Genomic DNA, 144,179 nt, shown 5'->3' with positions numbered 1-144,179 from the left:
CGCTAGGAGGGACAAGAGAGAATTTATCTCCAAAATGACATCAGAGACAGAGGAATCAGCCAGGCAGAACATCAAAGCCCTGTACGATAACATCAGGATGCTGACAAACAAGTTCAAAAAGAGCAGTAGACCAGTTAAGGACAAAGATGGGAACACCTTAAAAACAACGGAAGAGCAAATGAAGAGATGGGTTGAGCATTTCAAAGAAGTGTTGAACCAACAACCACCAACACTAGATGCAGATATACAACCTGCAATAGCTCTACTACCAATCAACTGTAACAGACCATCAAAAACAGAAATCAGCAAAGCCATTAACACCTTAAAGAACCACAAGTCTCCGGGTCCTGATAACATTCCTACAGAAGTATTAAAAGCTGATATCGAAACATCAACACAAATGCTTTACGACTTAATTAGTAAAATCTGGGAAGAAGATGTACCACAGGAATGGAAAGAAGGACACCTAGTAAAACTACCAAAGAATGGTGATCTCAGCATTAGTGATAACTACAGGGGAATAATGCTTCTGTCAGTACCGGGAAAGGTGTTATTTAGAATCATGTTGGAAAGAATGAAGAAAGCTGTTGACCAAATACTGCGAGACAATCAGGCAGGATTCCGTCAAAATAGATCGTGTGCGGATCAAATAGCCACACTGCGTATAATTATCGAGCAATCACTTGAATTTAACTCGGCATTATATATGGTGTTTGTAGACTTCCAGAAAGCCTTCGACAGCCTTGATAGAAATGTACTTTGGAAACTCATGAGACACTATGGAATACCTGAAAAGTTCATCACCATCATCAAAAACACATATACAGGTATGAAGAGCAGAATATTGAATGAAGGTCAGCTCACAGACCCCTTTGACTTCACGACAGGGGTACGTCAGGGATCCTTGCTGTCACCTTTCCTGTTCCTCCTAGCGGTAGACTGGATAATGAGACAAACTACTAACAACAAAAGAAATGGCATCCAGTGGACACTAATGTCACAACTTGACGACTTAGATATTGCTGATGACATTGCCCTTCTGTCTCATAACCACCAACAGATGGAAGACAAACTATCCCGGTTAGAAGAACGAGCAGCTGAGACTGGCCTTATCATCAGTACAAGAAAGACCAAAGTCCTATGGAAGAAGTCGACTCCTTCACATATCTTGGCAGTATCATGGACGGTCAGGGAGGCTCGGAACAAGACATCAAAAGCCGAATAGGAAAAGCAAGAACAGCCTTCAGAATGATGATATCTATCTGGAGAGCAGGCAATATTACTTTGAACACCAAAATCAGGTTATTCAACTCCAATGTCAAGACGATCCTATTGTACGGCTGCGAGACTTGGAAAACCACCAAACACCTCATTAACAAGCTACAAGTCTTTATCAACAAATGCCTTAGACAAATACTGAAGATTAGATGGCCTGAAAAGATAACCAACGTGGATCTATGGGAGAAGACCAAACAGCAGCCCATAGAGTCGGAGCTAAAAAGAAACGGACATGGAGCTGGATAGGCCACACTTTACGAAAGCCAGCTAACTCTATCACCAGACAAGCGTTACAGTGGAACCCTCAGGGAAAAAGGAAAGTAGGAAGGCCAAGAAACACCTGAAGACGAAATGTCCATGCAGAAATGGAGTCTGAGGGATATAGGTGGCAAGACCTGGCCAGACTGGCACAAAACAGAACCAGATGGAGGAGTGTTGTTGGTGGTATATGTACCACACCGGTACCACAGGCATAAGCAATAAAAAAAAAGCGCAACTAAAGATATGAATAAAATACAAATTAATTTAAAGAAACAACATACATAGGCGATGACGTGGCAGAATAGTCAACTTGATGACGTAGACCACTTACTGGTAGATGTAGACAGATTACACGAGTTCCCGGTATGAATCGGCTGATTTACGAGATCGATAACATGACAGAGCAAGTGGCGACTTCTGATCTGAACTGCGTTATATGGGGTTCAGTCAACGAGTGCGTTTTAGATGAAGAGGTGTTGAACTTTTTACTCGATATTGAAATGGAGCCGAGTTGCATTCCACTGTTCCAACGACACAACCAGTGTACAACGTCTCCTCCAACACAATGCAGCATAAATCCATTCACCACTTGTTATCGTCCTTTATATTTAATTCAGCTTTTAACCATTGCACCTTTAATTTGGCGTATAATCCATTTAAATCTGCACAATAACTGTTCCTGACCTGAATGCACAGCCATGCCGTTTTGTTGTTGTTTTCATTCTTACATTTATGTATCCCTACACGCCATTTTCAAAAACGTTAATTCAAGCTTTTTGATGGGAGAAACTATTTGTTTTTGTATCTTAAAAACATAATTAAATGATAAGAAATAAAACTTATAATTCTTTGTTTGATGCATGTATCAAACAAAGTATTGGACGGAAAACTTTTTCATCAATGCGTTACGCATTTTTTTTACCACCACCCCCCCCCCCCCCCCCCGGTCTACCCGTGGCGTGATAGTCAAGCCTAACTGCGTCGATGGACGCTACAGATACAGAGGCGTCAATGAGAAGCTAAGAGAGGATTGCATAACTCTTGCATATTTTCGTTACCTAGGTTATGTGGGGATAGGACCGTGATTTCGTGGCTACTGATTGTACATGTATGTAATTAAATGTCATTATCAAACTTGGCACAGTAGCATCAGAGAACAAGAAATGTTCAAAAGTTCGTCAGACAAACACCTGTATTTGACTTTGTTCACAAGTTCACGTCAGACAAACACCTGTATTAGACTTTATTCACGTCAGACAAACACCTGTATTAGACTTTATTCTCGTCAGACAAACACCTGTATTAGACTTTGTTCTCGTCAGACAAACACCTGTATTATACTTTGTTCACAAGTTCACGTCAGACAAACACCTGTATTAGACTTTGTTCTCGTCAGACAAACACCTGTATTAGACTTTGTTCTCGTCAGACAAACACCTGTATTAGACTTTGTTCTCGTCAGACAAACACCTGTATTAGACGTTGTTCTCGTCAGGCAAACACCTGTATTATACTTTGTTCTCATTAGACAAATACCTGTATTAAACTTTGTTCAGAAGTTCTCGTCAGACAAACACCTGTATTAGACTTTATTCTCGTCAGACAAACACCTGTATTAGACTTTGTTCTCGTCAGACAAACACCTGTATTATACTTTGTTCACATGTTCACGTCAGACAAACACCTGTATTAGATTTTGTTCTCGTCAGACAAACACCTGTATTAGACTTTGTTCTCATCAGACAAACACCTGTATTAGACGTTGTTCTCGTCAGGCAAACACCTGTATTATACTTTGTTCTCATCAGACAAATACCTGTATTAAACTTTGTTCAGAAGTTCTCGTCAGACAAACACCTGTATTAGACTTTGATCAGAAGTTCTCGTCAGACAAACACGTGTATTAGACTTTGTTCTCGTCAAACAAACACCTCTTTTAGATTTTGTTTTCGTCAGACAAACACCTGTATTAGACTTTGTTCACAAGTTCACGTCAGACAAACACCTGTATTAGATTTTGTTCACGTCAGACAAACACCTGTATTAGACTTTGTTCACGTCAGACAAACAACTGTATTAGACTTTGTTCACAAGTTCACGTCAGACAAACACCTGTATTAGACTTTGTTCGCAAGTTCACGTCAGACAAACACCTGTATTAGACTTTGTTTACGTCAGACAAACACCTGTATTTGACTTTGTGCGCGTCAGACTAACACCTGTATTATACTTTGTTCTCATCAGACAAACACCTGTAGTAGACTTTGTTCTCGTCAGACAAACACCTGTATTAGACTTTGTTCACAAGTTCACGTCAGACAAACACCTGTATTACACTTTGTTCTCGTCAAACAAACACCTGTTTAGACTTTGTTCTCGTCAGGCAAATACCTGTATTAGACTTTGTTCTCGTCAGGCAAACACCTGTATCAGACTTTGTTCTCGTCAGACAAACACCTGTATTAGACTTTGTTCTCGTCAAACAAACACCTCTTTTAGATTTTGTTCTCGTCAGGCAAACACCTGTATTATACTTTGTTATCGTCAGGCAAACACCTGTTTTAGACTCTGTTCTCGTCAGACAAACACCTGTATTAGACTTTGTTCTCGTCAGGCAAACACCTGTATTAGACTTTATTCTCGTCAGGCAAATACCTGTATTAGACTTTGTTCTCGTCAGGCAAACACCTGTATTAGACTTTGTTCTCGTCAGGCAAACACCTGTATTAGACTTTGTTCACAAGTTCACGTCAGACAAACACCTGTATTAGAATTTGTTTACGTCAGGCAAACACCTGTATTTGACTTTGTTCACAAGTTCATGTCAGACAAACACGTCAGGGATAGGACCGTGATTTCGTGGCTACTGATTGTTCATGTATGTAATTAAATGTCAATATCAAACTTGGCTCAGTAGTATCAGAGAACAAGAAATGTTCAAAAGTTCGTCAGACAAACACCTGTATTTGACTTTGTTCACAAGTTCACGTCAGACAAACACCTGTATTAGAATTTGTTTAGGTCAGGCAAACACCTGTATTTGAGTTTGTTCACAAGTTCACGTCAGACAAACACCTGTATTAGGCTTTGTTCACGTCAGACAAACACCTGTATTAGACTTTGTTCACGTCAGATAAACACCTGTATTAGACTTTGTTCACGTCAGACTAACACAGGTTAGCTAACAAAGGAGCACAATTCGTGCCCATGGGAATTCCAACAGACTGTTGGAAGACCTGATCACCAAAGACTACGAAGATATTGTCAATGAGGAAATCTAGCATATTTTTTATTTCAACTTCAGAGTACTTGTGCGTGGAATCAGAGTGGTGTTTAACAAAGTAAGTTTTTGAATGACTGATCACTAGATATGAATATTTCCGTTTTCCGTTTTTGTTGAAGAAGCAACTGTCTATGATTTCAAAAAGTATAGTCTTTAATTTATCGTGAGGAATGGTTGTGTATAGTGTTGAAAAGTCATAGGTTTTAATGCTATTGATTTTGGGAAAAATTCTGTGATTTCAAGTTTACTAAAAGTTCTTTAGAATTTTTTAGAATCCGCATTTGATTAACACCACTTCTGGCATATGTAGTCGCACAGTAAGTTTGAAGTTTCTCCTTCACAGCTGTTAACATTTTCGTGAGGAACAAAGATAGGGGCTTGGTAGAGCACTTACTGGATCCAGCAATATATCTTTGTTTGTAAGGGTTTTATGTAGTCTAGGAATCCAGTATAGGTACGGTAACTCATATTCATTCGACCCATTGACTGGAATATTAAATGTGTCTAAAACTGAAGCATGGTTTTGAAGAATTTCGTCTTTTGAAAGGGCAGTTGGAGTATAAGTATGATTACCAAAAGTGGAATTAATGCCAAGTTCGTTTAAAATACAGTTGCAATAATGAGCCTTACAAACAAAGACAATGTTGTTACTAGCTTTGTCAGCTGGAACCAAAACATATCCCTCATGTAACCTATCTAATTCTTTTATCACTTCTGGTTTACTAAACACAGAAGGATAGATGGTACGTACTTTTGTTTTCATGTGTCTAATGCGGGATTTTAATATCCCTCTTATGCTTTTAACCCATTCTGACAATGTATCAAGTTCTTGTTTTTCATATTTAGCCCATCGTCTGGCATAATCTTCGACAGAACTCATAATAGAGATGAAGTTCTGTCGCCAATTAAAAGGTTCATGTATGTATGTAATTAAATGTCAATATCAAACTTGGATCAGTAGTATCAGAAAACAAGAAATGTTCAAAAGTTCGTCAGACAAACACCTGTATTTGACTTTGTTCACAAGTTCTCGTCAGACAAACACCTGTATTAGACTTTGTTCACAAGTTCACGTCAGACAAACACCTGTATTAGACTTTGTTCACGTCAGACAAACACCTGTATTAGACTTTGTTCACGTCAGACTAACACCTGTATTAGACTTTGTTCACAAGTTCTCGTCAAACAAACACCTGTATTAGACTTTGTTCTCGTCAGGCAAATACCTGTATTAGACTTTGTTCTCGTCAGACAAACACCTGTATTAGACTTTGTTCACAAGTTCACGTCAGACAAACACCTGTATTAGATTTTGTTTACGTCAGACAAACACCTGTATTAGACTTTATTCACAAGTTCTCGTCAGACAAACACCTTTGTTCAACTTGGGGGAAAAGATTAAACATCTAAATCGAATTATTAAGAAAATTTTCATATAACCCTTTTCAAAGTATCAAATGAAGCATAACGTTTTGGACATTTAAACTGATCTTGGGAAAAGGTATGTAGATTGGAAGTCACGCATCATTCATGCAATCGGAACAGACCGTGTGTAGTAGTGCTGCATGTAGCTAGAAAATGGCGTCTATAACATACAGGATCATAGTATATGTGTGTCTGTATACAAGTTATCATAGTAACTGTAAGTATTCCGATGTAGTCATCAAGCTCATCATCTGTTTCCATAACTATATATCTATAATGTGATTTGGACAGGAACTTGTAGCTTGGAAAACCGCATCGTCACAAATATTTCAAACGGAAGTAAACACATCCCTTAGAGATTACCCTATAGCTGAATAAATTAAGGCATTGGACTTGTCATTTGTATGTAGTGGATTTTGATAGCTGTTACGCTGGTAATTTGTATCAGTGGATTAAGGCGTTAGACAGGTAATTTGTATATAGTGGATTAAGACATTAGACAGGTAATTTGTATATAGTGGATTAAGACATTAGACGGGTAATTTGTCTATAGTGGATTAAGGCGTTAGACGGGTAATTTGTATATAGTGGATTAAGGCGTTAGACAGGTAATTTGTATATAGTGGATTAAGGGTTAGACAGGTGAATTGTATATAGTGGATTAAGACATTAGACAGGTAATTTGTATATAATGGATTAGGGCGTTAGACAGGTAATTTGTATATAGTGGATTAAAACATCAGACAGGTAATTTGTATTAGTGGATTAAGACATTAGACAGGTAATTTGTATATAGTGGATTAAGGCGTTAGACAGGTAATTTGTGTATAGTTGATTAAGACATCAGACAGGTAATTTGTATATAGTGGATTAATAATTTGTATATAGTGGATTAAGGCGTTAGACAGGTAATTTGTATGTAGTGGATTAAGGCGTTAGACAGGTAATTTGTATATAATGGATTAGGGCGTTAGACGGGTAATTTGTATATAGTGGATTAAGGGTTAGACAGGTGAATTGTATATAGTGGATTAAGGCGTTAGACAGGTAATTTGTGTATAGTTGATTAAGACATCAGACAGGTAATTTGTATATAGTGGATTAATAATTTGTATATAGTGGATTAAGGCGTTAGACAGGTAATTTGTATGTAGTGGATTAAGGCGTTAGACAGGTAATTTGTATATAATGGATTAAGGCGTTAGACAGGTATTTTGTATATAATGGATTAAAACATCAGACAGGTAATTTGTATTAGTGGATTAAGACATTAGACAGGTAATTTGTATATAATGGGTTAAGACATTAGACAGGTAATTTGTACATAGTGGATTAAGGCGTTAGACAGGTAATTTGTATATAGTGGATTAAGGCGTTAGACTGGTAATTTGTATATAGTGGATTAAGACATTAGACAGGTAATTTGTATATAGTGGATTAAGACATTAGACAGGTAATTTGCATATAGTGGATTAAGACATTAGACAGGTAATTTGTATATAGTGGATTAAGGCGTTAGACTGGTAATTTGTATATAATGGATTAAGACATTAGACAGATAATTTGTATATAATGGATTAAGGTGTTAGACAGGTAATTTGAATATAGTGGATTAAAACATCAGACAGGTAATTTGTATTAGTGGATTAAGACATTAGACAGGTAATTTGTATATAGTGGATTAAGACATTAGACATGTAATTTGTATATAGTGGATTAAGACATTAGACATGTAATTTGTATATAGTGGATTAAGGCGTTAGACAGGTAATTTGTATATAGTGGATTAAGGCGTTAGACTGGTAATTTATATATAGTGGATTAAGACATTAGACGGGTAATTTGTCTATAGTGGATTAAGGCGTTAGACAGTTAATTTGTATATAGTGGATTAAGACATTAGACAGGTAATTTGTATATAATGGATTAAGGTGTTAGACAGGTAATTTGTATATAATGGATTAAGACATTAGACAGGTAATTTGTGTATAGTGGATTAAGGCGTTAGACGGGTAATTTGTATATAGTGGATTAAGGGTTAGACAGGTAAATTGTATATAGTGGATTAAGACATTAGACAGGTAATTTGTATATAATGTATTAGGGCGTTAGACAGGTAATTTGTATATAGTGGATTAAAACATCAGACAGGTAATTTGTGTAAGTGGATTAAGACATTAGACAGGTAATTTGTATATAATGGATTAGGGCGTTAGACAGGTAATTTGTATATTGTGGATTTAGATATTGGACAGGTAATTTGCATATAGTGGATTAAGACATTAGACAGGTAATTTGTATATAGTGGATTAAGGCGTTTGACAGGTAATTTGTATATAGTGGATTAAGACATTAGACAGGTAATCTATATATAGTGGATTAAGGCGTTAGACAGTTAATTTGTATATAGTGGATTAAGGCATTAGACGGGTAATTTGTATTAGTGGAGTAATATATTAGACAGGTAATTTGTATGTAGTGGATTAAGTAAGTTAGCTTTTGAGCAGAACTGCGCAGGATGCTGCAACTAAGTATTTACTGGTTTAATACTGATCCCATTGGTTCAAACATATTGCACATCTATTACTGAACTCTATCTAGTTGAATTTTTTTGTGTCAATTCAAATTTTGGAAGGATTTTACAAGGACTATATTTTGTGGTGGAACGATTGATTAATCAAATAGTTCTAAATCTGCGTGATATTACAGTTTCTGTTTCATCCAATATATCTTCTATTTTATACTCCTGTACGTGTATTTCAGTTTTATTATTTATGATACATGTACAAGAGGCCCACAGGCCTTATCGGTCACCTGAGTACTAGTGAACAGTATCACTACTCCCAAAGGCTATGAAATCTAGAGAGAGAAAAATCCTGTTCTGAATATCTAAGCTAAATTCTAATGTTCAGCAACAGTATATAACAAAATGTGTTCTTAAAACTTCAATGCCCTCAAAGGTGCATACATGTACACTGATGAAGATCTTTACATAATATAATAGGTGTATTAACATTAAAGATATGGCTAATCTGGACCCATCCTAGAATCAAAACCCTGGGTTGTGAAATTCACCATTTTTATGCCCCCGAGATCGAAGATCGGAGGACATATTGTTTTTGTCCTGTCTGTCATTCTGTAATTCTGTCTGAAACTTTAACCTTGCTAATAACTTTTGAACAGTAAGTGATAGAGCTTTGATATTTCACATGAGTATTCCTTGTGACAAGACCTTTCCGTGGATACCAATATTTTTTACCCTGTGACCTTGACCTTGGAGTTTGAATTACTTTTTGAAAACTTAACTTTGACCTTGCTAATAACTTTTTAACAGTAACTGATAGAGGTTTGATATTTCACAAGAGTATTTCTTGTGACAAGACCTTTCAATTGGTACTAAACCTTTTGACCTTGACATTTGACCTACTTTTAATTTATTTTTTTTACATTGGTCATAACTTCTAAATGGTGAATATTAGAGCTTTCATTGTACATAAGCATTTCTTTTGACAATATCTTTCTACTGGTACCAAGATATGTGACCTTGGCCATCTTTGGAATTGGCCATTATCGGGGGCATTTGTGTTTCACAAACACATCTTGTTTGTACATCTTTTTCTGCTATTCCTTGGTATGCATTTAGATTTTATTCAGTGTCAGCAAACTTAAATAAGGCCTTCAAATCATCAATATAATTTTGACACCATCCTGAAACCAAACCCAAATCATGCAATTTACAATTTTGATAAAAGACTACCTACTCCTAAATATCCATTTAGTTTCAATTTAGTATTAGGGGCCTCCATGGCCGAGTGGTTAGAGCAACGTGCTCAAAATCACACGATCTCCCATCTCTGTTCGGCGCGGGTTCGAATCCCGCTTGCGCCAGTAAGTGAGACAGTTTACTTTCAGAAGGTCGGTGGTCTCTTCCCAGGTATTTTGTATCTGGGTTCTCTCTTCCACCAATAAAAACTTGGCGCCACCAGATAACACAGCAAAACAATCAATCAATCAATAGCACCAAAGAAGATGTTAATTAAATCATGAAATCTATTTTACAATTTTAGTAAAGGCCTTCCTGCTCTACATCACTATGCATTTAGTTTTTAGGTCACCTGAGTAAACTCAGGTGACCTATAGCAATTGGTTGTCGTGCGTTAACAATTGAACATTTTTAACTTCTTCTTAATAACTACCTGTCCAATTCTTTTCAAATTTGGTATGAAGCATCATTGGGACAAAGGGGCATAAATTGTAAATTTCAGGACTCCAGCACCCCTGGGGCCTTAGGGACGGGGCAAAAACTGCCCAAAATTTATCAATTTTCAAAAATATTCTTCTCAAGAACCACACATGTAAGAAAAACTAAATGCATAGTAATGTAGAGCAGGGAGGCCTCTACCAAAATTGTAAATTTGATGATTCCTGGGGTAGGGGTTCTGACCCCAGGGCGGGGCCAAACTTTGTATTTAGTGTTTATGTGTAAAACACTTAAATAACATCTTTAGTGCTATTGATACTAAATTGAAAGTAAATAGATATTTAGAAAGAGCAGGTAGTCCTTTACCAAAATTGTAAATTTGATGATCCCAGGGGTAGGGGTTTTGGTATCAAGGTGGGGCCAAAATGGTCAGTTATTAAGTGTGTGAACAATAGACATTTTAAACTTCTTCTTGATAACTATCATTTCAATTCTTTTTATATTTGGTATGAAGCATCTTTGGAACGAGGGGGATATATATTGTAAATTTCATGATCTCAAGGGTAGGGGTTCTGACCCCAGGGCGGGTCCAAACTTGGTATATAGTGCTAAATGGATAGAGGAGGTAGTCTTTTACCAAAATTGTAATTTTGATTTTCTCCAGAGCAAGGGTTCTGACCCCAGGGTGTGGCCAAACTTAGTATATACAATGTACATGTAGTATGCATATGCAAGTTTGCTGATACTGAATAAAATCTAAATGCATACTTAAGAATAGCAGAAAAGGATGTACAAAAAATGCTGAATTTCAAAACCCAGGGTTATGACTTTAGGATGAATCCAAATTAGTCGTATCTTTTGATGTTTCAATGTTAATACACCTATTATTTAAAGCCTTTCATCAGTGTATGCACTTTTGAGGGCAGTGAAGTTTTAAGAACACATCTTGTTTATACTGTTGCTGAACATTAGAATTTAGCTTAGATATTCAGAACAGGATTTTTTTTCTAGATTCCATAGCCCATGGAAGTAGTGATGCTTTTTCACTAGTATTCAGGTGACCGATAAGGCCTGTGGGCCTCTTGTTCTTACACGTGTGCGGTTCTAGAGAAGAAGATTTTTGAAAATCGGTCAATTTTGGGCAGTTTTTGTCCCACCCCTAGGGTCCCAGGACTCCTGAAATTTACAATTTATGTCCACCTTGCCCCAAAGATGCTTCATACCATTTGAAAAGAATTGGAATAGTAGTTATCAAGAAGAAGTTTAAAATGTTCAATTGTTAACGCACGACGGACGACAACCAATTGCAATAACAAGTGTGAAGTAGTTGAGACTTGGAACTAGTTCGAATGTTGTAATTTATTAATTTGGTTGGTATATTTTTCCAAACAGAACACCGATTCTTTAAAAAGTTTGAATTGATTTACTCGAACATATACCTATAGGTCTCTACTTTTCTCAGATTGCTAGTGACCTTGGAGTTGGATTTTTAAGGAAACGCAATTTATCAAATATCTCTTGAACCATTTATATATATTTTGTGTATACAAATGTATATTCTTTACAGCAAGACCTTTCATGTTATACAATGGTGTATAATCTTGTGACATTGACCTTGGAGTTTGACTTACTTTTCTTAAAAACCTAACCTATTCAATATGCCCTGAACTATTTAAGGCAGATCTTTCATGTTTTGTATATGAATTTCATATGGCAAGATATTTCATTTCACGACCTGTGACCTTGACGGTTGATCTACTTTTAAGAAAACGTAACAATAACTTAACTCCGGAATCCTTTAAGGAAGGGCTTTCATGTTTTGTATATAGATTCTTTAGGGTAAGACCTTGTGACAAAATGATGTTTGATCTTGTGACTTTGGCCTACTTTTGGAAATGGCCTTACCTTGTCAATATCTCCTGAACAACTATTATTTAAGGCAGGACTAATATTTTTATATAGATTCTTTATCAAGACCTCATTATATCGTAGTGTTTGACCTTGAAGTTTGACTAACTTTTTAAAATCCCGACCTAATCAATATCTCCTGAAGTATTTAATGTATAGATTTCTTATGGCAAGATCTTTCATTTCATACCATGTTTATGATACTGTGGTCTTGGCCTTTTCCATAACAGCAAGGTCATGTAAGTTATATTGGTGTTGAATCATCCCCATCTTATGTGAATTCATTTTCAGTTATAACGTGACACTTTGGGGGCATAATATGGGTTTAAATTTTTCATGGGAATAAAGATTGAAAAAAAAATCTTTTAAATACTGTACCACAATGTTCAGCTGAACAACAGCAGGGCCAACGTGACTCAGGTGAGCTAATTGACCCATATGCCTCTTGCTTAAAGTTTTGCTAATAAGGGCATTGTTTTCAACATTTCATGACACAGTTATGTAAACATTTCATGGCCCTTTTAATACTCCAAAAACACTGTTATTCGGATGGAAATACACAAAGCTGATAACGCGAATGACCGTCATTACATTCAAGGTTGACAACAAAGCCTCATTAATGACGTTGAAAGCGTTTTAAAATACTTGATGGATGTTATTCTAAACGTTCACTGGCGGATGTGGAAAGTGACGCAAACCTATCTCCATTTTATTCCAGACATAAATCGGGGAAACAGCTGGTTAAGAAATGACACTCTGTTGCACATCCCGATTCCACGCGAGAAATGTGGTGTTCTCTTGCTGCAACATGATGTAATTCCCCTGACTCGTTACGAACGGGACCAAATGGCGCTAAATTATTTCATCTCGATAGCGTGCACATACCAGATTCCCATTGATTATCTGTATAGGGGTCCTTCCATATGCAGATATTGCACCCCAAACCCTAAATTTATCTACCCCACATTCTCGCCGCTGCCCAATACATGTACCTTTCCAAAAGACGGCGATACACTGAAACAACCGTCGTTGCTATGCAAGTGAAATCTGGAATTCTTTTGTGAAAAGAATATTCGCCCACTCCCGTATTCTGAATCGCAGTTGTATGTACATCGCTAGGCTATGGAAACGATGATATTGGACGTACCTTTTGCTCTTGTTTTGTGCTCGTGCAGATTGTGGCGATTACGTACAGTTCTTGGACTGATCATCAGATGGGTCGAAGACCTGGGAAACTACGAATTTTTAAACATGTTGTTTGAAAACGATTTTTGCAGGTGTTTTATCTATAGTTGTCCTGTTGGCGTGACATCACACGAGGACGACCTACGCGTGTTCGATCCCGAGTGATATCTCCATAATTCTTTAATTGTGCCTTAAGTGTCTTGCGACGACGATTCGGGCGTGAAGCATCCCAATGTCAGCTCGAAGACGTTTATCTTCGTTGAGTCATGGCATACTAAAACGGTGAATTTCCTTAAAACAAAAGTGATATACCTTTTGAATAGGTTCAGATCAAGCCCTTTTCTGTTCCGAAATAAAAACATTACTAAGAAAAATTATACACATCAACAATTCAATCCACTAACCGCAAAAAAGTCCATACAACTTATTGCTAATTTTTGTTATTGTAGCTTAATCGGAAAATAAAATGAAACGTATGCCGCAGAATAATAATATAGAATTGGTCATAAATCGCCTTCATGATATTAATTTTGTTTGTTTTGTCTGTATGTTTGTTTTGTCGTTACAATCGAGAATTTTTCACTCAAGTATATGTGAAGTATTTTCACTAGGTATATGTAAAGTGTTTTAACTAGGTTTATGTATTTTCACTAGGTATATGTAAAGTATTTCTACTAGACATATGTATAGTATTTTCACTAGGTATATGTAAAGTATTTTCACTAGGTATATGTAAATTATTTTCACTAGGTACATGTATATGTAAAGTGTCATAAATTTTGACCTAAGTATGGCTTTCAGGGCCAGTTAGGTTTATTTATCGTACCAACGCCTACCATGCGATGTTCACTTGATTTGCGCCTTTACAAATAGAAGATTTATATAACTTTTAAAAGAACCAAACATACTTTTCTCTACTAGTCTTCATCATGTGTTCGTTTAATTTATAGGCTATCTTTCTGAACACCAACATTTCTGTAAAACAACAAGCTATACGGATGAATGTGGAAACAACGGCTCGCTATGGAACTGCAGCGGACTAGGACTGGTCACACTTCCAGATGGAACCTCAGCTGTGCCGTATAACTTGGCTATAGATCTATCTCAGAACAATTTTCATGAGATATCTTATGAATCATTTCTAAATATATCTCTTCGACTTTCATCAAAAGTAAAAGCCATATACTTACGAAACAACAAACTACAATCCATAAAAAGTCGAGCCTTTGCACAATTCAAAAAGCTCTGCGTCCTTGACTTGAGCGGCTGTGGACTACAGAAGAGTTCCTTGGAGACGGGGGCCTTTGGTGGCCTTCCTAACGTGAAATTTCTCAGCATACACAGTAACAGCTTTCAACATGACGGATATCCTGATGTGGAGATTCCTCGTCTGTCAGCATTACAAAATCTTTCTATTGATGTCTTTTATAGATTTCATTTCAACGATCACTTTAAAAGTTTGAAACATCTTAGCAGTGTTAAATTCCATACAATAGGATCTCCATTTCACCTGACAAATATCACATTTCTTGGTCTAAAAGAGTCACCGATATATTATCTTGACATGTATTTTAAGCACTACGCATACTGCAATATTAGTGAAGATTTATTTTGTTCTTTCCCATTAATTAAGGGAATTTATCTTACCATTGGAGGGAGATGCAACTTCATTCCAGTTCTGCGGTCCCTGAAGTGCCTTCAGTACAAGACCTTGGATTATCTCACAATCCCTTCAAACATACAATCAGTTTTCGGAGAAAACATTATTCTTAACGCGTGGAATTGTGAGTATTTTTTCAATGTTTGCACAAAATCGGTTGATATTAGTGAAAATAGGATATCAGGTGTTATAGCTGATCCCTGGAAGACAAAATTTGGTCAGTGTGTGGAAATGCTGGATGTATCAAACAACAATATATTGCAGATTGATGCAGGAATCGGTTTTCATCTTCTAAATTTCTATCCAAAGTTACGAGTATTACGCGCAAGCTCTAACAACAGGAGAACATCAGTTACTTTCCCTGGTATATCCCTTTCATCTTTCAAAGATTCACATTTTACGACTAGAGTATCTCGTCAACTGCAAGTCATAGATTTCTCAAATAATTATATTCACCTTGTAAAATTCAATGCAAGTTTTAGTATTATTGGCAGTGCTTTAGAAGAATTCTACATCAGCAGCACAAACTTTCCCTGCAAATATATGGCTCCACTTCAAACTCCAAAGTTAAAAATCATTGACATTTCCATTAATAACTGCAATGAAATACATTCCCATATGTTCCGTTTTTCAACTAATCTTGCATCAGTAAAGGCATCAAATGCACAAATAGATTTTAAAAATGGCAAAACTCAACATTTATTTAAAAACCTTTCAAAACTGCAAATACTGGACTTACGCCATAATGACATAGAAATGTTACCGAAATATCTTCTTAGTGATCAAAACGAATCAATTTACTTTTTGAATCTCGACAATAATTTATTATCTTGGATTCCCTTTACTGTGTCAATGTTGACCAACCTTTCGCGACTATCTGTCCGATACAACAGGATATCAGCTTTTGAGTCCTCTGACATTGCTATTTTGAATCGACGAAATAAAATCGAAATATTCATCGAAGGAAACCCAATCAGTTGCACCTGTTCAAAATTGTCGTCATTGAAATGGATGAAAGAAAACCAAATGCGTTTTGGAGATTGGCGAATTACACGATGTCTACAAAGAAATCAAACGTTATCACAACTGTTACAAGATAGAATGTTCAGAACGTTTGAATTGAATTGCCAGACGAAAGACTGGCTGATATACTCAACTATCGCACTCCTTGTTATCTTCGTCATTATCATATCGCTTGGCACCATGATCAGATATCGCGTGCACGTGGATTATGTCATCTTAAAATTGCGTCATAGATGGAGAGGGGTCATGACTAGTACACCTAAAGACGACTACCAGTTTGACGTGTTTATATCATTCTCCGAACACGATTACGAATGGGTTGTAAACACGTTGTATCACGAACTGACAAAACGCAGTGTGAAAGTGAGTCTTCCCGACAAGGATTTCATTCCAGGCTTATCCAAAGCGAACGAAATGCTGCGATGCATTGACAATAGTCAAAAAGTAATGTTTGTTGTTTCCGAAATGTTTCTGAAAAGTGGATGGGAGTCCTACGCTGTTCAGATGACAGTTACACATGCTTTCCATAATCATAGAGAAGGATCCATGGTTGTATTGGTGAAAGACGACATCCCTACTATGAGAATGCCTGAAGATTTGAGAAACATATGGTGGACTCTAGGCGTTATAAAGCTGTCTGATTTTGAAAGCAATTTGGGTTGTGTTTGGGATTATATCACTGACCGTTTACATTCAAATTGAGGTATCATTTCAAGACATTTCTTAGAGTACAAAAATGCAAATGTATGTTCTCGATAAACACATTTACATTTTGAAAAAACTTAAAAAGCAAAACTCCTCTTTTTCTCAATCGATATTTTGCTTGTATTTTCTATGTATATGAACTTGACACAAAGAAGAGAGCACATATCTTTTAAACTTTCAGTTCTGAACAGCTATGGACAAGGTAGTGTAGAGTTCATAATGTGCGATAAGACACATGATCGTTATCTTCCCATATTCACTGTGGACCATCGTGACCATGGTGAAAAGATTCAGTAACGCAGTGGTTGTTGAAGCGATCGGTCTATTTGTTTTTCTTTTAAAAAAACATAAATGAGAGATTTCTTTGTCTAAATCATAAGAAACAGAATATGCCCCATACTTTAAATGAAAGTATAGTTACTTTTCTCAAACACTCATGTTTGATATCGAGTACCTAAGAAAATTCGCACGGATGTTTGCTTCATGAGCTGAATTCAAGTTTTGAAATAATTTGAGAAAGAACCATGATAATGTGTCACAAGAATATAAAAAGACATTCAATTTCTTAGTAAATTGGAATTCATAACAGTCTTTATTTTGACGAAATGCTTGAAAATGAAATAACACAGGGTGAAAAGATGGAAGATGTACCATAGCGTTACTAAATATGAAGGCCCCATCTAGAATAGTAGGTCAAACTCAAGGTCAAAGTATGAAATAAAAGATATTGCCATAAGAAATCTATATATACAAAATATGAAATATCTGCCTTGAATAGTTCAGGAGAATATGTCAGATATTTAAAAAGTACAGTACAGGCAACGCTATTATTTTGTACTTAGATTTTTTATGACAAGACCTTGTGTTACAATCGTATTTTATCTTTTGACCTTGACTTACATTCTTTAAAAAACTGACTTAATCAATATTTCCTGAACAAGCTTTCATATTTAGTGTATAGATTCTTGATGGCAAGACATTGATATACTTCGGTGTTTGACCCTGTCACCTTGACCTTGAAGTTTGACGTACTTTTGATTATAAAAAACTTACCCATTCAATATGTACTGAACTATTTAAGATGGAACTTTCATATTCTGTATGTAGATTTCTTAAGACAAGGTCTTCATATCATACATTGATATATGACCTTTTAATTTTGGTCTTAACTAGGACAGCAATATCACGTTAGTCATATTGGTGTTGAGGCACCTCTGTGTTATGTGAATTCATTTTCAATTATCTTGTGATCTTTTCGGGCTAGGTTGGGCCACAATATGGGGTCAACACTTTTCATGGGAATAAAGATTGATAAAAAGATCTTTTTAAAATCACAACAGCAGGGCCAGGGTGTATCAGGTGAGCAATGCGGTCCACGGGCCCCTTGTATTTTTGTGTTTTAATCATAACATCACTGTTGATAGTATAAATACTTTTCAGCAGTGGTTAAAAAAGTACATTAAATTAAAACTATTAAAGAATAAATACTTTACATACAAAAACCATCTTTATTGATTGATTGATTGATTAATGTTTTCCGCCACACTTAATTTTTCAGTTATCTGGTGGCGCCCAGTTTTTATTGGTGGAAGAGAGAACCCAGATACAAGGGAAGAGACCACCGACCTTCCAAAAGTAAACTGGGAAACTTTCTCACTTACCGGCGCGAGCGGGATCCGAACCCGCGCCGACAGAGATGAGAGGCCGTGTGATTTTGAGCGCCATGCTCTAACCACTCGGCCACGGAGGTCCCAAAAACCATCTTGAAATTTATTATGCAATTGATGATAATGAATAATGATAAAATTTAAATAGCACCTTACATAAAACAAATTACTCTAAGGCGCTTCACAACGGTAAGAAGAAGATTGCAACAATAAAACGCAATTAAACGGCAGTATGAGAAAAATCTTCTATCTTTGTTATTATCAAAATAAAACACAATAAAAAGGTGTGTGTGAGAGAGAGAGAGAGAGAGATTGTGTGTGTGTGTGTCAGAATAGGTTACAGAGACAGAGTATCAGAATAGGTTATAGAGATAGTGTCAGAATAGGTTACAGAGACAGGGTGTCAGAATAGGTTACAGAGACAGAGGATCAGAATAGGTTACAGAGACAGAGTATCAGGATAGGTTACAGAGACAGAGTATCAGAATAGGTTATAGAGATAGTGTCAGAATAGGTTACAGAGACAGAGTATCAGAATAGGTTACAGAGATAGAGTGTCAGAATAGGTTACAGAGACAGAGTATCAGAATAGGTTACAGAGACAGAGTATCAGAATAGGTTACAGAGACAGAGTATCAGAATAGGTTATAGAGATAGTGTCAGAATAGGTTACAGAGACAGGGTGTCAGAATAGGTTACAGAGACAGAGTATCAGAATAGGTTACAGAGACAGAGTGTCAGAATAGGTTACAGAGACAGGGTGTCAGAATAGGTTACAGAGACAGAGTATCAGAATAGGTTACAGAGACAGAGTGTCAGAATAGGTTACAGAGACAGAGTGTCAGAATAGGTTACAGAGACAGGGTGTCAGAATAGGTTACAGAGACAGAGTTTCAGAATAGGTTACAGAGACAGAGTGTTAGAATAGGTTACAGAGACAGAGTGTCAGAATAGGTTACAGAGACAGAGTGTCAGAATAGGTTACAGAGACAGTGTCAGAATAGGTTATAAAGACAGGGTGTCAGAATAAGTTACAGAGACAGAGTATCAGGATAGGTTACAGAGACAGAGTATCAGAATAGGTTATAGAGATAGTGTCAGAATAGGTTACAGAGACAGAGTATCAGAATAGGTTACAAATACAGAGTGTCAGAATAGGTTACAGAGACAGAGTATCAGAATAGGTTACAGAGACAGGGTGTCAGAATAGGTTACAGAGACAGGGTGTCAGAATAGGTTACAGAGACAGAGTATCAGAATAGGTTACAGAGACAGAGTATCAGAATAGGTTACAGAGACAGGGTGTCAGAATAGGTTACAGAGACAGGGTGTCAGAATAGGTTACAGAGACAGAGTATCAGAATAGGTTACAGAGACAGGGTGTCAGAATAGGTTACAGAGACAGAGTATCAGAATAGGTTACAGAGACAGAGTATCAGAATAGGTTACAGAGACAGGGTGTCAGAATAGGTTACAGAGACAGAGTGTCAGAATAGGTTACAGAGACAGTGTCAGAATAGGTTATAGAGACAGGGTGTCAGAATAGGTTACAGAGACAGGGTGTCAGAATAGGTTACAGAGACAGAGGATCAGAATAAGTTACAGAGACAGAGTATCAGAATAGGTTACAGAGACAGAGTATCAGAATAGGTTACAGAGACAGGGTGTCAGAATAGGTTACAGAGACAGAGTGTCAGAATAGGTTACAGAGACAGGGTGTCAGAATAGGTTACAGAGACAGGGTATCAGAATAGGTTACAGAGACAGGGTGTCAGAATAGGTTACAGAGACAGAGTGTCAGAATAGGTTACAGAGACAGTGTCAGAATAGGTTACAGAGACAGGGTGTCAGAATAGGTTACAGAGACAGAGTATCAGAATAGGTTACAGAGACAGAGGATCAGAATAAGTTACAGAAACAGAGTATCAGAATAGGTTACAGAGACAGGGTGTCAGAATAAGTTACAGAGACAGAGTATCAGAATAGGTTACAGAGGGCAGAGGATCAGAAGTGATTTTAGAGTAACTTGTCATAAAAATGAGTTGTTAGTTTGCCGTTAACATTTATGTTCAGTATGATATCTAGGTACGAAGCAGATGTGGAAGACTCTCTTGTGTCTTTTATTTCGAGTTCACTGGGATATATCACATTGATATACGGTTTATATGAGCTAGGAAGATTTTTTTAAGTTGAAAAATGGAAATAGACAATTAGAAAAAGAAGACGGAATGCAGGAGAAGATTATGTGTCATGTAAAGGTCAAAATGTTCCTTAAAAACAATCAAACCAATTTCTTGCAAATGTGAGTTTAAATGTTCTCAATTTTTCAATGAAGGGGATCGATATTGATTTTCACAAAATTTTGGCAGTTAGATTATGAAAAGCAGCGAAGTTACATTGAGGAAAACGCAATCAAGACAGTTAAACTTTGGAAGACAACAATGATAGAAGAAGCAGAAATAAAACCGTGTGGTACTTCTTCATAGATCGAGTTAGCAGTCGAGCATAAAGCTAGAAAGCCTTCTGTATACGCTTGGAATATTGGAGAACGCACTTTTCAGTTTACCTTGGGACAACAGGGGAATAAGAGCATGACAGAAAAAATTTCAGGAAGGCAAAGATTTACAGCGAACACAAATATTCTTTTTCAGCTGTAAGTTAACAAAAACGCTCAAAGAGGATATTTATAAAAAGATTTATGTATTGCGAATTAAAATATACGAACTTTATCAGGTGAGAAGCTTAAAAGACGAAATAGAAACAAAGAAATAAATCCATAAAAGATCAGTGGATTACAAAGTGTTTCCAGATACAGAAAAGGAGGTATCAGGCAACCCGAACCACACTTGCTTTATGAATAAAGTATTACTTACTGATATCGTAAAAGATAGTTTTTAGCAACAAAAATCATTGCTTAACGATTAAATCACTATTAATCTATCATATATTGAATTATCCGCCGTTAAGAGAGCGGCCATTGAAGTTTAATCTATGACGTCACATCGTGGGTTCCGATTTATTTCATCAGCAGCACTGTAAACAAGACAAGTCACGATCAGTTAAAGACCCAACTTTAAGTTAAAGACCCAAAAAAAAACATCAGTTAAAGACCCAACTTTAAGTTAAAGACCCAAAAAAAACACCGTACGGTTGCTCCACGGATGACTGAATGTGGGCGGAATGTGTCATTGATCGGGACACAGGTAAAACTTGGGGGCGTTAACTTAAAGTTGGGTCTTTAACGCCCCCAAGTTTTACCTGTGTCCCGATCAATGATAAGCCGCTGGTCAATCAAACTTTTAACAATAGAGCTTAGGTTGATTGACGTTCGCAGAGACCATGGTCTACAGCTACCTGTGAAAGATGTTTTGATAACAATCATGGCTAATGATGACCGGCAGTCTTCAGATCTCGAGGAAAGCCCCAGTATACCTGAGTTTTGATAGCATTGACTCGCACCTAGAATATTTTAATTTCTAACGTCCCCTATACAATGCAATTTATCATCGTATTTTCTCTCTCCATCTTTATACATGTATTATAGATTAAACAATCAGAAATCAAACAATAATAATAAAAAAAAAAAACCACCAAACAAACATAAGTTATTGGAATATTTTCTATTAATGATTTATTGTGGCTTTATATTTATAAAAAACATGAACAATTCTTTATTGGCGCAGCACATCAACATGTATAATGGTTATATTGCCCATGCGTAAAACTGTTACAGTAGTTTAAAAAATGCTTCTGTTTGAGATACCACATGGATTATAAATTACACAATCAGAAATCAAACAACAGTAAAAAAAAAAAAAAAAAAGGCATAAATAAGTTATTGAGATATTTCTATATATAATTTATCACGGTTTTATATTTAGAGAGAGAGAGAGAGAGAGAGTTATTGAGATTTATCATGGTTTTATATTTATAAAGAGAGAGAGAGAGAGAAATGTGTAAAACTGTAGCAATAATATAGATGAAATAATATGGCATGGCAATAGCGTTGCATACGTATGACAATAATTACTCATTTAGTCAATGATTGAGAGTAAGGGAGAGAGAGAGAAAGGGGGGGTAGACTAGCTATGTGTCAACTTCTGTTTGGGATACCATCGTTACACAAACACTACGTCCACAGAAACCCTAAAGAGAGAGAGAGGAGGGGGTGTAGACTTCGTGTCAGCTTCTGTTTGGGATGCCATCGTTACACAAACACTACGTCCACAGAAACCCTAAAGAGGAGGGGGGGGGGGGGGGGAACTTCGTGTCAGCTTCTGTTTGGGATACTACCATTACGCAAACACTACAGCTACAGAAACCCTACAGACGGCCCATATTGAGGGGTATCTTGACCATTCTTCATGGTTTTACATGGGCTAAACCTGTCATTTGCAATACATAAATATGACCAAGTTTGAAGGTTTACGGGAAATAGAAATGCGGTATGCATGTAGGTAGCAATTTTAATTATTTTTTATTTTGCACAAATCAAGACACTAAGCATAATTTGTAATAACCTGAGAAATTTCCTGTGTATATCATAAAAATATACACAACAACCGATCTCTTGGCCAGGTAAATTCCAGGTAAATAACATTGACCATGGATAAGCTCCGCCCACATTCAGTCATCCGTGGAGCAACCGTACGGTGGTTTTTTTTGGGTCTTTAAGTTTGGAGCCGTATATATTTGAGCTCGTTCTTTCGCAAGAGGGAATTGAGAAAAGAAGACGTTCATTCGAGTCGCAGACCAGGCTGACGGTGCACGTTTCTTTATACAAATGTCCCGAACCTCAACTTGTCATTACGCAAATGATGGATCCACAGTTTACATAGCATTTTCTTTTCAGATGACTTGGTTGGGTCATGAATTTCGAAAAAAAAATAATTCACATCTCCCCTCCACATTAGTCAATTCACAGCTTGACTTTCTTTTACCACGATCACCAAATTAAATTACAAAAACTTTAAAAGACAACAAAGAAACAAAACATAAAAAGATAGATGAATTTTAAAAAGGGGGATAAAAAAGACATCCCCCCCCAAAAAAAAACAAGAGGAAAAGAAAACAAGAAAATAAAAGATCATGAATTCCGAGTAACTATCAATCATGATGGAATTAATTACTGATGTATTATGTCACATCGCTCAAATACTTTCTCCAAACAAAATACTAATAATCGGGATCGGGATGCCGTAAATCTTCAATAAATTTAATGTTTTCTGGTCGAAATATCGCTAAAAAGCAAGTACTTTTGACAAATATTGCAATATTATTTAATAATCATGTTTGATTAAGCGGTATACATACAATTAAACACTTAAATTGCATTAGATCTGGAAATTTTACCAAAGTACTCTAAAGTACTCTAGCGTACTTTGTTTACAAACGGATGTAATTTTCAGCGCTAGCACCAAATAGTTCAAAAAACATTTGTACGTATTACACGTTTAAATGCATAATTTCTGTAAAACTGACTTTTCTACCGTCGGTCAATTGAATATGTAAATTGAAAAACAACTAAAATATCACTAGAAATCAACAGCGATATTTCATACATTCAAAAATTCCTACACAGTCAGAATGTCACAGGATCATGATACAATGCAGGTCAAAAACACGGATGTCGCGGACTGAAAGTTCATGACGCTTTAGCGTGGGCCTAGAAAAGTCGGTGTCTTTGAAGTTGCAGTTTCTGTGTATTCTATAACAGTTGCATAGACCTTTCAAATCCAAAGATACATATATATGTGCACATGTCTCCACAATCGGGAATCAATCGATCGGAGATGACAGTAGATCAAACCACACGCCATAAAATTTCAGGTTTGTTTAATACACATTTTCCCGCAGCAGGCGTTAGCTGATTGACAGATAGAGCACGTGTACCTCGCGTGTAACATCAGAAATTAGAAAATCAAATTCAAATATACATGGATATGCACACACGTATCCACAATCGGGAAATCAATCGATCGACCATTATAGTAGCTTCAACTGATTTAAGTGTTAAATACAAATTAAAGCGAACCGAAAATATCATGCATTCAATGTTAGAGTGGCTGTATTCATTTTTCACCTTATTGATAAAACCAAGAAATGTGTTTATGAGCTCAACAGTAAATTCATTTTGATTATTTTAGTGTGCAAACAACAAGTCATGCAGGTCAAGCTTTCAGTTGTAAATGAAATCAAATATTGATTTTTAAAAAACCAAACAAATATTTTGCTGTGTTATTTCAAGAAAATTTGTCATAAAAAGTAAAATCAAACTACACTCCATAGAATTTCCGGGTTTTTAAAATACACATTCCCCGTGGTGGGGGGAAACATGCACTTCAAGATAATATTGCACACTTTAAAATTCCCTACACTGATTTAAAAATATTTCATAAAACTGTAGTAGTTGGGCATTCTGCCACTACTATTGATATGTTCTTTTTACTTCGCGTTGTGTTTTTTTAAATGATGATAGGTGTTATATAAAGTATTCAACCCTTTAGATTTTTCCAGGTAAGTTTGAGTCCGCCTAGAGTGAGGCTAGCAATAAAATAATAAATAAAGTTTTAAACCTTTAATAAAGTTCAACAATTATATGATAAATACCAAAATAATAATCCCGGGGAATGAATGTGGCTTGAGAGAAAAATATAACTAAATAGGAAAAATAAAGAAACAATAATCAAAAATACAGGGTGAGGCAACTCCTGATATTTACCTTGTTGCAAGGAATGGCTCAGCAGAAGCCCCGAGCACGGTTGTGCTCGGGTTTAAATACTATTCTTAACAAAAGAATGAAAGTAAAAGTTACCTGTAATGTGATTTGATAATAAATCTAGAAGTAACCAATGAGAAGTTTTGTAATAAAATACGTTTGAAAATAAAAGATAACTCTCTTCCTGTTTCATGAAATAAACAACTCGAATACGAAGATAGGAATTTACGTAGACAAGTAAGTAGAAAATAGTGAAATGGAGATAATATAGACCGATACTACCACAAAACTATATTTAAATTCTCTATGGCAAATATATAGGGATTTCTGTGACACAAGTAAACTTTATTCTATTCATTACAAAGTAAATAAACCGTGTAACATCGTAATGAAACGCCAAGACGAAGTGATTATTTTAAGAATAAGTATCGGACATTCAAATTTGACTCCTTCTAACCTACTATACAGCCTGAATGTATATCTTGTGACTGTCCATTAACTATACATCATATTCGTTTTTGCAATCAATGCAAAAACGTTTTACAAATATTGACCATCAATATATTATACAGTATTTATAAGAATGCGATTTTTACAGAAAAGGTTGAATACTTTGATATTACAAATGTTGATGTACACGACATGATCTGTATTTTGACCTGTGTATGTATTTCTAATTTTTATGACCTTCGAATGGGACGTTAAAGGGTATCCCGTACCAAGGATCGAATCTCCTCGGCACGCAAAAAATCGTTTTTCTGATTTTCGAAAAAGAGTAGGCTCACTGGGGCCGTTAATAATGAAAGCGCAATTATTTATGTCTACGTACATATACATGCATGTACATGAACGTAGACATAAATAATTGCGCTTTCATTATTATAGACACACACATACATTTATGCACAAGTTTATGACTTTTGAGGATAATTTTCAATTAAAAATTTTTTTAATAATAATTTTCAATCCCAGAAGCATCTGGTGCAAACCTACATAAAATCAACTCCCATCAGTACTTTCAGTACTTTGATTTTAAAAGGTATATTCAGAGCCTTTTCGCGCCGGTATATAGAATGAGGTATGTTAGCGCTCAGTGAAAAATATGCCATCGTGAAGAGCCTCAAGGTATATATCATTTCAAAAACTGAAAGATATTTCTTCTACTTACATATTTTAATTGTATTCACCTTGTTATATACAGTGTTATGTTGACTGCACTTTGTTTAGTTAAATAAGCCTTTGAAAAACAACAAACAAGGTTTTTCGACGACAATGAAAAGGTGAAAATAACTATATGTTCCAAATTCAAAAGGATAGATATAATATTTTAGCAGTTTTCAATATTGTTTAGCCCAAGTTAAACAAAGGTATGTATAATGAGGGACATGGAAACGATTTGAGATGAAAAATTCCAAATTTTATTTTTTTCATTTTTATACGCCCGTCATTAGACGGAACGTATTATGTTATGGCGCTCTCCGTGCGTCTGTCCGACTGGCTGGCTGGTCGTCCGTCCCGGGTCATGTTTTCCGGACCTTTTTCCTAAAGGATGCATGTACAACTTTGAAATTTGGGCACAATATCTCCCTTAAAAATTCTAAGAATGACTTTGCATTTCAGCTGGATTGCTCCATCCTTGACCTACTTTAGGGCTATAAGTAGGTCAAACAGTTTTCCGGACCTTTTCCGTTACAGATATTGCCCTGAAATTTACGCATAAGCTTCCTTTCAGAGGAATACAAGTTCAGTTTGCATTTCAGGTGGATTGGTCTGTCCGTCCGTGACCTACATTAGGACTAAAAGTAGGTCAAATAGTTTTCCGGGCTGTTTTTGATTATGGATACAGATATTGCCCTGATATTTAGTCATTGGCTTCCTCTTGGAGGAATACAAGTTCAGTTTGCAATTCAGCTGGATTGGTCTATCCTTGACCTACTTTTGAGCTATAAATATGTCAAACAATTTTCCAGGCTTTTTCATTACCGATACAGATATTGCCCTGATGTTTAGTCATAGGAATACAAGTTCATTTTAAGGCTTTTCTATTCAGAACGTTTGTTGTGTCAATTCAGAGTGCACAATATACTTCCAGGTTGAATTTCACTGTCCGACAGGTGTATGTTGTACCGTTCGTGGTACTCTTGTTAACTATGGTATTTATGGCACACCAAATTCACAAAAATGAGCTAAACATAGTTTCACAGTTGATAAACTAGGTTTACAAGTCTAAACTATTAGAGGGCGAAGCCCTCTCACGGCCCTTCGGGCCGTGAGAGCGGAGCTCTCCATATAGGTAACACGTATATACATGTTTAAAAGGAAAATATAGGAAAATAATGAAAAATTAAACCATACCTATGGAACTTGAAAAGTTTGGTACCAATGGCGTCGATTCGAATATTAGCGCGTGGACATGTATTCCTCCATTTTGAATCTCGTCTACCCTAGTTCACTTCGTTCTGAGATGTTACATAAAATCAGTAAAAACCTGTAAATCTTATTTTCTTAACCATATATAATCACTCCACGATTAACGCCATGTTTTTTGTTGTGGTTCAAACGCTATGTTTGTAAATTTGCTAAATAACGACGCTGAATATGACGTCACAAAGTACTGTTTACATCGATTGCGTTATATTTCCCGCGTTCAATATATAGGTGGATCAAATGTCCAAAATTAGGATGCTTTGATACAGCTCTGTCCTCGTGCTAACTTCGGATTATTTTTGTCCTGTTTTGGATATAGATACTAATGCCAAAACTTTTTTGCTTCGCCCTCAAAAACGGTCACGCCGTAAAAAATATTATTAACGAATGTAAATGATAGTTTACGGTTTGTAAGATATAGTTTATAGTCATTTAATGCGCCGAATTCACAAAAAAGCAAGGCTCTAAAGGTAACTCGTATGTAAAAGAAAAAAGTCAAATTCAGCAAAAGAAAAAGAAATAATCTCTATATACGTTCACTGAAATTTTCGTGATCCATATGGACGCTGCCATTTATTTTTTTCATTACCTACTTCAACAGTTATTAGTATTTTATTTTGAATGCCAATAATAGAAGACTCTGACGTGCAATTCGTAATTTAAACACTCAATTTGTTCAAAGTGAATAGTATAATTATCATTATAACAGGTTTTAGCAAAAAATTACATATAAAACCGTAATACGACTAAATAGATGAACGAGTTCATGAGTTTCTTTGAATAAGAATGAACGATAAAATTACAGTTACTTTTTTACCATTTTGAATTTATTTGTTAATTTTGTTTAGTTTTATAACGGCCTTTTTCATTGCATACGGAATGTATTATTGTTGTTTATAATTGTTTGCTTTGAAAAAGAGGTAGGACTTCATTTGTCAAACCGGCGTACGCCGAATGCGCCGCTTGACCTTTGGTTACCCGGCTTGTTGCTTCATTTGTCCGGGAAAGGTTCGCCGGCGTACGACGATCTTGCCGGTTTGGAAAGACCGGCGTGGAATTGGCCGATTTTTCAAGAATGGCACAAAGCTCACGGTAAGATGATGTTATGAGATGAAAAAATGTAGATATTTGTTAATAGATCGGCATGTTCATTGATTGAATGCATTGATTAAATAAATGTTCATTCGTAGCTTTAATATAACGTTTAATTCCTCTATACTGCATAACTTTGCTCATATGCGAAGTATACCGAGGTTGCACAATGCATTACTTATCATGCTGGCAGATAAAAAGAAATTGTTAAGAAACTACGAAAAAATCTGTATTTCGTTGTAACAACATGTTCATCCATGTTTGTTTCACGCCGGTTTACTTCATTTGCCAATACACCAGTTTCGAGATAGGAACTCTTCTGTATAGGAGGTGCATTTAGTGGAACTTTGAATGCCTAAGTGGGACAGAGTGGATATGCAGCCAACGAGGAAGACGATGAAATGTATTAAAAGCGGCTTCTCTTTAAATATGTAAATCGAAAGAAATGTTTTACCGAAGAGGAAACATACAAACAATGTCATATTTGCAAGAAATATCTTGGATATGGTACTTATGACCAGCGAAATAACGTGATAGGATAAGAATTCTATGTATTTAATTACTCGCTAAATACTTATCACTTACTTAGTTTGTGTATCAGTCGAATTCGGGTTATCAAACAGCGTATGAGAAACTTACTGAGTACATTCACTTACGCTGTGATGAATATCTGTCCCACTCCCGCGAGTAAACAAATTCTTTCGCGCCTTACTATGTACGAGAGTTATCCAAAGGGAAATAACTCGGACTTATTATATACTTTCAATTTCATCTCTTCTTTTTTCTTTAAAAGTTTGCGGGCATATATCACACGATATATGCCCGGAAACATTCCAGCCCGCAAACATTACGTCACAATCAAATTCCTACGCCGTTAATTTTCAAATTTTTCGTTTTTTTCATTCTTTTACTCAGTTAAACCGATAAAGTTATTGTTAAAAATAAAATTATTGCTAGTTTCTAAATGAAATTGAAAGTATATAATAAAAAGGTTATAGACTTTGTATGGAAAATATGACGACCTCGTTTTTTGTCGCGGACGGACCTCGCAAGCTCGGTCCGTCTACGCGCCAAAAAAACTCGGTCGTCATATTTTCCCATACAAAGTGTATAACCTATAAGTATCTCGAAACCGGCGTAATACGACATACGGCATATGACCGGCGCATTTCGGCGTACGCGGAACTTGAACAAATGAAGTCCGCCCTCTAGAAAAAAGTCGAGGCTAAATGTGACGTCACAATGCACAGTTTACGTCGCCTTGCGTTTTATTTCCCGCGTTCAATGAATAGACGGATCCTGTAAAACTGTTCTCCCCATATAAACCCCTTTAATATTGAGATCTTACTGGGTTTTTAGCGCAAGGAAAATTTCATTTAAAATATTTTTAAATGAATCATAATCTACCGTACTTAACGGAATTATGATTACCACTTGGGACACTCCAATGACCATTACATGCTTCGCTCGGTCCAACGGTCACACCGTATACATATTATTATCAATCAACTATCAGAATGCAGGCATGATATGTCATATCTAAATTAACGAGAAATTGGGGCTAAAATATTCTGATGTATTCTGTTTTTATAAAACAATAAAATAAAAATAAAAAAAAATCTGGGACTGGGACCGAAGGCCGGGTTTTAGTCACGGGACCGAGACCGAAGACCGGGACCGAGACCGGGTTTTAGTCAGTACCTAGTTTATAGTCATTTAAGGCGCCGATTTCACAAAAAAGTGATAAGCACAGTTTTGTAAGATATAGTGTATAGTCATTTAATGCGCCGAATTCACAAAAAAGTGATAAACACAGTTTTGTAAGATATAGTTTATGAGTAAAAATGGCAGTTAGCTATAGTTTACGATCAAAAACTATAATTAACGAATGTTAAACATAGTTTATCTGATAAATATAGTATCACAATTTGTGAAACTAGGATTAACAATTGTGAACTATAGTTAACGAATGTAAATTATAGTTTACAAATGTGAATCTGTATTTATCAGCAAAATCTATTGTTAACGTTTATTTAAAGACAGATAAACTTGGATTAGCATTTGTAAACTATATTTTTTTGTGAAATTTGGCGTGCCATAGGTAATTCTAATAGTCGGCAAAAATTTGAATGCCAGTTATCTAGGTACATGCGAGATACAGAGCTCACAATTCTTTGTTATGTAAACAAGGCTCGTGTCATGTTTTTGTTTACATAATAAAGGTTTCGTTTAAAGCAGATTTTTTTTCTTCAATTTACAAGTTAATTCTGAACACAACTAAGTGTGTTTGTCACATCTCATTTTGTTTTAAACATGCAATTTTCTATTAAGCAGTCTATATGTAAACAAAAACATGGCACAAGCTTTGTTTACATAACCAAGATAACTCAACAACTGTTACAAGCTGTGGTTGACCATTAGAAATACTTTAGTTAAGGACACATCTCATGTTTCAGAGTATACAAAATTATTTGCATTTTGCCTTCCTTATGCTTACAGTAATTAATTCGAATAGTTCGTTCATCGAAATAATGCGATAATTAACCACAATAAGCCCCGATTTCAAAAAGTCTATTGGGTATAGTCACGTGGTACAGTGACGTCATATGCGACCTTCGTCGATCAACTCATCGTGAAAGTGGTGTTAGATATTTTTTCAAACTTGGGTTTTAGGGGCCTAATTTATTCACCATGGACAACATTTATTTCGATGTCATATGTTTTAACCACCAGTGCGTACAAATACCGACCCAACTGTAGCGAGGAAAGCGAGTATTTGCAGAGTAAATAAATTAACATTAAATGTTTACATGGGATCGTTGTCTAAACACTACTTGGTTATATTATTCCTTTAAATATCTGTAATTAGCGTTGTTTGACTTTTTGAATAAACAATGCAATTATAATGATTATTAGCTTTATTTTTTATTCCATGAATTATGATACGATATATATCATTGACAAAATTTCGAAAAATTAATTTCAAATAAAAATGATTAAATTTATAGTGGAAATCACAATACTTTATCAAATAATCAAGCAATTGTATTTATCGTTATTTTTTTTTAATCTACACGTTGTTAGAAAGTGAGAGCACGGCGTTTATAACTTAGGCTAAATACGTACTGCACGTATTGTTGTTACGCTTTCATAAAAAAAAATGATAGCATTATATTTCATTTCAAAGTTAGGAAATACAATATATCATTATTCATAATTGAAAGTTTAACTATTTTTATTTTTAGAATGGTTGTAAATCTACCAGTTGGTAGAAACTGGGAGTATAAGCTATGCCTATTGTGTTATTACAAGGTAAAGGTCAGTTGGTGCGAGTGTGTATTGAATTTGAAGACCAGAACGGAATGCATATGCTGTATGCCTACATGTAACAGTGCCTAGCTTCGATCGGGGGGGGGGGGGGCACTTTATGAGGCAGGGGGTCTGGGGGTGAAGCCCTGGTGGGGGCCCAGGGGGCAAAGCCCCTGGAATCTCCTGGATTTTACAGATTTTATAGGGCTTGAAATATATCTCCTCTTTAGTCTTTTGTACTATTTTCTATCACTTTTTATGAGGTGAAATTAATAAAGTGACGCAAATTTTAATTTTAATCAATAGATTTTGTCATTTATTTCTCCAGGGGTGCAAGAAATTATTGCTTTTCACATTGTTTAGTACATTTTTCTGAACAAGATATCACGATTTGAAAATTTTAGGGGGGGGGGGGGGGCCACTGTCGATAGAATCATTTTCTCGCAGTTTATTTAGGTCTCTGTCCAAATGCGGTTTTTTTTTAAAGTACAGGGACAAATGCTACTGGGATTTCTTATGGCAAAGTCCTTGTGCCGACATAAAAAAAAAAAAAAAATATCCATGTCTTTTCCCTCCTATCTTCCTTCGAAAATTGAACAAATAACTCAGTCTAAATCTTTTTTACTGACAGCCAGTACACCCTTAAACGGCACAAAACACCCTAATGCAGTGTTATTTACAAGCCGTTAATGTGATAATTGGCTCTTTTGTCCATCAAATCTAATCTGTTTATGAAATGGCTAACAACTGTTTTCAAAATTCTCGCTCGAGGTCGCATACATGTATAAAGTAAAATATCAGAGTAAATATGCATATCGCAAGATGTGAATTTGATCGCTTTCAAACTCGAAAACTACGCAAACTATTTCATTTAAAACACATGTAAAGTAGTTAAAATAGGCATGAAAATGAATTAATTTTCCTGAAAAAATTAAAAAGTTTAGAAACATGCGTCGTGTCATTTAAGCATTGTAAACAATAAAAATGGAAAAATAAAATTTGAAAATGTTCAGCTCAATCGTGTCCATGTCCCTTTAATGTGAACAGCAGTACTAGGCCCAAAAGGATAGCAATTATCAACTTGTTTCAGTACTTTCAGTAATCAATGGATTGAAAATAAATTAATATTGTCTTTTAAAGCTAGTTCGCTCTATTAGGGACGTAGATGCAAAGTTTTTATATGCCACTATATGGTCCCTTATCTTTTTATTTTTTTTATTTTTACCGAATAAATATAAGGCAAAGGCATTTCATTTCGTAGAGCAGACGGTTATAGCGCTTCGTAGTACTGGATTTACACTATGCTTGACCTACGACACATATCACGTGACATCAACACTTTGTAAAACTGGATATGGAGGGAAGAGATCGTACTTTATCAACACGATGGAAATGAGGAAGTAAATATTAATTTAACGGAGATAAGATGGACGATGGCTCATGGAGACCAACCGAGGACAATTACGGAGTCGGTGAGTGTATGAAGTTTTTTAGCCTGACAATGTCGTCAAAACTGCATGGTATGTAAACTTGCATCACCGACTGTCAACAAAAAATTGAGGATGTCGCATGTCGCATCCTGTGCGTTTGTAAATAGACTGTCCTCTTGTCATTTATTTTGTTTCATATTTAAAAAATGTTCACTCTGAAAAATTATTTCAGTACCCAGTATAGGCTAATAGAAATTATTGGGAAATATATATATATATATATATATAACAGTATAGGTATATAGCGTTATGTTTACTTAGTTCCTTGTCACTCAACCTCATTTTCATAACATATTAAAGTGTATTCTAGATAATATTGTGGTTGAATTGGTTGATTAGGAGATGGTCCATAGATATTGACCCAGGAATTTAATATAGAATAGAGCTCCAGTAGGAAAGGCGACGCGAGACTAGGAATTGAACCCAGGACCCCTGTATTAAATTCAGGTGCTCAAACCACTGAGACATCCAGTATGATATCCATATAGGCCACCAATTCTACTAAACTAGTAATATTACCAATAAAATCACAGCGACTACACTGGGCACACTAATTCATTACCGATAAAATAGTGCCCAGTCACAGGAAACTTTGTACAGGGCACACTAATTCATTACTGATAAAATAGTGCCCAGTCACAGGAAGTACAGGGCACACTAATTCATTACTGATAAAAATAGTGCAACATTTGTCCCAAATGAATAATATATATACTTCCACACAATTAATATTATTACTGTCAATTATTTCTATATATAGAAAAAATGTGAACTTTCACAATTGCAACACATGTTGAAGGATGTATATATTTCAATATATCGTTGGGAACTTTTAAGTAATGTTAATTTAAAAAAATCTTTTCTGGAAGTTGATAAACTTCTTAAAAAAAGATTTCCTGGAAATTGTAAATGATTGTAAGATTAGTTTGTTTGCTATTGACCATTAGACAAAAAGTAGGGCTCTGAGACTGTACTTAACTGCATAATACAGACACCCAGGTTTGATAGAGAGAAAAATAAAGACATTGAACAGTGATGGATATTTAATGACGGAGTTCCAGAAAAGGTGCGTATCAGCGTAAATACTTGTTAAATTTTACCAAATAAGCATTTAAGTTGAAAATCATGCGCACAATTATGCATTAGTGAATTTAGATTTGCCTTACACCCCCTAAGTAATGCGTACATGTGATACATGTAGTATGATATAAATACGAATTATCTATATTCATATAAATTGAGGTTAGCCCAGGATTTGATCATACATGAAATAGCGCTATGAAATACATTTCGATGACAATCACAATTTTAAAATTTTGGAAGAGTTAACTCAAAACAATTGTATAAGCCTACTTGTTAGCTCACCTGAGCCGAAGGCTCAAGTGAGCTTTTCTGATCACGTTTTGTCCGGCGTCCGTCTGTCTGTAAACTTTTCACATTTTCATCTTCTTCTCATGAACTACTGGGCCAATTTCAACCAAACATGGCCAAAAGCATCCTTAGGTGAAGGGCTTTCAAGTTTGTTCATATAAAGGGCCATGTCCCTTTCAAAGGGGAGATAATCACAAAAATGCAAAAATAGGGTGGGGTCATTTAAAAATCTTCTTCTCAAGAACCACTGAGCCAGAAAAGCTGATTTTTACATGAAAACTTTCTGACATAGTGCAGATTCAAGTTTGTTCAAATCATGGCCCCCGGGGGGTAGGATGGGGCCCCAAGTGGGGGGGGGGGGGTCAAAGTTTTACATACAAATATAGGAAAAAGCTTTAAAAATCTTCTTCTCAAGAACCATTGGGCCAAAGAAGTTGACATTTACATGAAAGCTTTCTGACATAGTGTAGATTCAAGTTTGCAAAGGGTAGTTTGGGCCATAATAGGGAAATCCTTTATATTCTTTTTATTAAAACTCTTCATTGTCATTGGGATTTTTTAATTTATCATTGAGGTATTGAAATTTAATATGTCAGACACTCAGTCACATGATTACGATCCAATACGCAACTTTCGAGATATCAGCTCTTCTGTGATAGAGGTACGTTCAGTGTTCTGTTGAACGCTTGGGTGGGTACAAGATGTGTACATATACTATTAGCTGCAATAATGTAGCCCAATCCAATTTTTTTTTATTCTGACGTTTTCGGGATAGGGCTACAATTCCATAGGATCTCCGTAATGGTGCAAAATAATTTTATGAATAACCGATAATAAACTCTGTGTATTGGTCCCAAATGTTGTTTACACCAAAAGGAGTACCAACTTTGTGCTCGGGCATGTCTAATAAAGGTGTTTTTCATAAAATATAATGTACAGCATGCAAAATTCTTCGTCTGCTCCGCCATGCTTGTTATCGCGAGATCTCGTAGGTGGATCTAATGAAAAGCCTAAACATTGACAATCAGCGCGAAAATGTAGTTACTCGAGCCACTTCGACAAAGGAAAGAAAATCATATTGTTGCAGAAAGAATTTACACTCTGCTGTTCGGTTTTTAACTTGATATTAAATTCAAACCTTCTCAATACCGACGAAATAGCTTTCGCCTCCATACTTGTCCATTGATGTAAATACCACCTTATATGGCATATGCAAATGACTTGTCAACCGGAACTTGAAACTTCAGTACATCAAACATGGCGCATAAATATGAATCGAGAAACTGGGATTTATCGAAATTGTTGAAAACGGTAGAATAGAGCCTCACAAATCTAAAGTTGCAGGTTGTAAATTTATATATTGACTAAGAAACATAGAATATCATTTTATTTACGTAAAGAAAGTCAGGAAATGTTTAGAATGAGCGCAAATGTTGCGGGAGTGAATCACTCCCGCATTTGCACCATTACGGAGATCCTAAGGAGTTGTACCCCTCTCCCTAAAAAAAAAAAAAAAAAAAAAATCAGAGAGGGCTACATTATTGCAGCTAACTAATATTGTGTGACCCTGCAGTTAGGATGGTTGCATGATGTCTGATGATTGGCCTTTAGGCAATATACAAAGGCAGCGATAAGTATTTGTACCCACCGCGTGTGGGCGATAGTATGTTTTGCGTCTCACTGTGTGTAAGAGTTTCACAAAGGAAAAGAACTTTTGGTCAACTCGGAAATTGCGTATTCTGTATTAGTGGCAAAACAGCAAAGATAATCTGTAAATTAACAAAAAACTATTTTGACTTTTTCTGAAAAGCAGAATACTCATTGATTTGAAAATCAGGTGGTAAATACTCTTTGTGATAAAAAATTATCTGGACCTCTGTAATGATATTCATAAAGACAAAATAACTGCATGTAATGGTATAATGACATTACCACATCATTATATAAATATTGCATGTAGTTGAGGGTAACATTGAAAATTTTCACCCCGAGAAAACCATTGTCAACCGAGGCGCAGCCGAGGTTGACAATGGTTTCTCGAGGGGTGAAAATTTCAATGTTAACCTCAACTACATGCAATATTTGTTTTATTATACTGAATGTTATGTAAACTGGAAGGCAGAAAAACTTACGTCTGTTGACATTTGATCAATCACTGTCATGCGATATTTCGTATTTCGATGCGGGTACTCGCGTTTATAACAAACGCTCAAACGACGTCGTCTAGCAATCTACGGCGAACCGTACGCGCATAAATTTGACGCATGTGATAATTTTTTCTAATATCACCCGTTGTCAAGTACTGTTACCCGTTGCTAGATATTATCACCCTGGGGCGCGTGTTTTCTGTTCTGAGAGGGTAACAATATGTTTTTTCAAATGCTTCTCGACCAATCAGGTTCGAGTATTTTACATGAAAGTATAATAAATAATATTATCGCATTATACAATATTATCACATCACATACGAATAACATTTACCACATCAAAGAATGATATTACCACATCATATAATGATATTATCACATCATGTAATGATATCACATCATATAATGACATTATCACATCATGTAATGATATTATCACATCATGTAATGATATTATCACACCATATAATGATATTATCTCATCATGTAATGATATTATCACATCATGTAATGATATTATCACATCATGTAATGATATTATCACACCATATAATGATATTATCACATCATGTAATGATATTATTACACCATGTAATGATATTATCACATCATATTGTATAAATATTGCTTGTATTTGAGGGTAACATTGAAAATTTTCACCCTGAGAAAACCATTGTCAACCGAGGCGTAGCCGAGGTTGACAATGGTTTCTCGAGGGGTGAAAATTTCAATGTTAACCTCAAATACATGCAATATTTGTTTTATTATACTGAATGTTATGTAAACTGGAAAGCAGAAAAACTTACGTCTGTTGACATTTGATCAATCACTGTCGTGCGATATTTCGTATTTCGATGCGGGTACTCGCGTTTATTACAAACGCTCAAACGACGTCGTCTAGCAATCTACGGCGAACCGTACGCGCATAAATTTGACGCATGTGATAATTTTTTATAATATCACCCATTGTCAAGTACTGTTACCCGTTGCTAGATACTATAACCCTGGATCGCATGTTTTCTGTTCTGAGAGGGTAACAATATGTTTTTTCAAATGCTTCTCGACCAATCAGGTTCGAGTATTTTACATGAAAGTATAATAAAATGATATTATCACATCATATAATGATATTATCACATCATGTAATGAGATATTTCCAGATTATGTAATGACTGTTCCTCACCTAATGATAAACAATTGACCCTGAGACCAGTGCTCCCACTGGACCAAAATTCCCTTTCGCCACTTTTTCGGGGTGCAGCGCGGCGCGGCGCAAATAATCTCATGCTTTACAATTATTTCCATCATATTATTTTATTCATTACACTGATTTTAACATTTTGAATCAGTTACATTACTTACAGCTACCATACCTAAACACTTCTTTCTGAAAAAATAAGAAGTTGATTTGTTTGATAAATTCTATTATAGAAATAAAAAATCAGATAATAAATCATATAAATATAAACTTCATGATGCTACACCCCTTAGTGAAAATATTGTGTACATTGCTCGAAATGCAGATGTCACAAATCATCAAGCCCAATTTAGAGTCATATCTCAACCATTCCCTATTAAATTTCCGTTTTGATATGGAAGATATTGCAATTTGGACAGAATCAGATGTTTGAGCAGGTGGGGTTGACTGTAAAGCCAAACATAGATTTTTTAAAATTTTAGACTGACTATAGGGTCAGGAGCTACAAGTTTAGTGTCAAAATAGAATGGGGTGCATACCGGTAGTCTTATTAGATTAGCATTTTCATACTGTTGCGCACCAAACTTCAAAGAAAATTATTTATCAAAATTGCTATGTCCCTATCAATGGTGACTGACAGCATTGTTTATGAAATATTCGAACTAAAATCAAACACATCAAAATCAAAATCTTGTAATCAACGAGCTTGGCCAATTTAATTACCGGTCGGTTCTGTGGTTAATTCATTATAGGAGATGGTGGATAATTTTTTTCTGGATTGGATAAGTTTTCCCTGGATTTTTATTTTGATTTCATTGATAAAACTTCAGACTCATATGTGCTTAAACCATACATGTATGAAGTGTTTCTATTCAGTCGTAGTATCTGAACCAGTCAGCTGACATTGTAGCAGTGTATTCTACTCGTTAATTTATCCTATATTAATGTATTCAACTGAATGCAGTAAGGGACGTTGCAGCAGTGTATTCTGCTCGTTAATTTATCCTATATAAATGTATATGACTGCATGGAGTAAGGGACATTCAGCAGTCTATTCTGCTTGTTAATTTAATTTATCCCATATAAATGTATACGACTGAATGCAGTAAGGGACATTGCAGCAGTGTATTCTGCTCGTTAATTTATCCTATATAAATGTATACGACTGAATGCAGTAAGGGACATTGCAGCAGTCTATTCTGCTCGTTAATTTAATTTATCCCATATAAATGTATACGACTGAATGCAGTAAGGGACATTGCAGCAGTCTATTCTGCTCGTTAATTTATCCTATATAAATGTATACGACTGAATGCAGTAAGGGACATTGCAGCAGTGTATTCTGCTCGTTAATTTATCCTATATAAATGTATACGACTGAATGCAGTAAGGGACATTGCAGCAGTCTATTCTGCTCGTTAATTTAATTTATCCCATATAAATGTATACGACTGAATGCAGTAAGGGACATTGCAGCAGTCTATTCTGCTCGTTAATTTATCCTATATAAATGTATACGACTGAATGCAGTAAGGGACATTGCAGCAGTCTATTCTGCTTGTTAATTTATCCTATATAAATGTATACGACTGAATGCAGTAAGGGACATTGTAGCAGTCTATTCTGCTCGTTAATTTATCCTATATAAATGTATACGACTGAATGCAGTAAGGGACGTTGTAGCAGTCTATTCTGCTCGTTAATTTATCCTATATAAATGTATACGACTGAATGCAGTAAGGGACATTGCAGCAGTCTATTCTGCTCGTTAATTTATCCTATATAAATGTATACGACTGAATGCAGTAAGGGACATTGCAGCAGTCTATTCTGCTCGTTAATTTATCCTATATAAATGTATACGACTGAATGCAGTAAGGGACATTGCAGCAGTCTATTCTGCTCGTTAATTTATCCTATATAAATGTATACGACTGAATGCAGTAAGGGACATTGCAGCAGTCTATTCTGCTCGTTAATTTATCCTATATAAATGTATACGACTGAATGCAGTAAGGGACGTTGTAGCAGTCTATTCTGCTCGTTAATTTATCCTATATAAATGTATACGACTGAATGCAGTAAGGGACATTGCAGCAGTCTATTCTGCTCGTTAATTTATCCTATATAAATGTATACGACTGAATGCAGTAAGGGACGTTGCAGCAGTCTATTCTGCTCGTTAATTTATCCTATATAAATGTATACGACTGAATGCAGTAAGGGACGTTGTAGCAGTCTATTCTGCTTGTTAATTTATCCTATATAAATGTATACGACTGAATGCAGTAAGGGACGTTGTAGCAGTCTATTCTGCTCGTTAATTTATCCTATATAAATGTATACGACTGAATGCAGTAAGGGACGTTGCAGCAGGAAGAGGAAGGTGAGATAAATGAGCTAAGTGGTTATATAGACGGCCCACAATACACCGACAGAAATCAAATGTGTAAGTGAATGGGATGGAATTTGATGGCCAGGAAATAAAAATTATACTCTTGAACAATATAAAAGGTCTATTCTATTGATGGGGTTTATATTTAGTACATAAATTAGTATGTGTTTGTTTGATAGAAAATCGGATCATTATTGGAAATAATCAAAATACTATAGAAGGGAGAATAGGCAGTTTGTGTATAGAAATTGAACCTCATTCACGTTTTATTATTTATTTTCAGTTTTTAATTGTACATTGATCTTCTCTATTCAGGCCACACTACGTCATTTATTTACCAAAATATTTTAAACATTGCTGTCCATGCCACCCAATTGTAATTTCTTTCTTTCTTTATTGACATAGATATATTTTTAAATTCTCAAGGACCCCATTGGAAATAAGCTGCAATAATATTTTTGCTTTAAGGTAGTACTCTACATCGTCACAATGGCTGACTTCCTTTAAAAACATGGATGAAAAAATCGATATCAGCAATATTTGACTTTTCCTTATCCATTTAAATACATATATAGCCAAGTAGCTCAGTAGGTTAGAATACCGACTGCTGAATTGTAGGTAGCAGGTTCAAGTCCAGCAGGGGTTTTAAATTTTTTTTCAGATTACCTTCTACTAAAACTGTATTTTTTGACAAAATAACGTAAATTTGAAAATTTTTAACTTTAAAATATTGTTGTACATATCCTCCACTTTTCATCTACATCAAATTTCTCTGGTGTAGCATACCTCCTTAATGGGTCATCCTAGGTAGACTGTGATATATGTACATAATGCAGCAGTGATCATATAATATCTTGTATGTGATGACAATACTGTGATAAATGACTGCATGTGATAACATCTGGTATGCTAAGTTTTATACAATTGACATGTGTATTTATTTATTTTCTGATGATGTTTATACAAAATGATTGTTTTGCCTGAATAAAAATACTACTATTATACATGTAGTATAATCAATTAAATTGATATTGGTCAAATATTCATCTTTTAAATATCAAAAAAGTATTCTTGGTTATAGGGCTAATGAATATATTATACCACTTTAAATTTAAAATCACATATATATTAATGTTACTCTCTTTATTGCTTTTAAAAGACATGTGTCTTATTACATCAGTTACAATATGTATACATAAAACGGCATTGTATATAGCGATGTACAAATTCAAGCAAGCAACGGAGAAGAACTTTTCAACGAGTTAGGTTTTCTCGCAACTTCAGTGCAAGACATAGATATTTCCCTAAATTACAAAGTGTATGCATATAGATTGTGACTTTTTTCCTCTGACTTTGTTTTGTTGACTTTTCCCCCTGCAATCTCTCGTACTGGAAACTCGCGAATATTCCATTTAAAATTTCAGTCCCAAGCATAATATTTACCTGATTTATATCGCAATCCGGCAAATTTTCCACTCTGTTAAACGTAATGGTATACCAAGTGGGAGATTTCATATCTGAATTACCCCGCACATATCAAAGTCTGTCGAAATTCACACCTTCGGAAACAACAGTCGTGATTCCCTGATCCTTGATTTTGTTAAATAAATAACAACTCGGGTTTTGGTAATTAACCTCACACGACGCTGCATGTTAATTACACGTTAACCAATTGATAACTTGGGTATAATAATTGATTCAGAGTGCTGATTAAACAAGATCACCGCCGAACTATTACCTTTGCATTTTAAAACGAAATTGTTAAGGGCGATAATTTCCAGAATAGTCATGCTCGAGTGAAATCGAAAGTAGAAATCGCGTTATAATCGAAAAAATGTACAGTCGTTTCATAAAGGTGAAATTACATGAAAAGGTTGTAAAACTCATGATTGTTGGTTGCGTTAAACAGGTGGTCGTTTAGGACAGGTACAATAGGTTGGGTAACGCCTTGGAGGGGAAAGTTTTACGGTAACATTGAGTTATCTGCCCATTTATCAATCTTTTTTCCATACTTAATGTAGGGTGGCTCCGCTTTTCTTCTTCTTTTGTAATAAAAGAAACGCTGCGTGAACGTGATACGTTTTCATTTTTATCATAATTCACAGGCAACCATGTTTTTTTTTTAACCTGGAAGACAACCACCCATACAAATATATTTTCCTAAATCACCCCCACCCATCCAAAAAAATATCGGCTGCCGTCCCTCCCCCCATACAATTTTTGCTGGAATAGCCCTAATATGAAATAATGGATTTGATTGCATTGTTTTATTTCTAAAATTTCATATCTAGTAATTTTGGCATCAGGAATACTCAGCAGATTTTTCTCAAAAAGCACTTTGAAATTTTAGGGTTTTATTTTAATTTTGGCACTATTTCATTTAACAAGTATATCATTTAGATGAATAGAAATTGTCTCCATTTACCAAAAAAAGCCAACAATTTCAGCCCGAATCTCTCGATGCATTTGTCATCTTTATCACCACATGGCTTTGTTATCCAATCTGAATTTTTTTTTTGGATAATTAAAACTCAGTTCTACAAGGTGATCGAAGGAATTAAGGAATGCATATTTGTAAAGTTACACACAAACAGAGTTGATAATTGAAATTGGAGGACTTTTTTGCTACAGACTGGGAGCAATAATTGGGACATTACGAGTGTATGCAGAGTCGTGTAATGGGATTGCTTAAATTAGATGATCTATTGCAGGCAATAATCAAAGTACATGTGTACATGTGGGGCCAATATAAGTTTTTGAGTGACATCTGTATCTGGCCATTACTTCCTATATCATTCAGCAAAATATGAGGACTGGAATAAAAAGGGATTGATGGCATTTATCTGTATTTAGCATTCACATATGAAAGTACACAGTATTTCAAATGCATGTTGTATTTATTTGTATATCTTTACTCAATATTTCAATTTTTGTCATGACAGTTGGTCTGTGATATATACTTAACTTTTGTATGTAGGCAAATATATTAAGATAATACTAATAAATAAACAAGAAAAGTTCAAGTCACATTACATGTATCAACCCTGGTTTCTCAAGAACACCGAACGAATGAATAAAATGGCATGTGTAGAAGTGCTGGTGTGGTACTGGGAACATTACAAATGTACCATTTATACAAGAAGTTCGATTTTATGATGTAATGATGGATTGGGGGAAGGTTTAAACCTGGTTACAGTGACATGCAAGCAAATATCTACAGGTATGGAAAAACATATTCTCTATTCATGTGCGGAGAAGTTTGTTTGAATTGGAAATTAACAGCTGGGCTATTTTATGTTAAAAATACTTTTCCTAGTCATTGCCATTTTTTTTTTTGATTCCTTCTACAGAATGACTTTCAATTATAATAAATTGTCAATTTTAACAAAAGTCATGGTGATTCATCTTCTGCATGACCTTGATCCACTCACAGTGTGTGTGTGTGTGTGTGGGGGGGGGGGGGGGGGGGTGTTGAGATTTACACTCTTAAGAGAATCCCTGTATGAATGAATGAACATTGTGGGCCATGAGTCTCTTGCCAGTTTTAACATATGTTGTAATTTGTCTTACTAATGATATTTGAATGTCTCAGGATAGTGCTCTGATTGTGTAATATTTAACCCCCTCCCCCTTTATTGGCAACCTTACTTGATAATGTGATGTTTTAAATGGGGATATCATGGTAAGTGCATGTGCATACTACACCTCATAGAAAAAGATTAGCTAAATTATAATCAATGTTTAATTACCAATCAAAGTAATTCCATCTGTTGAATATGGAATAACTGAGTACAATTCAATTTTAGACGTCTATGTATTGTCTACATTGTGTTTAACTTCACATCTAATTTAAATATTCACCTCTAAATGGCAAAAAAAACACAACCAAAACAGCACTTCCTTCTCTTCACTTATGTGTTTTTAATGGTTCAATCCTAATAATGGTTGACTTTGAAATTTATTAAGTAGACAATTAAATTAATGCAATGTGGTGAAATATCATGAAACATATGTTTTAATTCTTCAAGAGTATATTTTTATAGGAAATTTTGTTAATGTTGAATTAGAGATAACTTGAGTTTTTAAAGTTTATGTTGAAACATAACTATGTAACTAAATGTAAGATACTTCAAACTAACCATAACAGAACTTAAGGATTGAATATTACGCAGGCCACTGATCATGTGAATATTGAAATATATGTCAGAAACTCAACGTCTTAATATTGGCTGTCATCACTAGCAGGTCATATCTTAGCTTACTAAACTATGTTAAGTCTGGTAGCAGGCTATGATGTTAAGGCTGTTGGGTACATTGTGATGTCATAGTGATAAGGCTCTCAAACCCAAGCAAATGAGAAAATCACCGAGGCATGATTTTGGGGATTTTAATTTTTTTCCCCCGAAAATCTCCACGAACTTGTTTTTTAGATTTAAAAAGATATGTTCAGAATAAATTTGATTTTTCTTTGTGATTCTTAAATATTGATAAGCATTGAAAGTACATTTCTAGTATATGATATGATGTAAAAGACAGTTATAGTTCTGAAAGATGACATGCAAAGTTAGATGTCGCTAAGTTTAATGTTGACGTAAGCTTGAATATTTCATATTCCTAATGACTTGATACATATCTCTGCTAAATTTGGCATAAAGTGTAAAACATTTAGATATGATCTTTTTTAATGCTATTGATACTAAATTGAAAGTAAATGGATATTTAGAAAGAGCAGATAGCCCGGGCTGTACCAATCTTGTAAATTTCATGATCCCAGGCATAGGGATTTTGGTACCAGGGTGGGGCCAAAATGGTCATGGTGTTTAAATGTGTGTATATAAACAATTGCCTGATAACTTAACTGGATACCCTTCCAATTCTTTTCAAATTTGGTATGAAGCATCTCTGGGACAAAGGAGATATAAATTTCAGGACTCCTTCACCCCTAAGGCCTTTATACAGGTTGGGCAAAAATTGACCAATTTTCAAAAATCTTATCTGTAAGATCAAAAGTAAAAAATTGATTTGTTTGATGTACTCCGACCGACCCATCAAATTTGCTCCTACCCGATCATTTTTTCCCCAGCAATTTAAGATTTAATAAAAAAAATTTTGGTTCCCTTGAAAAATAGAAAATTCTCCTTATTTTAAAAGAAAATGTTACAAATTTTCATGACGTTAAAAAAAACCCCTACATATCAACCCACCTTGAAAAATGTGGGTCCGGAGTACATCAAACAAAAATATTTTTAACGATGGCCTATGAAAAACTAAATGCATACTATTAGTCATGTAGAACAGGAAGGCCTCTATCAGGTTTGTGGTATATATAATATTTATGTGTATAAATCATTTAGATAACATCTTCTTTGATGCTATTAATACTAAATTGAATCGGAATTATATTTAGGAGAGGTAGCCCTGTACCAATATGTTACACCCCTAATCATCGCCTGTCTCAAATCGTCACAGCGACGATTGATTTGGGATGGGCGACGATTTGGGGTTTCTTATGTATTAACACCCCAAATTGTCATCCCCCTTGCTGCAACTATTTGGAAACCTCATTTACATACAAACTGGCCCTGTTTGTTAACTCCTTCTCCTCTCCTACTCTTTCTTCTTCTTTTTGTTCTTCTTTTGGGGTCAAGCTATGACTGCAAAAGGTTCTCTGGACCCTATAAGCAAGACATTTTAATCTTCTACTTCGTCTTTTACTTGTTCTGTAGTATAATTTTTTAAAATTTAAAGACATTTATTATGATCACAGTATTTGTTACTATTGTTTTGGTTGGTAGTGGTGTTGTTACTATTGAAAGAGTTAATTGTGTTTGTTTTTGGTGGTGGTTGTGGTGTCATTGTTGTCTATATATATGAATTTTTTTCATCCAGTCCTTCAGAGAGAGAGAGAGAGAGAGAGAGAGAGAGAGAGCTGGTCTGACAATAAATCATTTTGCCTTTTGTTGTAGGGTCATTCTGCTGATCATGGGATTGTTAGGTCTTGTGCACTGCAGATTTGTTAGTGACCTTGCGAGATTATATTAGATTACACCTGTTAGACGCCATTTGGACACTCTTCCGCCGTTTGGACACTCGTGGAAACCTTTAGATAGAAACACCCACTCTTCCTTTTTATTTTTCAATATTTTGTTTGTTTAACTCATTTCTCTCTCTCTCTCTCAACACCCACCCTTCCTCTTTATTTTTCAATCTCACTCTCTCTTTCTTTTTAAATAAGTAAATGAACAAACAAATAAATAAATGAAACTTATGTGCTTATATAGTTCCATATAAGCTACATACAAAATTTAAGGTCAGTTGGTTCACATACCAGAGTGACAGTCGAAAATAGTTCGTCATGATTACAGCTCGATCGTGGCGCTTTGAGCTCGCGATCAAGAGATTTCTTGTTACGGGAAGCACATGCCAGGAACTCTCACAAACATCAGAAATATTGCAGAGTTGCTGAAAAATGTGCACAGCTCGCAGCGCTTTCAGCTCTCATTCCAGAATTCTAATTTTTGGGGAGACAATTTGTCAGAGATCACTTGTAATCTACATACATATTTCAGCCCAATAGCTTGAATAGGTCGACAAACACCAGAGATATGAGTGACAGACAGACAAACAGACCAAGTGAAACCTATGTATCCCCCCCCCCTCCATATAAGAGGAGGTACAATAAAATAACTTCTGTGTAATCTATCCTAAAAACGTCAATAAAATAGTGACGATTTAGGATGGGCGACGATTTGGGGTGTACTATATAGTACATCCCAAATCGTCGCCCCTAATGATAGTGAAATCTTGTCCCAAATCGCCGGTGACGATTTGGGATGTAACAAGGAGAGGTGCCCTGTATCAAAATTGTGAATTTCGCAACCCCAGGGTTCTGACTCTAGGGCAGGTTCAAAATAGTCATATGATATGAACGTAACATACATTATGAAAATATTTTCATCAGTATGGGCACTTTGAGGGCTTTTGTGTTTTAAGAATACATCTTGTTTTATACTTAAAATGATGAATTCGAATTTAGCTTAGATATGCAGAACAGGAAGGTGACCAAGAAGGTCTATGGGCTTTATAGTATCATGCAGCAAAATTAAAGAAGTCTTTTAAATGATAAAGATGATTTTTGCCCAACTCTGGTATCAAAACCTCTACCCCTGTGATCAATTTACAATTTTGGTAAAGGGCTATCTGCTCCTTCTAAATGTCTATTTAGTTTCAATTTTGAATACATGTAGTGTAGTCAGGTCTGTTCGTCACAACATTACAAATTTCACTGTGTATTTAATTTAGTGGAAGAATGTTGAAACTGCAGATGGAGTGAAATTATTCAAATTAAAACGATCATGATGTTTTGCATGGTGTTTAAGAAAGGCCAGTGCTTGTGGACTCTCACCAAAGGTCACTTGTAGCATATAAACACTACAAAGTTAGTTACGTAGTGATTCAATCAACATTATTGTGTGTGAGCTTTGTGCAGGGGCAGGCAGACTGAAGCAGAGTATGCGTTCATCACATCTATAGAAATATATGAAATATTTTGATAATGAAAGAAATATTTGTTGAAGTAATCAAAATATGAGATTGTTTCCTCAAAATAGAAATTTTCTGGAGACAGAAATTAATTGTTGGCTGGAGACAATTATCTTTGCTTGAATTGTAAATCTAAATACCATATTGAAGTTCTTGCAGAAATTTAAGTTCTGAAAAACTTTGATGTACATGTGTGATACAGTTTGAGACTGTACAGTGTTGATGTGGGAATGATGAAGTGTTTGGAGTAGGATAATATAGTGTGTATAGATGATACTTAAGTACTTCATTCAGCATTAGCAGTGTGTTTCCTTGTATGTTTCTTAATGATATATATGAAAAAGTCTCTGTTTTGGAAGTAAAATATAGAAAAAACTCTAAACACTTTGTAGAAATATTTCGACCGTGTTACCGGTCTTCTTCAGTCGATCGTGTTTATCTCTCATAGCAACGTAACGCATGACTACATACATGAAATTACTATTACGTCACAGTAAGTATTATAAACGTCAAAGTTGATATTGCGCGAAAAACATTTGAGAAAGGTATTAAGAGTCTAATAATAAAATGAACAATACTCACCCAACCTCGTGGACACATCCTAAAATATGATTATATGCATACAATTAAATATTTGGTATTATATAGATATAAACACGACTGAAGAAGACCGGTAACTCTGTCGAAATATTTCTACAAAGTGTTTAGAGTTTTTTCTATATATATATATATATATATATATACACACACACACACACATACAAAGCACTAAAATGACCAATGACACGAACAACCAGATATCGCTACTCCCAAAGACTATGAAATCTAGAAAACATTTCCTAGCTGTTCTGAATATCTAAGCTAAAAAATCTGGTTGTTCGTGTACGTCATTGGTCATTTTAGTGCTTTGTTTAAATTTTTGTATTTGACCTTGTATATCCATGTTGTGGATCCAACATTTTTAGGTATCGGGTGTTGTTGGACTTGGTGCTTTTATATTTTTATATATATATATATATATATATATATATATATATTTTTACTGAGACTATTTCAATTTTGGATATATATATATATAGGCTTATATTTGTGTGAACTTTGTGTTTAAAAGAGGAAGAGAGCAACATATTACTCTCTGTATGAAGATTTTTTAATGCTCACTTAAAGTTGAATACTTGAATACTATGTACATGTTCTAATACTACTAATTAGGAAGTAAATTTATATAGAAAATATAAAGTGTATCTGAACTAAAACTAAAGTATATGATAATTTAATAAACTTAATTCCCTAAAGATTACATGTATATATCTGGTTGTGCAACATTCAATATTTCTGTAATAACAATCATTCTTGAGTTTCTGTAATTAAATGAAAGTTATATTTCAATTTTGTTCAAGACAGGAAAGGTGAAGATAATGAGCAGTGATCAATCTCATAAATCCCATAAGCAGTACAAAATAGATAGTTGGGCAAACATGGACCCCTGGACACACCAGAGATGGGATCGGGTGTCTAGGAGGAGTAAGCATCCCCTGTCTCATGAGACCAAGACTTGGCTTTAATAGAGGCTATAGATTTAAACTTTTAGTATCCCAGGTTATGAGTATCTTTGTTTGAGCAACGTGACTTAAGTGAGCGATAAGGTCCATGGACCTCTCGTTCTTAATCAGTATGTATCCATACAGAGTTACTACATACATATGTATCTTATCGTACACTGCAACTAATATCAAGAAATTCACACAAAATTCTCATGTTTGTAACTGGAAATCTTATACTTCATTTATGTACAGATGCATGTGACAAATAGTATGACAATTAAACATTGTTTTAATATACAGAACAATATATTTGCAGCCATCAGTAGTTTCAGAAGTAAGGTGGAGAGGGGCCTGAATTTGACAGTAGGTGAAACAGTACACATTTTGGAGGAATATGGGGGACCCAATGGTGAGTGCAAATTGATAAACATGTTTTATGAGGTATTTAATCAGCATGTATAAGGGACCCAGTACCCATTAAGTACAGGTTCAGGGGTGAGTGCAGGAGGTTAGGGATATACGTAAGGAGGACCCAGTACTACTGTCCCTGAAATATTCTTCTTTCCCACTTGAATGGTGAGCGAACGGTGAACGCATGGTGAACACAACTTGGTGAGCGAACACAGAGCGCAAAGTGAACGGTGAACGAATGCTGAGCGCACGCTGAATGCAAAATGATCTATTTACTCAGAATGTTTCAGATTTTTCCCTGGGATTTTACTTATTTCATAATCAAGTAATGAAATACATTTACATGTATATTTCATCAATTAATAAAAAATTAAATAAACCGGAATCGTGATACAGCATATTTTACAGTTCTGGATATATTCAATGTAATATATTTTGTACAAGTACCGAGTATACATGAATATATTTCATGAAATTATCGCAAATTGTACATTAATACACGCAACAGTCATACACAAACAAAAGCAAATTTCGTATGCATGTACATACATTGTGTATACCATTACATGTACAGATACATTTAATGCATGGGTATAATATATAAACAATGCATGTGAAAAGGAAAACACTATAGTCTACATGTGTAGTGACATCCAGAATTAACAGGTGTTCATGTATGGCTTCAAACTTTACGAGCTTGATCGTTTGGGATACCTGTAATTAACAAACACCCCCCCCCCCCCCCCCCCCCACACACACACACACACACACACACCCGAAAGGAGTCAAGATAGATGCAGTAAACAAACAATACGGACGGTATAACCCTGTGTGAACACCTCAACACTCCTAACAGTATTAAATATTCCTACTTACATTTTGTGTCATTCATTGGTCACAGCTACATCCACCCGAGGAAATAATCAGTACAAAACTTTCTATTTTTATTATTGATGTGACCATATATTGCAGTTAGATCGTGCAATATTTGTATATATTTGATGTAGATAAAACTGTTTATTATACTGAACTAACCGTAGAATGTTTAAAGGCTAATGCAGAAACGTACCAGATAAACAATTACGTCTTTGCATGAAGGACAAATGTTACAAAAGTTTTAAATTTGGCAAGAGCAGTAAATATCAGTTTATTGACAATGTCTTTCATAAATATAGGAGTAAAAATAGCTATATCAGTTTGACATTCTGACACGTACATACGGTACAATATACATTATGTAGCATCGTTTGTTTGTTTTTTATTTTTCAAAGTAGGGGAGGGGGGTGACTTGTTTAAAACTCTTGTCAAGCAATGCAAAATAGTTATAATGATTTGTGCCCGAACTTGACTGTAAATGCTAAATCGTGAACACAGGGGAAGAGGTTTTCATTACTTGAAACTGCCTTATTTTTTGTACTTGGATTAAATTCATAACGACGAGTTCTTATAATCGTCTCTCGATCATTTAAAATTGTTTTTAACAAAATCTCAAATGAACCTTTCGGCATTCACAGTGGATAATCCTGACATTTTGTACTTCAAAATTAAATTTCTGATATAGTAAGAAATTATCCTTCCACTCTTGCGCACACGTTCAATTTTCATTTTCTCCTTGCTACCAAGATTGGTCCTTTCACTTTGGTGTTCCGAATGACAATGAAAAGACTGAACGATGAATGAACGGTGAATGCACGCTGAGCGCAAAACTGAACAGAGAGCTCACTGTGAACGCACGGTGAGCGAACGGAAAAATGATAAAGTAGAACGTTTCAGGGACTGTACCTGTGAATACAGAAGGTTAGGGTATACGTAAGGAGGACCCAGTACTACCTGTGAATATAGAAGGTTAGGGTATACATAACGGGTGGGGTACTACCTGTGAATACCAGAACGTATGGCTTGAAACTAACTTTTTATGTCACCTGTCCAGTCGGACTGATAGGGTATATTTTCAACCAGTGTGCAAAAAAATTGACAAGTCCACCAGAGTTTTCCAGATATAATAAAACATATTTCGTTAATGGCATTATAATGAAATAATGGATTGATTGATTGTTTTAATGTTTTTCGCCACATTCAACAATTTTTCAGTTATATAGTGGCGCACAGTTTTGTTGGTGGAAGAGAGAACCCAGATACAATGTAACTGGGAAGAGACCACCGACCCTCCGAAAGCAAACTGGGAAACTTTCTCACTTACCGGTGCGAGTGGGATTCGAACCCACGCTGGCATTTAACTCTATATGCCTCAGAAAATATTGTATCACTTATATATTAATTCGTTACTAGCTTGAAAATATGAATGTATATTTAATTGCTGTGATAAGATGTAGAAATTCATTTCAAAATAAAGGATTATCTCCCTCATGCATAGCTCTGATCCTCAGACGAATTTGGCTCCAGTCTTTGGCACTCTGTTTTTCCTTTTAGCTCTTACAAGTTTATTGTTATTTCGGATTTCCAAAATTTCGATTTGAACATCACTGAAGAGACATATATACCGTATAAGTTTTGCATTATATATAATATTTTTATTATGCCCCCCCCCCCCCCCCCTTTCAAAGAAGAGGGGCATATTGGTTTGCACCTGTCGGTCGGTCGTTAGACCACATGTTGTCCGCTCAATATCTTGAGAACCATTCACTTGATGATAATGATATTTCATATGTGGGTTGGTTCTGAGTAGAAGAGGACCCCTAATGTTTTTCAGGTCAAAGGTTAAGGGTCAATCTAGTTTGGACATAGGAATATAATGTCCGCTCAATATCTTGAGAACCCTTTGCTTGAAAGACATCAAACTTGGCACACTGATACATCCTAAGGAGTAGATGACCCCTAGTGATTTTGAGGTCATATGGTCCAAGGTCAAGGTCAAACTGGGCATAGGAATATACTGACCATTCAATATCTAGAGAACCCTTTGCTTGACAGGCATCAAACTTGGTACACCAGTACATCTTCAGAAGAAGATGACCCCTATTGATTTTGAGGTCACATGGTCAAAGGTCAAGGGTCAAACTGGACATTGGAATATACTCTCTGTTTAATATCTTGAGAACCCATTGCTTGACAGACATCAAACTTGGTACACTGGTACATCTTCAGAAGAAGATGACCCCTATTGATTTTGAGGTCACATGGCCAAAGGCAAGGGTCGAACTAGACATAGGAATATACTGTCCGTTCAATATCTTGAGAACCCTTTGCTTGACAGACATCAAACTTGGTACACTGGTACATCTTCAGGAGAAGATGATCCCTATTGATTTTGAGGTCACATGTTTAAAGGTCAAGGGTCAAACTGGACATAGGAATATACTGTCCGTTCAATATCATGAGAACCCTTTGCTTGACAGACATCAAACTTGGTACACTGGTACATCTTCAGAAGAAGACGATCCTTATTGATTTTGAGGTCACATGGTCAAAGGTCAAGAGTCAACCTGGACATTGGAATATACTGTCTGTTCAATATCTTGAGAACCCTTTGCTTGACAGACATCAAACTTAGTACAGTGGTGTATATTCAGGAGAAGATGACTCCTATTGATTTTGAGGTCATATGGTCAAAGGTCAAGGGTCAAACTGGACATAGTAATACAGTGGAGCCTCGGTAATCCGGACGCCATTAATCCGGACGCTTCACCTTCCGGACGATTTTTCTAGGGAACAGAATTTTTATTCATTATTTTGCATCATTAATCCGGAAATTCGCGTTCCGGATCTGGACGGTCACTTTTTACTACAAAACGTTATAATGCAATGAAAATTGTACCGTTAATCCGGACGGTAATTTTGTTTAGGGAAGGTCTGTGTCGGACAATTTTAGCAAGGCGTAAATTATAAAGAAAACAAGCCAAACTGTCTAATTGAAGCGATTACCTGTACCCTGTCAACACCTCCCTCCAATTAGGTGGTGTATGATGATAAGTCCGTTAGATAGCACGTGCCGATCGAGACATTGTATTGCCAATTTTCACACATGAGATCTTTATTGGGTGTAGTGTTGAATTTTGTAAATAAATCTGTAGCATATTACTAGTATTTTATAGTCTTGATCAATACCCTAATAGTATTAATAAATTAAACATCATGCCGTAATGATATTTTTTTAACTGCTACACATATCAGTTGTACTGATTCGTAAATTGATATCGGCTTATTCAAATCTGAAGAGTGTAGTAGATTATACTTCTAGATTCTGGATTTTATACTGTTGATTGGCGTGAAATATACATGTATGTTCATGCACATGTATATGTAGTAAGTTTTTAATGTTTAGAATGTCACTCATGTAGAAAGTACCTGTGTACGATTGATTCTTGTTACGATGTTGTAGAGCTTTATTGCTTTCAATTTTTTAAACTCTGGGTAGAAGTGAGAAAATTACCATTTTAAGGAAAATGAGAATTAAATTTTGTATGTACCCGTAATGTTGGTTTCACCCGAGTTTTATTCCGTTATTATCGCATCATGAAAATAATAGGTGCGCATGGCGAGATCAAAGCAGTAGTCTTCATATTACGAGCTTAAATGATTTTGTTCTCCCGATATTGGCTTGGATAATTATAGAATAAGAAATATAAACTCTGGCAGATGGAATTTTGGTTAAAGAATGTTGTCAACCGGCATGACAAACATGAAATTCTTAAATTAACTGTGGATGATGAATATTGTTTAGACAGACTGCCGAACCCGTGAATCGTGACAGATGGAAATGGCTGGCCTCTCTAACTTGTTTAAGAAGTAAAAGTGTGATGAAATGTTTGAAGTGTAAATGATTATGTTAGTTAATAATGATTTATTTACTTATAGTTACATATAGTGCTTCATTATTTGTTTTAGTGCATATGGTACAGTTTTGTATATTTATTTGTAGTGCTAATATACATGTACAATGTAAGCGTAGGCAAATACACCGCACACGTATATTTCAATTTTAGAGCTTTGAAATGCATGTAAATGTTAACATCATGATTTATTTACTAATGTAAATGGTCAAATCCAATGATAGAATGTGTTTAATTCACTATGCATCAATAAAGTAGGCACATATCGGTTACTTATGCAAAGCTAGAAAATATGCGATTCAATTATCCGGACGCTTCATTTATCCGGACGATTTTGCTGGGAACCAAAGTGTCTGGATTAACGAGGCTCCACTGTATATGTATATGCAGGACTGCTGTCGTAGAGCTAGTGTGTCATATTAGCCATTTCCAATCTTTATAACAAGTGTCTTGAAAATTCACCCAGTCACACAGAAAACTGAACTCTCTCTCTCTCTCTCTCTCTCTCTCTCTCTCTCTCTCTCTCTCTCAATCATTTTGCAGCCCTTCACCGGCAATGGTGACGTCTCCATATGAGTGAACAATTCTCGAGAGGGACGTTAAACAATATACAATCAATCTAAATTTCTACAAGGGAAGATAACTCTGATAAAAATCTTAATTCTAAACATCACCTACTTTCTCCGCCATCTTTATCTCACTTTTAGTTGGACATTTTGTTTTCATAAAAGATTATTAATTAATGCTATAGATATTGACTTTTTGTAAGAATAAATGCTTTTATGGATCAGATTCCTTAATGATAGGGCTTTCATATTTTACATGTGTATTCCTTGTGACAATTGAGACCTTTCTTTGGTTATCACAATTACTTTGCTGCCATTATGGGGGGGGGGGGGGGGGGGGGGGGCATCAGTGTCTCATTTGGATTACTTCTGAAAAGTTCTGTTGTTTTCTGAAAACTTTTGGTTTTGGAACACTGTGGAACTGCTCTTCTGGGTTTAGTATTATTTTGGGAGTTTTTAACCAATTGTTTCAGTGGTTCTCAGTGTTGTCAAAAAATGATTCTGATGTTTAGATTGCTGGGAAGTTTAGTTATATTGGTTAGTATTGAACTAGTTATACTGTAGACTTTAGGTTTACATCATTTAAAATAAGTATTAGAAGAATTTTTAAAAAGATTTTACACATGCAGACAAATGGGGTGTAGAGATGTGATGGGGTGAAATTTTTTGTCTTTTAGAAGTTGGTACTATGTGATGGGGTGTGAATTTTGTCTTTTATTAGTTGGTACTATATGATGGGGTGTGAATTTTGTCTTTTATTAGTTGGTACTATATGATGGGGTGTGAATTTTGTCTTTTATAGGTTGGTACTATATGATGGGGTGTGAATTTTGTCTTTTATAGGTTGGTACTATGGGGAGTCGATGGGCAGAAAAACAGGATGGGTATGTACATAAACTACAATGGACACTTTAACTTAAACTTAACAGCCTTTCTTAGTCTAAACTGATCAACTTTTTTTCAGGGAATATTTCCAAAGCGTTTCATTTGCATTAAGGACTGTGTTGTGGAGGGAATAGGGTGAGTATTTAGGAGAAAGAGGGTTATATTTTTAAAAGATAATTTTTATTTTTATACGCTCGTCGAAGACGGTATGTATTATGTTATACCGCCATCCATCTGTCTGTCTGGAACTTATAGGCAAAATGCAAAATGAACTATAAGCTCCAGGATCTTACACTTAATTTAGTACATTTGATCACCTTGATGAGGGGAAGATGCCTATTGTTTTTCAAGGTCAAAGTCGTAGTATTAGTAAATAGGAAAACCTTTTAGGCAGAATGCAAATCAAACTATTGGAGCTAGGATCTCACAACTTGGTATATTTAATCACCATGATGAGAGGAAGAAGGTTGTAGTATCAGTTAATAGGAAAATCTTGTAGGCAGAATACAAACCGAACTATTGGGGCTAGGACTATCAAACTTGGTACACATACTCCTAATGCCAAGTGGAGGATGCCTTTTGTTCTTCAAGGTTAAAGGTCAAAATTGTAGTGTCACTTAGTAGGAAAACCTTGTTTTTCTTTTCCAGATTTTTTTTCGTTTTGAATACAGTTGTTGCCCTTAAATTTTGTCAGAACCTCCCTCTCAAAGAAATACATAATCAGTTCACATTTCAACTTGATTGATGCACAATGACCAACATGTACTTTAAAGCAAAAAGTAGGTGAAATAGTTTAAATTTCTAGATTTTTTCACGGCATGGATAAAGATATTGCACTGAAGGTCTAACGGGCATATGTTGTACAGTTGGCAGTACTCGTGTTAGCTCACATGAGTGCATGTGAGCTTTTCTGATTACCTGTTGCCAGGTGTACCTTCATTTATCTATCCATTTGTCTGTAAACTTTATACATTTTCTTTAGAACCACAGGGCTTCAAAAATTGTTTAAGTGAAGGGTCACACACTTTTCAAAGGGGAGATAATGAAGAAATAGTGAAAATTTTGTGGCATCATTTAAGAACCACTGGACCAGGAAAGGCAAAACTTACGTGAAAGCTTCGATCCTTAATGAGTGGAAATTCAAAATTGTTTAAATCATGGCCCTTGGGGGTAGGGTGGGGCCACAATAGGGGATCAAAGTTTTACATGTGGATATACATGTATAGGAAAAAGTTTTTTAAAATCTTCTCAGGAATAGCAAGGTGTTGATTAGTTCTACTGATATGCAAGCATCTTCAGAAAGTGCTGATTCAAGTTTGTTCAATGTGTGGCCATTAGAAAATGGATGGGGCCACAATAGGGAATAAGAATTTTACATAGAAATAAAATGTACAAAAAGTCTTTTTTAAAAATTCTTCTTCTGTAGGCCATGAATAGTTGTGTTTATAGGCAAGCATCCTGAAATCAATGACCCCAGGGGGTAGTGTTGGGCCACATTTGGGGATTAAAGTTTTAGCAGGGTCATGATAAGTCATATTGATATTCAAAAGTCATTGTTTCATGAAAAGTATACTGATGTGAAGTGTTGCAGTTCATATATATACAAAATGTATATATATATATAATTATATGGTGAATCATGAAAGGGCCGCTGTATGATATGCTTTGTGTTGAACAAAATAATAAGTGTTTAAAAATTCAACAAACTGTTAAGTTTGAATATTGGAGAGAAAGGCATTTATTGGGAATGTGTTTTAAAGACATGTAGGTGTTTTTTTTCTTCATTTAAGCCTATATTGATTAGTCTTGTGTAAATAATGTATGCAGAGATACTACCTGTAACATTTTTATATACAGTGGAGCCTCGGTAATCCGGACACTTCACCTTCCGGACGATTTTTCTAGGGAACGCTATTTTTATACGTTATTTTGCATCGTTAATCCGGAAATTCACGTTCTGGATCTGGACTGTCATTTTTTACTACAAAACTTTAAAATGCATTGAAAATTGTACCGTTAATCCGGACGGTAATTTTTTTGAGGGAAGGTCTGTGTTGGACAATTTTAGCAAGGCGTAAATTATAAAGAAAACAAGCCAAACTGGCTAATTGAAGCGATTATCTATACCCCGTCAACACCTCCCTTTAATTAGGTGTTGTTTGATGTGTGTCACGCCGAACCCGTGAATCGTGACAGATGGAAATGGCCGGCCTCTTTAAGAAGTAAAAGTGTGATGAAATGTTTGAAGTGTAAATGATTATGTTAGCAGAGCTGCCAACCCTCACGATTTTGGCATAAGGCTTATGATTTTAGGGCCGAAAATATGCCTTATGATTTCACTGTACATCTTCCGATTTTCGCTTATTTGACATTTCGAAATTTTTAGAGCTTCTGTCATTTGTTTTTACTTTTATAATAAGCAAGCTATAGTCGTTACTACGTTTGATTGCATATAGTCTATATCTATATAGAGTCTCGATCATTTTAATGCTTTAAAATAAACAATATGGCAGCTGCTACTAAACATAAAGTATGTGTTGATGGAAATAACAACAATACTCCCCAAAGAAGAAAGCCTAATGGAGCTAGAAATTCAAAGAACAATATGCAAGTACACTGTAATCATCTATTCGTTTCACAATCAGAATGGGAGAGTTTGTATAAGTGTACAATCTGTTTGACAAACTTCAACACTTCTCACGGCGGCGAAAATGACATAAAAAAAACTTGCCAGAATAACTGATTTAGTAACTAAAATTATATATATATAAAAACTTGCCAGAATAACTGACACAGTAACTGTAAAATTATGCAATATACTAACGTAACAATATTTTTTACACAAGTTTTAGAAAGTAAAATCAATAAATGATGTATTTGATCTTTTGCAGTTGTAAAATGTGTAACAATTAATATGTCTAAATTCATTAAATTTGGAATTGAAATGTGCCTAAAATTGCTCAGGTTACATGTTTATTCATAAAAAAATCTCCAGCGGCAGGGAGTCTAGGCGGCCCCCTGACCCCCACCTTACTATTTTCCATTTTATAATGTTGGCAGCTCTGTGTTAGTTACTTATGATTTATTTATTTACAGTTACATATAGTGCTTCATTATTTGTTTTAGTGCATGCGGTACACAGTTTTATATATTTATTTATAGTGCTAATATACATGTACATGTAATATCCATGTAATCTTATACAATATTGTTATCTGTACCTCAGACGATATCAGGCAGTCATTCCAAAAGAGGATCACATGGTTAGAGAATTGACGTTTGGTCTTCGAGAATGGTTCCAAACCTGGAAAACAAAATACTTAAGTCAGGTATATAATGGAATGATTGTAGCATTCTAGTCAGCCTCAGTTTCTTGTGAACATTGTGCACAGTGTATTGAAATTATATCATAGTTTATACAGTAAAACTCTGATAGAGCGAATTTCTCGGGACCCTCTATAAAAATTCGCTATAAGCGTAATTCGCTATACGTTTATAGCGATTTCATAATTCAAATATAACGAATCCGTTATAAAACTGATTTGTTCTACATGCATAACAGTTATATAAGAAAGCAGCAATCGATATACTTGCGTTTGTATTGTCTTTAAGAGAAATGAAGCCTATATATTTTCCAGAATATGTTCAGATTGTTGAATATGACGAAGCATATACGTTACAATAGCTGCATCAGTTGACTTCTATCACTATATTACTGATTACAGAGACATTCATGTTCAGAAGATGAAATACTTATGTCTGTCCGTCTGTCAGTGTCTGTCCATCCATCTGTCTGTCACGAAATCTTGGGAACCCTTCTCCTCCTGTATGGCTTATCGGATAAATTTGAAACTTTGCAGAATGCTTCATTGCCATTTTTAGGTGTGCATATTGTTGGGACAGGAAAGACCTAATTATTTTCCTAAAAGTTATAGTGGACCTAAGAGGGTTGGAGGATAGAAAATAGATTTAAAGCATTGTACAATATTTCATTGCCATTTGCAGATGTGCATATTGTTGGGATAGGTGGATCCAATTATTAGTCCCCTACTGGTTTGTTAAACCAAAGGGTACCATACTATAGCTTTCTTCTCCGTCTGTTCCTCTGTCTGACTGTCAGTCTGTCCCATATTAGTTTTCCAGACTTTTTTCCTTTATGCTTGTTTGATTCATTTGAAACTTGTAGTGTAGTTTCACATTGGCAAACTACAAATCAAGTTCGAATTTTGTAAAGTTTAAAGCAATTATTATATTTTATGTTTTTTATTCATTGGGATTGGGATTGTGTTCCGATGGAAATGTGTTAAAAGTAGGGTGTCAGAATAGAGGCAGTCGACGAGCCTCGATTGCTGATTTTGAAAAAAAATACTTCATTAATTTGACATTTCAAACTCATTAATTACAAAAGGAACATAACAATGAAAATATACTTCAAATCTGTTAATTATGTGAGTATTTTTGTGTAGTCATTGAGCGAAGTTTGATGCGTCGGTAGTTCTCAATTTACTGCTTTTCTGCAGTCGCGGGTATTCTAAATCAACCTTCAAACAGTTGATAGTATGTAGTATTTTGAAGTCCTTATAAGACTTAGTATTTAATATACAGATATGAGTTTTATAGCGGTGTGTTGTTTTGTGTCCCATTTGCACGATTATTTAGATATTTGCCCTACGTATTTTGTGCAAAGACTACTATTTCATTCCTGATACAAACTACATGCATCAACTGTATGAACAACAAAACATTAATTTGACAATGGTAAATATGGTGACTTGGTACCAATGTATTGGGTCACAGTTCAAGGTCAAACAATATCAAATGTTTATTTCCTCGAATATTAAGTACAGTCGTCAATTAATGGGGGCGCTGGTAGGGGACATGTATTGCTTATGAAATACAGAATGCTTGTTATCTTAAAAGAGGAGTGGGTGGTGTAAAATAGCTTGTGAACACTTCTCCTATATGGCTTATCAGATAACCTTGAAATTTTGTACAATACTTCATTATCATTTTGTGATGTTCACTTTGTTCTGACCAGCCTCAAGACCATAAACTGAGAATAGACTTAAATCTAAATTTCAAACCAGCTAACTTTTGAAATAATTTTCATAAACAAATAAAATTTTTAGTATATGTTTGCATTTGATTTTTTTTCTGTAAACCTGCAATTTTTTAAACGTCTGTGCTAAATAAATCTTAAGATATAAGCAATCAAAATTTAGACCCAAGTCTATTCTCAGTTTATGATCTTGGGGCCTGGGATTTAATATATTCTTAAAATTTATAGTGGATTAAGGAGGTGTGTTTTATAGCTGTTGTGTTTAACAAAAACAAATCCTGTTTTTGATAGGGATGGAACCAGATGTTGGAGGATGTGGCAAAGACAATGACTGACCTGACAGTGTTGCGAGGAAGACTCCTGAATGACACTCTATCTGTGGAACAAGCATCTAGTCTACGCGACGAAATCGCCACACTTGTGGACTGGGGAAATGGGTAAGGCAATATTTAATGTGGTGTCTGGAAACAAAATCATCTATAGATATTAAATGGGTTGATTTAATGTTGTTTTTTCTGGAACAAAAAATATGAGTGTTTATGGTATTACAGGCAGCTAGGCATGGATCTTATTCCTCGCAAAAATGGCAAGGAGATGAACCCTGATGAATGCAGTATTGTAGAGCTCCACAGGGTACATGCTCAGGGAGTGGAAAAATTACGGACCAAATCAGTATACGTACGTAGAGCATCAAAATACTCCTCCTGATTCTAATTATACACTCCGAAATCACTTACTGGGGAGCTTTGTTTATTGGAGTGCTTTGGTTTCCAGTCAGCACCTTACGAAGTGTTAGGATTTATCTGAATTCAATTATGTATGGCCTGTCATACCAGTGTCAATAAAGAAGAATGCTTTGTTATATTGATATGTTTTATCTTAGTAAGTACTGTAGATATGCATAAGCACTACTATGTAACAATCAAATAGAATGAACACTACTAAAACATGGTCAGTGGAGTAGACAGGATTGCAACTATTAAAGGAGCACATGACGACCGACATTGGATGTATTAGTGTTTATATGGTTGTATTGATAATTGTCCATCCAATTTCTAATGACTGAACTCTTCCAAGTTAATTGATAAGCATTCATATCTAGTACAACTTTTGAATTTACAAGATTGAGGTGTTGGGAAGGTTTCATTTTAATTTGAACGCTTATTTATGATAACTTATCGTACCAAGCGAGATCAGTGACTTTAGTGTATGTGTTAATTTGATTCAAGTTTTAAATCAATTGAGTGAGGTTTTATGATGTAATCAAATTATGGATTCAACCTAAAGAAATGCCAATTTATATGTAGAATGCTGTTCCTAGAAAACGATCGGTATGAAACTCTGGAGTCACGTCAATAAATAGCCTATGTAAACCAATATTATCAATGTTACTAATGTACATATATGTTGCTGGTAACAATGATGAACCTATGGAAAATTATATTCCCATGGTAGTACGGTAGTGAAATTGAAAACAAGAAGTGAAAATCTTGTTTGCATAAAACTATAATGACCACATCGAATCATTGATATAACAAGTTACGGGTAATCGCCTTCTAAAAACGGACAGCCAGGCCAGTGTTTTTACACAAACACCCATCTGGTGAAAGCTGATGAGTTGAAAATGACTGTCTGGATAAATGAACAAAACTTTGAAGGAAAAATGCATTTTGTGGGATAAAAAGATTTTTCAGATGGGGAACACAAAATTCTGGATAAACAACAAAATAATGTAAAAAAAAAAATTGTTCTTGAAAAATATCGTCTAAAAGCTGAAGTGTCTGGATATCTGAAGATCCACTGTAACTTTTTCATGTACCAGCATTAGAGGACATACCTGTTAATCAGTAGATATATTTTTTGTTTCTATTTTAGACAAAGCGGGCGAGATTACCCACAGAATCATGTCGTACAGATGAGGGAAATATTTACAACCTTTTGGTGTGTTACCGCAGCAGTCAGTGCAATATAGGAGATGACGCTGTAATATATTTATCCATATACAGTGCCAAAGATGACAAGTTCATCAGGTATTTATTAATTTGTACTTTCTAGTGCTTTTTTTAAAAAGAGGAATTTTGGCATTTCATGTTTATATCCTGACCTGGTCGTTTTCTTGGGGCTTTATAATATTCACATAATTCTCACAAGAGTATGAATTTGCTAAAAATCAGTTCGAGCAATACTTTCTACTGCTTATGTTTATTAGTACTCTATCAATCAATTTTCAATATTTTCCCAGCTAGTGATACAGAGCTAGTGATACAGGTCGTAGATTAAATGGGTTTTTTTCAATTTAATATATGTAAAACTTATACGGTACCAATTTTGATGCACCAGATGCGCATTTCGACAAATAATGTCTCTTCAGTGATACTCAACCGAAATGTTTGAAATCGGAAATAACTATGAAGTTTTAGAGCTAAATATAGCCAAAACCAGCGTGCCAAAAAAGTGGAGCCAAATTCATCCAAGGATAAGAGCTATGCATGAGGGAGATAATCCTTAATTTTGAAATGAATTATGTGGTGTTAAAATCTTCTCACATTAAAGTAATGTGAAAACCCCATAAGACCCCCTCCACCTCACATTAAAGTAATGTGAAAACCCCATAAGACCCCCCTCCACCTCACATTAAAGTAATGTGAAAACCCCCTTAAGACCCCCCTCCACCTCACAAAGATTTGTGATTGAAAAACATTTTTTTTAAAAATGAATGAACATCACTTTCAAATATAAGAATTGAAGCCTGTTCTGTTTGCAGTCTTAATGATGCACCTTCAATATTGGAGCACTTCTAATATACTGGTGATCGTTCAGGTCCATGGGCCTCTTGTTGATTAATGTAATAATCATTGGAAAATTTTAACGTGCGAAAATCACATTATCATCATCTAAAAAGAAAACTAGAAGTCGAGGAGAATACATACTAAAAATGTTGAAAAAATTTTCAGAAAAAGGCTCTGATGAACGAAAGTAGTAATGAATGGAAATATTGAAAAATTGGAGTTGCAGATCTACATGATTTTCATTACTTTTAACCTAGCTGAGGATGCTCTGTAAATTTTGGCAAAGTTCAGTGGTACAGAATCAGAATATTTTAAATACACCTCAAAGGAAAAGTTAAAATCTAATAGGATACTATAGGACTCAGACACAAGCATTTCATTATTACAGTGAACAGTATGAAATAAAACTAAACAAGACAGGGTTTCCAGTGGACTTGGACAAGTCAGACAACTTGAATGCTTTATTCACAGTAAGAAATTAACAGTCATTTTGAAATCGTCAGACAGCTTGAATGCTTTATTCACAGTAAGAAATCGTCATGATTTTGAAATGGATTGTCACAGATTTTGATGAAACTTTATACATTGTATGCATGTCAGTCAACATTTTATGCTTTCTGAATTGAAGGCATTTATTTTGTATTAGACACTAAGTGATAAAATGTTTTTGCACTCTTTACAATCATTCTAGATAAGCTAAAGAAATGAACCATAAAAAATGAACCTGGTTTTCTATTTTAAAGGATTTGTCCTCAGAAGATTTAAACAGAAATTTATTCCTTGTTATTCGTATATACAGATGTGGTGAGTATGTAGAAATACTGTTAAACATGTCCGTAAAAGAGCTGTAATCATTGTTGTCAGGTTTCCATATGTATTTTTTTTAAATGAAGAAGTTTATGGTTTTGGAATGAAAGTTGTTATTGAATGTTGAAGGTCGAATGTTACTAGACCACAAGGATCACAAGAAGCCTCCGTCCTCACCCTACAGAAGGCCGTGGGGAGTGGGAGGTAAATGCTTACACATTACAGGTTATGAGTTAACGTAATATGCTGAATCATTTCATGTTGACACACTGGATATGTTTAATATGATATTTTCCTTTGACAGTGTACAGTGTTCGGGAAATTCAAGATCAGATGGAGGTAGTGGAGGAATTATACGAGTGTAACATAAAGGTTGTGAGGTACGTAATGTTTTATATACGAGTGTAACATAAAGGTTAGGTACGTAATGTTTTATATATGTGTGTAACATAAAGGTTGTGAGGTATGTAATGTTTTATATACGAGTGTAACATAAAGGTTGTGAGGTACGTAATGTTTTATATATGAGTGTAACATAGAGGTTGTGAGGTATGTAATGTTTTATATACGAGTGTAACATAAAGGTTGTGAGGTACGTAATATGTAGCATAAAGGTTGTGAGGTACGTAATGTTTTATATACGAGTGTAACATAAAGGTTGTGAGGTACGTAATGTTTTATATACGAGTGTAACATAAAGGTTGTGAGGTACGTAATATGTAACATAAAGGTTGTGAGGTACGTAATATGTAACATAAAGGTTGTGAGGTACGTAATGTTTTATATACGAGTGTAACAAAAAGGTTGTGAGGTACGTAATGTTTTATATATGAGTGTAACATAAAGGTTGTGAGGTACGTAATGTTTTATATACGAGTGTTACATAAAGGTTGTGAGGTACGTACTGTTTTATATACGAGTGTAACATAAAGGTTGTGAGGTACGTAATGTTTTATATACGAGTGTAACATAAAGGTTGTGAGGTACGTAATGTTTTATATACGAGTGTAACATAAAGGTTATGAGGTATGTAAAGTTTTATATACGAGTGTAACATAAAGGTTGTGAGGTACGTAATGTTTTATATACGAGTGTAACATAAAGGTTGTGAGGTACGTAATGTGTAACATAAAGGTTGTGAGGTACGTAATGTTTTATATACGAGTGTAACATAAAGGTTGTGAGGTATGTAATGTTTTATATACGAGTGTAACATAAAGGTTGTGAGGAACGTAATGTTTTATATACGAGTGTAACATAAAGGTTGTGAGGTACGTAATGTTTTATATATGAGTGTAACATAAAGGTTGTGAGGTACGTAATATGTAACATAAAGGTTGTGAGGTACGTAATATGTAACATAAAGGTTGTGAGGTATGTGATGTTTTATATATGAGTGTAACACTAAGGTTGTGAGGTTAGAAAATGTAATATGTTTTTTTTTGAGTTTGGAAAAAATGGAAATTGTTTGCTGAATAAGAAAAGAATGTAGGGCAACCAAAATTTGTAAAGTCAGAGTACACTTATGATAAACATAAGGAATCCCTATGGGTACCATCTTCACAAGTCAAGGGTTATTGATTTGTTACCTTGCACTAACCCTTGACATCAGTGACAGTCAAAAAGTTGGGCTCGTTCTGATTGGTTCTCACTCTTTTGTGGGAACCAATGAGAATGGGGATCTATTTACAACAACATGAAGCGAGAGATAAAAAAAACAACATGTGTATTGATACCTACAGTTATGGCTATTTCAATCGTTTAAACAATATTGTCTTAAGCAAAAGGTTTCCAAACTTGATCTACTATCAATAAATGTAATTAGTTGTGTAAATATTACAATTGCGCGTGTTTATCAATACAGCAGTATGAGATCACATCATTTGTATCCATGTATACCATAACAAGATGCAGCGATTTCATTGGATGTTTTTTGCATAATGGTCTAATGAGCCCAATTTTTATATAGCGACTGATGTTAAGGGTTAGTGCGAGGTAAAGAATCAATAACCCTTGACTTGTGGAGATGTATGGGTACCTACATCCTTTTAACTGAGATTGCTTCTATCCAAGGGCAGATCCAGAGGGGAAGGGGGTCCGGACTCCCCCCTTTTTTTTCAGACCAAAAAATTAAGTTATCAGTTTTAACGAGACTCAAAATGATATGAAAGGTGGATACTTACATGTAATTGCATCATTCAAATTTATTAACACCTGTGTATCCTTTAATTCTAGGATAAATAAGATGAAACACTGATATATATTTACAATATTTTCGTCAGATACAAGTACCACTTTTAAAGGAATTCTTAAAAAATATCTGAAACATAAAATTTTTGTTTAAGAAGCAGACAATTTAAAAGTGAAAAAGAACTGCTAGGAAATGCTCTGAATGCAGGATTTTGCATCATTTACCGCAGAGCTTCTGGAGCCCAGGCAGACTCCGGCCTATTGGGAGTAACCTTTAAATCAGCTTTTTCAAAATTATTATTTAAAATCAGTTTTGAGATTGCCAATAAGAATGACTAGAACTTGAAAACAAGTAGTAAATAATCAAAGCATTTTCATGTATAAACTGTCTCAAAATCTCCTTAAGATGTTATGTATACAAGCTAAAGGTAAATGGGGTGGGGGTGGAGATTGTGAAAAGTACTTAAGAGATCAAGTGCTAGACCCCCCCCCCTTTCACAAATTCCTGGATCCGCCTATGCTATCCATTTAAAGAAGTGCTTCATCATTACCCACTTTGCTAGCTAAGGGTTCTGATTTGCTACTCTCATCTTCACTTTTGTCAGATTAAGCCAGAATTTTAGAAGCAGTGTTATAACAGATATGGACAGAAATCTTTGCACCAATCAAATTTGTGTAACATGCGACCATTGTGTGAGAAATTATAGAAATCTAAACTATTACAGTGATGGTGGAAACCTATAGGTTTTGTCACCAAGCCCTGCCCTTGAAGACCAATGAAGAATATTTATGATACTTTTTAGAGTGTTAAAGTTTCCTACCGTGCTATGACATACGGAGCTACCACAAGAGAAATAAAATATGGTCTTGATTCTTGCAAAAGGAAAACTCTGATAGGTAGTGATTTTTCACTTCTTGTTCTTCTGCTGAAAAAATCATTCATATCGATAATGGCTTTTTCCTGGTTGTTGGAAAACTTGTCAATTTGAATTGTTTTGTATATTTTGGGGAAAACAAATGGTGCAGCTATGAAACTATTTATAGTACATGTTTATAATGATGCCTTGCAAAAGAGTGTAGTTCAATTATCCATTAGTGAATGCTGCAAAGTAAATGAAAAAACTCTTGACTAGATCTGCCAGGGTGAAGTTGAAGTTGAGAGTAGCAGATTGAAACTCTTGGCTAGGAAAGACTTGGATCTCAAATAAAAAAAATTGTTTAAAGATTACCTACGTTGTAAACAGGTATGTGGATATAAGTGTACATCAATTGGTATGGTGTAAACAGATATGTGGATAGTGTACAGTAATTGGTATAGTGTAAACAGATATGTGGATAGTGTACAGTAATTGATATAGTGTAAACAGATATGTGGATAGTGTACAGTAATTGATATAGTGTAAACAGATATGTGGATAGTGTACAGTAATTGATATAGTGTAAACAGATATGTGGATAGTGTACAGTAATTGATATATAGTGTAAACAGATATGTAGATAGTGTACAGATAGTGTAAACAGATATGTAGATAGTGTACAGTAATTGATATAGTGTAAACAGATATATGGATAGTGTACAGTAATTGATATAGTGTAAACAGATATGTGGATAGTGTACAGTAATTGGTATAGTGTAAACAGATATGTGGATAGTGTACAGTAATTGATATATAGTGTAAACAGATATGTGGATAGTGTACAGTAATTGATATAGTGTAAACAGATATGTAGGTAGTGTACAGTAATTGATATAGTGTAAACAGATATATGGATAGTGTACAGTAATTGATATAGTGTAAACAGATATGTGGATAGTGTACAGTAATTGATATATAGTGTAAACAGATATGTGGGTAGTGTACAGTAATTGATATAGTGTAAACAGATATGTGGATAGTGTACAGTAATTGATATATAGTGTAAACAGATATGTGGGTAGTGTACAGTAATTGATATAGTGTAAACAGATATGTAGATAGTGTACAGATAGTGTAAACAGATATGTAGATAGTGTACAGTAATTGATATAGTGTAAACAGATATATGGATAGTGTACAGTAATTGATATAGTGTAAACAGATATGTGGATAGTGTACAGTAATTGATATAGTGTAAACAGATATATGGATAGTGTACAGTAATTGATATAGTGTAAACAGATATATGGATAGTGTACAGTAATTGATATAGTGTAAACAGATATGTGGATACAAATGTACAGTAATTGATATAGTGTAAACAGATATGTGGATAGTGTACAGTAATTGATATAGTGTAAACAGATATGTGGATATAAATGTACAGTAATTGATATAGTGTAAACAGATATGTGGATAGTGTACAGTAATTGATATAGTGTAAACAGATATGTGGATAGTGTACAGTAATTGATATAGTGTAAACAGATATGTGGATAGTGTACAGTAATTGATATAGTGTAAACAGATATGTGGATAGTGTACAGTAATTGATATAGTGTAAACAGATATATGGATAGTATACAGTAATTGATATAGTGTAAACAGATATATGGATAGTGTACAGTAATTGATATATAGTGTAAACAGATATGTGGGTAGTGTACAGTAATTGATATAGTGTAATCAGATATGTGGGTAGTGTACAGTAATTGATATAGTGTAAACAAATATGTGGATAGTGTACAGTAATTGATATAGTGTAAACAGATATATGGATAGTATACAGTAATTGATATAGTGTAAACAGATATATGGATAGTGTACAGTAATTGATATATAGTGTAAACAGATATGTGGGTAGTGTACAGTAATTGATATAGTGTAATCAGATATGTGGGTAGTGTACAGTAATTGATATAGTGTAAACAGATATGTGGATAGTGTACAGTAATTGATATAGTGTAAACAGATATGTGGGTAGTGTACAGTAATTGATATAGTGTAAACAGATATATGGATAGTATACAGTAATTGATATAGTGTAAACAGATATGTGGGTAGTGTACAGTAATTGATATAGTGTAAACAGATATGTGGATAGTGTACAGTAATTGATATATAGTGTAAACAGATATGTGGATAGTGTACAGTAATTGATATAGTGTAAACAGATATGTGGATAGTGTACAGATAGTGTAAACAAATATGTTGATAGTGTACAGTAATTGATATAGTGTAAACAGATATGTGGATAGTGTACAGTAATTGATATATAGTGTAAACAGATATGTGGATAGTGTACAGTAATTGATATATAGTGTAAACAGATATGTGGATAGTGTACAGTAATTGGTATAGTGTAAACAGATATGTGGGTAGTGTACAGTAATTGATATAGTGTAAACAGATATGTAGGTAGTGTACAGTAATTGATATAGTGTAAACAGATATGTAGATAGTGTACAGTATGGTATTTTTAACTGAGTTTACATCAGCAATTTCTACAACATGTGAATTCACCTTCACTATGAACAAAGAAAGGATAATTGTGACTTTCAAATTGATGTTAGGGAATAAATATCACTTCCTTTTAATAAGGAATTACTTATAAGGGATGTTGCTCATAGTTTGTTTTTTCTTATAAAGATTAATGATACGGAAGGGGATTTTCAAATTATTCTTTATATCTGAGTTCCTTATAAACAGTTTTTACTGTACAATACATGAAACCATTAACCATGAGTGCTCTTTACCCTGTTCTAAAATGTTTACTTTCTTCTTTTCATTCAGTTGTGCAGATGACAACACATTTTCAGAGTTCCATGAACCATTAATAAAGCGATACAGTATATCCCAGACTGGTAGTAGTAGTCAACTTAAAGCTAGTGTGTCTAATTCAGAAAGAACAAGCTTAGGTAAGGAAGTGGGTGGAATGCATGCTTCATGAAATGACTATAATGTTAAAGAATGTATTGTAATGTTAATGAGGAAGAAAAGAATTCCTCTTTTCTTTGGAACTCTAAGACTGGGTTATACACATTTGAATTTTCTATCACCATTTTCCATGAAAATCAGTCTATCCAGTGATATGAAATATGCCAGTTAAACTTGTGTATCTGCTTGATTATCCTGGAGATGTCTGCCATATCCACTGAGGGCAGTTCATTCTCACTGACTGGGGTTTCAGGTCTGCATTTGGCTGTGAAGATTATTGCAGGGGATCTGAAAAAGTGTCAAACAGACAATCCAATGTTGTTCACGAGAGGCCTGGCTGTGATACAAAAAATGGACTTTTCAGATGTTATTAATCCAGGTAAATGCAGGCACAATAAAAAATTCATAACTTGGCATGCTTTGCAATTTATCATCATCTCACTTAAGTTATTTGTAACTAGAATTATATTGAGTTTTATCTAGTATAGGGGAGGTCCGTAATGATGTGTAGAATTATATTGAGTTTTATCTAGTATAGGGGAGGTCCGTAATGATGTGTAGAATTATATTGAGTTTTATCTAGTATAGGGGAGGTCCGTAATGATGTGTAGAATTATAATGAGTTTTATCTGGTATAGGGGAGGTCCGTAATGATGTGTAGAATTATATTGAGTTTTATCTAGTATAGGGGAGGTCCGTAATGATGTGTAGAATTATAATGAGTTTTATCTGGTATAGGGGAGGTCCGTAATGATGTGTAGAATTATATTGAGTTTTATCTGGTATAGGGGAGGTCCGTAATGATGTGTAGAATTATAATGAGTTTTATCTGGTATAGGGGAGGTCCGTAATGATGTGTAGAATTATATTGAGTTTTATCTAGTATAGGGGAGGTCCGTAATGATGTGTAGAATTATAATGAGTTTTATCTGGTATAGGGGAGGTCCGTAATGATGTGTAGAATTATATTGAGTTTTATCTAGTATAGGGGAGGTCCGTAATGATGTGTAGAATTATAATGAGTTTTATCTGGTATAGGGGAGGTCCGTAATGATGTGTAGAATTATAATGAGTTTTATCTGGTATAGGGGAGGTCCGTAATGATGTGTAGAATTATATTGAGTTTTATCTAGTATAGGGGAGGTCCGTAATGATGTGTAGAATTATAATGAGTTTTATCTGGTATAGGGGAGGTCCGTAATGATGTGTAGAATTATATTGAGTTTTATCTAGTATAGGGGAGGTCCGTAATGATGTGTAGAATTATAATGAGTTTTATCTGGTATAGGGGAGGTCCGTAATGATGTGTAGAATTATATTGAGTTTTATCTGGTGTAGGGGAGGTCCATAATGATGTGTAGAATTATATTGAGTTTTATCTGGTGTAGGGGAGGTCCGTAATGATGTGTAGAATTATAATGATCATTTTATTTAGTATAGGGGAGGTCCGTAATGATGTGTAGAATTATATTGAGTTTTATCTGGTGTAGGGGAGGTCCATATTAATGTGTAGAATTATATTGAGTTTTATCTGGTGTAGGGGAGGTCCGCAATGATGTGTAGAATTATATTGATTTTTGTCTGGTGTAGGGGAGGTCCGTAATGATGTGTACTTGGAGCTACATGAGGGAGATTTTGACAGGGATGGTAAAAAGGCTCAAAAAAATGTGGAGGTCAGAATCACTGTGTTGGATAAGGAGGGTCGCCGTATTCCTGTGAGTACTTTTGTATCTCTTTGTTGATAAAGTGGTAGGCATGGTAACAGAGTGAAATGTATCTGACCTTGTATTTTTTTTCAGTGATTTTTATACACATGCTACTTTCACAGTTATTGTAGAATATCATTACCTGCATTTATTACAGAAATGTATTAGTTATGGTTGTGGAGAAAATTTAACAGATGATTTCCGATCCAGCGTGCTGTACCATAGCAACGGACCACGATGGGGGGAGACTGTTAGGGTCAGATATTGTTTTAATACCAACATTGAAGATGAGAGATATATAATTGTTTCTGGTCTGTCTATGTATCCATCGGTCTTTCTGTCACTTTAACCTTGGTCATAGCACTTAAAATAAACAAAAGAGAGCCTCTATCATATGCAAGCTAAAGGTCAAGGTGAAATATCATAATTTCCACAGTCGGACTTGGTCTCTGTGTAGGGCATATTGTTCACAAACATATAACATGTAATATGAATACTAAAGCTACATTTATGTACATTTTATTTATTACTTTTATACATTGTTTAGAGAATTCTCTGTTTTAAACAGGTTTCCATACCCATGGAAAAATTTCCAGGATCTAGTGCTCTTTTTGAAATCTCACATTGCTCAAGTAAGTAAATTGGTTGCTCATGGACATTCATAAGTCAAGTTTGAGTTCTTCATTTCAAATGGTACTAATGTTTAGTCTCTTGTACTACCCTTCTCCTCTTTGTATGTTTTAGCCAAGTCCAGTAAGGCAGAGAAAAAACTGTGTGGATTTGCCTTTATGAGATTGACAGATCACGAAGACATAGTCATTAAAGATGCATATCACACACTGTGTATATATAAGGTACAGTACACCTGATATCGTGCACAATAACATTGTTATATATAAAGTACAGTACACCTGATATCGTGCACAATAACATTGTTATATGTAAGGTACAGTACACCTGATATCGTGCACAATAACATTGTTATATATAAGGTTGTGTACAATAACATTGTTATATGTAAGGTACAGTACACCTGATATTGTGTACAATAACATTGTTATATGTAAGGTACAGTACACCTGATATCGTGTACAATAACATTGTTATATGTAAGGTACAGTACACCTGATATCGTGCACAATAACAGTGTTATATATAAGGTACAGTACACCTGATATCATGTACAATAACATTGTTATATGTAAGGTTGTGTACAATAACATTGTCCTACATTGGTTATTTGTTATGACTGTACATAATCTGGGACATAGATGAATATTTGTCCTTTGTGTTTCAGTGTGAAGACCCGGGGAAGATTAAGTATGAGAAGTATAAGACAATGCCGTTCCTTGTTGATGACTTTGGAGACCCCAGGCAGTCTGTCTTCATATCAAAGTCTCTTCCGTACGTCCGCAGTCCAAAGGAGACCATTCAGGTGTCCACTAAACTGACCTCCACAAAGTTCACACAAACGTGTAAGTGAATGGCAAGTCAGAGACCGGGTAAAAGAGTTGTGGAGGATGTAGTAACTACCTCTTTGTTAGCTTGTACTTGTTCATTCATACATTCGTTCATTGGTTCAGCTGTGTACAAGATTTAAGCTTCATCTTTAACTCAATTTTTATAAACTTTGCAGAAATATTACTTTATTAAAGACATTAGTTCTTATTTGTTTTCAAGGTCAAGGTCACTGGAATGAAAATAATGAAATTTCTGTTATCTATACATTTCTTATTAAATTTTCATCAAACTTTCTAGTGAAACATTGCATAAGAGTGGACCCTTATTGGTTTTCAAGAAGATATCTAAATGGTCAAGGTTAATGCAATGGATGGTATTAATTTCCTTCAAAACTAGTTTTTGTTATGTATTTTGTATTCAAATATACTGGTACTTGCAAGGCACTGAGGTCTTGGTTTCTCCCAGTTTTCAAAGTTGATATAAAAGGTTAAGGGCACTAGATTAAAAATTTCAAAAATTGTGTGTATTTTTTTTCAATATGTACATAGGGGAGCCTTTGTGTTCCATTTAGAATTTCTAATTTTGTGTAGAGTGAAGAACAATTTGGCTTTAATGCTGTTCTTCATGCAGGATGTGGAAGATAGAAAAAATTATCAATGATTGGTTTAAAGGTAATACTCATTTTTCAGCGGAGCTTCTTGGGATTTTGAAATGGAGAGATTGCATTTCTGACTTGGACAAAAATTTGGACAAAATGATGAATTTACAGGGAGGAGAAATCATGAAGGTACAGAAAACATTCAATTGTACCTTCTCCTTTTTCATGTAAAAAATAGCTCAGTGTTCCTGTTCTAATCTAAGTGAGTTTGATGGTTGTTTTTTCTTCTTCAGTTTTTGTCAGACATACTTGATGCTTTGTTTGAAATGTTACAAGCAGGCAGCCAAACACAGTACTATACCAAAGTGTTCCATGCTTTAGTGAGTCTCTTACCAGCATATAGATAAAAAAGGATTTCATCTCAATGTACAAATATTGCTGACTTCATATATGTAGTTGTTTTTGTATTTATGTTGAGAACTTGATTTTTCCATTATTCTGTATCAGATTTTTATCCTGAACCTGCTGTTGGACAGCCGTTTTGAGAATTTTGTACCAGTTTTAGACAGTTATCTCAAAGAGACATTCACATCACCTCAAGTTCATAGGTAAGATAGAACATAACTAGGAAACAGTAATATTTGGTGATGAACATCGAAAGTTTTTGATATTCTTTCACACAATGTACATCTGTACATGTGCATCTTTGAAGACAATTCTCATATCAAAATTTATAACTCATATTTGATATAATGGTGAAGTGGACAATGTGGTCTACCTCTCCATTCTCCCTCCAACTCCCCTCCCTCCTCCTGTTCTACAGTCCCTCCCTCCTCCTGTCCTACAGTCCCCTCCCTCCTCCTGTCCCCTCCCTCCTCCTGTCCTACAGTCCCCTCCCTCCTCCTGTTCTACAGTCCCTCCCTCCTCCTGTCCTACAGTCCCCTCCCTCCTCCTGTTCTACAGTCCCTCCCTCCTCCTGTCCTCTCCCTCCTCCTGTTCTACAGTCCCTCCCTCCTCCTGTCCTACATTCCCCTCCCTCCTCCTGTCCTACAGTCCCCTCCTTCCTCCTGTCCTACAGTCCCCTCCTTCCTCCTGTTCTACAGTCCCTCCCTCCTCCTGTCCTACAGTCTCCTCCCTCCTTCTGTCCTACAGTCCCTCCCTCCTCCTGTCCTACAGTCTCCTCCCTCCTGTCCTACAGTCCCCTCCCTCCTCTTGACCTACAGTCCCCTCCCTCCTCCTGTCTTGCAGTCCCCTCCCTCCTCCTGTTCTACAGTCCCTTCCTCCTCCTGCCCTACAGTCCCCTCCCTCCTGTCCTACAGTCCTTTCCCTCCTCTTGTCTTACAGTCCCCTCCCTCCTCCCGTCTTACAGTCCCCTCCCTCCTCCTGTCCTACAGTCCCCTCCCTCCTCCTGTCCTATAGTCCTCTCCTTCCTCCTGTCCTACAGTCCCTCCCTCCTCCTGTCCTACAGTCCCCTCCCTCCTGTCCTACAGTCCCCTTCCAATTCTTTTGCTAGATGTGTTTGTGACTGTCAATTCAACTACTAACAGTCAAAATAACAAATAAGAAGATAGATATTTCCATTCTGATGCAATTTCACTTGTTGTTTACATTCCATATTTCGTTGAGTTTTGCTCTTTTGTTTTAGTGAAATACATATACTTTACAATATGTTTACACTTGACATTATGTTTTTGATCATTCTATTATGATGTCGCAATCGAAATCTTTCAGTCTTGATAAAATGTAATAAATGTGTGTAATAAAACAAATAGTGCATGTTGTTGAGGGTAACATTGAAAATTTTCACCCCTCAAAAACCATTGTCAACCTCTGCTGCACCTCAGTTGACACTGGTTTTCATGGGATGAAAATTTTCAATGTTACCCTCAAGTAAATGCTATTTAATGTACATGTGATATAATGTAAAATATCTTTTTTCAGCCATTTAATGGTCTCGTTTTCATCTGGCATTCAGAAGGCGGTCAGTGGTGAGACATTCCCTGTGGCTATGTCACTCAAGGTAAATGTCTATCTCCAGCGTCAGTTCATAAGATAGAGACGAACAGTTTTAGCTCACCAGAGTCAGCTCTTCTGAATGAAAATTTTGTGGAACTATACATCACTATTACAGTGCTGTTGTTACTATAGTTTAACAATCTTGATTGAAGTAACCCTTTCTTTACAGGCAGAATGCAAGCCCTAGTCAAGATTAGAGACATGAGTTTTCATTGTATGACCAAAAAATATTCATTTGTGTGATATTACTGTATAAGTAGAATGTTTAGCGAGGATATCATTTTGGCATAATTTTATCAACAGTGTTGAAATCGCAAAAATTGAATATCACTAATATTTATTCCATATCGGAGGTAATAGCTATCTTTCTTAGAATTATAAAGTCGTTAAAACTAGTTCTTACTAAATATATATACCCATGATTTATGGGCAAATCACTAAACTTGTGTCTCGCTAAATATACCACTAATATGGTATTATGATTTCATTCACATATTTCATTAATGACATAAAGGGCCTTTGATGTACATTATCATCAGGGATATGTACCTTTTGGTGATGTAATTTTTTTTTTGTACTAGTCTACACAAGTATCATTAAAGCACACAATTCTTCTTAATCTGATCAGCCATGCCTCGAGACATTCTTTAATCATTTTGGTCTTATGTTTGTAAAATAATGACATATTCACCCCAAAGACTCAATGAAATGAACATAATATTTTTTGTAGTTTGTTGTTGGAATTATTCAATTATGTAATGATGTTGTTTATTTATGCTATGATTGACATTTAGTAGTGCATTATTCATTTTATCCATATTGTTGTTTGCCAAAATTTGACATAAAAATCTATATACATTGTATTACTAAATGTAATATATATTTATAATGATAGAAATATCCCCAGTAAAACCAATGTAGAAATATACTCCTTAGAAATACTCATTTCATGATTATGTGCTTTTGATAATTGATTGAACTTGTTTAATATGTATTTAAAGAATGTTTGTAGTCTTTAATAGGTAATAAAATTGTTACAGCAAACAACAGTAGATAATGAATCCATGTTTCCATCTGTAGGTGCTAGCCCCACTGGTGAGATTCATTGTACGATCTCGGGAACTCGAAACACTGAAGTAAGTTTCCTCGTCTATTTCTTTGACCAGTACTGCTACCTAAGTATCTACAGATATATTGCATTCAGTAGTTCATTTGTCAGATAGCTCTTTTGTTACTGTAAAGGTAGTTTTTTTCCATGTGGTGCAAATTTACATTTAGTATTATATTACATTTAGTGTATTTACGATTGCTCAGATACTGTGAATTATATTGTCATATTAATGACGAGTCAAAATCTACTGTCTAGCAATCATGATGCATATAGGTCTATAATTGTTGAAAAGATGACAAATAACTTTTTAGCTCACCTGAGCCAAAGGCTCAAGTAAGCTTTTCTGATCAAAACTTTCCATTGTCTGTCATCATTGTTGTAAACTTTTCACATTTTCATCTTCTTCCCCAGAACTATTGGTCAAATTTCAATAAAACTTGGTACACATCATCCATGGGTAAGGGGATTCAGGTTTGTTCAAATGAAGGGTCATGCCCCCTTCAAAAAGGAGATAATCACGAAAATGCAAAAATAAGGTGGGATCATTTAAAAATCTTCTTCTCAAGAACCACTGGGCTAGAAAAGTTCAAATTCACAAAAAGCTTCCTGGCATAGTGCAGATTCAAGATTGTTCAAATCATGGCCCCTGGGGGTAGGGTGGGGCCACAATAGGAGATAAAAGTTTTACATAGAAATATATAGTGGAAATCATTAAAAATCTTCTGAAGAATCACTGGGCCAGAAAAGTTTACATTTACATGAAAGCTTCCTGACATCATGCAGATTCAAGTTTGTTAAAATCATGGAGCCCCAGGGGAAGAGTTGGGGCCACAATAGGAGATCAAAGTTTTGCATACAAATGTTTAGAGAAAATCTTTAAAAATCTTCCTCTCAAGAACCATTAGGCCAGAGAAGTTTACAATTACATGAAAGCTTTCCGACATAGCACAGATTCAAGTCTGTAAACATCACGGCCTCTGAGGGTAGGGTGGGGCCACAATAGGGGATCAAAGTTTTACATGCGAATTTACAGGTAAAATCTTTGAAAATTTTCTCATCAAGAACCACTGGGGCAGGAAAGTACAAATTTACATGAAAGCTTCCTGACATAGTGCAGATTCAAGTTTGTTTAAATCATGTCCCCCAAGGATAGATTGGGGCCATGATAGGGATCAAAGTTTCACATGCGAATATATATACAGTCAACTCTTGATAAACCGCCACCTTTTGTTCTTATGAAATCATGGCATTATAACGAATTTGGCGATGAATTGAATTACTGCCATCTTAAAGAAATAGAGTTACCGTTCTTTTATATGTAAGAGTTATCTTTTGTCCTGACTTGCGTAAACCACATAAACAACGCCTTTTCTAAGTCAGTATTAAGTGCACTGCGGTGCCGTTTCCTGGCAGGCGAGCCTTCAGAGATTGGGTCAGAGTCTGCAAGAATTGCATCCTTTACTGCTAAGATGTCGCCCACTGTCCTTCTTTTTATAGACTTTTCCCATAAAACAGAAAAATGATTTGCAATATCCTGATGGGTACATTTTGGATGATGTCCTTGGTACGTAATGATTTTTTCTCATCGAAATTTAACCGGACCCTCTTTCGTGGCGAAGCCATAGCTAAATTGAAATGTGTTTCTATGATGTATAAACAACTTGACTACAGTTCATCTCGAGTAATTTTCTTGTTTATTCAATATGTACAGCGATTACTGGGATCCTTCTGTCCAGGTGTACGCCGGAGATCGATAATGACCAATTTACTGCTTCACTGACCATGTGCACCTATGGCGGTTTATCGAGATAATTAACATGTTGAAATAGACTTTTGTAATGAAAACACTGTGGCAAATGGCGATAGCGAATTTGGCTTTTTAACGAGAGTTTTAAGTAACAGGAAAAATGTTCCTTGAAAAATGCGGCGTTATAACGAAAATGGCGATGAATTGAGTGGCGATAATTCGAGAGTTGCCTGTAAGAAAAATCTTTAGATGTGGGCCAAAGTGACTCAGGTGAGTGCTTTGGCCCTTGTGCCTCTTGTATTCAAAATAATACATGTATGAGAATCATGTATACCACTGGCGTTTTCTTTGTCATTCAAAAATTTGTTTTTGTTTGTGTGGCCAGTTACCCCAAGCGTTTTACACACTTTTAAAGTCATCATATCTTTGGAACTGGAGAGAAGAAAAACACTGTAAACAATTCAATCTGTGTATCAGTTACTGGGAAATATTTATAACTTCCATGTCATTTTTAACACTCAATGTAAGCTAGGAAATGTAATAAAACCAATTTATAATGTGCATCTATTAAAAACAGTAAATAAACACAATAGCAGTCAAAAGATTAAACATTTAAAATCACACTTAAAATCTATAGATAATGCTTACACTTCACTTGATTCAGATGTTTGGGAATGCCTTTTTTCATCCTAAAAGCAGAGTTTCATCTCTGCGTACTAAGCTGCAAAATTTCATACCCGCAGACAAAACAGAAATCATCAATCTGTGGAATTTGACTTGGTGGATATATGTACATTGACAGTATACTTGAATATTGTTAAATACAACTGCTCAAGTGAACAATATGGCCCATGGGTCAATCATATGTAAACTGACTTTGTTGTAATAGTTTGTGCTGCAGACTAAATGTTATTGTGGGGTATAAAGTCATAATGTTTCTAGGAATGTATAGGTATTATTTCCAATTGTAGCCCCATGTGCCGCAACTCTAAAAATGACAATGATTTTGGTGTCCAGATCTCAGAGCTGTTCGACAGCTTTGGACTTCTCCTTTCCTGTAAGGACCAAAAACTCAAGATTTCTCAGGTGTGTTCACAGAACTCCTACTCTGGTTATTATTGGAAAGGTTAAGGGTAAAGCTCATGGTTTTCACATCATCAACAAGATTAGTGAGTATTGATAATCACTAGTTCTTATGGCCTAATGCTTAAAAAAGTTAATTTCAAACCCTGGTTCAACCCTGGACTGGAATGGAAGTGGGTATCCATGTATCGTGAATTTCTCTGTGCTTTATATAGATATGACAGGTGCCCTATAGTAATCACTGTCTGTCCATCCATCTGTTCGTCCGTCTGTCTGTCCATCAGCACTTTCTATAACTTATATCTCATTTTCATAAATTTAATACACAATACAGTGAAACTTCTCCAAACCGGCCCCTCAGAAAACCGGTTCTCCCTGAATATCGGCTGATTTTCAAAGTCCCGGCAGAAATCTTAACATTTCCTTGCAAAGAAAGTCTTACAAAACCGGCCACCCCTGAAAACCAGACATCGGCCACTTTTTAAAGTACATTTGTTAACAAACATGTGTAATTTACCCTTAACATACCTGCCACTTTTTGAAGACAATAAAATTTTGGCCAGAGGTTGATCAAGATCGTCCAGGTGTGCAAATTGACTGACCAACCTGCCAGGTGAGAAATCATCCACCGAAGGTGTGAAAAACACTAGTGGCCTCTTTAATTTCTATTGTATACCTGTGCTGTCAAGGGTGTTAATTGACACTTAGCTAATCCAAGAGACCCTTCCAAATTCTTTACAAAATGTAAAAAACAGTTAGGAACATATTGAATGAATACAGTATCAAACGCCATATTGTTTCACCATACTACATGTATCGTATGGATATAAGCGGTATTTAATAAAGAACAAACCCATGACTGTTAATGATAATTATTAAAAGATAGATTAATTTTCTTGGTCTCCATAGGCTTAAAATTCCAAAGAAATATTAAAATTACAATTTCATATTTACTACTGTACTTTTTAAAAACGTCAAAACAAAATTGTTAATGACATAAGCGATAAATGTAAACAGAGTATTTATAGGTAAGAGGAATTCCAATAATAGGTCTCTGTGTTTTCTTTATGTATCCTGTTATAGATTTTCAGTTTAAAATTTGATAATTTCAGCGAGAATATTTCTTGTAATTCATAATTACCATTAGGTACAAGTGGACTAATTTAATCTCCATCGATAATTGATCATAGATCACCAGATCAAATTGAACAGTACCTACTTTGTGAATATTGAGATAAAACGTCTATAATTGCTAAATTCTCGGTATACCGGCCATCCCTCTAAACCGGCCGTTTTTTCCGATCCGAGAGCCGGCCGGTTTAGAGAAGTTTCACTGTACTTGGATTAGACAGAGGAAGACCTTTTGATTTTCAGATTGATTGGCTTTGTTCTTACAGAATTATGTGACTTGGAAATTTTTTAGCTCTTCTGAGCCGAAGGCTCAAAGAGCTAATCATATGGCCATATGTCTGGCGTGCGGTGTGCATCAACATTTTGGGAAAAGGGCTATATCTCAAGAACCCCTTGGCCAATTTTTGTCAAATTTGTCACAGGGTATCCTTGGCCCAAGGGCTTTCATTTGTACTAAAACTAGGGTTGTGACCCTTTAACAAGGGGAGATAATTAGGAAAATGCAAACAAAAGTAGTGGTTGTTAAAAAATCTTCTTCTCAAGAACCACTGGGCAAATTATCACCAAACATATGCATAAGGATGAGGATAGGTTGTAGATAAAAAAAAATTCAAGGCATCATCCTTGGGCAAAGGGTGTGGTCTCAAGGTCACTTCAAAGTTGACCTTAAATTTTGTTTTGTTAAAACTTTGATATTTTGCTTAGTATAAGGACTAGGATCATCAAATTTTGTCAGTTGATGCATCTTAGGACCTAATATCATGTTGTCTCAAAAGTAGGTCATGGTGACCTACTTTTTGAATTTCGCAGGTAATTATTAAATGGATTTTGATGCATATCTTGGACAATTTTGAGTCTGTGATCACCAAAAGTTGTCAGTTGATGGATCATGGAACCTTGAACTGCGTCATGTGAAAAATATGTCACCATGACTTACTTTCTGAATTTTATGGTTAATCATTTATGAATACATTTTAGGTTGTTATTTCAGATACTGAGAGGTTTAGAATCACCAAACCTTGTAAGTTGATGCGTCTAGAGGCCTCGAAACATATTTATAAAAAAAGTAGGTCACAGTGACCTACTTTTTGAATTTTGCAGACATTCAAATTTCACATTTTCAATTTTAGATGCATATTTTGGACACTATGAAAGCTAGGATCATCAAACTTTGTCAGTTGATGCATCTTGAGTCTTTGGAGTATGTCGACCAAAAAGTAGGTCACTGTGGCCTTCTTTTGTTATTTGATGACTTTATTTGAATACTATTTGACTTGTCAGTTGATGCATCTTGAGTCTTCAGTGTGTCGACCAAAAGTAGGTCACAGTGACCTACTTTTGGACAGTTACATTTAAATTTTCAGGTACTATTTGACTTAACATCATCAAACTTTGTCAGTTGAAGCATCTTGAGTCCTCGGAGTGTGCAGATTATAAATTAGGTCACCTTGATCTACTTTTTGAACTTCAAAGCTATATCTAAATCAAATGCTAAGAGGCCTAGAATCATGAACCTGTTTCAGTTGATGTATCTTGAGTCCTCAGAGTGTGTCAATTAAGAAGTAGGTAACTGTGATATACTTTTTGAATTTCATGGGTATATTTAGATATTTCAGATACTAAGTGGCTTAGATTCATCAAACTTATTAAGTTGATGCATCTTGGCTTCTCAGAGTCTATCAGCTAAAAGGTAGGTCACTGTGACTTACTTTTGCTTTTTTTTTTGCAAATCTATACATCTTTCAAACTAAAAACCCAAGGATCATCAAACCTTGTTAGTAGATGCATCTCAGGACCTCAGGATAATATGATCCAAAAGTAGGTCAGGATGACCCCCTTCTTTTATATTTTTTCAGTTAGTCAAATTATTTTAGATGCTACCTTATGAATTGTTAAGCCTAGGATCATTAAACTTTGTCAGTTGATGTATCTCAAGGCCTCATAGTGTATCAAACAAACAGTATGTCACAACGATGTAATCCCTGAATTTACAGCTATTTTGTATAAGATAGATAAATCTTCTCTGTTCAATTTATGCTTGTTTCATATGTTTGGTAAGGATACTTATCAAATCTATTAGCATTGATGTTCCCCTCCTTTCAAATAATGATGATCAATCCTCTGTATATAGTAATGTAATTGCATTAAAAATTGGACAAAATACAATGTGATCCCCTTGTTCTAATTGTATGCATAGAAATTCGGTATTTAGCACCCCAACCGTCTCTATGTCCCTTGAAAAATTTCATGTAGAAGAGAAATATGTACTACCCAGATATGCACGTAAGTTAAGTAACTTCATTTTGTAATTATTTTGATTGCCTAATCTAATAGTGTACTGTATGATATCCCCTTCATACACTATCATGTGATAGGTCTTTAAAACCTTGTTAATTGATGAATCTTGGTTAGTGAGAATTTTTGCCTGTTCTACAATGTATCAGAAGAGTGATTCTAGGCCCATGGGCCTCTTGTTTAATCTTGACTTTCTATGGCTTGCAGTAACTTAGATTACTTGAGAAGATTTTCATAGAATTTAAAGGTAATGCTCGAATTAGGAAGATCCTTTTGATTTTCAGGTTTATCAGTTTTGTCATTACAGAGTTATTGGACTTAGATTTTTTAAATATTAATTAGGTGACAGCACTTCTGTAACATGTGATATCTTCAAGTCCAGAGAAAATTAAGGGTCCATGGATGTACCACAAACATGTAGTCATTGGTATAGCACCTGATAGATATATTCAATGCAGGACTAGATATATTCAATGCGGGACTCTTTCTGACTTCAGTTGTTGAGTTGTTTACTGTTTTTCGGACCTATTTGCAAAGTGTTGAATGTTTAGTAAGCATTTAGATTTGATTGGAAATTTTGGAAATAAAATATGCCATGACTGACTAAATCTCTGGTGTTTGAATCCTGTAGATGGCGTTGTTGTCAAACCTGCAGAAGTCATTCGAGACTTTTGTAGTAGTGATGTCCAGGCGGCAGCTGGCTGAACATGTCAAAGCTGTCATCTCCAAACTACCAAGTCCACGGGAAATTTCAGAGGATGTAGCCAGGAACAAGATGGAATTCCTGAGGGAAATTGTCAATTCTGACCTCTTTCTTGATGATGGTAAACTATACATACACATGTAATCCAGAAATAAGTTAAGAAAAATCTACACATAGATGTAGATATCTCAAAAAGTCATGGATGGTTTTTCAGTAAAACTTGATGACTAGTAAAACATTGATTTATGGTCCAACCTCAGTGTGGACTGGCTGAGGCTTACATGCACCCTCAAAGTATTGTCTGGTTGTGTCAAGCACTTATATGACTATCCTGATGAATGACTGCTTTTAAAATAGGAAATTTTATAATCTGACTACTGATAATTTCATCTCTTTTCTTTCAGAATCTCGTAGTGTCATGCTGCCATTGTGTTTGACTCAAGTTCGGCAATGTCTGGTACAAAAGATGTTTCTGCAGCTCGTGACAAGCACACTAGGAGACATATTGGACAAATTGTTTACACTCAGTCAGGTACTGTGCTCAGATTTCATGTGAAAAAAACGTTAATTATTCTCCTATTTTTGGTGTGTGTTATCAGTATTTTATAAGTACAGTGTGTTTAATTATATATTGCACAGTGTGTTTAATTATATATTGCACAGTGTGTTTAATTATATATTGTACAGTGTGTTTAATTATATATTGTACGGTATGTTTAATTATATATTGCACAGTGTGTTTAATTATATATTGTACAGTGTGTTTAATTATATATTGTACGGTATGTTTAATTATATATTGTACGGTATGTTTAATTACATATTGTACAGTGTGTTTAATGATATATTGTACAGTGTGTTTAATGATATATTGTACAGTGTGTTTAATGATATATTGTACAGTGGTTTAATGATATATTGTACAGTGGATTAATGATATATTGTACAGTATGTTTAATGATATATTGTACAGTAGGTTTAATGATATATTATACAGTGGTTTAATTACATATTGTACAGTGGTTTAATGATATATTGTACAGTGTGTTTAATGATATATTGTACAGTGTGTTTAATGATATATTGTACAGTAGGTTTAATGATATATTGTACCGTAGGTTTAATGATATATTGTACAGTGTGTTTAGTGATATATTGTACAGTAGGTTTAATGATATATTGTACAGTTTGTTTAATGATATATTGTACAGTAGGTTTAATGATATATTGTACAGTAGGTTTAATGATATATTATACAGTTGTTTAATTACATATTGTACAGTGGTTTAATGATATATTGTACAGTAGGTTTAATGATATATTGTACAGTAGGTTTAATTACATATTGTACAGTAGGTTTAATTACATATTGTACAGTAGGTTTAATGATATATTGTACAGTATGTTTAATTACATATTGTACAGTTTGTTTAATGATATATTGTACAGTGGTTTAATGATATATTGTACAGTAGGTTTAATTACATATTGTACAGTTTGTTTAATTACATATTGTACAGTATGTTTAATGATATATTGTACAGTATGTTTAATTATATATTGTACAGTATGTTTAATATTTGACTTTTGTATTTTATGTGTTTACTCAGATGATTATATCAAATAATCCCAAAATGTGGCTGTTCCTTACAGGAGAAGAATATGGCAGAAAACATAGAAAATTTTGCCAAGATGATGTTCTTGGTGATGGTGGATACAACCTTGACCCTTAGTGAGAAGGTCGTTTCCCAGCCTTTTTGTGTAACGGTAAGATCGAGAACACTATTTGTTATGATTACATGTGTGTTGTTTCTAACTCTGTATATGAACGTACATACAGTGCTTTCTTTTTATACTATTGCCTTTCGTTTGGTATAAAGAATTGTGTGTTTAAAAATGGCTTATTGATGATTGTACACCTAGAACGGTACGAAGTACTAGGGGTTTACCTAGAACCTTACAATATGCATGTACATGTAATATGAAGACTAGCAGAGTCACAATAGTAGGGTAAGCTTTTATTGCATATCGTCTTTCGGCCAAAACAAAAATTTGCCACTTTAGATTGAATACATCGTCGGAAACCCACGGTCGGTCACACTACTTTTGGATTGAATGCTACTGCATTGATCAGTTTCGTCAATGTATTGAAAAGAGGTGTAACTCAATTTTCTATTTCAACCATTTTATGAAATCAGGAGTTCATTTTATATGTAAAATAATTATTCTATGCATAAGTGTTTAAAACATTGTTTGCACTCTAAAGTGATTTATGATAAATGTACAAAAAAATAACCGTAATTTGGTTATTCTATATAAAATGTTTGTGTGAGAAAGAAATTAAGTAACTCCTGCTACAGCTAAAAAACAAAGCCTGCCTGCTTCATTAAATGCCGAGTTGGAGAAACTAAAGAGATTGATTTTTTGGCCTTATATATATTTACTACCTTGGCACAACATTCCAGTATTTATACCCCCCGCAACAAGTTGTGTGGGGGGGGGGGGGGGGGGGGTATACTGGAATCGGGTTGTCCGTCTGTCCGTCCGTCCGTCTGTAGACGCAATGGTTTCCGGGCTCTAAAGCATTATCCTTTCCACCTACCGTCACCATATCATACATATGGACTACCCATGGGATAAAGATGTTCCCTATCGATTTTGGGGTCAAAAGGTCAAAGGTCAAGTGCACTGGACATCGAAGTAGCAATATGGTTTCCGGGCTCTAAATCATTATCCTTTCCACCTACCGTCACCATATCATACATATGGTTTCCGGGCTCTGAAGCATTATCCTTTCCACCTACCGTCACCATATCATACATATGGACTACCCATGGGATGAAGATGTTCCCTATCGATTTTGGGGTCAAAAGGTCAAAGGTCAAGCGCACTGGACATCGAAGTAGCAATATGGTTTCCGGGCTCTAAAGCGTTATCCTTTCCACCTACAGTCACCATATTATACATATGGACTACCCATGGGATGAAGATGTTCCCTATCGATTTTGGGGTCAAAAGGTCAAAGGTCAAGCACACTGGACATCGAAGTAGCAATATGGTTTCCAGGCTCTAAAGCGTTATCCTTTCCACCTACAGTCACCATATCATACATATGGACTACCCATGGGATGAAGATGTTCCCTATCGATTTTGGGGTCAAAAGGTCAAAGGTCACGCGCACTGGACATCGAAGTAGCAATATGGTTCAGTTTGTCATGCCATTTGTTTTTTACACTCAGAAAAGAGGTAGTTTATACCTATTACCAACACCCTTTGGAGATTGGGTAAGCGGGGGGTATTCTTGGTGAGCATTGCTCACAGTACCTTTTTTTTTATTTTTATCTAAACTGTATATCTATACCTGTGTCTAAGTAGTACAGGTAGGTAAGCTACTTACTATACCTGTGTCTAAGTAGTACATGTAGGTAATTGAATTACTATACCTGTGTCTAAGTAGTACAGGTAGGTAAGCTACTTACTATACCTGTGTCTAAGTAGTACAGGTAGGTAAGCTATTTACTATACCTGTGTCTAAGTAGTACAGGTAGGTAAGCTATTTACTATACCTGTGTCTAAGTAGTACAGGTAGGTAAGCTACTTACTATACCTGTGTCTAAGTAGTACAGGTAGGTAAGCTATTTACTATACCTGTGTCTAAGTAGTACAGGTAGGTAAGCTATTTACTCTACTTGTGTTTAAGTAGTACAGGTAGGTAAGCTACTTACTATACCTGTGTCTAAGTAGTACAGGTAGGTAAGCTATTTACTATACCTGTGTCTAAGTAGTACAGGTAGGTAAGCTATTTACTCTACTTGTGTTTAAGTAGTACAGGTAGGTAAGCTACTTACTATACCTGTGTCTAAGTAGTACAGGTAGGTAAGCTATTTACTATACCTGTGTCTAAGTAGTACAGGTAGGTAAGCTACTTACTATACCTGTGTCTAAGTAGTACAGGTAGGTAAGCTATTTACTATACCTGTGTCTAAGTAGTACAGGTAGGTAAGCTACTTACTATACCTGTGTCTAAGTAGTACAGGTAGGTAAGCTATTTACTATACCTGTGTCTAAGTAGTACAGGTAGGTAAGCTACTTACTATACCTGTGTCTAAGTAGTACAGGTAGGTAAGCTATTTACTATACCTGTGTCTAATAATGCAATATAAAAGTTGCTATTAAAAATATAGAAATAAAAACTGTTCTAAAACCTGTTGGTAAATTTTAAAGAAAACAATGATTTTGAGGGGATTAAAATTAAAATGTTTTAAGTATTATGCTGAGAAAACATTGAAATGGAGAAAGAGAAACATTTACATTAAAAAAAAAATTTACAAAGTAAATCAAAGTATATTGTGTTATAGAATGCATCAATGATTTGCTACAATTACATTTTGAATACATGTGCAGGTTTCTGTACAGAACTCAAGTTGTGGTGTCTCCCTTTTAAAAGTCAAGTAAAGTAATATTTTATTCAATATGTAAATAATAAATGTAACTGATTTATAGTTCAGTGAAATTAACAACAAATTTTTAGGCATCATTTACTTACAAGCTCATTTCAAAATATTCTGCAGTTAGCTCTCTTTCATCATTGTGGGTTGTGTTTTTTTAATTAGCTTGTCTCTCCTTTCAAAATGATTTTACTAGGTCCTTCCAAAGTGATCTCAAAGTATTATCTCTAAAATGTGAACTCACCAGGTCCTTCCAGAGTGAATTCACTAGGTCGTCCTATAGTGCAATCTCGCTAGGCCCTCCCTGAGTGAATTCACTAAATCCTCGCAGGGTGCAATCTCACAAGGTCATCCCAGAGTGCAATCTCACAAGGTCATCCCAGAGTGCAATCTCACTAAATCCTCCCAGAGTGAACTCACTAGGTCCTCACAGAGTGAACTCACTAGATCTCCCAGAGTGAACTCACTAGGTCCTCCCAGAGTGAACTCACTAGATCTCCCAGAGTGAACTCACTAGGTCCTCCCAGAGTGAACTCGCTAGATCTCCCAGAGTGAACTCACTAGGTCCTTCCAGAGCGCAATCTCACTAGGTCCTCCCAGAGTGCAATCTCACTAGGTCCTTCCAGAGTGAACTTACTAGATCTTCCAGAGTGAACTCACTAGGTCCTTCCAGAGTGAACTCACTAAATCTTCCAGAGTGAACTCGCTAGGTCCTTCCATAGTGAACTCACTAGATCTTCCAGAGTAAACTCACTAGGTCCTTCCAGAGTAAATTCACTAGGTCCTCCCAGAGTGAACTTGCTAGATCTCCAAGAGTGAACTCACTAGGTCCTCCCAGAGTGAACTCACTAGATCTCCCAGAGTGAACTCACTAGGTCCTCCCAGAGTGAACTCGCTAGATCTCCCAGAGTGAACTCACTAGGTCCTTCCAGAGCGCAATCTCACTAGGTCCTCCCAGAGTGCAATCTCACTAGGTCCTTCCAGAGTGAACTTACTAGATCTTCCAGAGTGAACTCACTAGGTCCTTCCAGAGTGAACTCACTAAATCTTCCAGAGTGAACTCGCTAGGTCCTTCCATAGTGAACTCACTAGATCTTCCAGAGTGACCTCGCTAGATCTCTCAGAGTGAACTCACTAGGTCCTCCCAGAGTGAACTCGCTAGATCTCCCAGAGTGAACTCACTAGATCTTCGAGTGTAAACTCAATAGGTCCTCCTAGAATGAACTTACTAAATCTTCCAGAGTGAACTCACTAGGTCCTCCCAGAGTGAACTCGCTAGATTTCCCAGAGTAAACTCACTAGTTCCTCCCAGAGTGAACTGGCTAGATCTCCCAGAGTGAAATCCAGAGGTCCTCCCAGAGTGAACTGGCTAGATCTCCCAGAGTGAACTCACTAGGTCTTCCAGAGTGAACTCACTAGGTCCTCCCAGAGTGAACTGACTAGATCTCCCAGAGTGAACTCACTAGGTCTTCCAGTGTGAACTCACTAAGTATTATATCCAGCACATGAAAATTAAGAGGGAGACATCACTAGCTATATCTACACAATCATGTGAACTATTTCCATCCATTTGTCTGTCTTCTTCTGAAGGCTAATTTACATATACATTTATTATATTCATGTACTCCTGTTATTTGGAAGCTGAGTATATTTGTATATAGCTGGATTTCATACCTGTTCACTAATAGTCTGCTCAGCAGTTTTATCAGCTTTGTAATCATACATCATTGTAGCCATCTTTGTCACCACAACAAGAAACACAAGATTTTGATTGTGATGAGGATGACTCGCCAAAAAAGGGAACCAAGCGGCAGGTCGACCGTGAACGTCGCCGAACTCTGACGGGAATTAACTTCTTTGCCTCCAAAAATAGGCCACCCTCAATCTCAATGCAAGCATTTGCTCCAAATCTGAAAACTATCGATAGCACCCCAGTCAAAGCTGTAGGCACTAAAGTCATTATTATCAACAATTTCATATCAATAATTATATCCAAACATATAAGACTTTTTTGAAGAATATGCATGATCAATATTTCATTCTACAATCAAAGAAATATATACTTAAATTGTCACACTTTTTCAACTTCAGGCATGTAAAAATTTCATGAAAGTAAAAATTCAAGCTTTTTATCTGATTTGTAATTTCATGAAACAAGAAAACAATGAATAAATGTAAAATCATTAATTTTAATAGAGGTTGAATTTAAGTGGTATGGACATATCAACGAATTATTAGATTCTCTACAAACAGGAAAAAATTAATTACAATCATGAAGTCATGAAAGCACAGAAATTTAACCTCAAGAAATATATGATTTTACAGTACTTGATAATTTTAAAATAATAAATTAAGTCAACATATTCTTTATTAATGTTTTCCTCCATGTAAATGTTATCAGCTAAGCTTTTGTGTTGTAATATACTGCAGTGTTCATGCATTCATTCATTGTTAGCCGGATATCGGAGAACTCTTCAAGAAAAAATTGCCCACATTCTCCATGGAAGACCTGGGACTGAGTGTAAATTTTGCAGTCAAACAAGCATGTTTACAAACTCATACAATGCTGCATTTTGTCTTCCTGTACCTGCTGTTTTACATAGATTGTGATCTAAGCTTGTCAGCAACTCTACTGATAATTACTCTAACACTGAAATAAGCTACTTGTTTTTTATCTGCAACTCCTTTCCTCATTTTGTCACCATGCAAGCCCTGTATCAAGGTTAAGTCCCGATTCTGTTGTTGTTTCTGATGGCCTACACCGGTAGGAGCATCATGTGTGTATTTGATTTGAAAATTATCGCCAGCGCATGCCATAATTCTGAAAGACAGAGGTGTCTAATTCAGCACAGTGACACTTGAACCCTTGTCTCATTATATATATACCGAGGCCTAAATACAGGAGCAAGTTAATTTTGTAAAAGACTATATTCCTATGTGACATTTATCCTTAACAGCTAGTAATGAATTGACATCATATGAGATGTACCTGTGGTATATTTATCCTTAACAGCTAGTAATGAATTGACATCACATGAGATGTACCTGTGGTATATTTAAGGGTATGCACTACAGGAGAAATCAGATAACAGTTTTTCACTGTTATAACCCCAGAAAACAAAGTTTAGGGGGTATACTGGAATCACCTTATCCATCTGTCCGTCCGTCTGTAGACATCATTTGTCCAGACTATATCTCAATCTAATTAAATTGGAGTATATCTTTAACACTGATGAACAGATTTGATTAAAATTTTGTATATATGTATATATATATATATATATACATATATACATATCTTATATGAATGATAAAGTTCTGCACCTGCTATTTTGATGGATATTTTTTAACAAGCAAGAGAGTTATGGATATATTTTTTCCCATTTTGAGAAACACAAATTCACTATTTCCCACCATCCAATGTGCCCTGTGGGGGGTATTAGTCCTGTTAGGACAGTTCTAGTACATGTATAATCAATATCGCTTCCTTTTCCAATTCTTGCATAATGCATCTAAATCTAATGTTAATTCTATAAATGTACATCTCTTCATACGTCAATTAAAAGGTGTCAAGTAGTTTGTATCAAACATGATTACAGCATAAAGTCATGAATTAAAGTTAACACTTAAAAGTATGTTAACCAAGAGACAGAAATATTGTTTGACTCATCTATTAAAATTAATCTTGCACAAAGAGCACCTACACAAATGCTTGCTCCAGTCTTGCTTACTGAAATCTGTACCCCTTTCTTTTCCAGGGAGAAATGATTTCCTGCATGGCTGAGCTGCTGAGGCTAATGGACCACAGACATTATGCAGTGATCCTTAGACCACAGCACATACCACTCAAGGCAAGTGTCTGCAACTGGTATTTGTTATAAATATGAAAATTACAAATGTTGAAATTCCTGTATGAGTTACTTTCCTTAGTGACCATCATGTATTTATTGTAGGACTTTCTGGGTAAAGTACTATTGACCTTCAGAGAGTTAATAAAAGAAGACTTATTTCCTCCTGGTTGGACAGTGATGAGGATGGTCATTAATAAGTAAGTACTCTTGATTTGGTTGAACTGTAATAAGGATGGAATCATGAATAGATAAGTACTGTGAACTAATTTGATTTCAACCGATAATTTATCATAGATCATAAAATGTCTCTAAATGCTAAATTCTCGGTAAACCAGCCATCCCTCTAAACCGGCCGGTTTTTTTTCCAGTCTCAGAGCCGGCCGGTTTAGAGAAGTTTCACTGTATATCATGTAAATGCTACTTAGAAATGGCAGACATGACTGTAAAGAAATAAAAAACTTTTCAACAAAGCTCACATAGATTCATCGTTGGATATCCACGGATGATCTTGTCTTTTAATCATCACTCTTTGGCAAACTCGCCGTAAAATCATCGTATGTAATTGATATGCACAGGTTATTTGATTGGCTGCTGCACAGAGTAGCGATGGCAAATCAACGAATCAAAGTTTATGTTACGTATGTATGTTTGGCAATGACAAAAACTTTTCCGTAGTTAACACACCAATTGCAAATAAATCCACTCACCGGTGTATTTCAGTTTGAGAAAGGTACTCCTATATAATTTTTGACTGGTATTTGATGTAAGTGACCTGTACGACTTGTATTTAATCGTTTTAAAACAAAATTTGCAGGTTTTAATGAGCGTCAAGATATGTACAGTGGAACCCCATTATTACGTTTTCCATTTTGTCACGATAAAATAACGTAATACCAGGGTCAACGTAATAAACGTTCCCAGTGAAATCTATTTAAAATATCATTTGGAAACTGTATATCTTCCGTTGATATTCCGTGAAGGTGTGTGTGTGAACATATCTCTACTGTTTCTTTGTTTTAAAGACTAGGACACTTGATTTATTTACATCTTTTCTTAAATATCCGTAATTCTTTCTTGAGTAGGATAAATAAGGATGCTTTGATAAGCATTGCAGATCTGCTTTCATTTCTGCCATTTTGTTCAACTTTAACATAATGCATTCATATGAATTTCTCTCAATAACTCATTCCAGTTCGTATTCAACATTCGTACATAAAACAAAAAATAACAAAACATCGTTTTTATTAAGTTATATCTCTACTACATGATACAAAACACAATTTTAAAAATCCCATCCCAAAAAAACCCAACAAAACGACGACACAAAACACACATGATATCCAACGCTTGCACACTTTTTTCACCAACAATAGACACAGAGAACAAACGCAATCCACTTTTAAAAAAATGATGCACTAAAATTAAGATCACATTTATAACACTAAATGATGGCACTAAAATCACGTGCACATCAAAAAAAGATATCAAGGGATTTTAAAATGTTCACTGAGCTAAATGCCTTGCACGAATCAGTCGATAACACTGGGCAGTTTGATCGGCGTATTTATGGACGAAATCTAACAACACCCAAACTATTATGTCAAAATAACTGACAATTGTTTTAATTGAACACTACCTTTTCTCACCTAAATATGTCCAAGCAGTTATCCAAGCTGTTTCAACTGTGATATGATAAATTTTGTCCTACATGCTGTCCGTAAATAGAGTTTTAATATCGAAAGCAATCACACGATGCTAAACATGCATATGGTTGAGAAATTATTATTTCTTTGATCATCAAAATATGAAAAATGAAGAAAATTTTATTGAGTACAATTGCTAAATAAACATCATTTGATTGCTTATCACTGGCTTCGATACAGGGTATTCATCTGTATTGATGTCACTAGATCTATCAAAGCGTGACCAATCAAGCGTCTCTAATCCCCTAACAGACCAGGAAATTTACAAGGTAACTGCCTGGGGCAGCCAAGGTGTGAATGGCTTATTATTTTGAGAATCCCTATTGAATAATTAGGGGTTTATTACGTTTTTGTTGGAATTTTTACAACATAATACCAGCATCTTGGGACAATGCAATAACGAGGTCTATTTTATATAGGTTTGTTTTAAAGAAATGGTTTTGTGCTTTGAAATTCCAACGTAAAATGCGGACTAACGTAATAAAGGGGGAACGTAATAACGGAGTTCCACTGTAGCTTAAATAGCAAACTAATAATGTATTTTCAAAATTGAAGAGTTCCAATTTTCTGATTGGTTGTCTATAATCAACAAATTAGCATATTTTAAGATGATATTTTTGCGAGTTTGCCCAAAGGTGATGAGTAAAAAACGAGATCACCCATGGGTATCCAACGATGACTTAAATTGCTACACAAGGATCTGAAGAAATCCCATGGAAGGTCATCTCCTTGTGACCTTTGTCATGTGATTAAATTGACGGAGATGTTTGGGTATTTTTGGTGTAATTAAATTTTTCAGGTTTCATGTCTGAATATTCAAAATAAAATTGAAGTAGTCTTATTGTTCAAATGTGTTGATTTTTATGTTTTTTGCATCTTTGTTAAGGTGCTATATTTTCTGCGTGATATTGTTTTGAACATCCATAAAAAGACAGCTAAAAGAGGAAAAAGAAAAACCTTAAAAAATATGATATGAAAATTCAATGTCCATCTTAATGTCAATCTCTTTTCTAACTGACATATTTTTTGAAGATTTTAACCGTAGGTTTAAAAAATATTAACAAATGACGTTTTCATTTTTCTTAAATATTTTTTTCTCAAAAATTAGAACATTAATATCTGAATCTGTTAGGTATGTTTTATTTGATATATTCATATCATGCACCAAATCACAGCAAAATCTCTTATTTGCCAACAAAACACCTGTTTTATCATTTCGGGGAAACTCACAAAAAATTCATATAAAATAATTGAGAGCTTGTATCACTGTTTCGATGGTGAAGTCATACTTCATAAGAGGTGTTTAACGAGCCATTAAATAAAATTTTAGTGTAATGAGCTACCTTAAAGCTGATATAAAACTCTCATACATTTGAGAAAACAAAGGTGCCATGACAAGTGACTTAATAGGAAACTGATTAATATATTCATTGTTATAAATAGTTTTCATTATTACAAATCAATGAACAGAATTGTTACAAAGGAGTTTGAATATTGAAAGAATAATTTTTAAAAATGTATAAAATTCTAATTTTTCTGTAGTGCTCTATTCACTGCCATTGAGTACCTGTCATCAGCATTAAGTGAGCATTTCCTCAAGAAAGATCAATTCGACATGCAGGTAAGCCATTTTGGCTGAAAAAATTAAATGTTTGCTGTGAAAAATTAACTATCGCTGACAACGATTGCAAGAGAGAGCAGTGAGATTGATTTAATTGTTTTGGCTAGCTTTGGAGTCACTACTTTAATCTGGCGGTGGCTTTCATCACCCAGCCAAGCCTTCAGCTGGAGAGGTATTCAGAAGCCAAGAAACAGAAGATTATTGACCGCTACCAGGACATGAGGATCCTGATGGGCCAACAGATACAGAATCTCTGGGAAAACTTAGGTAGTAACCTTTGCATTCTGTAAACTTAAGTTCTATCCTCTACATTCTGTAAACTTAGGTACTAATCTCTGCATTCTGTAAACTTAGGTACTAACCTCTACATTCTGTAAACTTAGGTATTAACCTCTGCATTCTGTAAACTTAGGTACTAACCTCTACATTCTGTAAACTTAGGTACTAATCTCTGCATTCCGTAAACTTAGGTACTAATCTCTACACTCTGTAAACTTAGGTAGTAATCTCTGCATTCTGTAAACTTACGTACTAACCTCTACATTCTGTAAACTTAGGTACTAACCTTTACATGTACATTCTGTAAACTTAAGTACTAATCTCTACATTCTGTAAACTCAGGTACTAACCTACACATTCTGTAAACTTAGGTACTAATCTCTACATTCTGTAAACTTAGGTACTAATCTCTATATTCTGTAAACTTCGGTACTAATCTCTACATTCTGTAAACTTCGGTACTAATCTCTACATTCTGTAAACTTAGGTACTAATCTCTACATTCTGTAAACTTAGGTACTAACCTCTACATTCTGTAAACTTACGTACTAATCTCTGCAATCTATAAACTTAGGTACTAACCTCTGCATTCTGTATACTTAGGTACTAACCTCCGCCTTCTATAAACTTAGGTACTAACCTCTACATTCCGTAAACTTGCATACCAACCTCCACATGTACATTCTGTAAACTTAGGTACTAACCTCTGCATTCTGTAAACTTAGGTACTAACCTCTACATTCCGTAAACTTGCGTACTAACCTCCACATGTACATTCTGTAAACTTGGGTACTAACCTCTACTTTCTGTAAACTTAGGTACTAATCTCTACATTCTGTAAACTTAGGTACTAACCTCCGCCTTCTGTAAACTTACTTACTAACCTATACATTCTGTAAACTTACGTACTAACCTCTACATTCTGTAAACTTATGTACTAACCTCTACATGTACATTCTGTAAACTTAGGTACTAACCTCTGCATTCTGTAAACTTAGGTACTAACCTCTACATTCTGTAAACTTAGGTACTAACCTCTACATTCTGTAAACTTGCGTACTAACCTCCACATGTACATTCTGTAAACTTAGGTACTAACCTCCGCCTTCTGTAAACTTACGTACTAACCTCTACATTCTGTTAACTTGCATACTAACCTCTACATTCTGTAAACTTAGGTACTAACCTCTACATGTACATTCTGTAAACTTAGGTACTAACCTCTACATTCTGTAAACTTAGGTACTAACCTCTGCATTCTGTAAACTTAGGTACTAACCTCTACATTCTGTAAACTTACATACTAACTTCTACATTCTGTAAACTTAGGTACTAACCTCTACATGTACATTCTGTAAACTTAGGTACTAACCTCTACATTCTGTAAACTTAGGTACTAACCTCTGCATTCTGTAAACTTAGGTACTAACCTCTACATTCTGTAAACTTAGGTACTAACCTCTACATTCTGTAAACTTAGGTACTAATCTCTACATTCTGTAAACTTAGGTACTAACCTTCGCATTCTGTAAACTTAGGTACTAATCTCTACTTTCTGTAAACTTAGGTACTAACCTCAGCAATCTGTAAACTTAGGTACTAATCTCTGCATTCTGTAAACTTAGGTACTAATCTCTACATTCTGTAAACTTAGGTACTAATCTCTACATTCTGTAAACTTAGGTACTAATCTCTGCATTCTGTAAACTTAGGTACTAATCTCTACATTCTGTAAATTTAGGTACTAACCTCTACATTCTGTAAACTTAGGTACTAACCTCTGCATTCTGTAAACTTAGGTACTAACCTCTACATTCCGTAAACTTAGGTACTAATCTCTGCATTTTGTAAACTTGCGTACTAACCTCCACATGTACATTCTGTAAACTTAGGTACTAACCTCTGCATTCTGTAAACTTACTTACTAACCTCTACATGTACATTCTGTAAACTTAGGCCTATCTAGTGAGTAGAGATTTGTGTGTGGCCTTTTTAGAGGAACAACATACATGTATATCTACTAAAGCATCATACTTCTTTTAACATAGATATTATAATTTGACTTAGTTTCATACATTTCTGGTGGTATAAAAAATTTCAGTTTGTCATTGGAATCTTTTTGTCCTATTATTGCTCAGGTCCCAACAGACGGCATTTTATTCCCTCTCTGATTGGACCATTTCTAAAGGTGACCTTGGTACCCGAGGAAGAGCTGCGAAAGGCGACAATCCCTATCTTTTTTGACATGATGGAATCGGAAATAAAAACGAGTGGGAACTTCCAAATGGTCAGTATTACACGGTACATGTATGTGTGATGTAATGTGTCACTGCTGATTGTTCTGTAAATCAGTCCCTTGCTGTTGTCAGCATTTTGACATCACCTGCAGATCAGGGAAGATGCATAGGATCATCAAATGTAAATCCATTTGTTTGTCACTAAAGAAATCGATCACACCACATCAAGTTCTAATGACGACCACCTCACGATGAAAACCGGTCAACCAAATAAATTTACACATACAATTAATCTGTTTATTTCTTCTAGTCTATAACTTTAGATCCAGACCCTATGGAATACTATGTAAGATTCTTACAAGTGGATACCACTTGTAAGAATCTTCCACATTTTTAACTTCCAGGTGTTGCTCTCCAGTTTTGATTTTGTCTCTAAAGAAGAAAATGTTTTTTGTAATAAAGCACTTGCAGATGACAGCTGTTCCTATGAAACACTTGCAGATGACAGCTGTTCCTATGAAACACTTGTAGATGACAGCTGTTCCTATGAAACACTTGTAGATGACAGCTGTTCCTATGAAACACTTGTAGATGACAGCTTGCAGATGACAGCTGTTCCTATGAAACACTTGTAGATGACAGCTGTTCCTATGAAACACTTTAGCTGAATTAAACAATGATGTATCACAGTATATAAATAGGGAGTTAGATCTTTTCTTACAGGCATTTGTTTTTAGGTTGAGAATGAGATTATTGAGAAACTGGATGAATTCATCACCACAGAGAACCTCGGAGACACTGATTACATGGCACTGTTCAGCATAATGTAAGTATACATAATCTAATACCCCCCACCCACCCACCCCCACCCCCAATTTAACACTCAGAAATTGTGGTTTCTTTACATTTTTAAATGGAAATTACAAAATTCATAATTATCCAATTTTAGAAGAAAAAAAAATCACCCTCTCAGAGACTGCTAAAGGTTGACAACAATTGAATGAGACATTGACTCATTTTGTATATTTAGAGTTGTTTCCCTTTACCACGAGATTTGTTACTATGCACTATGAACAGTGGAACAAAGAAATTATTTGTCAATGAATTTTCTTCCTACTTGGTAAATTCAAAGTGTAAGGGACTCTCAATACAAATATGCTCAAAGCATGTAAGGGTTCTTGTTACTGAAGGGAGTTATGAGCATTGAAGAGTTACCTTCCCTGAAAATCAGTGAAAACTGATTAAGGTATCACACCGGTAATTATTTTCACTATATATTACTATAGAGGGAAAAAAATCATTAAAAATCAGTTTACAAAATTGATGCCGAATAACGCAGTCAGACACATTCTATGTTACCTATCTCGTCTACCGACACCAGAAAAACAACACCCTACGCGGCATTTTCGAAAATAAATTGCCCACAAACAAGACTACCCTCAAATCCACGTGTTTTTCACATGTGTGTAAACAGCTGGAGTGCACCTCAGGAAGTAGCCTCAGCTACCAACAGCAAATAGTTCCTTTGTATACACTTGGTTATTTCTACAAATTACACAAAATTTCCTAATCAGGGGTACAAAATTTTTTAGAAAAGAAGAAGAGGAAATGAGAAAAACCGTGCAAGGAAAAAAATATTTCTTTACATATATGGAACTACAATTGACTAAGTTCATTTTGATTGGACAATTACCGGTGTGATACCTTGAACACAACTAAATCTAAATCTCCATCAAAAAATGTCAAATTTGCACAGCAGGTGCCCGTTTCATTCATCAATAGTATACCCCATGCACATAGCGATCGGAGCAAGATAACTGACGTAACTGGTGATTTACTTCCCCTGGGGACTATCGTGATTTCTGCCTGTTTTATCAGTGAAATATGAGGCTCGTGTGGTACTTTTTAAATTGAAATAACTTTGTATAAAATCAAAATATTTCCACAAAATTGGTTTCAGTAGAAAGAAGGATGATGAAATTTGCTATTTCAATCACTTATTAATCCTAAATTTATTTATGATATTTTTTAAATTGCTAATTATTTCAAATTTCGTATGAGTGAGATCTTTGGTTTTGTGAAAATATTCAATTTTCGGTACTATAATGGAATCTGCATCTGGTCAATTTGGTATCCTAGAAGAGCCCATTAATTACGCTTAACAGACTAAACCAAGTTGATACTCACGGGTGATTAGTGTTTCAGATAATGGCCCTCTAATCTGTCAGGGGTTGTTCGTATTTAGCCTTTCTTCAAAGCAGGGGTAACACATTAAGAAGACTAAATACTGGTTAAAACAAATAAATAAGACTAAAGTCTGACTGGATGATATGACATTTTTAAACGTGTACACAAATCATACAGAAATCATCCATGTAACTGTTCATTACAAAAAATTTAAGCTAAAACATTTCATAAATTTTGGTTCTAAAGAAGATGTAGGTCAAATATAAAGGGCGCTAGGTATAGTGACGTTGAATTGCAAGTGTTCAAAATGCTCAAAATGGTAATAATATCTAGTGACAAACTTAATATGCAGGACAGAACACAAATTTTTGGTCAACGCTTTAGAAGCCGGCAATAGAATTATGGCCTACGCCGTCAGAGCCTTGGTATCCTGCTACGGATGGGACTGTCGTAAATCGTGCCAGAAATATTACTTCGGGTGTTGGGCCCTTAAAACGATTAATTTGAAATCTTCTGTGTTAAGGAGACATTTTGATGTTCATATGAGTGACCTTGATGGGCATTTACCATGAATTATCTGAATTTCTCTTTAGGACATAAAATTAAAAATAAAATAAAATTTCTAAACTCTATGCAGAAATACGAAATCTCTTAATTGGGTTAATTTACAGTAAGGACATTAAATCAAGAAGTCGTAGAGTTATGTATGATGATTATGAATGTCAAGGAAAGTCCATCAAACAGTTGCGCAAGGCAGGAGGGAGGGGGGGGGGGGGGGGGGGGGTTATTGTGCAATATGCGTGTTGTAAAATCGATGTGAAATTTTGATACGTCTTTTGGATGTGTTAAGTGTTAAAACCGCCGGTGTATGCTATGTAGATGGGTGTTTATAGAAATATTTACAATTTTCTAGCTGTATAAGCCAAAAAATACGTTGTTGATACGTTTTTAGATGTAATTGAAATTTCACATTGTGTATTGCGTCATGTTTCTTGAATGACCTATTAAAACACCGTTTTGTTTTTCAAACCTCTTGTTTTGATATCCAGTGCTGATTTTGAGCCAATTAAAAGGGAAAGGACTGAGAAAAACGGGAAATTGTGAAATTCACGACTTCCTTCAAGGTATCACACCAGTAATTATTTTCACTATATGTATTACTATAGAGGGGAAAAAATCATTAAAAATCAGTTTACAAAAATTGATGCCGAATAACGCAGTCAGACACTTTCTATGTTACCTATCTCGTCTACCGACACCAGAAAAACAACACCCTACGCGGCATTTTCGAAAATTAATTGCCCGCAAACAAGACTACCCTCAAATCCACGTGTTTTTCACATGTGTGTAAACAGCTGGAGTGCACCTCAGGAAGTAGCCTCAGCTACCAACAGCAAATAGTTCCTTTGTATACACTTGGTTATTTCTACAAATTACACAAAATTTCCTAATCAGGGGTACAAAATTTTTTAGAAAAGAAGAAGAGGAAATGAGAAAAATCGCGCAAGGAAAAAATATTTCTTTACATATATGGAACTACAATTGACCAAGTTCATTTTGATTGGACAATTACCGGTGTGATACCTTGAAGGTAGCTCACTACACTAAAGCTTATACTCTGTATGACACTACGTCAAAAGACAGCGATTTAAATATTTTGTGAAATTATTTGTATTGATCGAATTGTTTGTCTATCATCGTAGCTCAGTGGTTAAAGCATTGGGCTGGTGAACTGCAGATCTCGAGTTCAAATCCGCCAGTCTTTTGTTCATATGTGTTGAAATAATTTTTTTGAAAATCATATTTTTATCCAAATTTGCATATTTTCTGCCTGTAACTGCCTGTTTCTGCCTGTGCCTGTATACATGCCAAAAAGGCATCTATACTTATTATATATCATATCTTTTATGATTAAATCAATTCATACTGATTCAAGAAACTATTTCGGGGTGTAGTGAGCCACCTTAACAGCACCCCACAGTCCTGTTAAACTTTCTCTGAAATTAATGCTGTAAGTCACACAACAAACTACAGGGAATGGATACCCTCTCAATAATTATACCCCTCGCAACAAGTTGGGGGGGGGGGGGTATACTGGAATCGGGCTGTCCGTCCGTCTGTAGACGCAATGGTTTCCGGGCTCTAAAGCATTATCCTTTCCACCTACCATCACCATATCATACATATGGACTACCCATGGGATGAAGATGTTCCCTATCGATTTTGGGGTCAAAAGGTCAAAGGTCACGCGCACTGGACATCGAAGTAGCAATATGGTTTCCATTTAAATTCTTTAATGGCTTTTTTCATCGCATGGAGACGCTGTGTTCCTAGATACCTTTTGGATCATAATACTGAAGTTTTACCTATTACCAACACCCTTTGGGAGATTGGGGTATTCTTAGTGAGCATTGCTCACAGTACCTCTTGTTTTTCAGCATCTTGTCAGGTTTTGTGGTCTAGTAAAAAAATACAATCAAAGAATGTGTCAATTTACTTCAGTTTAGCTTGTAAAACCCCATTTTTACTATTAAATTGTTACACCTGCATTATTAAATCTAATTTTAAGAGATTTTTTTTCAAAACAACAGTTAAATAAACTATTTTTATGGATTTCATTATGTCATGGGAATATAAAATACTTAAGTTTACTTCAATGTTAATTATGGTGATATTTAACTTTGTGTTCTACAATAAATGCCTTTTATCATCATAATGTATACTTAAAGACCCAATTTTAAGCCACATTCCTTGAAATTGACCTGGACTAAGATATATAACAAAAACCAAAAAACACACCACTTGTCAATCCAACATGAGACAATAGATCAGGCCCCAATTGACAGATTCAGCCAGGTGTGTCAACTTGACATCCCAGATGGATGTGTTGATAGTGGTTAACTGCAGGTATATCCACCCCTTTCATCTACCACAGAAATTGTTTACTCATGAGTGGATAATTACGTGAACTGAATATTCAGACATTATAGAAATGAACCAGTCACAATCAAATCCTATCTTCACTAAAATCACCATACAACTTTCTAAAGATTCAAGCCTCACTGATTTGCTTATGATGGTTGGAATTGGGATCCAGAAAAATGAAAAGTTCCTGTAGCTTTCATGCCTACCATCCTACATGTAATTCCTCCTCAAGTATCATGTTCAGAATGTCAGGATTGCCTCTGTCAATCATGTGTTGTCGTGGAGAACAACAGTTCTGGTGGCCCAATAAACCAAAAAAAAACAGCAAGAGATGTTAGCTAATATCCTCGAACAAATCATTTTAAATTAGATGATTTATAAAATGAATTGATATGTTTTTATTCTTATTTCTAAATGATGGATTGGTAGATCTTTGATATATTTTACTTTTGGAGTATTTCATTGTCACAGTGATAAGGTCCTGCCTATACTTTTCCAGTGACTGTATGGTCATGAAATACATCGTTAAACCTTCAATACTTATCAATATTTAAGAATTCCAAAGAACTATACAGATCAAATTCATTCGGAATTTTTTTTTTTTTTTAGATTAGAAGGAGAAGTGGTGGAGAAATTCTAAGATTTTTTTTTTTAATTATGCATCTGACAGCGATTTTCTGAATTACCTTACCACTGTGACATCAATGTACAAACAGCTATGATAGCATAGCCCACTATGTGATGTAATTTAGTAGGCTCTGATGTCATAGCCCACTATGTGATGTAGTTTAGTAGGCTCTGATGTCATAGTAAAATGATGACAGACACTATTTTAACATAGAGTTTCTGATATTAACATATTTCGATCACAATTGTAACTATACTCGGCTATTTCCATAACCGCAAATGAACCTCATATGTGGATTGATGCCGTCAGAGGCTGTTGCCATGTGTACACAAATGACGTCACAGTCGTACGTTACAATATGAAATGCGATCGAGCTTTCAAATGCATCTAAGATCATAAATATCTAAGATATTCTAATACTATCAATTTCCACTTATATGATTATGTATTAGTGTGAATACATGTAAGACGTTAATGATACCAAAACTGAATCTGGTGAAAATATAAAAAACACATTTTACAGGGATTCAGTTCTGGCCTTTTAACTTCATCCACAGGCACATCCGGTGAAGAAATGCATCAATTTGATGCAATTCTTGTGCCGATCCATGCCCGAGTCTTACTGGTTACGGAAAAGGAGGAGCGCGTGATCCGATTGACATATCAGTGTCCTATCTATCCTGTCTGAAGGATTGGATTTCAATATCTGTTTTTGGATTTCAATATTTGATTTTTTTATTTCAATTTCTGATTTTGGATTTCAATTTCTGTTTTGGGATTTCAATATCCATTTTTACATTGATTTGGAAATCAGTATTTCATTGTATAATGATTATGAAGTAATGATCATTCATGAAATTTAAGAATAATAAAATATATGAAACAAAAATATATATATCCCCCCCCCCCAAATACAAAGCAAAAAAGCTGAAACATCTAGTGAAAAAGTGATATTTAATTTCAAAAACCAAAAAAAAAAATTCCTGCTGGGTTCAAACTCAAAAGATCACCACTAAACCACCAAGTTCAACACACATTCAACAGGGATCAACTCTGCCTGATAAATCGAAATTCTTCAACGTTTTAACATTTATAGTCAATTGCAATGATAATCAATAACCAAGTTTTATCAGGTAATTTTGATAATGTAATTCTACAAATGCTTTTTACATATATCTTCAATATCAAATTTTACAGGAGGTGTCATAATTTTTACAAAATAATTTCTTGCTTCTAAGATCAAAGCCATTGATGATGTGATTATGACACCAGGTATAAGTGTTGATAAAATACCTTTTTATGGTTCATGACCAGAGGTGATATACTGCTGTTCAAGGATTGTTTAACATGTAAACATAATAGTCTTCTGAGGTGCAATAATGACTACATGCTGTGTTAGATGTAAGAACTACTTGCCTTACATGAGTGTGAAGTACCCAGTAATTGCATGACAGCTGTGGGGTATTTTAGTACTAGTGTATAAAGTGTTGTGGTCCTCCTTTGTCTGCCTGGACACCAGATATTTATTTTACATGGAGGCCACTTTGGTTTTCACTGCTGTAGAATTAATGAATGAAAAGGATTGTACTCCAAACCAATATTTCTGGAGTTTCTTACTTTTTTGTGTGTCAAACCCATTAATAAATAATATTTGGGGCAATGAGGCTTGACATTTAAGAATTGTCATAAAGGAGAAGATTTTGTGTGGAGATAGTTAGTCCTTTAATGTAAACAGAAGTTCCCCCATTTAAATATCCTTAATTTGTTATCAGCTGAAAGGGTAACCTAAGTGATTGGAGGGTGTGTATTTAGCAGGCCATTGTGTGAGGCCTGGTGTGATAGACTGTGCCTATTATATGCTGGTGTTGTGTTGACTTGGGATTATTGTGACAAGAGCGTCCTCTCCTTTGGAAGCGTCTGTACTGCCTGACGAGTACTGCCGGACGATTGTGACAATCCACATGAGGAATATAATGAATCCTGGCAGAAGGACCTCTCAGAAGGACCTACATCCAGACTGTCTGACCACACCAAAAAACTTCCGGTCCCGGAGTAAATCTCAACCCAACCTGTATCCATGGAGGAAAGGCAAGGTGGATCTGTGTTCTTCCTACCTGAGTGTGGATAACACTGGAAGTTCAAATCCGTCTGCACTCCAAAGAAGGAGAAAATCTTTCTCTAGAATCTCTAGGTTTGTTGGTCTCCAAATGATAATACCTGATCATTGGGTTTATCATTTTGAATCTCTTGAGATTTTAAAGGATTAAAAAACTAATTTTTCAAAAGCGTTGATTTAATTTGAAAACCCCGCTTGCATACTATAGATATATATCTGATTGGTTAAATACCTTAGCTAGAGTATTTTACACTGTTTCAAAGTAATGCACTTTTAAAAATGCATGTAAATATTTGACATGAATAGATAACATTTCAAAAAATAGAGTGCTTAATTTATTACACTGTCTTAAACATTGGAACCCCAAAAAATTGTGTATTTTGTTCTTTCTACAATTTAATTACAGACAATTAACTTATGTGTATGTATTTCTATTTACTTGATTTTAGGATTAAAATTACCTTTCTCTTAATTCTCCCTCTCAATTTTGATGGAGCTATATTGTGAATGCTATTAAACACTGACAATTTGGTCTATATTATGCATGACTTCACCCCTGATTGTGAGTGTAGTTGTTGCCTCTGTAGTTCAGGAACGTACTTGGAATAAGCCTTGGTGTGGACCATTTGATAGGAGTGACATATTGCATTCATGTTTGCTGTTTTCTTTTGGCCTTTGAACTGAGGAGTAACGTATTTGTACAGATGTTTTCACTTATCAAATTTAAGATCAAACAATCTCACACATAAAGCACTCTACACCAGGGTATTATCACTGAGTGTGTATTTAACTGCCAACTGACCAAAACAAAATGCATACTAAGTGGGAAATCAACATTGATTTAAAATGCATACAGTACATGGTAGAAATAAGTTAAAATTTTAGTGATTTAGGTTGAGGGCTGCACATCAGATTTGTTGGGAAGAGAAATGAAGGAATTTGGAGTTATTGATAATGAACAGGATGCTGTGGCAACAGTGTCATCACCTGCTCAGATAAATTCTCTCTCTTCATATCCCTGTTCCATTTTCTCCTCTATATGCCAACAAACTTGTGCACGAAAAGCTATTAATGGAATGAGTTGTTGTGATTTATGAATGGCTAGGGAAATGCTTCCAGCTTGTTTGGAGGCAGGAGGAGAGTAAGACCATTGGCAGCTTAGCTTCTGTGATACAGCCACACAGCAGGTGTTATCTAGAAGCCTTTCTTACTGGAGAACAGCCAGTCTACAAAATCATACACTTCTCAAATTCTTCAAAACTCAATTAATGGACAGCACACTCTTTCCTCTAAGACAGTTTCTGCAGATGATGTAGGTTTGTTTTATCTGGGGTGCTGTTCCTGATGCAGTCTGTATTCCATGTGTTGGGAGTGTAATGGCTCAATTGTGAAATAATTCTGTTTGATTGGTGATGATGAAAACACCACTGATGTTTAAGTTCAAGAAATTTGATCCTGCTAAGTAAGTATAGAGTTATTAACTTTGTAGTGTTAATCATTAGGGGTAATAATTGTAATATTTTGTGCTAGAAATTGTAAAATGCTGCACCTTGACAGCTATTAACTTATCTTTATAGCACATAATTTTAAATTGTGAAATACAGCAAAGTCTTTGTGTTTTTGGTTTGTTTGTGTTTGCTCTGTTGCAGAAAAGATATTATTCAGAAAAGTTACTTAATATTTTTCTTCTTTTTTTAAGGTTTATTTTTTTAGGGGGAGGGAGGGGGACATGGTATAAATTTATTTAATGCAATTAATATACAGAATGCGTAGTCTTCAGCAAAGCTGTCTAAGTGCATTGAACAATAATTGTCTTGCAGTATTTAATATGCACAATTCAATGATTTTGTACTGATTCAAAAGAGCGGCAAATGTTATTCTTTTCTCATGGAACAGGCGTAACTGTTAAATGGATGGAAAATAACAAGGTAACACCCCTCATTAGAAATGGTGCAAATAATGACTCCAGCAGACAGATGCCATGTAGTACTAGGCCAAGCTCGTACACCACGGAGGTTTAGAAGTAGATTATCCTCCAATCTAGCTAATTTAGACATTTTCAATTTCAATGGCATTCAATACATAAAGTTTGAAATGTGAGGTTTATATTTACTCAGGTTTGGGTTTATAGGTGTTAGAGGCTATACCTATATAGACAGGCAGGGGACTGTCCCACATATTCAGTGTTCAAATCCGGGCACAATCAAACTAATGAACAAAATCGGAGTCTGTGTTACTTTGGCACAGACTGCATATGGCAATAAAGAACAAAAGGATATAAGTCTCTTTCTTTGGCATACACTGCTTCTGAAAGCTGTGGTATATATTGGATTAAGCTGATTGCAGTCTGTGAATCACGGATGTATTTGACAGGAAGAATTTCTCACATTCTGATCTCGGTGTCATCACTAAGCATATTAGCAAACAGTATTAATCACATTTCATAGAAAATACTTTAAAGTGGACCGAACTACAATCCCTTATTATAACCTTGACATACTGTGAGAGTGCTGAAACATGTTCATAGGACTTTGATGGAAGCAAGCATTTACTTAATAAAATGGTAAAATTCTTCCATAGATTGTTGGACAAAGTTGATAAAGAACCGGAACTGAAGGAAAATGGCCGACAGTTTGTCCTCTCTGTCACCAATCTTCTGGAGAAATTGCTGGACTATAGGTGAGTAGGATTGACAGCATTGAGAAGGGCTGTGACGTATTGACAGCATTGAGAAGGGCTGTGACGTATTGACAGCATTGAGAAGGGCTGTGACATATTGACAGTATTGAGAAGGGCTGTGACGTATTGACAGCATTGAGAAGGGCTGTGACGTATTGACAGCATTGAGAAGGACTGTGACGTATTGACAGCATTGAGAAGGGCTGTGACGTATATCATCGTCATACTTGTCTATGGTGTTCATGAAATGTTCAGATCATGGAGAAAGTCACTTTTCTTGGAGATACAATTTTGTTATTAATCATAAAAGCATCCCAAAGAATTCCTTATTATATATGAGTAATTGATAATTATGTTACATCAGAAGAGACTTCTCTGTTCACTAATTTATTAAGAATTGAGTCCCTTAGAGTATAACACTCATTATGTTATGTTCTCATGAATATATGCAGAGTTGCAATGACATGAATTAACAGTATCGTTTATGCAGGCAACATGTATTCTACAAATAAAATCGATTAAGGCTATTTCCATTCTTAAGAACTTCCCACTGCATATATCATAGTCTTGATTTTGTTGTGGGTCTAGTAAAAGAAGTGTAATTCAATTGCTGCCTGTTTATAAATACAAGATGTATAGCCAAATGTTTGGATAATTTGTTTCATTGTGTGTCTGTTTCTGTAACAATGTGGAGCTGCAGGGTTACGTGGGTATTGTAAAGACTAGGAATTTCGGTTTTCTTATTGGAATCTTCAAGCAATCATTAATAGTAGTTAAACTAATGTTAAATGTCTTGACCTTTTACAGACAAGTGAGTGGAGGCGAGGACCACAGGAACAGCCACATGAAGTGTACCTTCAATATTCTGGTAGGTGATTACCTCTAGAATTTAGCTTTGGTAACCGTAATTTCTCTTGCTACATGTATCAGTAGTGCATATCAAAGGTAGATATTCTATTGGTGTAGTTATTGAACCCTGTCCTATACTTCTGTTACCTGTGTAGTTATTGAACCCTGTCCTATACTTTTGTTACCTGTGTAGTTGTTGAACCATGTCCTATACTTATGTTACCTGTAGTTATTGAACCCTGTCCTATACTTTGTTACCTGTAGTTATTGAACCCTGTCCTATATTTATGTTACCTATAGTTATTGAACCCTGTCCTATACTTATGTTACCTGTGTAGTCATTGAACCCTGTCCTATACTTTATGTTACCTGTAGTTATTGAACCCTGTCCTATACTTATATTACCAGTGTATTGAACCCTGCCCTATACTTTGTTACCTGTGTAGTTATTGAACCCTGTCCTATACTTATGTTACCTGTGTAGTTGTTGAACACTGTTCTATACTTATGTTACCTGTGTAGTTGTTGAACCCTGTCCTATATTTTTGTTACCTGTGTAGTTGTTGAACCCTGTCCTATACTTATGATACCTGTAGTTATTGAACCCTGTCCTATACTTTGTTACCTGTAGTTATTGAACCCTGTCCTATACTTATGATACCTGTAGTTATTGAACCCTGTCCTATACTTATGTTACCTGTGTAGTTGTTGAACACTCTTCTATACTTATATTACCTGTGTAGTTGTTGAACCCTGTCCTATACTTATGTTACCTGTAGTTATTGAACCCTGTCCTATACTTCTGTTACCTGTAGTTATTGAACCCTGTCCTATACTTATGATACCTGTAGTTATTGAACCCTGTCCTATACTTTGTTACCTGTAGTTATTGAACCCTGCCCTATACTTATGTTACCTGTGTAGTTATTGAACCCTGTCCTATACTTATGTTACCTGTAGTTATTGAACCCTGTCCTATACTTATGATACCTGTAGTTATTGAACCCTGTCCTATACTTCTGTTACCTGTGTAGTTATTGAACCCTGTCCTATACTTTTGTTACCTGTAGTTATTGAACCCTGTCCTATACTTCTGTTACCTGTGTAGTTATTGAACCCTGTCCTATACTTTTGTTACCTGTGTAGTTGTTGAACCCTGTCCTATACTTATGATACCTGTAGTTATTGAACCCTGTCCTATACTTATGATACCTGTAGTTATTGAACCCTGCCCTATACTTATGTTACCTGTAGTTATTGAACCCTGCCCTATACTTATGTTACCTGTAGTTATTGAACCCTGTCCTATACTTTGTTACCTGTGTAGTTATTGAACCCTGTCCTTTACTTATGTTACCTGTGTAGTTGTTGAACACTGTTCTATACTTATGTTACCTGTGTAGTTATTGAACCCTGTCCTATACTTATGATACCTGTAGTTATTGAACCTTGTCCAATACTTATGTTACCTGTGTAGTTATTGAACCATGTCCTATACTTTATGATATCTGTAGTTATTGAACCCTGTCCTATACTTTATGTTACCTGTGTAGTTATTGAACCATGTCCTATACTTATGTTACCTGTAGTTATTGAACCCTGTCCTATACTTTGTTACCTGTGTAGTTATTGAACCCTGTCCTATACTTTTGTTACCTGTTTAGTTGTTGAACCCTGTCCTATACTTATGTTACCTGTAGTTATTGAACTCTGTCCTATACTTATGATACCTGTGGATTGAACCCTGTCATATACTTATGTTACCTGTAGTTATTGAACCCTGTCCTATACTTATGTTATCTGTAGTTATTGAACCCTGTCCTATACTTTATGATATCTGTAGTTATTGAACCCTGTCCTATACTTTATGATATCTGTAATTATTGACCCCTGACCTATACTTATGTTATCTGTGCAGGAGTTGATGTTGGGAATAGTTTTGATCGAGAACTTTTTTATGTTCTTTATACATTCACAGGGTAAAGTGATGTGAAATGAATTGAATTCAAAGGGGGAAAGTTGGTCAATGATCTAGCTTAGCCATGGTGCCATAGCGCACTTATCTCTCACTTAAACTATTTAATAACCATACATTGAAAACAACATATGGTTGGCTTCTTGGGATCCACTCAGCTTCTGAAAGTTGTAAATTGTCAAAGGGAATGAAATTTGATGTGATCAACCAAACCCTGACAAGTGAAGCTTTCCGTTTGCATGGTTCATTAATTAAGTAAAAACTTAGTAAACGCTGCAGGCATCTTCTGCCTGCCCTTTGGAGAGCAGAGGCGAAACATGTGCAAATCATTCATCTGCAAGAACAATCTATAGGCAAATAGCAAAAAAATCCATTGCCAAATTTATAAAAAAAAATCTATTTATAATGCAGGAAATGATTAATCCAAGTTTGTTATATAACATGGAATGTGAAAGCAGGAGATTGAAAACACCCTCTTCATTAACAAGTATGTCTTTATGGTTCATCATACAAACAGCACATTTGTTGAATGCAAAATATGAAAAATTAATAACCATATTACCCTATCCTCAGTGACTGACTTCAGCATTTAGATCATGTTAAGTTTTGGGCATAAAAGATTCTATAGATGGAAATTTGAATGAAGGACGATATCAATCACTGCATCCATAGTAAACACTACCAGGAACTTCACAAATCATCGTTATGCTGTAGCGCAGCGTTTACTATGGTTATATTAATGACTGGCCTGTTTACTTCACAAATCATCGTTATCTCAAAGACCAAAACATAACACTCGTTTGAAGGGTGGATGGGAGGGAAAATCACTGATTATCATCGTCGCCATCATCCCCGTGATGTATGTTGTTTACAACCAAGCCTGTATGTTTACAGAATGACTGCTACGTCACATGTACTTCTGTATGTGTATAGAATGACTGCTACGTCACATGTACTTCTGTATGTGTATAGAATGACTGCTACGTCACATGTACTTCTGTATGTGTATAGAATGACTTCTACGTCACATGTACTTCTGTATGTGTATAGAATGACTGCTACGTCACATGTACTTCTGTATGTATATAGAATGACTGCTACGTCACATGTACTTCTGTATGTGTATAGAATGACTGCTACATCACATGTACTTCTGTATGTGTATAGAATGACTGCTACGTCACATGTACTTCTGTATGTATATAGAATGACTGCTACGTCACATGTACTTCTGTATGTGTATAGAATGACTGCTACATCACATGTACTTCTGTATGTGTATAGAATGACTTCTACGTCATATGTACTTCTGTATGTGTATAGAATGACTGCTACGTCACATGTACTTCTGTATGTGTATAGAATGACTGCTACGTCACATGTACTTCTGTATGTGTATAGAATGACTTCTACGTCACATGTACTTCTGTATGTGTATAGAATGACTGCTACGTCACATGTACTTCTGTATGTATATAGAATGACTTCTACGTCATATGTACTTCTGTATGTGTATAGAATGACTGCTACGTCACATGTACTTCTGTATGTATATAGAATGACTTCTACGTCACATGTACTTCTGTATGTGTATAGAATGACTTCTACGTCACATGTACTTCTGTATGTGTATAGAATGACTGCTACGTCACATGTACTTCTGTATGTATATAGAATGACTTCTACGTCACATGTACTTCTGTATGTGTATAGAATGACTTCTACGTCACATGTACTTCTGTATGTGTATAGAATGACTGCTACGTCACATGTACTTCTGTATGTGTATAGAATGACTGCTACGTCACATGTACTTCTGTATGTATATAGAATGACTGCTACGTCACATGTACTTCTGTATGTATATAGAATGACTGCTACGTCACATGTACTTCTGTATGTGTATAGAATGACTGCTACGTCACATGTACTTCTGTATGTGTATAGAATGACTGCTACGTCACATGTGCTTCTGCTCCGATATTAACCAGTGAAGCTATTACCCTATCCTCAATGATTAATATCCTTCAGCATTCAAATCATGTTAAGTTTTAGGCAAAAAAGACTCCACAGGTCATCAATCATTCTCTTACATTTACCCATTCGAAAAATACCACAACCTTCCCCCACTATTCAAAGTAGTAACACAATACGCAACTTCTGAGATAGCAGCTCTTCTGTGATAGAGGTACATTCAGTGTTCTGTTGAATGCTTGGGTGGGTACAAGATGTATACATATACTATAGACTAGCTATGTAAATACGGATAAAAGTAACGAAAGTGTAAATTTTGTTTATACCAGCCATTGGTATACATTAAACTGACCATATCAAGAATAATATTTGATTGAATTAGGCCATCAAGTTAAATACAGGTGACTCTCGATGGCTCGAACTTTGATCTCTCGAAATTCTCAGTCTCTTGAAGTGAAATCATGGTCCCGATTTTTCTCTCTATATAACAAAGCAAATTTACTATCGATCTCTCGAACGTTTGATCTCTCGAAGTTCTCAAGAGATCGAAGTTCTCGATCTCTCGAAGTGAAGTTGGGTCCCGTAAAACACATTTCATTGTTTTTCACTCTCAATGTTTCGAAGTTGTGGTAGCCCCCCCCCCGTTACCCAAGCGTTTAATAACTTCCACTTGGACCTTACCTGGATTTTGTTGAACGCCAGAGGGGTAATTAGGTGTTTACATAGTTGAAACATTGCCCCTGCTTCTTTGTGGAGGTGACACACTTGAGTATATAATTGGCTAATTGGCCAGTTTACACCTTGCACTGGAGTTTGGTTCATGTTGTGATGATTAAAATTATATATATAATCCAACTATGAATAAAATCTATAATTTGTTTTGACGTGACAACAAGAGAGCAAGTTTTATACATAATTTAGAGATCTACAGACCATTAAATTTCTCGAGTTTTTTTCTTTTTGTAAAGTTACTCTAAAATATCGTTTTATATACTCATTCGTTAGAATTTTTGCTTTGGGTAAAACGACATAACATTGTGCTCTGTTTAGTTTGCGATAGTAAAGGTTCATTGGAACTTGGTTTTGTATGCCTATCTAAGCATGATTAAAGAACAAATAAATACATAAACTTTGAAATGTTTTTATTAATGCAAAATAAGGTTTTTTATTTTGATATCAAAGTACCTGACGAAAAGCATGTCAAAATCTTGTTGGTAAACATTTCCGGTTACTGTAAAATCTGAACCATACCGACAGACCTTCAATTTCCGAATTTCGATCTCTCGAACTCTCGATTTCTCTCAGTTTTATCAAGGTCCCTTGAACTTTGAGTTATTGAGAGTCGCCTGTATGAAATTATTTATTACTTCCTCTTCTGCACGAGTGATATTTTAATCAAAGAAAACAAGTGATTATCGATTTATGTTTGAGCTATTTTACTATTTAATGCCAATAAACTTACTAATTTTGTGTGTCCCTGCAGTTTGGATGGTTGCATGATGTCTGATAATTGGTCTTTAGGCAATATATGAAGGCAGTGATAAGCATTTGTACCCATCGCGTGTGGACGATAGTATGTTTTGCGTCTCATTGTGCATAAGAGTTCCTCAAAGGGAAAGAACTATTGGGCAACTCGGAAATTGCATATTTAAAATGTATTTTAATATAATTGGTAGCAGGCAAAGGGACTCTCCCTTCAAGTGTTTACATGTTACATAATCTTTACATTCATTGGGTTTAAATCACAATATATCTTTACATTCATACTGCTAGGGTTTAAATCACAATATATCTTTACATTCATACTGCTAGGGTTTAAATCACAATATATCTTTACATTCATACTGCTAGGGTTTAAATCACAATATAAGTCCCATTTGGATTAAACTCCACCGATCTGCAAAATTATGATCATCTGCAATCGTAATCTTATTATCACTGCAATACAACTGGCACCAATCACACCCAAAGGAAGAATCCCTCTGTCCACAGTCCACATGATAAATCACTAGGGCATCCGTGTCCCTCAGATTGCAAAACAAAAGAACTCACCCAACGTACTAAAATTAGAAATGTGCACCGGAACATGTGCCATCACATAAAGAAAATGGTATGAATAAGTTAAATATGTTACCCCAAAACCCAGATGATTAATTAAAACAATACTCCAATAGCTATAAATAAACCAGAAAATCATTACTAGTTTATATCAACCAGTGAGGCCAGGCAGTAAACACAAGGTAAGCTATATAGGCCCAATCGCGAAATGTACGCGCAGCTTGGCGCCTCAAACACACGGAAATATTGAAAACTATCCATTTTCTGCCACCAGGGCAAATTGAGTATCACTCAGTGCCTCCCCATGAGGTCATGAATATGATTCCACCACAGTATAAAAAATATTGGCCAATCTGGCCTCAAAGGATCCACCAAGGTTTAGCCACCTAGGCTATTTAAAGTAATAGAAATGACCTTTCCTAAATACAAAGAATGGCCGAAAGACTAATAAAAATTACCTTTCCTAAGTATACGAAGAACGGCTGATAGACTGTAATAAAAATTACCTTTCCAAAGTATGAAGAACGGCTGATAGACTAATAAAAATTACCTTTCCTAAATATGAAGAACGGTCGAAAGACTGTAAAAAATATCACCTTTCCTAAATACGAAGAACAGCCAGGTATAGGACAGGGTTCAATAAAGACTGTAAAAAAGACCCATTGGAGAAATGTGTCTTTCTACTTGAATGGCTGTCTAAAGATTGACTAATACATCATATGTACTTCTGCTCGGATATTACTGTACCAATGAGGCTATAGAAAATGAAATCATTGACAGACAGTGATGTTGGAAGTAGAATGAAGCCATACAGTTGTGTACAAATTGTTGTGTCCATGTTTTTATTCACAATTAGACTGTGTAGCGTGATTCTTTATTTAGACTTTTGTCATTTTTGTGTAGAACTTTTACAAGGACAACACGAACAAAGAGGAGATGTACATCCGATACATAAAGAAACTGTATGACCTTCACCTTGGGGCCCAGAACTACGTGGAGGCTGGACTGACATTGAAGTTGTATGCCCAGCTTCTACAGTGGCGGGACAGTGTCAGAAAGGCAGAGCTAGACTATCCCACCCAGGCCGAGTGGGAGAGAAAGGAGAGGGTTTACCTACAGATCATGGACTGCTTCGATAAGGGCAAGGTCAGCATTTCTCCAGATAAAAACACAGGGAAAAGGGAAAATGAAATGTGTTGGCTTCGGTACATTGCTAACTGGATTGAGATAAGATTGTCTGGTCATGTCTTCATATCTGGGATGGGGTCATATTGTACCGATAGATTTGTACTTTTTCAATTTCATAATATTGATGAAAAAGTCTGGTTTTCTTATTCAAGGTTTGGGAGTATGGTATTCCTTTGTGCAAAGAGTTGGCAGAAGTTTATGAAAAGAAATTTGATTACAGGAAACTGAGTAATGTTCTGGCAAGTAAATTCTGTTTTTCATCCTAATTTTTCTGTTTTTCATCCTAAGTTTTTGTGAACTCATTTAAAGAAATTGAAAGTTTGAATGGATTCCGAAATCCCTTCATTTTTTGAGAGTAATGATGTGTTTTATGTGAAAAATACAATCTAGTTATTGATATGCCTGTCCTTTACAGGAGAGACAGGCTAGGTTCTTCGGTAACATACTGGATGGGGTTAAAGTTCAGGAGGAGGGACAAGACAGACCTGTCTTCTATCCCCGCCAAGAACCAACCTACTTCAGGGTGGCCTACTATGGACAACTCTTCCCACCATTTGTCAGAGTGAGTCCAAGTTGTGTTTTGTCTCAGTGAATATTATGTACCGTCACAGTGTATTTATTTATCTAACTGGAACCCTCATTTGAAATTACATTTTCTTTGTTATGCCATATTTTGAACATTTTTAACCTGTGGACATCATATTGACTATATGTAAGTGGAAGATGCTCAGAGAAAGGCACCGAAAGTAATAGAAATCAAAAGTCAGGGTCCCAACAAGATTATTGATACTTCCCTGGATGAACATGTCAGTCTTCTACATGTTTATATCCAAGAATGAAAAATGGACAAAAGTTTTTGAATTTCTCATGGTAAATGAATGGAAGAAATTAGCGGATATAAAAAGACTAAATCATTTTCAGAACAAAACGTTCATATACAGAGGAAACGAGTGCTTGAAGTTACAGGACATAATAAACCAGCTGAAACAGGAATACCCCCTGGCTACCATCCTTCAGTTCAATAACCCCATCGACGAAGAGAAGAGGCTTGGGGAGGCTCAATGTAGGGCAACGTTTCATGATTCCTTAAATACCCAAAACTTACTTATGAATTGCTTAATAATAGTCTTTAGACAATCTTTCATGTAAACAGAAGATAAATGACAAAAGCTGCACATATCCTCATAATGTGTTGTTACAGACATACAGATTGGTAGTGTCAAACCTCGACCAGACGACAAACCAGAGTTTGTGTACAATATGAATGTGGCTCCTGAGATCAAGAACTTCTATTCTGTTAATGACGTCAGTACATTCCAATTTGATAGATCAATCCACAGAGGAGAAAAGGATCCCAATAATGAGTTCAAGGTTTGTAGACATCATGTTTTTAAGATCCCAAAAACGAGTTCCAAGGTTTGTAGTCTTTAGGATCCATGTTTTTAGGATCCCAATAATTAGTTCAAGGTTTGTAGACATCATGTTTTTAGGATCCCAAAAATGAGGTCAAGGTTTGTAGACATCATGTTTTTAGGATCCCAAAAATGAGGTCACGGTTTTGGTACATGGATAGTTCTAGGTCAATTAACAGTACAAATTAAGATATGCAAATGTACTTTCTCTCAGAAATTTTAAGTCTAGCATCCAGCTAAACAAAATGTCATGTAATGTGGATGATCTGTCAGTTACTTGTTTTATCCAGAGCCTGTGTACAGAGCGAATGGTGATGCATACTAATTATTGCTTTCCGGGGATCCTGCAATGGTATGAGGTCATCAGAACCGAACATGTGACTCTGAGTCCAGTGTGTACTGCTAATGAAGCAGTCAAATCTGCATGTAAAGAACTACAAAAGGAAATAGACAAAACTAAAAAAGACTCCTCTATAGATGCCATCAAATCTCTCTCTATGAAATTAAATGGAATGATCAGTGCTTCCGTGCAAGGTGGAATTCCAAAATACCAGGAGGTAAGATTTGAAGAATTTCATCATGATTCCGGATTAATAGCTACATTGTTTATCACAACCAATGAGAGGTACTGTACTCATGTTCTAAAAACTGAATGATGTAATGTTTCTGAAGGTCATTATATTAATAAGACAGAATCTGCATTTCAGAAATGATTAAACTGACCAACACTCCATTCTAACATTTCGTTGGACCCTTGCAAAATGATCATTTAGTTTTGCATATCGCTATTTGTGATGAAGCCTTATAGCTGTCTCCATGACAACAACAAAGTACTTTAATAATAAATCTTGTTAACACACTAGAAAAATAGTGTAATGTATGAACTTTTTACATGATTCACAGTGACATTGTGAATGTGTAGGCCATCTCAATGAGGATTACTTACTGTTCTGATTTTTATGATATAGACATACCCGTGAAACATCTTGATAAAAAATATACATGCTTGTGTAAAGCAGCTGAAAATTTTGACGATCGTGCTCTGTGAAACTTTATTATGTATGAAAAATATTTACATCTATTTTAGCACAAGAAATGAACAAATGAATAAAAAAATATTTGAAAAGTATTATTTATGCAAAATGAAGTTATGTGTTGTTTAAATCAAGTTACTTGAAAAATATGAAGGGAAATGTTTCAAAACAACTGTAGGATATTGTAAATGGTTACTATAAAGTCTGAACCATTAGGTCAGACCTTTAATTTCTAGATTTGACTCTACCTTTGATCTCTCGAATTTTCGATTTCATGAAAGTCCCTTAAACTTTTGAGTTATCAAGAGTCACCTGTATGTGTGTAACAGTCTAGTAAATTAAATTCAGATGCTTGGATCCGCACATGTAGTGAATATCTAAAATAAATTAAATTCAGATGCTTGGATCCGCACATGTAGTGAATATCTAAAATAAATTAAATTCAGATGCTTGGATCCGCACATGTAGTGAATATCTAAAATAAATTAAATTCAGATGCTTGGGTTCGCTCCTGTAGTGAATATCTAAAATATATATAATATGAATACCAGTGTTTTTCCGAATAGTGGTTTAAAATATTTGGATGTTAGATTTTATGTAATCCACCAAATACATGTAGAGAATACACATAGTCAGTTTTAATATTTCTCATATATTGCACCTGTTAGGCCTTTTGTGGCCTCTGATTCAGCATTCAGATAAGTTTTTGTCCCAGGCATAGACAATCTTGTAAAGCTTGTGCCAAAGCTCTACACTATGTAGGGATATGATCTGTGTCCGATTACACTTGATCATGTGATGTGTTGACATTATAGTGCCTCATCTTTAACTTCTTTTATACACTTGGATCTATAAAAATGATAATACATGTACATGTATATGAATTTATTTAAGGAATGAAAGTAATCTTTACTAATTTTATGATATTCAGTAAATTTGGACAGTTTTACTGCAAAGTGGTTTATAAAAGAACAGAAAATGTTATTTTCATCCCTTATAATTTGATTTAGAAAACTGAATTTGTTCTAATTTAATAATGAATTATGGAGAAAATATATTTTATTATGACATGGAGCAGCATTGTTGTAGCAACAAAATGGGAATAGAGAAGCCTGATTTATGCATTGTGACATCAATCCTAGGATGAACTAATGAAATAGCATTTTACAGGTGAAATTAAATTATTAGTTGTGTGTGTTAATTTTTGTTACATATATGACTTTTACAGGCCTTTTTTTCACCTGAGTATGAGAGACTTCATCCAGAGGAAAGGGACAGAATCAGAGAACTAAAGGAGCTATTGAATGAACAGGTGAAGTTACTGGATGCTGGGCTACACCTAATGAAGACCATGGATCGTGTACATGGGACAGGCTTGTCTGACATGCTGCGTTCACTCAGTGAAATCCTGAGGGACATTAAGGATAGTCTTGGCATGCAGTCCACACCTGTACGCAGATCATCCTCACATCTGTCTGTGGCCTCAGTAAGGGTAAGTGTCCACAATTCCTTCCAATGTCTGTGGCCTCGGTAAGGATAAAAATTTACAATTCCTCCTCTTGTGTGTGTCCTCGGTAAGGACAAATATTTACAATTCCTTCTGATGTCTATGTCCTCAGTAAGGACAAATATTTACAATTCCTTCTGATGTCTGTGTCCTCGGTAAGGATTCCTTCTGATGTCTATGTCCTCGGTAAGGATAAATATTTACAATTCCTTCCGATGTCTGTGTCCTCAGTAAGGACAAATATTTACAATTCCTTCCAATGTCCGTGTCCTCAGTAAGGATAAAGATTTACGATTACAATTCCTCCTTATGTGTGTGTCCTCAGTAAGGATAAATATTCACAATTCCTCCATTTGTGTATGTTCTCAGTAAGGATAAATATTCACATTTCCTACTCTTGTGTGTGTCCTCAGTAAGGATAAATGTTCACAATATCTCCTAATATGTCTGTGTCCTCAGTAAGGTAAATATTCACAATTCCTCCATTTGTGAATGTTCTCAGTAAGGATAAATATTCACAATTCCTCCATTTGTGTATGTTCACAGTAAGGATAAATATTTACAATTCCTTCCGATGTCTGTGTCCTCAGTAAGAATAGATATTTACAAGTCCTCCTGATGTCTGTGTCCTCGGTAAGGATAAATATTCACAATTCCTCCATTTGTGTATATTCTCAGTAAGGATATAAATGTTCACAATTCCTCCTCTTGTGTGTGTTCTCAGTAAGGATAAATATTCACATTTCCTACTCTTGTGTGTGTCCTCAGTAAGGTAAATATTCACAATTCCTCCATTTGTGTATGTTCTCAGTAAGGATAAATATTTACAGTTCCTCCTCTTGTCGGTGTCCTCAGTAAGGATAAATATTCACAATTTCTTCCAATGTCTTTGTCCTCAGTAAGGATAGATATTTACGAGTCCTCCTTATGTCTGTGTTCTCAGTAAGGATAAATATTCACAATTCCCATTTGTGTATGTTCTCAGACGATGTGTCATGTACCTTCATGACCTCCATATGACCTTGACCTCAAGGTCAAAATTAAAGGTTTTTACAGTGGATTCGTGTCAGGGCCATAACTTCTTTGTTCTTTGACATAGCCATACCATATTTGACACAGGAGTGTATCACCATGAGACGATGTATCATGTACCTTCATGACCTCCATATGACCTTGACCTCAAGGTCAAAATTAAAGGTTTTTACAATGGATTCATGTCAGGGCCATAACTTCTTTGTTCTTTGACATAGCCATACCATATTTGACACATGAGTGTATCACCATGAGACGATATATCATGTACCTTCATGACCTCCATATGACCTTGACCTCAAGGTCAAAATTAAAGGTTTTTACAATGGATTCATGTCAGGGCCATAACTTCTTTGTTCTTTGACATAGCCATACCATATTTGACACATGAGTGTATCACCATGAGACGATGTGTCATGTACCTTCATGACCTCCATCTGACTTTCTTAGTGAGCATTGCTCACAGTACCTCTTGTTACAATTCCTTCAGATGTCCGTGTCCTCAGTAAGGATAGATATTTACAATTCCTCCTCTTGTGTGTGTCCTCGGAAAGAGCAAGTGTTCACAATTTGTCCTAACAAAAGGATAATGATAGTTCTTCACCTGTCTGTATCCACAGTTATATTAATGTAAGAAGAGCAAAACAGTGACAAAACTTGATTTATGCATCATTTTAGTTTTTACATTTAACATACCTTCTAACAGATAAAAGCATTTGCACTTCTTACTTGGTAGAATTCAATAAGGAAGTACATGTACATTTAAACATTTCAGTGACAAACTTTGTTGATTTTGACTGCACTGAATTGAGATAAAGTGTTTGTGTTTTATAAAACTAGGAGGTTAATCGCCGGTCAGACTCTGGAGTGGACAGTATGTTAGTAGAAATGAGACCGGGAACTCCAGGCAGTGGATCCATCCAGTCATCAGGAAGGTAATTACAAACAAAAAGTTACTGGAGGGTGGTAAAGGTAATCACAAACAAAATAGTTACCAGAGGGTGGTGAAGGTAATCACAAACAAAATAAGTACTGGAGGGTGATGAAGGTAATCACAAACAAAATAGTTACTGGAGGGTGGTAAAGGTAATCACAAACAAAATAGTTTCCAGAGGGTGGTGAAGGTTGTCACCAAAAAATAGTTACTGGAGGGTGGTGAAGCTAATCACAAAGAAAATATTTACTGGAGGGTGGTGAAGGTAATCATCAACAAATTAGTTATCAGAGGGTGGTGAAGGTTGTCACCAAAAAATAGTTACCGGAGGGTGGTGAAGGTAATCACAAAATAGTTACCAGAGGGTGGTGGAGGTAATCACAAACAAAATAGTTACTGGAGGGTGGTGAAGGTAATCACAAACAAAATAGCTATTGGAGGGTGGTAATGGCTTGCTGATTATTATCAAAAAGTGAAGACTGATAATTATTAAACCCCAGACTAAGTTTAGTAATGTATGATTTGCTTGGTTTGATTACCATTGTATTTGACAGACCGTGTGTCTGATGATATTTAATTAACTGTTTCAGCAATCGCTCATCAGGTTTATCGGCTGATGCAGTATTAGGGGATCTGGTTGACTTGTCTGAATTGGAGCCCGTCTCAGCACCAGAGGTCAGTAGACATCTTCATGTGCTGTAGGCTAGTGTAGTATATGGTAAAGGATGCACACTGTAGAAGTTAGCATGTAGAAAAACTTTGTTTCACTACAACCTTTGTGGTTTTATTTTCATCCTAGAAAAACTGAGAACCAAATGTCCTTCATTTGTATATTACTAATTAGTATTCATATCAAGATGCCATAATTATAATCTAGATATTTTGAATTATCTTAATGTGGAGTAATTTTTTATTATCTATATTTGGCAGAGTGTGGTGAAAAGTAAAAAGAAGAGAAATTTGTAATGGCTAAACATCACTTCATTCATACTTTGAAATCTGTTTCAACTTTTCAAACTTTATTTTTCAAACAGCAATCTTGCAATGCCTTGAATAAATTCTTTTTTAAAATATGTTGTAAAACTAACTGAAATGTTTATAATAATACATGTGCTAGTAAATGTATTTTACTAAACATTTTTTTTTTCATTTTGAATAATGTAAATGAAATTTTTTATTGATATCTAATATGATCAACTAATGTCATCCACCCCTGCTATAGCTAATTTTGGAATTATGGATGTTGTTGATATTTTGGTTCTTTGGTTCTTTTGTTCTGTTTCAAATGTTCATTGATATAAAGATAATGAATAAATTATATGTTACATTTATATTGAGAAACTGTTGAGGGAGGATTTCCTGCCCAGTAATGCTTCAAGGGATTTCAAAATATCCTAGCAAGTGGGACAGTTCTGACTGATATTTAAGTTTTGCATTGATAGAAATTTGAAGGATAAAAGTTTGTTATACATGTATGGTAGAAGAACAACTTCATGAATGTAAACAAGTGTACATATGATACTACAGTGTATTTTTGTAATGAAATTAAAACAAACATGTAATTCGAACCCATCTTCATTTACATATCTATATTTAGATTACAATTTGTTTTACATATTCATAAATTTGGTAAATGTAACTATTTATGATATAACAATTTTAATATGTTCATCTAATAACATTGCATGCAATGTACACAACCCTGATATTATACACATCCAATGGCTTATAGTCCCCACTTTAACAATGGCTAGTCCCCACCTTAACATTGCAGTGTTTGCATGAATAGCATGCTTTGCTAGTGACTCTTTAGATGTCTGTCTGACTACTCTTTTCATGTCTGCATGTTTCATCAGAATTTTACACCCCTAAATCCACCTGCCAACCTGCAACCCAAGGGAGCAAACTCCAACAATGACAAGAAAAAGCGGCCATTTTCAATGATACTAAGCTCAGACAAGAAATCTCGAGATCGCTCCATGTCAGTATGGTACGACTCTTCACTTTCGGAGGTAAAAAATTCTTGACTGGTTTCAGTGCACCAGAATGAGGAGTGAGTTGATGTTGTGAGTTTTTGGCCAGTGACAAGCATGTTCTACTAGTGGACAGTAGTATCTGAGGAGTGAGTTGATGTTGTGAGTTTTTGGCCAGTGACAAGCATGTTCTACTAGTGACATAGTATTGGCTGCAGTTAGATCAAGTTTCTTAAATGTTTACCCTTAGATATAGTAATATATTCCATAATTTTCCCAAATATATATTGACAATGGAGATTTGTGTCTGTACAGTGTGCATTATACAGATTGCTCTGACATGATTGATATATTCTTCCCACATTATAGAGCAGGAGCATGGTTGTTATATAATGTAATATATGACTGTGTTGTATGGATATAAATATATTAAGTACTAGGATCTGCATAATATATTACAATGGCTTCATTTTCATACTTTTTCTAGAACTGTTATTGTTGACAGTTGTACGCATTTTCTTGGACTTAGAGCATGGATTTGAACTCTGTTTTAATCTTAATCATGGATAATTTTGGAGTTGATACTTTGTCAAGTGGAAAGTTGAATTTATTAGTGATTTCTGAATTATCAATGGAAGAATGATATAGGGGGATAGCAACATATTACAGCAGGACTGCACAAAAGGCATATTGCAAGTTCCTGGGTCAGTGGAGGTATAGCTAGACAGAGATTCAGCTTGGCTGTAGGTGGTTCAAAATTTGGAGGCTGACATAGTTTATTATGTGTGCAGTGTTGTAAAAAGTGTGGTGTCTTGTAGAATTGTAGTTTTCCTGCTTCATAATCGCATTGTACATGTACCCATGAAAATTAATGTAGTAATTCTTATTTATAAAAACAAAATACGGGTATTTGATAGACAAACAATTCACGATCAGTGTGAATATAAAGGCATTTGATAATGATGAAATATCATGCACCTAATGAACCGATAAATCATGCAGTGTATTTAATTTTTCTTTGACTGTCAACACACTAAGAGATTTTGGGGTTTTTTTCTGTAGAAGTCTTGGTCGGGATCTGATTCAGATATTTCACATCATTCTTCCCGAAGACACTCAGGTAACACATTATTTATCTTATTATTAAAAGTTAAAAAAGCAAAATCATTTTGGAACAAGCTTGTGTTGTTGAAACTTAGACTCCAGTATAGAGCGAGTAATAGAGAGATGATGGAAAAATGAAACCAACCTGCCAACATTGTTTATCTACATTCTTATGAACAAAATGTGGTTGTCACATACCACAAATGTAGTCAGGGTAATTATGACCCATCAATCACTGTTAACTAATAGTGTTTTGTTATTAATAGTTCAGATAAAAAAGTTATAATAGTTTAGATGAAAAAGTTATAATTGTTCAGATGAAAAAGTCATCTGTATTAAAGCTCTTATTTTTTCCTCTCATGAGACCAAGCATGACAGTTTTGACCAAAATTGAAGTTAGACAGCCACCCCCTCCCCCATATCTGTGATTTTGAGGCATAGATTATATATTTATATTGCAAATTGTATTTTCCTCTATGAACCAACCAATTTCAGCGTGCGGCACAATCCGTTCACATTGACTATGAACGGATTATGAACTAGCTTAAAGCACGCGACTGAGAGAGCGTATTTTGATTTGGAAAAAATAGAACCTCTGTTACAAAGATCTCACAAGTCACACCTTTGGATTAAGATTGTAAACTTATGTGGATTATCATCCCAATCTTGCGGTCTCCTACCTCCAAAATACAGTGCACCTTGCATTGTTGATAAAAGGCAGGGTGAGACGAAATGTGACGTCATGTCTGTGTTGACGTACGTCACAATAACTACTGCGACAGAGGCTAGGAGTTCGTTTTATGCAACAAAATAGAAGCAATGTAAACAAAGGGTGATATAGTAAATTAATATAAATATAAAAAATGAATATCACTTTTGAGCTGTTCATGGTCAATATGAACGGATTTGGATTTGAGGCAAATTATCTGTGAATCGCTAGTGCCATTCACAGAATTTGCCTCAAATCCAAATCCGTTCATGTTGACCATGAACAGCTCAAAAGTGATGTTCATTTCTTAAGTATCCCTCACCTTTTTTTTTTTATTATGCAGATCAGCCCAGTGAGCGGAGCACCTTTACCAGAGATATACCAGTCATCCCTCTGAGACATCCAGGTAATGCTCCTCTCTTCCACTGACTAATTTATAAAACTGATAGTTCTATACACATTTTGTATGATAAACTGCTGATGATGCTCCATCAGTATAGAAGATGTTTTTCTCTACAGAACCCATAGCTGAGAGACCAGAACCTCCTCCAAAACAGAAACAACCAAAACCAACTCAAGTAATATATCAGATCTAGCTCCAATCTCTGCCCTTCTTCCTCTAACTTTACTATCTCTGTTTCCTCGACTGACTTGGTGATAAAATGTCTATTTTGTGGTATTTTCAGGAACTGGTTAGTCGTGGATCCTATGTCAATGCGCCCTCTAACTCAGTGCCTCCTTTACCTCCCCGTAAACCTTCACTTGTTAAACAAAGCAACGGAGTTTCACGAGCATCAATATTTGCGAATGTAGAGTCCCCACCGGGTGAGAATGCCCCCCCTCCCATTCCTCAAAGAACTTCCATACGTAACCCAAGGCCTGCTCCACGTTCATCTGTTACAAAGCAAGATGAAAGCAGCAAGCTGTAGGGGGCACTTTATTTCATCACAAGGATTACAAGGATACCTAATCATGATACGCAAGGAATCCCTTCAGATGGGATTCTGTTTTGTCCGTGGGATCAAATTAGCTGGTGGCTGTACAACATGTAGTATGAGGATCAGAATCTGTGCTAAAAACTTGATTCCACTCCAACTGTTTGTGTGCTAATATGTTAAAATATCTGTTTTGATATTCTGTTTGTCAACATAATTAGAGGATATGAGGGTGCATAAAGTGGCTTCTGTGTTCTGAGACTGGTGTCTACCGTGGAGTGACTACAAGACTTTGGTATAGTACCACAGCTGTGTATGAAACACTGTTGTGGGCTGTTCCCTTGGCAGTTGACTGTGATATTCAGGACACAACATATTTGTCCAACATTTTAGTTTTATTTTTTTGTGAAACAGTTATTTCAGGTTTGAATATTTTATTATACAAGACGTCATACATCAGATGATTGATATTTAGTTGTTAAAATTTTAATATTTTTTCAAGAATTTTATTTTTATGTAAAATACCAGGATAAAAAGATTTTGATTCATTTGTATATTTGTGGAAATCATTGAATATACTGTAATAAAATGTTTGATTATCATAACTGAAATCTCATCACTAAGGAGTTACATGTAGTCTGTTTTGTTAGAGATTATTTACTCTGTCATTTGGATTCTCACTAGAACAAAGAATTTTGGATTGCATTGATTGCTTCATTGTATGTGGATTTAGAGAATGTGTCAATATTGACTGTGTTATATGTATAATGTAAATAAATATATATTACTAGATGATTGTAATAGTGTTTTCTTTTAAGTGGAAAGTAAAGCAATTTGAGGTATACATATATTTTATCATATACATGTACATAGTGAATTTTGTCAATATTTGACTGCATTATCCACGTGGTGAATGTATTAATTAGAACCCTTGTTCAAAAATATAAATAACGGTGATGTCTTGCAATGTTTCACAAATTTCAGAGTTCTCATTCTCTGGCTATTGAAACTGGGCGTTACACACAAACACGTATAAATGAGAAAAAATGTACTGTCTGTAAGTCTGAGCTAAATTCTAATATTCAGCCACAGTATAAATCAAGATGTGTTCTTAAAAATTGAATGCCTTCGAAAAGTGCATATACTGATGAAAGGCATTGTAACATTAACACAATATGACTAGTTTGGATCCTGTAATGTCTATATCTTAAATAGTTCATTCAGATTAAATGTTTTCCCACACTTAGGAATGTGCTCTATCAGCGAAAGCTATATATTTAGTATTAAGTCAGTAATTGATGTTGACAGCCTCAGCCACGCGGTTTGTGAAATTGCTTAGTTATGAGTTTAGAATTAAAGAGTTGAATTGGACAGACGTGTTCCTCTTATGAGTGTCTAGAGCACGACAATTACGGACAGTACAGATCCCTCTCATGGAATAAAAATCCTGTGGTATATAGGAAATTCACTATTTTGGTACATCTTTTTCTACTTTTTAGCTCACCTGAACCGAAGGTTCAAGTGAGCTTTTCTGATCACATTTTGTCCGTCTGTCTGTAAACTTTTCACATTTTCGACTTCTTCTCCAGAACCACTGGGCCAATTTCAACCAAACTTGCCCAAAAGCATCCTTGGGTGAAGGGCTTTCAAGTTTGTTCAAATGAAGGGCCATATCCCTTTCAAAGGGGAGATAATCACAAAAATGCAAAAATAGGGTGGGGTCATTTAAAAATCTTCTTCTCAATAAAAGAATAAAAGCCAGAAGAGCTCAAATTTACATGAAAGCTTCCTGACATATTGCAGATTCCAGTTTGTTCAAATCATGGGCCCCGGGGGTTGGATGGGGCCAGAAGGGGGGATCAAAGTTTTACATACAAATATATAGGAAAAATCTTCTCAAGAACCACTGAGCCAGAAAAGCTGAGATTTACATGAAAGCTTCCTGACATAATGCAGATTCAAGTTTGTTCAAATCATGGGCCCCGGGGGTTGGATGGGGCCACAATAGGGGATCAAAGTTTTACATACCAATATATAGGAAAAATCTTCTCAAGAATCACTGAGCCAGAAAAGCTGATTTTTACATGAAAACTTTCTGACATAGTGCAGAATCAAGTTTGTTCAAATCATGGCTCCCGGGGGTGGTATGGGGCCACAAGGGGAGATCAAAGTTTTACATACAAATATATAGGAAAAATCTTCTCAAGAACCACTGAGCCAGAAAAGCTGAGATTTACATGAAAGCTTCCTGACATAGTGCAGATTCAAGTTTGTTCAAATCATGGCCCCCGGGGGTAGGATGGGGCCAGAAGGGGGGATCAAAGTTTTACATACAAATATATAGGAAAAATCTTTTAAAATCTTCTTCTCAAGAACCACTAAGCCAGAAAAGCTGAGATTTACATGAAAGCTTTCTGACATAATACAGATTCAAGTTTGTTCAAATCATGGGCCCCCGGGGTTGGATGGGGCCACAATAGGGGATCAAAGTTTTACATACCAATATATAGGAAAAATCTTCTCAAGAATCACTGAGCCAGAAAAGCTGATTTTTACATGAAAACTTTCTGACATAGTGCAGAATCAAGTTTGTTCAAATCATGGCTCCCGGGGGTGGGATGGGGCCACAAGGGGAGATCAAAGTTTTACATACAAATATATAGGAAAAATCTTCTCAAGAACCACTGAGCCAGAAAAGCTGAGATTTACATGAAAGCTTCCTGACATAGTGCAGATTCAAGTTTGTTCAAATCATGGGCCCCGGGGGTTGGATGGGGCCACAATAGGGGATCAAAGTTTTACATTCAAATATATAGGAAAAATCTTCTCAAGAACCACTAAGCCAGAAAAGCTAAAATTTACATGAAAGCTTCCTGACATAGTGCAGATTCAAGTTTGTTCAAATCATGGCCCCCGGGGGTAGGATGGGGCCAGAAGGGGGGATCAAAGTTTTACATACAAATATATAGGAAAAATCTTTTAAAATCTTCTTCTCAAGAACCACTAAGCCAGAAAAGCTGAGATTTACATGAAAGCTTTCTGACATAATACAGATTCAAGTTTGTTCAAATCATGGGCCCCCGGGGGTTGGATGGGGCCACAATAGGGGATCAAAGTTTTACATACAAATATATAGGAAAAATCTCGAGAACCACTGAGCCAGAAAAGCTGATTTTTACATGAAAACTTTCTGACATAGTGCAGATTCAAGTTTGTTCAAATCATGGCCCCCGGGGGTAGGATGGGGCCACAGGGGGGAGGATCAAAGTTTAACATACAAATATATAGAGAAAAACTTTAAAAATCTTCTTCTCAAGAACCACTAAGCCAGAAAAGCTGAGATTTACATGAAAGCTTCCTGACAAAGTGCAGATGCAAATTTGTTCAAATCATGGGTCCCGGGGTTGGATGGGGCAACAATAGGGGATCAAAGTTTTACATATACAAATATATAGGAAAAATCTTCTTCTCAAGAACCACTGAGCCAGAAAAGCTGATTTTTACATGAAAACTTTCTGACATAGTGCAGATTCAAGTTTGTTCAAAACATGGCCCTCGGGCGTAGTATGGGGCCACAAGGGGGATCAACGTTTTACATACAAATATATAGTTGAAATCTTCTTCTCAATAACCACTGAGTCAGAAAAGCTGATATTTACAAGAAAACTTTCTGATATAGTGCAGATTCAAGTTTGTTCAAATCATGGCCCCCGGGGGATAGGATGGGGCCACAAGTGGGGGGGGGGGCAAAGTTTTACATATAAATAGGGAAAATCTTTAAAAATCTTCTTCTCAAGAACCACTGGGCCAAAGAAGTTGACATTTACATGAAAGCTTTCTGACGTAGTGTAGATTCAAGTTTGCAAAAATCGTAGCCTCCAGGGGTAGTTGAGGCCATAATGGGGACTAAGGTTTTACATGCAAATATATATGGAAAGTCTTCAGATGTGGGCCAAGGTGAGTGATGTGGCCCATGGGCTTCTTGTTCTAAATATGCATTTAGTTTCTATACTGTATTAGCAAATCTTTCAAATGATAAAGACAATAATCACTATGATAATTTTGGCTCCATCCTGGAACCATTATAATTTATTTAAACCCTTACTCCCTAGGTTTATGAAATTTCTAAATATCTATTCAATTTCAATTTAGTATCAATAGTGTATTAATGTAGACACAACACAGTTGATTTTTTCGTTAGGTTCTATATTTGTGATCTTGAAGATGAATTTAATATATACTACAAAACATATAACAACATAAATAAATAATCACATTGTTATGATAAAATCTAGATATCTTACATTTATCATAGGTAATAAAATAATTGCATTACACTGAATTAATCTGTACTATGTGTAATACGTTCCGGGTATTATATAGATCATTTTACTTGACGTTCCCTACGCTTATTATTGGTTGTTAAATAACTTAACTTTCTCTAGAATCAGTTAGAAATAAATCAGCCAGTATATAGAAAGCAATGATTCCGAAAAATATATGGGTTTTCAAGATTCTGCTTCTGTGCTCTGATTATCTATTAAGTCTGAAACTATGTTTCCGAGCCTCTAATGCTCCCAGGCCTCTTACTTGTGTTTCAAACACTTTATTCTTTATCTCTGAATTATGTTAGGTTTGGAACCCAATGTATCCCAACTGATAATGGAGCACACTAAATTCCTTACCCTTTCGCCTTCATCTGTTCATTCTTCTTCGGCTACCGACAGACAACTGTGAGCAGCTGCTGCAATCGCTCTTTATATAGCAGTCAGCGTCTCTCTGGATCACATAAACGTTTATAATCAAGTAAGCACAAAAGCATCTGATTGATACTGAAGTTGCATACTTGCATCTCAATCACGGTCATTTCTACTACATATTGTAATAGAAATAACTTTACTCAAGCAAAATAGATTGAATATTATAAATCTCAATTATGAGTATATATACAATGCTAATATACAATATCATAAGCAATAATTACAATAGTTACCGAATTGTGGATTCAGGCAAAAGAAAGAATTGGAACCATGTCCATGGTGTATTTACAACACATCCGACCTGTATATAGTAATACACACATTCACACTTTATGTAAACATATATAATAATGTCTTACATCAAGGCTGATATTATCATATCTACCGATACATAGCATTCTTTCTATATCAGTGTAATTTACTTTAAAAACTATTGATACATTTATATTTGATCATTATTCTCTTTCTCTTACATACATGTATATAATTATAACTCATCATTTTCGTACTTCCATTCATACTCTAGAATTGTTAATGGAAATTATTAAAGAAAGAACTTACTTTCAAGGTCTTCAATAGCTTGTCCAGTTTCCTTCAATTCTTAAATAATGGCAAAATATATAGCACTGGCATTATCTCTCTGACTGCTAACTTCAAAATGATTTAAATTTACAGAATAAAACTCTCAAGAACTTTGACCTTCAAGACCTTCCAATAAAATTCCAGGAATACTTGCAGTGACCAATCAAAGACTACTGACCTCTAAACTTGTCCTCTGCCTACACTTGTCTTGAATGAATAAAACATTAAAGACAACTCTTAATCTAAAGAAAGATAACTCTGGTTATACTTCAGTAATAGAAACGTGCAGTGCTGGTTAGTAATATGTATATGTATTTTATTTATGTATTTAGTTTGTATTATTTATTCACAAGTATTTAATTGGTATATCAAAACTTAATTTTAGATTATTTTAAGTTTAAAAACACTTCAAAATAACACATTATCACAATAGCATTGTTATAGCGAATTACAAAAGACCGGTTGAGTTTTCAATTGTCTGCTGGATTGATCAATTTGGTCACCCAAGTATCACATTTGGTCTGAATATTTAGGTCACAAAGTTACTCAGGTGTGACAATTAATTGACAATTTTTTCTCAGTGTGAGTGACAACCGCGTAAATAAAATGATTTAACACTCCAGTTATAATAGATAACTTTTGTCTACAATCATATCTCAAAAGACCAATCAACTTAAAAGGGAAAAAATATATCATTAAATTCAGAACGTCTTCACATTCTTTGAATATTGAAAAAGGCAGACACAATAATGTTTATAATGATATAGAAGATGAGTTTCATTTTATCCTGAAATGTCCATTTTACAAAGATTTGAGAAAGAAATATATCAAGAGTTTTTATTACACAAAACCAAGTGTCTTTAAATTAATTAAGCTCCTTAGTGTAGACAATACCAAAGAACTCAATAACTTGGGAAAATTCTTAGTTCAAGCTGTGAAAATACGAAGTTTAGCTTTGTAAATCAATAATATGATTATAGTATTTTTCTAATAACATGTGCATCTCATAATGCGATTACATATTTATTACTTTTTATTAGCTCACCTGAGCTAAAACCTGAAGTGAGCTTCTCTGATCACCCGTATTCCGGCGTCTGTCCGTCCGTCTGTAAACTTTTTACATTTTTAACTTCTCAAAAACCACTGGGCCAATTTCAACCAAAGTTGGCACAAAGCATCCTTAGGTAAAGGGAATTCTAAATTGTTAAAATAAAGGGCCAGGCCACCTTCCAAGGGGAGATAATCAAGAAAAGGTAAAAATAGGGTAGGGTCATTAAAAAATCTTATTCCCAAGAACCACTGGGCTAGAAAAGATGAAATTTATAGATAAGCTTTATTAGGTAGTGCAAATTCTAAATTGTTAAAATCATGGTCCCCGGGGGTCGGATGGGGCCACAATAGGGGATCAAAGTTTTACATACAAATATATAGGAAAAATCTTTAAAAATCTTCTCAAGAACCACTAAGCCAGAAAAGCTGAGATTTATATGAGAGCTTCCTGATATAGTGCAGATTCTAAATTGTTAAAATCCTGGCCCCCGGGGGTCGGATGGGGCCACAATAGGGGATCAAAGTTTTATATACAAATATATAGGAAAAATCTTCTTCTCAAGAACCACTGTGCCAGAAAAGCTGAGATTTATATGAAAGCTTCCTGATATAGTACAGATTCTAAATTGTTAAAATTCTGGCCCCCGGGGGTCGGATTGGGCCACAATAGGGGATCAAAGTTTTACATACAAATATATAGGAAAAATCTTTAAAAATCTTCTTCTCAAGAACCACTAAGCCAGAAAAGCTGATATTTACATGAAAGCTTTCTGACATAGTGCAGATTCAAGTTTGTTCAAATCATGGCCCCTGAGGGTTGGATGGGGCTACAAGGGAGGGGATCAAAGTTTTACATACAAATATATAGGGACATTCTTTAAGAATCTTCTTCTCAAGAACCACTGAGCCAGAAAAGCTAATATTCACATGAACAGCTTCCTAACATAGAGCAAAGTTAAGTTTGTTCAAATCATGGCCCCCTGTTGTAGGATGGGACCACAATAGGGGATCAAAGTTTTACATACAAATATATAGGAATTTTTTTTTTTTTAAAAATCTTCTTCTCAAGAACCACTGAGCCAGAAAAGCTGATATTTACATGAAAGCTTTCTGATATAGTGCAGATTCAAGTTTGTTCAAATCATGGCCCCTGGGGGTAGGATGGGGCCACAAGGGGGGATCAACGTTTTACATACAAATATATAGGAAAAATCTTCAAATATATTCTTCTCGTGAATCATTGGGCCAAAGAAGTTCACATTTACATGAAAGCTTTCTGACATAGTGTAGATTCAAGCTTGCAAAAACTATGGCCTCCAGGGGTAGGTTAGGGCCATAATAAGGACTATGGTTTTACATGCAAATATATATAGAAAGTCTTCTTATATGGACCAAGGTGACTCAGGTGAGCGATGTGGCCCATGGGCCTCTTGTTTGTAATTTCTTCTCCTCCTATCTTCTCCTGTCCACTCACCTGTTTTTTATCTTATACAATTTGATATATTGTGTATACAAATGTACATGTACTAGATGTATTCCGATGAGTTGTATAACTCAAGGACAATAAAGAATTGAAAACTCCAGTTTTACTGATTATTTCAGGTACTACGCAGAGGTAGATGTGCACTAGCCAACCATAAAAACTATAAATAGACTAGCTAAACAACAGAAGACTGAACCTGAATGTTTTAGCAAGAATATAACAAGAATTCCATTGGTCAGAAACAGTAACAATAGAAGAGTATTCTGGAAGTTTTCTTTGTGTGATATGAATTGACTGACCTCAAAAATAGATTTGTAAGATGTCTACTGAAAATTTCTTAAGAGAGATTGATGAAAGTTTATTAAATCTCAACAATCAAAGAAAATCTGAGACAGAGAGAGATCGAGAGAGAGAGAGAGACAGAGATGATAAAATGTGTATAGTGAGGACAATTTTCAACCATTTAACAGAAGTTGTGAGGACAGAAAGTACATTATGAGGACAAATTCTGTCCTCACAATTACGTTCCCATAAACGTGATCCACAGCATGTGAAAGATGTAGATACAAAATATTAGATTATAGTTATTAGGACAAGTGGTGTGGGGACATGTTCTCACTAATATTCTCTTCTCATATTTTTTTTTCACAATTCGAAAGATAGTATTAGATAAACTTCTATAGCTATACATAAAACAGTACATTTTAGCCTTTACAATAACATATCCGTGTATTCTCTTCTAGACATTGTGAGGACGTCCTCACTAAACAGGTTTCACCGTCGATCAACGGTCTTTTTCTTTACTTAAACATGTTAATTAAGGTAATTAAAAGTATCTTTGAGAGAGAAATATAATTAAATTTTCTTAAATGTCTCCATGCAGATTTTTTTGAAAGTTTCTTTCCGTATCAAAAGCTGCACGAAGTTTGTAAAAATATGACAAGCGGTAAATGCAATCTCTACACGAGTTGTCATTCCTTGCTCTCACTTACACAAGTGAGTGGATATTGCGGTAAAAACCCGAAAGTCCCGGATAACGATTTTTGCATCTCTCTTAATAGTAGATAGAATGGCATTACACTTTTTGTGATAACTGTTTGTGACCTATTAAACAAGAATCATATAACTTTTTCTTGGAATTCCTTAAAGAAGGTACCGAATCAGAGTTTTCAGATACCAAAAAAGCGGTAAATTTATGGAGCGCCATATTAACATAAACTCAAATAATTGAAGATATCTTCAATTATTTGAAGATAGCAATTCAATTATTGCTCTCTTTAATTGAATTAATGTGCGCATTAAATCAATTATTGCTCTCATCAAATGAATTAATGCGCGCATCAATTCAATTATTGCTCTCATCAATTGAATTAATGCGCGCATCAATTGAATTAATGAGAGCAATAATTGATTTAATGCGCGCATTTATTCAATTATTGCTCTCTTCAATTCAATTGATGCGCGCATTAATTCAATTAATGGGAGCAATAAAAGATTTGATGCGCGCATTAATTCAATTATTGCTCTCTTCAACTCATTTGATGAGAGCATCAATTTAGTAGAAATATTGCTCGCAATAATTAATCTAGAGCTCGGTATAAATAATTTGATGATCTCTTTAATTCAATTGAAGATATCTTTAAATCATTTACAATGCTTCTGTATAAGGAATTAATGCGCGCATCAATTCTTTTAAAGAGAGCAACAATTCAATTAAAGAGATCATTAATTCAATTGTGGATATGTTGAATTGAAGATATCTTTAATTATGTAGTTGCTCTCTCTAAAAGAATTATTGCTCTCTTCAAATGAATTAAATATATCATTATATCAATTGAAGAGAGCAATAATTGAATTAATGCGCGCATTAAATCAATTATTGCTCTCATCAAATGAATTAATGCGCGCATCAATTCTGAATTATTGCGCGAATTAATTGAATTGATGATAGCATTAATTCTTCAGCTGAATAGATGCGCGCTTTGAACAATTGAATTAATTATCTCTTCAAATGAATTAATGATATCATCAATTGATTTAATGCGCGCATTATATCAATTATTGCTCTCTTGAATTGAATTGTAGCGCGCATCAATTCAATTGTTGATATCATTATTTCATTTGAAGAGATCATGAATTCAATTAAAGCGCGCATCAATTCAGCTGAAGAATTAATGCTATCATCATTTCAATTAATGCGCGCAATAATTCAGAATTGAAGATATCATTATTTATTTGAAGAGATCTTTAATTCAATTGTTGCGCGCATCAAATGAATTAATGATATCTTCAAATAATTGAAGATATCTTCAATTATTTGAGTTTATGTTAATTTGGCGCTCCATATAAATCTAGAGTACGTTTTATAAATGCCGAAACCTGAACATGGTCGCTGATCATGCAATCTACCGAAAGTTCGCGTTTTAGCATTGAACATATAGGCAACATTGAATCAGATTGAGTTCTAGATATCTAAGATAACTTAAATAAATCGCACTTGCATATATGGTGCATTTATAGGCGCATTTTATTGTGTCACCCTACATCGGGATATTATTTGTAATATGTGTAGTACAATTTTGCAATATTTTAATTCACTTTAATATACACTATAAATAGTGTGGTTCTTTTTAAACTTCGGTTGTTGAAGCATACATTAGTTATTGAATTAATTGATGCAGTGTAGGATACTAATGCATACCGAATGTAATTTAATCCTATTATCGTCAGGAGACAAATTTTAACATTATCATTTTATCATCAAGACGATTAAAGAATGTATTATCATAATTCCTTTTTTTTTTTTTCATAATCAAATTGACAAAACATTGTAAAAGCACACTTTTTGGTTTACATTATTTACTTTAGGGAGTAGAGTTTCTTTACTTCCGGAGTTTAGATTGTTGTTCCCAATTACGGTCCTACTAAACAGAGTACGCTATGTAGAGTACTTTAGAGTACGCTGGTAAAATTTCATGATTTAATGCAATTTAACTGCTGTTCCTATGTGTTCTTACTTTAGTTTAACCTAATAAATATATATCTAGAATATATTGTGTTTGTTTTCATTATGTTAGGAATTATTTTGAATTACAATTTACCGTTTGATCCCGATCAAATTTAACTACATATTTACATAAAGTACCAGCGCATTACATTTAATTTTTCAAGATTATACCTTTATCTGATTTTTAAAGTATTAAGTCTTCTTTTTTTTTTGTCAACTGAACAGTGAATTCCATGAAAATAAATCATTCAGTGGTATATAATTTAGATTTACATAAAAATGATATGATTATATCTATAAAGATGAGTTTTTTGATGATTGTCGCTGTTTTAAATCAACACTGAATGTGGTTTTTTTTAAAGGCCAGCAATTATCCAATTGATTGAAGGGGGCAAGAAAATAAAAGATCATGAATTCCGAATAACTATCAATCATACGTAAAATTAATTACTAATGTAATATGTCACATCGCTCAATTCTTTCTCCAAGCAAAATAGTAATAATCGGGATCGTGATGCCATAAATCTTCAATGAATTGTAGCGTAACGCCCTCTGGTGAGAGATTGGAATTGAATGTTGTTTTCGGGTCAAAATATCGCTAAAAAAACAAATACTTTTGATATATTTTGCAATACTATTTTATGATCATGTTTATTTAAGTGGTATACATACGTGTACAAATAAACAATTAAATTGCATAAAATTATGAAATTTTACTCAGTTTAGTAGTAGATTTTTACCCTTTAATCACATCCTTGGACGAATTTGGCGCCACTTTTTTGGCACGCTGTTTTTGGCTATATTTAGCTCTAAAACTTCATAGTTATTTCGGATTTCAAACATTTCGGTGAGCATCATTGAAGAGACATTATTTGTCGAAATGCGCATCTGGTGCATCAAAATTGGTACCGTATAAGTTTTACATCCTCAACTATCGCTTTACATGTACACGTATGCCGTTTAGGTACGAATTTACCAAACTGGGGACATGCTTGTTCCGATTAAAACAATATCACGATCACAAAATACAGCAATTTTTATTATTCTGTGTTGTGGAATTAATCATAGAAACATAAAACGTAGTCTTAATTAATATTTTTGCATGAATTGGATTATTCAATTCAATTCAATTCTTTATTGACACTAAAGCACATTATATAAGAATGTGTTGTTAGCCATACATAGATACACATATATATTGATACATTACAAAATATCAAACTGTTGAAAACTTATTTCTAACATTAAAACAGTCATTATTTAAAACCCAGTATTTACAAAGGTGGGCGGTAAATCTAGTATTCCCGACTCCCGATGGTCCCGGATTGCGATGTTTTAAAGATAATATTAAAACCGGCCAACAGAATAGCTTCATACTTCTCGGGAACAATCTTTATGTCCAAATTGATTCACACAATTAAAAAAAACCCAATAATTATAAGTATAAATTCTTAAACTTGAAATGTTACCTACTCAAAAGCGGTAAATCTAGTACTGTGTTATAAATACAAAAACCGAAAACAGACACTTTTCATTCAATGCATGATTACTAGAAGTATTTCTTCTTTTTCACAGTTTTAATGTTTCCAAAATATACATGTAGGCCTATATATAGTGTACTGCCGGCTCCCGATGATCCTGGATTGCGATCGATGGTTTATAGATAATATCAAAACCGACCAACAGAATAATTTCATTCTTCTCGGGAACAATCTTTATGTCCAAATTGATCCACACAATAAAAAAAATCCCAACCCAATGATATATAGATAAATTTTTAAACTTGAAATGTCGCCTCCTCAAAAGTGTTCATTTATAACCAATTTTCCACTTCGAATAAAAGTGAAAACCTTTACATAGCAAATTAGTTTAATTACCATCTGATGCGAGGCAAGCCGCATTGCCTATAAATTTTGAACAACAAATTCTAGGTGTAATAAATTTCCCGGGGGTGTTGTGTTAATGGGGGCAAATCAATAAAAAAAAAAAAAAAAGACATTTCGAAATTCCAAGGGGGTGTTCTATTATTTAAGAGAAAATCTATTAATTAAGAATATAATATATTTGTATCTAAAATCAAATATTTTTATTATATTTTCTAAACTCGGGTTTGAATTTTCTTTCTTCCCCAGCAAAACAATATCTAATAAAAAATTTGAAGGACCAATTTTAAATGTACAAAAAGAAATTAATGTATCTTGATTTTCTAATGATTAAAATTTACACATATTAAAGCTCAGAACTTGTTATATAACTGTTAATTAAATAATCAAAACATTGTTAAAAATCATATATCAACAAAATCATAATATACATATATTAAATAGAATTATATTATATATAGAATGTAACCGGTCTTGGGTTTAAAGATAATCCACAAGATGGTTAAGGTCGTAGATTCGTTTACTTTTTGGAAACAATGAAAACAAACCCTATAACAACAATAAAAACATATAAGGACAAATACAATACAAAGACAAAAGACACTATCGAACATATGATATATGCAACGATACAAATATATATATATATTGGTCATCATTTTATCGTCAAAGGACATAACTCTCTGAACCATCAATTATAAGTAATTGATATTAAAAAATGAATATAATGTACTGCAGTGAATTGCATATATACATGTACATACCAGTTTATGGAACTGAGCTACAGCTTCCGAAATCAAGGTGAACTGCTTAAAACTCTTATGATGACCTATTGAATAATTTACTAAAATACTAAATTCTGTACACATATATCACTCTGCGCATTTATATTACTTAAAACTCATTATTTACTTAAAGAACAGAAATTATGTTTTCCCACAATTCTACTTTCAGTAAATCTTTCACTCATGACTTGCACACAAGTTTTATGAATAAAGAAAAGTTTAATTACTTATTTAAATTCATTACTTGCTTTTAATCATATAGTAAAACTATCAGCTACTTACAGTTGTTGGTGTTAGCAAATCCTCTATAAATTAAATATATATTTTATGCTTATTTAGAACTCAATAGTGGTAACACCCTTTGGAATCTCTTTCAAAACTAGATTTTCCTGAACTATTTCATAAAAAGAACTCAGGAATTCCCGCCAGGAATTCCTATTGGCCAGAACAAAATACTAAGACCAATCAGATGACAGAACATCCGAGTTATGTTCTAACTGGACCCTTACGGATTAAACCATTATATTTAAAAGGGGTGTTTAGGTTTCTTTAACACACAACACAAAGTTAGTAAGTAGCGCAGCGCAATATGTATTGAAGTGAATGAATGTGAATGGCAATATAAAAATATAAAACTAAACTAAGTACAACTACCACAAACTCCCCCCAGTTGAGAAATGACGGCCTCGTCATTTGCTACAAATAGTTAGGAAAGATAATACTCCATAAAAAGTAGTTGACTTAAATTTTATTTACATAGTCTGAAAAGCATTTCAATAAAAGAGTTCTCTCTTCAGGTCGATGTGTGACCTCTAGCATTTCCCTGAATGTCTCTAAATCCTTGCTTCTCCTGTCATGGGTAACCTGATATACATGGTAGTCAGCAAGCTTCTTTGGTGGCTGTTTGGTCCTAGCAGATCGTCGAGGTAAATATTTCACTTCCTCCTCCACAGGCATCTGACCATCACCCTCTGGAGCTCGGGGTGAAAGGGTATCCATGGCTTCCCTCTCTGGTCGTTGCTGTGGTACATCAAGTGGCACTTCCTCCTCATTGATGATGGGTGGGTCATCTATAGGGGGTGTCACTGTCGGGTTAGGTACCGGTACCTCTACAAACAAACAATCTTCATCAGAATCGCTAGAATCCGATTCCTCAGTCCGATGTACTATCTTGTCTGTGATTTGTTTCTTCTCTGGTTGTGTCTTTCTTCTGGGCTTAGGAACTGGTCGCAAGGGAGTAGTTAGCATTTCGGGATCTATGCAACCTATCGGCAGAAGTAAATTCCGATGGAGAATTCGTGTTCTGCCTGTTCCATCCTCCCGTTTGACGACAAACACTGGGACATCTGGATTAGGTTGCCGCACAATCTGATAGGGATCTTCCTCCCACCTATCTGCTATCTTGTGCTTTCCCTCAAATGCTACTACTTTCACCAAGACTCGATCTCCTTCCTGCAAATCTGCTCCCCTTACTTTCAGGTCGTAGAATCTGCCCTGTTTTTCTCTTGCTCTCTCAGCAGCTCTCCGAGCAAGGTGGTATGCTGTCTTCATTCTGGATCTCAGATCCTCCACATACTTTGTCCTTGTTTTCTCTTCTTTGTCTCCAAGTCCAAAGGCCAAGTCCACAGGAAGCCTGGGCTCTCTTCCAAACATGAGGAAATATGGAGACTGGCCTGTGCTCTCATGTCGGGTACTGTTGTAGGCATGAACTAATGATGGTACATGGGCCTTCCAGTTGGACTTCTGTGAGGGATTCAAGGTTCCGAGCATATCCATCAATGTCCTGTTAAAACGCTCACACATGCCATTACCCATAGGATGGTAAGGGGTTGTTCGGGACTTCTTCATACCAGTGATGTTACACAGCTCCTTGATGATGTTCCCATCAAAGTTGGCTCCCTGGTCACTGTGGATTCTAGTTGGAAACCCATATTTGGTCATGAAGCTGTTGTAAAACGTTTCGGCTGTTGTCTTCGCCGTCTGGTTCTTGGTAGGAATTGCCTGTGCAAACCTAGTAAAATGGTCTGTGATGATTAAGATATGGTGGTATCCTCCTTTAGATGGTTCTAGGGTTAAGAAGTCCATACAAACCAATTCCAATGGATAGGTTGTCCTTATTGGCATGAGTGGTGCTCTCTGATTGGTGGGGACTTTCCTCCTCAGACATCTGTGGCACTTCTTAATCCAGTTCTCGATGTCGTTATTCATCCCATTCCAGTAAAATCTATCTTTTACCAAGG

At 35.2% G+C, this 144,179-nt stretch overlaps 1 protein-coding gene and 1 pseudogene across 4 annotated transcripts; both read left to right on the top strand.

Moving 5' to 3' along the window:
* Nucleotides 1-15,370, top strand: part of LOC125654290 (putative helicase MOV-10) — a 95,831-nt pseudogene extending 80,461 nt beyond the window's left edge.
* Nucleotides 15,371-33,456: 18,086 nt separating this feature from the next.
* LOC125654289 (dedicator of cytokinesis protein 3-like) lies at nt 33,457-129,181 on the top strand. 4 transcript variants are annotated; one of them, XM_056144831.1, is made up of 52 exons: nt 33,457-33,614; nt 50,146-50,238; nt 56,440-56,480; nt 56,561-56,616; nt 59,708-59,810; nt 61,832-61,977; nt 62,092-62,218; nt 63,416-63,570; nt 64,718-64,799; nt 65,073-65,133; nt 65,266-65,340; nt 65,441-65,516; nt 71,037-71,161; nt 71,434-71,559; nt 72,771-72,895; nt 73,044-73,142; nt 73,455-73,518; nt 73,631-73,740; nt 74,184-74,361; nt 75,037-75,134; nt 75,239-75,325; nt 75,453-75,553; nt 76,887-76,965; nt 78,042-78,097; nt 80,791-80,905; nt 84,960-85,152; nt 85,436-85,563; nt 86,685-86,798; nt 91,213-91,422; nt 91,935-92,000; nt 93,238-93,330; nt 93,433-93,527; nt 96,576-96,654; nt 96,762-96,921; nt 99,072-99,220; nt 99,908-99,996; nt 109,607-109,705; nt 110,513-110,573; nt 117,465-117,707; nt 117,902-117,988; nt 118,165-118,311; nt 118,671-118,812; nt 118,951-119,120; nt 119,452-119,718; nt 121,424-121,687; nt 123,575-123,669; nt 124,259-124,343; nt 125,525-125,680; nt 126,704-126,761; nt 127,798-127,860; nt 127,974-128,032; nt 128,141-129,181. In XM_056144831.1, exons 1-52 carry the CDS (start codon nt 33,569-33,571, stop codon nt 128,381-128,383), a joined length of 6,039 nt encoding a protein of 2,012 aa, XP_056000806.1. In that variant the 5' UTR covers nt 33,457-33,568; the 3' UTR covers nt 128,384-129,181. The 4 variants fall into 4 exon arrangements, with proteins under 4 accessions (XP_056000806.1, XP_056000807.1, XP_056000808.1 ...); XM_056144832.1 differs by lacking the exon at nt 125,525-125,680; XM_056144833.1 differs by lacking the exons at nt 91,213-91,422; nt 91,935-92,000.
* Nucleotides 129,182-144,179: the final 14,998 nt, after the last annotated feature.

Source organism: Ostrea edulis, chromosome 7 (assembly GCF_947568905.1).
Source record: "Ostrea edulis chromosome 7, xbOstEdul1.1, whole genome shotgun sequence".
In the NCBI taxonomy this organism is placed as follows: domain Eukaryota; kingdom Metazoa; phylum Mollusca; class Bivalvia; order Ostreida; family Ostreidae; genus Ostrea; species Ostrea edulis.
The sequence above is the reverse complement of the archived record's forward strand: the minus strand, read 5'-3'. Positions and strand labels throughout refer to the sequence as shown.

What these genes read in the sequence shown, in the direction of transcription:
- LOC125654289 (XM_056144831.1), top strand. Translation starts at nt 33,569, where the DNA reads ATGGACGATGGCTCATGGAGACCAACCGAGGACAATTACGGAGTCG. An exon ending in TATTCGTATATACAGATGTG is followed by an intron (nt 65,134 to 65,265) that starts GTGAGTATGTAG and finishes TGAATGTTGAAG; the next exon opens with GTCGAATGTTACTAGACCAC. An exon ending in TGTCTGTGGCCTCAGTAAGG is followed by an intron (nt 121,688 to 123,574) that starts GTAAGTGTCCAC and finishes TTATAAAACTAG; the next exon opens with GAGGTTAATCGCCGGTCAGA.